Below are 144179 nucleotides of genomic sequence, written 5' to 3'. Positions count from 1 at the left end.
TTCATTGAAGAGGTAACAAAATCAGTCAACTGTAACATACACCAGACTATTCCCACCTCAGAATTACAGACATGCAAAATAAAACAAGAATTAACACATTTTTTATCCTAATGGAGGATAATTTGATCCTAATTAGTTTATTTCCTAATATTAAGTGAGAATATTTAATATTAAGTAAAAAGCGAGGGAAACCTATTATGAAGCTATAACTTTACAGTTCTGCTGGCAAATGTATAAATTAGAAAACTTTTTTCTTTTTTTTAAGTAGGCTCCATGCCCAATGTGGGGCTTGAACTCACAACCAGGAGATCATGCCTCACATGCCCTACCAACTGAGCCAGCCAGATGCCCTAAATTAGGAGACTTTTAAAAATTAACTTGGCATTACATATCAAGACAGTCTTTAGAAACCTCACACCCATTGTCTGATATCTGTCTGGGAATCTATTAAAAAATAGTGAGTATAAAATAAATAAGATATTCACTATAGGATTATTAATTATAGTGAAAGTTGTAACATTTAAACACAAAGTAACGGGTAAATGGTTAAGTGAATTATATACCTTTCAGAACACTAAGGGGTCTTTAAAAATGTTTGGAGCCAATATAAAATAACTTGAAAAATTATAAGGTTAGGTCAAAAAATCAAAACTAAAAATATGAAGATAATATGATTACACCTATATTTTTGAGTACCAGGTTATAGGGGGAAAAAATCTCAAAAGTAAATAAACCAGCCTATTAACAGTAATGGGTGAGGTAAGTTTTTTGAGGGGTTGATAAGTGTTCTTCCTACTGTCTCTGCTTTTCATGTTAACTATAAAACATACTATCTTCATGATTTTTAAAACCATAACAGAGATTTTAAGTTTTATAACTCGGTAGGGTAAATCTACCTTTTCCTTTTTAAAATGTTAGCTCTCTTGTTCACTTATTCTTCCAAATGGGTAAAAGCTAGGGGTTTAGGGTAAGTATTAAAATGATGGTGTCACCCTGAAAAGGAGCACCCATATGAGCAAAGTTTACACCATGTCAGCTTGAGGCATCAGAGAGCCCCTGACAAAGATTGAAGGAATGATTTTGCCTCCCTTTCTGCATAAGCAATAGAAACAAAAGCAGAGTAAAATGGATGTCAACGTGGCAGTCATGTAATGCTTTAAAAGACTCCTGCTTTAGGATGCCAAGTACGGGAATAATTTCATCCTTCTGAATTTAATTTTCTTAAGATGTTATTTATTTATTTGATAGAGAGTGCACACATGCATATGAGCAGGTGGGATTGGGACAGAGAGAGAGAGACAAGAATACTCCCCACTAAATGTGGAGCCTGATGCGGGGCTGGATCCCAGGACCCTGGGATCATGACCTGAGCTGAAGGCAAATGCTTAACTGACTGAGCCACCCAGGTACCACTCATCCTTCTGAATTTATCCTGATTCATCTTAGCCTGAAGCCTTATCTTCATCTTTTTGATGAATAAACATATACATCTTTTGATGAATAAACATATATATATACAATAAACATCTGATAACTCTCTACCGTCAAAAAGGGAGAACATGGGGCATCTGGGTGGCTCAGTTAGTTAAGTGTCTGCCTTTTGCTCAGGTCATGATCCCAGGGTCCTGGGACTGAGCCCCACATGAGGCTCCTTGCTCAGTGGGGCGTCTGTTTCTCACTCTCCTGCTCCCCCTGCTTGTGCTCTCTCTCTCTCTGACAAATAAATAAAATCTTTAAAAAAGGAGAACATGCTCATGAAAGACAGCCATTAATTATTCATTTACTCAACAAATTCCTTTTGAGAGTCTTCTCAGAGCTAAATGCCATTCTCAAGGCTAAAGTACAAAACAGAGGAATCCGGTGGTCATAAAACAGGAACTTCTCTCAGAAGCAAGGGCAAGAAACAGGGCAAAAGGGTGGATTTCATTCTAAATGCAATGGGAAGGCTTTGGAGGGTATTGAGCAAAAGAGTCTTTTAAAGACCAGGGAGTATTTTTATTGTATTTTCTCTCTGTAAATGGAAATACGACATATCTACCACATAGGCATGATTGATTGATTGATAAGCATGCAAGATTGTAAAGTCTTGGCAATCTGGAAAATGTTCAGAATTCCTCCGTTCAGACCAGTGTCTCCTTTTTATAGACAAAGAAACTAAGGCTCAGAGAAGTTTTATAACCCCAAAACCTCTTTTTGGACTAATGGGGAATCATATCTATGGTCATCTTTCTTTCCCATCCATCACCAGGTTTTGTTTTTTCTGTGTTGGAAGTGGAAAAATGCACACTCCTAGGACCCACCTCCTAAAGCAAATAATTACAAGAGCAGCACCGATTTTTCTAATAAAAGCCTTCATACCACATTTTTCAGAGTCTTCTAGGTCCTATAATATTCTCCTTTTACCTTCAGAAAAGGGATAGCATGGATGAGGACTGAACTTACAGGGAGTCCAATTCTCTTTGCTTGGTTAAGTCAATTTTTCTAAACTTGATTAATAAAGAGAATAATCTGAGATCACTGTTAAAAATTTATATCCCCAATTTCCTCCTAGAGATTCTAGAGTGCAAGAAAGAGACCTGGGAAGCTGCCCTATAATTTTTAACTATTGCTAAGGGAGATTCTTTCCATAGACAAGTTTGGCAAACATTGGTGTACCCTGTCCTCCAAAGGGTGTGAGGAAGCACACTCAGCAAAAGACCTATATAGGGAGATGATTTTTCTGACTATATGGGTATTGAAGAGTTCCCAAACGTGTGCAGAAGGATTCCCTCCTCCCAATCCAATCTTCTGCTGCTGTTAACTTTTCAAAGACGTTGGAAAGTGGCTTTTGGTATTTGTCCAGTGTTTAGTTGTAACCAGTGGGAGACAGACTATAATGGGCTGACTGCACTGGCTGGCATGGGAAGTCCAGCTCTCATTAGATTTAAGGCACTGATGATGCTGTTGCTGGTAGTAACGGAAACACTGGTAGTCTGTCGCATGAAGTGGCAAAGCAGTTCCTAAAGCCATCACCAGGAGCTACCTGAAAGAAAGCGGGGCTTTGGGTGACCAAGTAGCTGCAGCCACAAAACACCTTAGTGAAAATAAATGGAGTGAGTGGTTGCTTGTAAGTGCTTGGGAGAATTTCTTTTTCAATTCTGTCCGACTTTGTCTTACGTTTATGGAAGCTCTCATGAGAGGCATACGCAGTTAAGATGCATCTTCTTGATGAATTTAACCCTTCAAACAGTTTGGACGTTCTTCTATCTCTGGTAATTTATTTTTATTTATTTATTTTTTGCTGGGCAGTCTGCATCATCTGATATAAATATAGCCACTCTTATGATTAGAAATTATAGCTATCTCATGATTAATATTTACAAGTATATATTTTTCCATCCTCTTACTCTCAACTTATCTGTCCATATTTAAAGTATGTCCCTTATATTTAGCATCCACTTGGGTTTGATGATCTACAGCCTTTAGTTAATGTGCATTTACAGTCAATGTATTTTGTGATAGGGTTGGGTTTGCTATTTATTTTCTATTTTCCCCCATTAATTCTTTTTTCCTCTTTTCCTGCCTTCTCCTGGGTCAAAGATCTTCAAAAAAAATTTCCACTTTGCCTCCTTTATTGATTTATTTTCCATACCTCCTTGCTTTATTTTTTGGAAGTTGCTCTAGGGTTTACATAATAATGTACAATAGACTTTAGACAGTCTCCTTGCAAAATATATTATAGCACTTCATAATTTAAGAAACCCGCAATAATATGCCACATTTTCTCCACACCCACCCTTTGCACTATACTCAAGTATTTTCCTTCTACCTGTGCTTTAAACCATGATACATTGTTATTTTTTTCTTAAACAATTTTTTAATGATAGCTTTATTGAGATACAATTTATCCACCATAAAATTCACCTTTATAAAATGTACAGTTTTCTTAGCATATGCAGATTTGTGAAACCATTACCATCCTCTAAGAACATTTTAATCACCCCAAGAAAAATCTTGCTACCCATTAGCAGTCACTCCCCATTCCCACCCTAACCCCACCCCTGAGAATCTACTAAAGTACTTTCTATAGATTTGCCTACTCTTCAAATTGCACAGAAATGGAATTATATAATATGTCTTCTGTGACTGGCATCTTTCACTTAGAATAATGTTTTAAGTTTTTATTTTAATTTTTATTTTAATTCAAGTTAACATGCAGTGTCAGATTAGTTTCAGGTATACAGTTTAGTGATTCAGCAATTCCATACATCACCCAGTGCTCATCACAACAGGTGCACTCCCTCATCCCCATCACCTGTTTTACACATCACCCACCCACCTCCCCTTTGGTAACCATCAGTTTGTTCTCTATAGTTAAGAATCTCTATGGTTAAGAATATTACATATATATATATAAAACACTTCTTTATCCATACATCCATACATCAGTCAATGGATGCTTGGGTTGTTTCCATAATTTGGCTATTATAGATAATGCTGCTGTAAACATAGGGGTGCATGTATCCCTTTGAATTAGTATTTTGTATTCTTTGAGTAAATACCTAGTAGTATGATTGCTGGATCATAGGGTAGTTCTATTTTTAACTTTTGAGGAAACTCCATACTGTTTTCCAGAGTGATTGCACCAGTTTGCATTCCTACCAACAGTGCACAAGGGTTCCTCCTCTCCAGATCCTCACCAACACCAGTTGTTTCTTGTGTTACCGATTTTAACCATTCTGACAGGTACGAGGTGATATCTCATTGTAGTTTTGATTTACATTTCCCTGATGATGAGTGATGCTGAACATTTTTTCATGTGTCTGTTGGCCATCTGGATGTCTTCTTTGGAGAAATGTCTGCTCATGTCTTCTGCCATTTCTAATTGGATTATCTGGGGTTTTGGGGTTTTGAGTTGTATAAGGTCATTATAGATTATGGATATAAACCCTTTATCAGATATGTCATTTGCAAATATCTTCTCCCATTCATAGTTTGTCTTTTAGTTTTTTTGATTGTTTCCTTTGTTGTGCAGAAGCTTTTTATTTCAATGAAGTCCCAATAGTATATTTTTGCTTTTATTTACCTTGCCTCAGGAGACACTTACAGAAACATGCTGCTACAGCCAATGTCTGAGAAATTACTGCCTGTGCTGTCTTCTAGGACTTTTATGGTTTCGCACTTAGGTCTTTAATCTATTTTGAGTTTATTTTTGTGTGTGGTATAAGAAAATGGTCCAGTTTCATTCTTTTGCATGTAGCTGTCCAGTTTTCCCAGCACCATTTGTTGAAGAGACTTTTTCCCATTGCTTATTCTTGCCTCCTTTATCAAAGAAAAATTTTCTATATAAGCATGGGCTTATTTCTGGGCTCTCTATTCTGTTCCATTGATCTTTGTGTCTGTCTTTGTGCCAGGATCATTCTGCTTTGATTACTATAGCTTTTTTTAAAGATTTTATTTATTTATTGGAGAGAGAGAGAGCAGGAGTAAGGAAGAGAGGGAAAAGCAGGCTCCCTGCTCAACACAGGGCTTGATCCCAGGAGCCCGGGATCATGACCTGAGCCAAAGGCAGATGGCCAACCAACTGAGCCACCCAGGCACCCTTGCTTTTCTTTTTTAAGATTGCTTTGACTATTCCAGGTCATTTGAGGTTCCATACAAATTTTAGGATTATTTGTTCTAGTTCTATGAAAAATGCTGTTGGTATTTTGATAGGCATTACATTAAATCAGTAGATTTCTTTGGGTAGTAAGGACTTTTTAACAATATTTGTTCTCCCAATCCATAAGCATGAAATGTCTTTCCATTTGTTTGGGTCCTCTTCAATTTCTTTCATCAGTGTTTTATAGTTTTCAGAGTACAGGTCTTTCACCTCCTTGGTTAAGTTTATTCCAGGGTATTTTATTATTTTTGGTGCATAGTAAATGGGAATGTGTTCTTAATTTCTCTTTCTGCAGCTTCATTATTACTGTATAGAAATGCAATAGATTTCTGTATATTGATTTTGTATTGTGGCCTTACAGAATTCATTGATCAGTTCTAGTAGTTTTTTTTGGTGGAGTCTTTATGACTTTCTATATATAGTGTCATGTTATGGGCAAGTAGTGAAAGTTTTACCTCTTCCTTACCAATTTGGATGCCTTTATTCCTTTTTGTTGTCTGATTGGTGTGGCTAGGACTTCCAATACCTTGTTGAATACAAGTGGTGAGAGTGGATGTCCTTGTCTTTTTCCTGTTCTTGGGGAAAAGCTCTCAGTTTTTCACCATTTTGAGTGTGATGTTACCTGTGGTGTATGTTCCCTCTAAAAGTATTTTGTTGAGGGGTGCCTGGGTGGCTCAGTTGTTAAGCGTCTGCCTTCGGCTCAGGTCATGATCCCAGGGTCCTGGGATGGAGACCCGCATTGGGCTCCCTGCTCAGCGGGAAGCCTGCTTCTCCCTCTCCCACTCCCCCTGCCTGTGTTCCCTCTCTCGCTGTGTCTCTCTCTGTCAAATAAATAAATAAATAAAATCTTTAAAAAATAAATAAATAAATAAATAAAAGTACTTTGTTGAGGGCTTTTGTCCTGTATGAATGTTGTACTTTGTCAAATGCTTTTCTGCATCTATTGAGATGATCCTATGGTTTTTATCGTTCTCTCATTGATATGATTTATCATATTGATTAATTTGATTATACGAGCCACCCTTGCATCCCAGGAATAAATCCCATTTGATCATGGCTAATGATTTTTTTAATGTACTGTTGGATTCGGTTTGCTAATGTATTTTGATTATTTTTACATCTGTGTTCATCAGAGGTACTGGCCTATAGTTCTCTCTTTCTCTTTCTCTTTCTCTTTCTCTTCTCTGTCTTTTTGCTTTGTAGTGCCTTTATCAGGTTCTGGTATCAGGGTAATGCTGGCCGTGTAGAATGAATTTGGAAGATTTTCTCCCTCTTCAATTTTTTGGAATATTTTGAGAAGAATAGGTATTAACTCTCCTTTAAATGTTTGGTAGAATTTACCCGTGAAGGCAACTGGTCCTGGACTTTTGTTTGTTGGGAGTTTTTTGATTACTGATTCAATTTCATTGGTGGTAATTGGTCTGTTCAAATTTTATATTTCTTCCTGATTCAGTTTGGAGAGATTATATGTTTCTTGGAATCTATCCACTTTTTCTAGGGGCTTTTTTGGTATTTATTTTCTTATTTAGTTTTTAAATTCCAGGATAGTGAACATATAGTGTTATATTAGTTTCAGGTGTACAATATAGTGATTCAACAATTCTATATATTATTCAGTGCTCATTATGGTAAGTGTACTCTTTAATACCCATCACCTATTTCAGCCATCCTCCCACCCACATTTCTTCTAGGTTATCCAATTTGTTGGCATATAATTTTTCATAATATTCTCTTACAATCCTTTGTATCTGTGGTGTCAGTTGTAATTTCTCCTCTTTCATTTCTGATTTTGTTTATTCGAGTCCTCTTTCTCTTTCTTTCTTTTTGATGAGTCTGACTAAAGTTTTACTAATTTTGTTGATCTTTTCAAAGTACCATTTCCTGGCTTTAATGATCTGTTCTATTGTGGGGGTTTTTTGGTGTTTTTTGTTTGTTTGTTTGTTTTTAGTTTCTATTTTGTTTCTACTCTAATCTTTATTATTTACTTCCTTCTCCTGGTTTGGGGTTTTGTTTGTTCTTATTTTTCTAGCTCTATTAGGTATAAGATTAGGTTGTTTATTTGAAATTTTTCTTGCTTTTTTGAGGTAGGCCTATCTTGTTATCAACTTCCCTCTTAGAACAGCTTTTGCTGTATCCCAACAATTTTGGACCATGTGTTTTCATTTTTATTTATCTCCATGTTAGACAAATATTCTGGAGAATGTTCCATGTGCACTAGAAAATAATGTGTATTCTGCTGCTTTAGGATGGAATGTTTTGAATATATCTGTTAGGTCCATCTGATTCAATATGTTGTTCAAAGCCACTGTTCTTTGTTGATTTTCTGTTTGGATGATCTGTCCATTGATGTAAGTGGGATGTTAAAACTCCCTTATTCTTATTATATTACTGTAGATTAGTTCCTTTATGTTTGTTATTAGCTGCTTCATGTATTTGGGTTCTCCGATGTTGGGTGCATAAATATTTACAATCGTTATAGCTTCTTGTTGGATTGTTCCCTTTATGATTATATAGTCTCCCCCTTTCCCCCTTCTTATAGTCTTTGTTTTAACGTCTATTTTGTCTGATAGAAATATTGCTATCCCATATTTCTTTTCACATCCATTGCATGATAAATGTTTCTCCATGCCTTCCCTTTCAATCTGCATGTGTCTTTAGGTCTAAAATGAGTCTCCTATAGGCAGCATATAAATGCATCTTGCTTTTTATCCATTCTATCATGCTATGTCTTTTGATTGGAACATTTAGTCCATTTACAGTCAAAGTAATTATTGATAGGTATGTATTTATTGCCATTTTGTTACTTGTTTTGTGGTTGTTTTTGTAGTTCTTCTCTGTTAATTTCTTCTCTTGCTCTTTTCTCTCAGTTTGCTGGCTTTTATAAGTGATATACTTGGATCTCTTTCTCTTTATTCTTTGCTTATCTATTACCAGTTTTTGATTTGTAGTTACCACTAGGCTTATATATAACATCTTATGTATATAACAGTCTATATTAAGTTGAAGGTCATATTAAGTTGAATCCATTCTAAAAGTACTAAATTTTTACTTCTCCCTTCCCACATTTTAGGTATCTGGTGTCCTATTTTACATTATTTTATTTTGTGAATCCCTTGACTGATTTTTACAGATATACTTAATTTTACTGCTTTTGTGCTTCCTACTTTTCTTACTCCTGCTTATAGTCTTTCCTTTCCACTCAAAGAGTCCCCTTAAACATTTCTTAAAGGTTGGGTTAGTGGTGAGGAACTTCTTTAACTTTTGTTTATCTGGGAAACTTTATCTCTGCTTCTAGTCTGAGTGAAAGCCTTGCTGGATAGAGTAATCCTGGCTGCAGTTTTTACCCTTTCGGCACTTTCAATATATGGTGCAGCTCCCTTCTGGCCTGCAAAGTTTCTGCTGAAAAATCTGCTTATAGCCTTATGGAGTTTCCCTTTTATGTAACTGTTTTCTTTTCTCTTGCTTTTTTTTTTTTAATTCTCTCCTTATCACTACTTGTTTGCCATTTTAATTACTTGTGTCTTGGTATGGACCTCCTTGGGTTGATTTTCTTGGGGGCTCCCTGTGCTTTTTGGATCTGGATTTCTATTTCCTTCCCTAGACTGGGAACGTTTTCAGCTATTCAAATAAAGTAGCTGCCTCCTTTCTCTTTCTTCCTCTTCTTGTATCCCCATAAAGCTAATGTGATTACACTTAATGGTGTCACTGAGTTCTCTTAATCTGATTTCATTTTTTACTTGTCTTTTTTCTCTCTCCTGTTTAGCTTGATTACTTCCCATTAGTCTGTCCCCAGGTCACTGATCCATTTTTCTGCCCCTCTAGCACCTGTTCTGAGATTAGTAAACAAATCTTCCTCCTATATACCCCAGGGGGTTTTCAAACTGCTCTTTCTATGCTTTATCTCAGCAAGGCTATTTGTCGTGCTGTCTCCTTAAGGATAGGGACTCAGTTTCCTATCACTCTCTGGCTCTCCCAGAGTTGAGCCCCCTGATTTTTAAAGTTCCAGGTGTTAAGCCCCACTGATTCTAAGAACTCATGGAGTTAGGCCCTTTTGCTTTTCAAAGCCAAATGTTAGGGGAATTCATCTTTCCAGTGCAGGTCCCCCATGCCTGGGGTCCCTGGTGTAGAGTCTGTTCCTCTCCCCTCTCTGTGCCCATGCTCTCTCTCCTTCCTAAAGACAGTCAAGTGGGTCAATTTGGCTCCCAATTGCGTCCACCCTTCCTTCCCTCTTTTATGTAGCATCTTCTCTACATTTATCTGTGTAGAGTCTGTTCTTCCAGTGTTTGGGTCATTTTCTGGATTATTTACACTGATGGGGGTGTTATCAAGGTGTATCCATGGGATCAGGTGAGCTTAGGATCCTCCTACCTGGCCATCTTCTGCATATAGCATATTAAGTTGACAGTTTTCAATTTCACTACTTTACGGATATTCTCCTGTTGTTTGATGACTTGAGTTATTCCTAATGAAATGTCATTTGCTATTACTATTTTTTCTAAGTATCAGATTTTTCCTTTTTTCCCTCTGGCTGCTTTTAAGATTTTCTCCTTATCATTGGTTTCTAACAACTTCATTGATGTGCCTAGATATGCTTTTGTTTGTAATTATCCTTCTTAGGATTGTTTTCAAACTTTGTGGGGCTATGGGTTTATATTTTTCATTAAATTTGAAAATGTTTTAACTGTTGTTTCCTTAAATATGTTCTACTCTCTCCTTTTTTCTGGAATTCTAATTATACATATTTTAGACTGATGAATATTTCACAAGTCACTGGAGTTTTATTTTTTTAGACTATTTCTCTCTGTACTTAAATGTAGTTTCCATTACTATGTCCTTCATGTTCACTGATTTTTTTCTTCTACAATGTATGATCTTCTGTTAAGTCCATTTAGTGAATTTTTCATCTTAGATATTAATTTTTTCAGTTCTAGAAGTTCCACTTGGTTTCTAACATAGTGCCCATTTCTCGTATTTCATGTTTTCTTTAATTTTTGAACATATTTATAACAGCAATTTAAAAATATTTATCTGCCAAAGCCAATGTCTCTGTCATTTCTGAATGTTTCTATTGACTAGTTTCTTTCTCCTCATTATAGGACACACTTTTTCTGCTCTGTTCTATGTCCGTGGTTATTGAAGGCAGAATATTATGACTTTTACATCATGGAGTGTTTGGATTGTGTTGTCTTCAAAGAACATTGAATTTTGTTCCAGCAGGCAGTTAGTTTACTTGCAGATTGGTTTGATTCATTCATGTCTTCTCTTAACTTTGTTAGGACTTGTCTGCAGTACCTTTCCTTTAGGGCTAGTTTATCCCTACTAAAGCATGGCTTTTATTAATTTCTACTGGATGCCCCTGGTGTTCAACAAGGTCCTTCCACTCTGGTAGGTCAGAACTCAAATGTTTCCCAAGCCTGTGTGAGCTCTGGTACTTTGTAGGTTTCTTTCTTTTTTTTTTTTTTTAAAGATTGATTTATTTATTTGAGAGAGTGAGGGGAGGGGCAAAAGTAGGGGAAGAGCGAGAATATCATGCAGACTCCCTGCTAAGGGCAGAGCCTGATGTAGGCCTCCATCCCAGGACCCTGAGATCATGACCTGAGCCAAAATCAGGAGTCAGCCACTTAACAACTAAGTCACCCAGCCACCCCTGGTGCTTGGTAGTTCTGTAGCTCCCAGTAGTCTTTCTCTGGAAGTTTTTCTTCTCCTGACCTCTTAGACTCTCCCTATCTATGTGCAGTTTAGTATTCTGTCAGAGACTCAAGGGAATCCCTATAAAGATTTCTGGAATTCTCTGAATACTTTCTCCTCCTGTGTGCTGTCCCCAAAATTCAAACCATGTTAACCTCTTGAAGCTGAAATTTGTTTCCTCAGTTCAAGAATACCATAATTCTATGTGAAGTTCTCCTTCATGTCCAGGGTGCAATAAATGTATTCATTCAGAAAACGAGAACAATTATAGAACTTGCATTTTCACTTTTTTCAGGAATTGAGGTCTTGAATTGTCTGTTGTCCAAAGTCTGAAATAGTTGTTTATTCATATATTTTCTCCAGTTTTCCAGAATTTTATAGTAGGAAGACTATACTGGTACCATTACTCCATCATAGTCAGAAAGAAAAATGCTGCCTTTGGTATTTTTAGCTTTAACTAGTATTAATGCATTGCTAAACTTCTTTTGTCTATAATTTGCCAATTCCTTATGCCACTGGATTATTTTGAAGCACATCCAAAACAATATAATATTTAATCTTTAAATATTTTAGGACATATCTCTGAAATACAAGGATTTTTAAAATATAAACCCAATGCCATTATCCTCATGTAAAATATATTAATTCTTTCGTATTAAACTCTAATTAGTATTCTAGTTTTCTATATTGTCTCCAAAAAATGTTTTACTATTTGTTTTAATTGGAAAGTAAACAAGGTCAGTACATTGCTGATATACTACTTAAGTCTCTCTTGAACTAGGTTTCCTCATCTTATTTTCCCTTTTGTAATGTACTTTAAAAAGAAACTAGTTTTTTTAAGTATAGAATTTTCCGCATTCTAGATTTTGCTGCTTACATCTCTATGGTGTCATTTAACATGTTCCTCTGTTCTTTGTAGTTCCTATACACTGAAAGCTGGATCTATACCTCAGATGTTTAATTAGATCAGGTCTTTTTGTATGAATACTTCACAGATTGGAAAATTCCTATTGCATTAAATCAGGAAGTTTCTAATATATGCATTTTCCTCTTTGTATGATAATTAATTTCATCAGTTGGTCTAGGAGTTTTCAGCCCGATCCATCCATTAAAATAAATAAAGAAAAAAAAAAAACTTTACTGTATACCAACCAGTATGCAATCATATTTGATATTTATACAATACACAATCATATTTGATTATTGTATTACCTCTATGAGGTAGGTTCTCGTACTATCTCCATTTCATAAATAAGAATACTTAAGGGGCACCTGGGTGGCTCAGTGGGTTAAGTGTCTGCCTTCGGCTCAAGTCAGCTCAGGGTCCTAGGATCAAGCCCCACATCAGGCTCCCTGCTAGGCAGGGAGCCTGCTTCTCCCTCTCCCTCTGCCTGCTGCTCCCCCTGCTTGTACTCTCTCTGTCAAATAAATAAAATCTTAATAATAAAAAAAAAGAATACTTAAGCATAGAGAGCTTAAACTATCTGCTCAGCTGGTGAGTGCCAGAATTGAAACTTGAATTTAGCTAGTCTGTCTCCAGAGTGTTCACTAGGTTCACTAGGTTTACTTCATTCTCTCCAAGTCTTTACTTCATGGCAAATGTTGACAAAATTTTTGTGTAAAAAGTCAGATGGTAAATACTTTAGGCTTTGTGAGACAATTACCATTGCAAAAACTCAACCCTGTTCTTGAAGTACAAAGGCATCCATACTCAATACAAAAACAAATGTAGTAATGGAGTCCCAACAAAACTTTATTTTAAAAGGTAGCAAGCTAGATTTGGCCTGTGGGCATAGTTTGCCAACCCCCACTTTATAGCAGTAATTCTACTCTATATAAATGCCATCAATGTTCTCATTTCATCTTTAGCCCTTAAAAGTTTTGCTCTTTCTTTTAATATTATAGCATGTGCTCTTTTGGCTCAAATTGCCTTTGTATTGCTGTTGTTAATAAAAATCAATTTTAGTGCTCTTAAATTGGCTTGATGGTCTTATACTGGTTTGGAGTCATTACTGTTGATAACAGGGTAGTGTCTCATCAAATCTCAACTGCAACAGAAGCACCTGAAATGCCAATAAGAAAGATCAGTTCCTGACTCTTACCTAGTTAAAAATAAGTACCCCAGAGTTGTGGTCCAGCATTTGCATTTCTTTCTCTATTTTTAAAAAATATTTTATTTATTTATTTGAGAGAGAGAGAGAACATGCAATCAGGGGGAGGAGCAGAGGGAGAGGGAGAGAGAGATAATCTCCAGCAGACTCCGTGCTAAGCCCAGTTCATGGCTCGATCCCAGGACCCTGAGATCATGACATGGCCTGAAACCAAGAGTCAGATGCTTAACTGACTGAGCCACCCAGGTGCCCCAGCAGCATTTGCATTTCTAATAAGCTCCACAAGTGTACTGGTTGGGTTCTCTGGGAAGCAGATGCTAAAATTAGTTAGGGTTAGGAGTCTAAAATATTTATTGAAGAGTGTTCCAGTTTGGGTCCTCTACACAGCAGATACCAAGATGGGATAAATGTTCAAGAGATTAGGGAAAATTCCATAAAAGATAAAAGGGGCGAGCACAGGGATAGGCAGGGAGAACCTACAGATGTAGCTATAAGTCTAATAACTGAAAAAAAGATAAGGAAGATTTTAATATAAGGATTCTCAGGTGGCAGCTCAGGCCTGAAAAAGTCTTGACCAGGCTGATGGAGAGTCCCTGAGCAAAAGTTACCCACTGTAAGAGTCAGGTAGAAATGGGCTGGCACTAGTAATCCTGACGTGCTCTGTAACTATCTAGGAGCATCCTGGAGGAAGCTTGAATGCCATGATGGGGTCCAGTGGGTTGGCAGTTGGAGTCCATGAGTCAACTATGCTTCCACAGCAGGTTCTCTTGAAGAGATCACTTCTATTGCTACCACAGTCTAACCCTTGCACCACACAGATCCATTTCTCAACACATATTTGGGGATCAGTTCCTCCATTGTTATCGGGGCTGCTCAAGGGGAACTTAGAAAATTTATAGGATACACTGCAACCTCTGTCTATGCAGTTAGTCTCATCTTTTTCCTCCTCTACTATCCATTTTAAGTGTCTGTCATCCCTCACTGTCCGCTATCATCTCAATAGGTCCTTATGGCTCCCTTGGTGATGTGACTCAACCTTGATTCTTGAGTGGTCTGCATCCATAGTAATCATTTCATACATTGGAATTGCTGTGTTTGTTCATTCACAGTTATAATAGGGCATGGGAGGACCAAGACACACCCAACTGGCTCCTGGACTAAAAGGTATTCCTGTGTGTAAAAACAGCCCTACCTCCTCCTGCTGATCTGTGTCAATTGCCACTGTCAAGATAATGACTCTTCTTCTCACCTGCTGTTCTCTGGCTATAAGAGGCCAAAATGTCATGGTGGCAGCTTTAGCTTGCAATGTAGAGGACACATGTTGAATCTCCTAATAAGAGTGTGCCTCTTTGGGGAGAGACAGGGAGATGACAGAGTAAGAAGACCCTAGGCTTACCTCGTCTGATGAATACAACTAGATAACTATCAAACCATCCTAAATACCCCAGAAATCATCCTGAAGACTGGAAGAACAAACTCCACAACTAAAGAGAGAGAAGAGACCACATCAAAAAAGGTAGGAAGTATGGAAATGAGGCTTGGGAGAGAAAAAGATTCCTGGCTGCTGCAGAGGGAAGGGAGCCATGATTGCAGAGAACAGTGAGAGAGAGAGAGTGGGACATACAGGGGAATGCACAGAACATTTCCCCATAACCACTGGCTTGGAAAATGAGAAAGGCCAAATTTCATGAGTGAGGCTTAAAGCCTGGAGTTCTAAAGGTCAGCAAGCTTGGCGGGGCATAGATCTCAGAGGTACTGTGATGCTCCTGGAGAGAAGGCAGGCAAACAACGCAGGGGCAGACAGTGTGGAAACAGCAATCTGAAGAGCGCGCAGGGCACACAGCAGGGAGAGTATTTGCTCTTCTCTGAGCATGTACCTGAGAACAAAGAGAGACCCTTCTGGGAACAAAGGAGCTGGCTGGCACCATTCTCTCCCCGCCCCCGCCCCCCAGCCCCTCAACATAAACACCTGTGGGAGGGAAGCAGCGCAGCACTGATACTAGCTGTCTAACTTGCTTACACCAAGCCCCACTCCCAGTGCTCTGGTGGGACTGTACCTCTCAAGTCAAGCTTGCCTCAGTGCCAGTGCAGCAGACCCCTCCTCCAGAAGACCAACACAAACCCCTGCACACACCACATCTCCTGATCAGAGAGTTTTGCAGGCCCTCAGTTCTGGTGGAGGTAGTGACACATCTCATTTAACAAGCAGACCAAAACACACCTAGTTAAAACTCACCACATTCAGGCCAGGGACCAAAACACTGCCCACCGTAGGCAAGGAGAGACTCTGCAGAAGACTGACCTGAAGGACTGAGCTGCCAGAACACAACAGCCGACTGCACACAATACACACTGGAGACATTCCCTCAAGCACCAGACACCGGATACTATATGACGTCTTCTTCATAAGGCCATTGCTTTCAGGAGCAGGAGACGTAAATGGCTTTTCTAACACAGAGAAGAAGGCAGAGACAGACAAAATGAGAAGACAGAGGAATTTATCCCAAATGAAAGGACAAAATAAGGCTATAGCCAGACATCTAAGCAAAACAGATATAAGTATGATTATGAGGATGAAAAGGTAAGCAGAGTCAGCTCTCAAAAATCCTTCTAAAGCATACAAAATAATTCTGACTCTTGTTAGAAAAATAATCATAAGTAATACTAAGCAACTTCTTTCAAAGTCATTTCCAAATGAGAGTAACCAAAGAAAGAATATCTAGGGGCATCTGGGTGACGCAGTCGGTTAAGCATCTGACTCTTAATTTCAGCTCAGGTAATGATCTCAAGGTCGTGAGATTGAGCCCCACCATCAGTGGGGAGTCTGCTTGAGATTCTCTCTCCCCCTCTCCCTCTGCCCCTCCCCCACTCTCAGACGCTTTCTCTCTCTAAAATCTTTTTTTTTTAAAGATTTTATTTAAGCAGAAGAGTGAGCGAGAGAGAAAGCACAAGCGGGGGGGAGGGGCAGAAGGAGAGGGAAAAGCAGACTTCCCACTGAGCAGGGAGCCCGAAGTGGGGCTCAGTCCAAGGACCCTGGGATCATGACCTGAGCCAAAGCAGACATTTAACCAACTGAGCCACACATGTGCCCCTAAAATAAATCTTAAAAAAAAAAATCTAATATTATTCTTTCTGCAAGTAAATGCTAATTTTCACTGTTCTTACTTTATGATTTTTTTAGTGCTACTGTTTTTTTTTTAGTGCTACTGTTTTTAAAGGTTTTGAGCTATGAATAATACAAATGTCAGTTTATACACACATATACATTTATATTTGTGTGTAAGTATATTTATGATAATATGTATATCATGTATTATATATATATTTGTACTTATAAATATATGTGTGTGTATAACTTTACATCAGAAAAGTGGTGAATGTGACCAGATTTTCCATTTCCTTTTGATAGCCTGGGACTTGAGAGCAGTGTAAAAAAAAGTTATACACACACTATTTCCTTAATTTCTGAGAGAATTTTTATTATTTCTATCTTACTGTTTTAGGTTTGTTTTAGGTTTAGTTTGCTCTTCTTTTGTGAGTCTCTTAAGGTGGAAGTTAGATTATTGATTTGAGATTTTATTTCTTAATATAGGCATTTACAGGTATAAATTTCCCTCTAAGTATTTCTTTAACTGCATCCCATAGGTTTTGGCATTTAGTGTCTTAATTTTCACTCTACTCAAAATATGTCTTTTAATTCCCTTTTGATTTATTCTTAAATCCATTGGCTACTTAGGTGTGTATTAATTTCCACATTTTTATAAGTTTCCTAATTTTTTTTCTGGCTATTGATTGCTAATTTCATTCCACTGTGTTCAGAGAAACACATTAAATTTAATGTTTGTTTTATGACCTAATATATTGTCTATTCCGTATAATGTTCCACATGCACTTGAGAAGAATTTATATGCTGTTGTTGAGTGTTCTACAAAAGTTCATTAGGTCTAGTTGGCTTGTAATGTTGTTCAAGTCTTCTACTGTTGTCTTTATTTATTCTATCCATTATCAAAAGTGGAGTATTGAGGTCTCCAACTATTATTGTCTATTTCTCCCTTCATTTCTGCAATTTTTGCTTCATGTATTTTATAGTTTTCTTATTAGGTGCATATCTATTTATATTATATTTTCCTTAGAGATTGACCCTTTTATCATTACAAAATTTTCCTCTTTAGTTCTAGTAACTTTTTTTGTTTTAAAGTATATTATCTTAATACAGCCATTTCAGCTTTCTTATGGATGCTATCTTCATGATATATCTGAATCCTTTTACTTTCAATGTATTTATATCTTTAAATCCAAAGTGCATCCAGACAGCTTATAGCTGGATCATTTTTAATCCATTTTACTGATCTCTGCATTTTGACTGGATTGTTTAATCCATTCCCATGTTATTATTGATACAGCTGGACATATGTCTCACATTTTATTTTTTTGTTTTCTATGTCTCGTGTCTTATAAGTTCCTCTGTTCCTCCTTTACTGCTTTCATTTGCATTAAGTGAATGTTTTCTATTGTATAATTTTATTTCTTTAATTTTACTTATTTTTTTAATGGTTGCTCTAGAGTTTGCCATATACATCTTATTAGAATCAGATCAGATTTATACTAGCTTAATTCCAATGATGTGTAGAAATGCTGTGGCAATATAGCTCTAATCCTTTCTCCCCTCTTTTGTGGTATATTGTTATTAATGTTAAAGCCCAACAGTCTATTGTTATAATTATTACTTTACTATCCATTGTCATTTCCTTAGCCAAATACAGCTTTGCTCCCACCTACCTGCTTCATGCTTTTATTAGCAGAAATAGTATATGTATATTATTTCTGCTAGTAGAAATTATATATATATGTATATATATTACATTTCTATGTTATAAACCCAATAAATCCAATATTGTATACATATTATTTCATGGCTTTTAAAATTAATTAGAATAAAGGAGAAAACATGCACTTATACTTTTTTGTATCATTACATAATTAACCTTACCAGTGTTCTCTGTTTTTTTCACATGGATTCATATTACCATCTGGGGTCACTTGGTTTCAGCCTGAAGAACTTCTTTATATTTTTTGTAAGGCAGATCTGCCTACAACATATTTCAGTTTTTGTTTACCTGGGATAGTCTTTTTTTTTTTTTTAAGATTTTATTTATTGATTTGACAGAGAGAGACACAGCGAGAAAGGGAACACAAGTAGGGGGAGTGGGAGAGGGAGCTGGCTTCCCACGGAGTGGGGAGCCCGATGAGGGGCTCAATCCCAGGACCCCGGGATCATGACCTGAGCTGAAGGCAGACGCTTAACCGACTGAGCCACCCAGGCACCCCAACCTGGGACAGTCGTTTATTTTATTTTATTTCATTTTAAAGATTTTTTATTTATTTATTTGACAGAGAGATAGAGAGAGTGGGACAGTCTTTTATTCACCTTCATTTTGACAGATGTACTGGATATGATTCTTGGTTGACAGTTTTTTCCCTTGAGCACTTTGAATATGTCATCCCACTGCCTTCTAGATTCCATTATCGCTGCTAAGTAAGCTTTTAATCTTATTGGGTGTCACTTTTAAGTGGCAAGTACTTTTTATACTGCTGCTTTCAAAATTTTGTCCCTGTCTTTGAGTTTCAGCATTGTTACTATGATGTGTACGTTTGCAAATCTCTTTGAATTCATCCCACTTGGAGTCCATTGAGCTTCCTGGATGTGTATATTATTGTTGTTTTATAAATGTGGGGAGTTTTCAACCATTGTTTCTTCAAATATTTTTTTCTTCTTTCTTTCTCTCTCCTGGTCCTCCCATCACACATATATTGATGTTCTCCCACATTTCTGTGAGGTTTAACATTTTTCTCCATTCTTTTTCTCTGTTTTTCAGCTTACATAGTGTCTATTGATCTATCTTCAAATTTGCTAATTCTTCCTCCAGTTCAAATTTGTTGAGCCCATCTAGTGTTTTTTCAGTTATTGCACTTGTCAACTCCACATTTTCTTTTTTTTAAATTTTATTTATTTATTTGTTAGAGAGCACAAGCAGGGGGAGTAACAGAGGCAGAGGGAGAAGCAGGCTCCCTGCCGAGCAGGGAGCCCGATGTGGGACTCAATCCCAGGTCCCCAGGATCACAACCTGAGCTGAAGGCAGACGCTTAACCAACTGAGTCACCCAGGCTTCCCCAACTCCACATTTGGCTCTTTTAAAATAATTTCTCTTTAGTGATATTCTCTATCTGACATGACATTGTCATCATATCTCTTTCTTTTATCATATTTTCCTTTAGTTTCTTGAACATATTTATAATGGCTACTTGAAGTCTCTCTTAAATCCAACATTAGTCAATCTCATAGAAGTTTCTGTTGCTTGTTTTTTTCTCAGTGTCTAGGTCATACTTCCCTGTTTCTTTTCACACCTCATAATTTTTGGTTGAAAACTGCTACATTTTAGATAGTAAGTTTCCTCAATTCTGTGTATTGGTCTTTCCTCCTCCTCCCTTTGGGTCTTGTTACTATTATTTGCTTATTTGTTTAGTGACTTGCTGGATTATTTTAGTGATATCTATTTCCCCATACACACAGTGTGAAGCTCCTGTTATTCCTTCTTAGGGAGGCATAGCTTTGGGTATGCCAACAGTCATCCTGGAATGACAGTCATATTGGTAGAGCTATCTCCCTCTGAAATAGATTTTTTTTTAAAGATTTTATTTATTTGAGTGAGAGAGAGAGAAAGAGAGAGCATGAGCAGGGGAGAGGGGCAGAGGGAGAAGCAGACTCCCTGCTGAGCATGGAGCTCAATGTAGACTTGATCCCAGGACCCCAGGATCATAACCTGAGCCAAAGGCAGATGCCAAACCGACTGAGCCACTCAGGTGCCCCTGAAATAGATAATCTTAATAACTCTATATTAATAGTAAAAAAAAATTGTACTTAAAGACCTTTCTATAAAAAAAAAAAAAACACAGACCCTGATGACTTTCACTGGTTAATTCTATTAAACATTTTTGCAAGAAATATTAGCAATTTTAATCAAAGTATTTTGGATGGAATTTAAAAGAGGAACACTTATCAACTAATTCTGTAAGGCTAGAATTAACTGATAATAAAACTAAGATATTACAAGAAAAGTAAAATCTATAGACCAATATCCCTCATGAATGTAAATGCCAAAATTCTTAACAAAATATCTTCAATTCATGTCCAGTAATATATAAAAAGGATTAAATTGGCAGGAATTCAAGGTTGACTTAAATTTGAAAATCAATTAATGTAATTCACCAAATTAATAGGCTATAAAAGAAAACTATATAATCTCCAATAGATGCAGACAAAATTCAGCACTTTTTGTGATAAAAGCTCTCAAAAACTAGGAATAGAAGGGAAAATCCTCAGCCTAACGAAGGACCTGAAACACAAAAGCCAGCATTATACTTAATGATCGAAAACTGAGTGCCTTTCCTCTAAGATCGCTGCTAAGTAAGCTTTTAATCTTATTGGGTGTCACTTTTAAGTGGCAAGTACTTTTTCTACTGCTGCTTTCAAAATTTTGTCCCTGTCTTTGAGTTTCAGCATTGTTACTATGATGTGTAACAATATATAAAGATGATATATAAAGATGTTTGTTCTCACTTCTTCTATTCATCACTGCATTAGAAGCATTAATGTAATAAGGAAAATACAGATTGGAAACAAAGAAAAGTATTTTTATTTGCAGTCAGTATGTTGGTTTTAGAAAAATCTTTTTTTAAAAAATGATTTTATTTATTTATTTTGACACAGAGAGAGAGACAGTGAGAGAGGGAACACAAGCAGGGGGAGTGGGAGAGGGAGAAGCAGGCTTCCCACTGAGCAAAGAGCTCGACATGGAGCTCAATCCCAGGGCCCTGGGATCATGACCCGAGCTGAAGGCAGATGCCTAACAACTGAGCCACCCAGGTGCCCCGGTCTTAGAAAATCTTAAAGAATATACCTATACACACTAATAGCTATCAGATCTAATAAGTGAGTTCAGCAAGTTGCTGGTAAAAAGCTAACATGGTATGTATCAGCAACAAGCCATTGTAAATTGAATTTTTAAATACCATCAAAAATATAAAGAGATAAATATAACAATGTGCATAATACCTGTACACTTAAAGCTTTAAATATTGCCCAGAAAAATTTTAAAAGACTTAAGTAGAAATATCATGTTCATGAATTTGAAGATGGAATATTAAGATGGTATTTCTCCCCAAATTGATATATATTTTCAACACAAGCCCAAACAAAATCCTAGCAATTTTTTAGATAGAAAATAAGTTAATTCTAAAATTTATGTGAAAATTCAAAAGACTTAGAACATCCAAAACATATATGAAAAAGAACAAAGTTGGAGGTCATGCAAATTCAAACCATAACACACTCTCCAGAGTGACTAAGAAAGTGTTGCCAAAAATGTAGGGCAACTAGAATTCTCATATGTTGCTTGTGGGAATGTAACTTGGTAAAACCAATTTGCAAAAAATTTGACATTATCTATTGAAGTTGAACTTATGTCTTTTTTACTGCCACAATAATGCTGCATAATAAACCACCTCAAATTCAGTGGCTTAGGACAACAGCATTAATTCTCATGCTCATCAATCTTCAGGAGGTCTGACATTCTGTGAATCTAAGGTGGGTTTATGCCACAGGTTGGATTCACATCTTCTCCACATATGTTTGTTCTGAAGGCCCACGCTGAAGGAGCACAGCTATTTGAGACATGGTCTCCTTGTGCACAGCATCTGAACTCAAGAGTCAAATGATCTACATATGAATACTTAAGATTCCTGCTCCTATCATGTCTGCTAATATTCTATCAGTCAAAAATATTCACATGACCAACCAAGAGCAATATCAATGGAATAGAGAAGTAAATTTGGCCAACAGCGGAATGGGGAGAGAATAAATACTTGCTGAAACAATTCCAAATTATCATGTCCAGTGTGGTATACACCCAATAGAAATGATGCACATGAATACCAAAAGACATGAATAAGCATGTTCAGGCAGAATTTTCCTAATAGCCAAGAACTGGCAACAATCCAAATGTCTATCAACATTACAATGGACAGTGCCTGGCTGGCTCAGTCAGTAGAGCATGCAACTTTTTTTTTTTTTTTAAGATTTTATTTATTTATTTGAGGGGGAAGGGGCAGAGGGAGAAGCAGACTCTCCACCGAGCATGGAGCCGGACACAGGGCTCGATCTCAGGACCCTGGGATTATGACCTGAGCCGAAGGCAGACACTTAGCCAAAGGAGGCACCCCGAGCATGCAACTCTTAATCTCAGGGTCATGAGTTCAAGGCCCATGTTGGCATGGTACCTACATTAAAAAACAAAAACAAACAAACAAAAAACCATAGTAGAATGGATAAAGAAAATGTGCTATAGTCACATCTACATATACAGCAATGAAAATGAAAAAGTACCCATGAAAACATGTCTAACAATGTTACTCCGAAGAAACTAGGCACAAAATTATTCAATTTATATGAAATTCAAACCACAAGCAAAACTAAATGGTGAAGTTTAAGGATGCATGTTTAGGCAGCAAACCTAATAAGAAAGGTAAGGGAGAGATTACCAAGGAAGTTAGATTTGTGATTAGGTATCAGGGTAGGGAAAGTGGGTAGGTACTGATTGGGAGTTGACACACTTCTGGAGTTTTGGCAATGTTCTATTTCTTGACCATGATGGTCATTTCATGAATATTTCCTTTGTGATAAATCAGGGAGTTGTACATTTTGGTTTTGTGTGCTTTAAAAATAAGTAATATTTTGTTTCTACACCCAACCCTCTTCAGTTTTTGAACACACCTAGTTTCACTTCTAGGGACTTTTCACTTGCTTTGCCTTCTGCTTGGAAAGCTCTTCCTCCACATCTTCCAAGGACTGGTTTGGTCTGCTTTTACTATTGAGATTTGACTTCAAATGTCCCTTATTCAGTGAGATCTGGCAGCTCTGTCTCTTCTGCCCCTGGCCTCCAGCCTCCAACCCCATTCTCCAGCATTTCCAGCTTGCTTTCACAGCTGTATTGTTAAATGAAATTCTATTTTTATTGTTGTGGTGGTTTACTTGTTAGTGTTTGGTACCCATTTCTAGAGTAAGTTCTATTACGTGCAGGGGGCTTGTCTGGCTTGTTCACAACTGTAATCCTAGTGCTTACTTTAGTAGCTAGCCAGAGTAAACTAAGCTGCTACTGAATGAATAAATCCTCCATTCCCAGCATGTGGTACATGCCTGGCTCATGGTAAGTGTCTACAATACTTAAACTCTCATTTGTAGAATTAATGCCATATGTGGTCCCTTAGCTCTCTCTGCATAGATTATAAACTTCTAGAGGTGTTTTCCTAGGGAATGAACAGTTAAATATTACATGTGTGAAAATGAAAAAAAAAAAATTCAAAATGGAGTCAAGAAGCAATGAAGGGTGTTCAGTAAGCACCAGTCCTGGAAGCTTACTTTATATACCCCAGCAGGAAGATTTTTCTCCTTGCTGGTAACAACCCAGCCAATGAGAAGCCACCACAACCCTGAACTCTGGCTCTCCTCCAATGAATTGTCACAACCTCTCCCAACTTCCTCCTTTGCTCTATAAAAGGACACTTTCCCCCTTTTTTCTTTGGGCTTGCCTGTGGATCAGTATACTCTGCATGTCTTTAACTACAGTTCCTCTGTTTATAAGCAAGTCTGGTAACATTACTGGCAGTTCTATTTTTAAGGTTAACACTCTTTTAAGGTTATTTTTAAAGAATTTACTAAAAAGATTTTATTAATGTCACTTTGGGGCAAGACAAGTGTCACCACCACAACCTCAGAAGACATAATGGGAGACAAACACCACAGCCCCGAGCGAGCCAGCTGCTAGAACCCACGCAGACACGTCACGGCTGCCGGACATCTTCCCCTGCACGTCTTCCGCATCCGGCCACGCACGAACCCCTGGAGACACGAGGCTTTGCTTCGCCCCGCCCTCAGCTGCGCACGCCAGACTCCATCCTCCAATCCCAGGACGCGCTGCAGTCTTGCGCCTGCGCACAGGAGAGAGGCGAGCGCCGCGTGGACGCCGGCCGCAGTCCGCGCCTGCGCATTGGCTTCTCCTCAGTGATTGGCTCCCGCCGTTCGCCACGGTTCAGTTTTCACTTTCTCTTTCCCCACCCCCCCCAACCTCTCCTTTTCCCGAGGCCAGAGGTTTTACTTCCGGTTTCCTGCCGCCGTACCTCAGGTAATCGACATGTTCTCTCAGGCCGGGGCGCGTCTCGCGGAGCGTTCCTTCCTATGACCCTGCGGGAGAAGAACGACTTTTGGCTTACGAGCGCGGTGGTGCCTGCGGGCTGGGAGCCTGGGCGCCAGGCCCGCGTGCCCAGGGCCGGCGTCTCGGGGCCGCCGGGCACTGCCCGGGCCGCGCTGCGGGCGCTGCCGGCACCAGGGCGGAGAGGAAGCCCAGGCTGCGACGTGGAGGGTCCTGCGCGTCCCTGAAGAGTCGGTGCAGACAGTGCCGAGGGCTCCCGCTGGAGACCCCGGGAGCGAAGAGTCGCGAAGGCGCCTCGAGGGCTCCCTGGTCGGGGAGAGGGCAGAGCGCGGCGGGTGACTACTAGGGTCCGGACGTACCTGTCACGTTTGGCCGCGGGGACTGAGAGAGAGGAAGTGCATGTGGGGAGAAGCGGACGCCCCTAAGCATGGGGAAGAAATTGAACAGTAACCTCAAGTCCTCGGGGGCGGCGGCCGCCCGGGAGACAGGTAAACCTTCCCGCGGTGGGCGCTTCTGTTTGTGCACCTGGAGGGAGGAAAGGAGCAGCCCCCGCCTCCAAGGCTGAGTGCGCGGCGTAGCTGCTTGGGCTTTTGTCGTTGTCTGCTGGGGTCTTCGCTGCTGTCATGCACAAAATTGTTTAAATTCGGAAGGACACTGCATGCTTTCCTTGGATGTTGCGTGACTAACGGTCTCTTGCCTGTTTGCTCTGCTCTCGGGGTGAAGGGGCGGGAGGGGGGCGGTGGTTTTCAGAATTGTTTTTGCTGTGCTGCTGTTTGGATGAGTCGACCTGTTATAACCTGTGGCCATTCTCAACATGGCTAACGCTTCCACCCTGACTTGATTCTGCGACGTCGGTATTTGACACGTTCGTATAGAGCTTCGGAACCCATCCTTGCCCTTTGAGGCAGGACGTCCAGAACTGTTGAAGCACTGCCTTTGAGTTGCTTGTCAGAGGACAGCTTCATCCTCATACAAGCCACAATACTTACTTCAAGCTTTGCTCATTTGCTCTGGCCTAGCTGTTAAACAGTTTGTAAAGGCTTCTGTATGAAGTCTGCATCTCAAGTCTCTGTGTCGTGAATCCACGGCAGTGCATGACCTTTTCTCTTTTAAAGTAGTTCTGGAAGGAAAGGGTCTTTCCCTAGGGAGGGTCATGTAGCAGAAAGCTCAAGTAGTGCCCAAGGAATGCCGTAGTTAAGTTGGTCCATGCAGCCCAGCAGTTTATCCGAAGGTGGCACCAAGCAGCAGGTTGTAGGGGAACATGGCAGGTTAACCTCAAAACTTGAGGAAGACACTTGGAAAATCCTCTAGTTTCATTTAGTACTTGCCTATTTGAAATCCAAAAATGTAAATACACCTGTCTTACCTTTGTTTTCCCTGTAAGGTAGTTAGAAATGGTAGGGTTTATGAACGGATATTTTTTGTAAACTTAAGTGTTGAGCGAGTATTTGATGTTATTCTAACATTAGTGATCAAAGGGCCCATGGTGTTTTCCTGAAGAAGCTCTTTTAGAAGGGAAAAAGGGTGTGTATGTAAATTTATAGGATCTGAGATTGGTAAGCCTACTCAGGAGATTTATAACAAAACAGATACTCTTTTACAGTGTAAGAATATTTTCTGTTGAAAAACTGTCTTCCAGAACTGGAGAGCACTATGCAGTATGTTCAGCACACCAGTAAATAACCCAGACGAGAGAGAAGTAAAAAGTGACAGAGTGTACATAATTCTTTTAGGAAAGACCAAGAACAGTGTTTAAAATGTGGGGTTTTCAGGACATTGACCCAAAGATAACCAGTTCTCTTTAAAAAGAACTGTATTATAAGCATCTCCTGTACTCTATAGTTGCTTAAATGAATTAAAATCCCCAGAGTGCCTAAAAACTTGCCTGAGACATAGTGTTTAACAAATGTAGTATGATATCTGCTTAGAATGATTAAGTAGGTATGGTATCTTTATCAAATGAGTCTTTCATTTTTGCTGGATATTTATTTTCAAGTTTTCCTCTATAACAATGATAGTATTTCTGCAGAGTTGATTCCCCATGGGAATGCTGGATAATAATGCTGTGAAATTGTCCTCAAATATCATACCCTTTAATATATTAAAGTCCACTCTCAGAAGGTATGCTTTATCTGCCTGCTAGCCAGCACTGGATGATAACAGTATTTCTTTAACATAATTTTTCTAATAACTGAAAGTAATTTCTCATTTTAATTTTATCCTCTGGGTGATAAAAAAAGAAACATCTTGGCTGGGTCATATCCCTCGCTTTTTTTTTTTTTTTTTAATTGGGTTCTGAACTCTTCTTTGACCCATTTACCTATTACCACACCGTTTTAATTATTGTACCTTTATAATATATCTTATTACTTTATTTTGAAAAAAAGCTTTGAGCATTTTTTGCATTTTTCTTCCAGATGATGTTTAGAACCATCTTTCCAAGTTCTATAGAAAATCATGTTGGGATATTGTTTGTGATTGCATTGAATTTATAGATTAATTTGAGAAGAGACATTCTTTTGAGTTTTTCCTTCTAGGATAGTAGGTATGTCCCTTTGTTTCTTCTATTAAAGTTTTTGTTGTGAAGTATACCATTTATATGTACTGTTGTTGTTGTTGTTGTTTTAAGTGTATCTGTGTACCTGGCTTAAAAGGACATCTAAGTACCTTAGAAGCTTTATTGTGTCCTCTCCCCAGAAGCAATGTATTGCTGCCACCATCACCATGGTCATCCTGAATTTTGTGTTAATTATTCCCTTACCTTTCTGTACAGTTTTATCACATACATATATTTTTTAATTAACCTGTTTGTTTACTTTCACCTGTTTTTGAGCTTTATCTGTGAATTACTTAAACATTATGTTTCTGAGATTCATCATTGGTGAAGCATGTGCCTGTAGTTCAGCAATTCAGAAACTTTGGTCTCATGACTCCCTTTATGATTTTAAAAACTATTGAGGACCCTAAAGATCTTTCGTTTATGGGGATTATGTCATTAGATACTAAAACTGATTCATCTTAAATATGGTAGGTATGGCATTTATTGGTGTATTTATTGGTACCTCTAAAAAATAATGAACGTGTTACATCTTAATATAAATAACATTTTAATGAAAAAACTTTTCCAAAAAAATTAGTGACAAGGGGCATTGTTTTTACATTTTCACAAATATCTTTAATGACTCACTTTCATGTCTGCTTCTGTAGTGTGTTGCAATATGTTGTTTGGGTTGAAAGTATATGAAGAAAATCCAGACTCATCTGTGTATTTAGAAAGGGGAGGAATGTTTTTATAAACTTTTAAGATAGGTTTTGATGAATATCAAAGAAAAATAAAACTAACAGTTTCTTTAAAGGTTAACTGCAGTGTAAAATTTGAAGCCGTGTCAGTGAACTTCTCAAATTCTGTGACGTGAAAACCCATTGGTCTATCTTGCATTTTGAAGGGATCTTTCATCCACACATTGGTCATGCAGTAGATATTAGTTCTCTGAGTTCTGTAGATCTCTCAGATGATGACACATTTCAGTATAGATAAAAACCCACCTAAGCACCATCGCCACTTTGGGAACCACTGTTATAATTCATTCATTTTCATTGAAGTATAATGGTCTACTCTAAGAATATATTATAATTGGATTATATAATTAGCTGTTTTATTCTTTATGAACATCCTGGTTATTTCCAACATGGGGCTGTTACAATTAGTGCTGCCAAAATGTTCTTGTTCATCCTCAAGTGCATATATATGATACTCTTGCTTGGGCATATTAGTAGTAGAATTGCTGGACCCATTGGGAGGATATGTGCATGTTCAATTTCATTAGATAATGTATAACTTTTTCCAGATGGTAGTTGTGATTTATACACCACTAATTTTGAATGAAACCTCTCATTGCTTCACATTCTCTCCATGTGTGGCATTGTTCAGCTTTTTACTTTTTGCTGGTCTGGTGGAAATGAAATATTATTGTGGCTTTCAACTGCATTTCTGTGATTACATAAAAGAAGTAGAACGTTTGTTTTCTTCTGTGTAATGTTTAGTCATGTTTTTGCCACTTTTTCTATTGGGTACTTGTTTTATTTATATGTATGAATTTTTAAAAAAAATGTTATATGTACAAGTTGAACTCTTCCTGTCGCTTAAAAAAATTACTAGAATAATTTATTTAAACAACTAAAAAATCTGTAAAGACCATACAAAGAAAAATCTTTTCTTTCCTATATGTATCCAACTCATTCCCCAGTGTTTGTTTTTATATTCCTCTTAATCTGATTTGTGCTATGCTACGTTTTTTTCCTCCATTTACAGTATATCCAGGAAATCAGTATATACATACATATACATACATACAAATACAAATCAATATAAAGGTAGCATGCTTATTCTACAGCATAGGAAAACAATTTCTCATTGTGTGGCTGTACCAGTTTATTTAACTAGTCTGTAGTAGATAATTAGTTTCTGGTCTTTTGCTGTTAAAAATAATGGTGCTTGGAGTAATTATGTAGAGTTGTCATTTTGTATGTGAGCAGGTATTTCTAGTACTGTTAATTCCAGAACTCTGATTACTGGGTTAAAGGTTAAATGCCTTTGAAATTTTGAGAAATATTGCCAAACTGCTTTTTCTTAGGATTTTGCATGGTTACTTGCAATATACTGCAGTGACTGTTTTCCTAAAGCCCCCCTCACAGGATGCATTGCTCAACTTGTGTGCTTTGGTAGTTTGATAAATCAGTTTACAGATAATTATGACTGAGTTTGAGCATCTTTTCCTATGTTTAGAGGCCTTTTTTTTCTCCCTTTGTACTGTTCATATCCCTTGTCCATTTCTGTTCTTTATTGGGTTATTGGACTGTAGGACTCTTTTTTTTTTAAAGATTTTATTTATTTATTTGTCAGAGAGAGAGAACAAGCAGGGGGAACAGCAGGCAGAGGGAGAAGCAGACTCTCTGCTGAGCAAGGAGCCTGATTCGGGACGCTGGGATTATGACCTGAGCCGAAGGCAGATGTTTAACCCACTGAGAAACCCCGGTGTTCCTGGACTATAGGACTTCTTTACATACTCTTGGTACTCATCTTTAGATAGTTAAATGGGTTGCAAATACCTTTTCTCTCTCTCCATGGTGCTTTTTGATGAACAGAAGTTGTTTAAAGATTTTTCATTTCTTGTCTAAAAATTTGGAATTGTTAATTATGGGTAGTTTGGAGTATAGATATAATTTAACTTTATTCTCATGTAGATAACCAGTTGTGGTAGAATTTACCATTGAATCCACTTAGGTCTGAAGTTTTTTTGGTGGCAAATTTTTGACTAGTGATTTAATTTTTTTTAGTGGTTACATGATTTAATCAAGATTTGAAAAAAATTGTCAGTATTGCTTAGATTTTTCTAGGTCTCTGTTTTGTCTGAATTTTTAATATTTGTGGTTGCTAACAGTGCCCTCTTGCTATCTTTAATGTGTGAAGCATGTGTAATTGTCTTTTTTTCAGTTTTGGTATTGAATATTTCTCCCTTCTGTACTGTTAATTCATCTTGCTTATAGTTCATCAGTTATGCTTTGTGATTTTCTCTTTAATACATTTCTTTTTGTGTTTTTTAAATTCATTTATTTTGAAATAGCTGTAGACTCATGCACTTGTATGGTTTAGATGTCTCTTAAAGAGCATCTGTTGGAATTTTTTAATGCAGTTTTAAAGCATTTCAGCTGGGACATTTAGCCTGTTCACACGCACTGTAATTACTCTTATTTTGTGCTTTCTATTTGCCCTGGCTATCTTATATTTCTTTCCGCTCCTGTTATATTTTATTACTTTTTGTTTTTTTAATTTTTTTTAAAGATTTTGTTTATTTATCAGAGAGAGCACGAGCGCACAAACAGAGGGAGCGGCAGGCAGGGGGGAAGGAGGCTCCCTGCTGAGCAAGGAGCCTGATGCGGGATTCCATCCCAAGCCCCTGGGATCATGACCTGAGCCGAAAGCAGACGCTTAACTGACTGAGCCACCCAAGCGTCCCCCTTCTGTTATTTTTTAAGTATCGATTTAATATCTTTATCATTCCATTTTCCCCATGTACTAATTTGGAAAATATGCTTTTCCCCCCCTTTTTATAATTCTCTTAGAAATATGCATCCTTGGGGCGCCTGGGTGGCTCAGCCGTTAAGCGTCTGCCTTCGGCTCAGGTCATGTTCCCCAGGTCCTGGGATCGAGCCCCGCATCGGGCTCCCTGCTCCGCAGGAAGCTGCTTCTCCCTCTCCCACTCCCCCTGCTTGTGTTCCCTCTCTCGCTGTGTCTCTCTCTGTCAAATAAATAAAATCTTAAAAAAAAAAAAAAGAAATACGCATCCTTGACTTTTCAAAATCTAAAACAAACAAAAAACGCAATAGTTTTACCTTCCTCTTAGATGATACAAGACCCTTAGAAGTTTAACTTCATTCAGTCCCTGCATGACTTATATGTTATCATATGTTTTAATATTTTTAAATAATATTCTTACTGGACAGAAGGGGGCCTGTTTAGAATTATTGTTGTATTTTACGGTCAGTGCTTATTTACATTTCCCACATTTTTACTACTTTTCTCTATTGCTTCTTTTATCTTTTAGAACATCAAACTAGGGCCATTTTCCTTCTGCTCAAAGCATGTCCTTTGGGATGGCTTTTTTGTTGTTGTTGAAGGATTGCTTGATGATGAACTCTTTCCACTTTTGTTTACCTGAAAGTATCTTTATTTCACTGTCATTTATGGAAGATGTTTTGCTAAATAGCAGTTTAGGTTGGCAGTTTTTGAGCACATTGCAGATCTCATCCCTCATTCCTTTGTCTTTTCCATTGCCACTGAGAGGTCAGCTGTGTCTCAGTTCTTTTTTCTCTGACTACTTTGGTATTTTTCTCTCTGTCTTTAGCTCTGTGCTGTTTCAATGCAGTGTATCTTTATCTTGCTGGGGATTGTTTGGCTTCTTAAATCTGTAAACTGGAGGTATTTTGAAATGTGTTTATTAGCTGTTCATACATCTTGAACTGTGAATTTCCATTTCTATTGATCTATCCATCTTAATGTTTAAATCAGTCTTTTATCATCTACATAGTATGTATTTTTTCCTGGTTTTTTTTCTTTTCTTTTCTTTTCTTTTTTGCTTTTCCCTTCACTTTGTTTCCCACAGCTCCACCAACAGAATGCATTGCCAAACTTGTGGATTTTTGATAATCTGATTAAGTGAGAAGTGAAATTTGACAATAAAACTCTGGAACTAGTCTTTTGGGAGAAGGAGTAGGACTGTGACTACTCTTTCAGTTTTTTCATCATAATTGGTTTATTTAGATGTTTCTTTTGTTTAGATCAGTGTTGGCAATTTATATTTTTATAGTATTCAAATTAATTGGTATAAGTTGTGTATGATGTTTTATAATTTTCGGAATGTCTTCCCTGTATTTGTGGTTATAGTCTCCTTTTTCTGTTTTTTAATTTTTCTCTTTTTAATATATTTGCTAAAAGATTATTTCATTCTAAAAGTAACAGGTTTTATTTTTATTGATTAACTCGATTGGCCTTTTGTTTTTGTTTTAAGTTTGGCTTCTCTTTTTAACATTACTACTTTTATCATAAGAAATGTGTCTGGAGCATACTTTGTTTTCCCTTAATAAGGGAAGGAAAATTGGAGAATTAAATCCGTTGCTTATATTCTGTATAAAGACTCACTACCTTCCTTAGCATAGTGAAATAAACCCTGTTTAGAACCTTTGAGTACATCTGCTCCCTCCTTGGCTGGAAGAATATTTAAGACCCTAACTTCTGAGATTAGTTTGACCAGTTGAAGTACCTGCTTTACCCTGTGGTTATCCCCTACTTCTCTGTGAGCCACTGTTAGTGAACAGGCCTGTTCTTTTGCCCAGGACTTTTGGGTTGGGATATTCTAGGGGTGTGAGCTGTAAAAAAAAAAAAAAAAAGTCACCTTTGTTATGGCATGGATTAGGTCACTTTCTCTTTCATCATCTGTAAATCAAAAGAATCCAAAGCAGGTTTTAAAATGTAATTGTCTCTGAGAAAAATTTATTCTTAGGATTTTCTTTTAAGAGGTACAAAACTACTTAAGTGTCCTTGTAATAAAATATAGTAGTGAGTTTAATGCAGCCATCTCATTGCAGGCTGATAGTTTAATTTAAAGCACAAATTAGGGGTGTCCGGGTTGTTCATTTGGTTGAGGGTCTGCCTTCAGCTCAGGTCATGATCTCAGTCTCCTGGGATCAAGCCCCATGCCGGGCTCCCTGCTTGGTGGGGAGTCTGCTTCTTCCTTTCCCTCTGCCTTTCCCCAGCTTGTGCTCCCTCTCTCCCTCTTTCTCTCTCAAATAAATAAAATCTTTTTTAAACAGTAAAACACAAATTAGTAATTCCAGTTTGGTAAAGAGCCAGAAAAAGGTCAGTTACTTTATACAGATGTCTAAAAATGACACCATATAAACTTTGAAATGGTTCCAATAAAAGGTGCATAACTTGAACATGAAAGTATGGCCTCCAAAGAATTTATATAGCATAGCAAGAGAGAAAGTTTGGTAGATATAAGATTATAAACATCTTTTTGATATACAAAAATACTTTTTACTGTCAGGTTAGATTCTGAGGATGTTAAAACAATCTTCAGAAATTGAATATTAAATCCAAAAGTAAGTATGCCACAGTTAAATGAAAAAGTCATAGTACAAGAGTATATCTCATTTTACACAATGGATATAATCCTCCAGAAATGTTTTTTAAAAAAGCAATTTCTCTCCCTTTGGATATACTAAACACTCAAAGTGAGTTTGCTATTTTAAATAGTACATAATCAATCTACATGATTCTTTATAAATTTAAGTGAATTTGGTGAGTTAAGATTTTCCTGTATGTTTTCTGTATGTACAACACAATAGTGGTAATGATTCTCTAGGATCTCCTGAATAGGTTTTCCTCTAGCAAATGCAGATATGTTCAGGAAATGCAGTTACATGTCTTCAGTAACTTTGTTAAAGCATGAGCCAAAAGTAAAGATGTCCTTGGGTCAGGCCAAATACTTCATGCCCCCCCAAAGTTTTATTTTTGCCTGGCTTAGTGGGTGAGCACCCTCATCTGACCCCAAGTGCTGATATCAGCATCTCCTGGGGATCTATGGAGCACTCAAAATCATATTCAGTAGACCTTCTATTTTTGTAAATTATACAACAAAGCCACATGAAACTGTAGCTGGTGAATTTATATGGATCATGGTAAAGCTTTATAGGGGCACTGATGTAGAATAATTGGGGATCACTGTAGTGAAAAGATGTGGATTTCAGATTAGGTCTGGGATTTGCAGTCAGTCGTCATTACAGCGTTACTGAGAGCCTGTGGGCAAGATCCTTGAAGAAATTGAAGTTTGGAGCACTCACTGTAAAATAACAAACACCTGAGGGAGGGTGTTGAGAGACATCAGAGAAAGGGGAAGACCAAGGGCACTCTGCTTGTTCGACCAGCCCTCAAACCAGATTGCAGCTCCCACGAACCCCCTACCGGGTTCTGTGGCTGGGGTTCTGGGGTCTGCGCCTGCCCTCCGCCGGCTCGCGGTTGGCGGCCCTCGTTGACTTTTAAAAGATGCCGCCCCGCGCAACCCCGGCCACCGCACTGGCCTTCGCTGGCGGGAGGGGGCCGACGGGCCGGCTGGGCAGAGGTGCAGCCCCCTCCCCCATGCACCATGAGGTGAGGAGGGAGAGGCTGACCGCCACCCGCAGCTCTGCTCGTCTCTGCTGCTAGGGCGCCCCACCTGGCCAGCGGGCTGTCCTCCTTAGCGCCGGGTGCAGACGAGACTGGGAGAAGGGAAAGATTAGGTGTCTAACCTTCAGGGGACTTCAGAGAGTGAAACTTCGGTGGGGCCACCAAGACAGGTTGGATGGTACTTACAGGTTTACCGAACTCCTTTGCTCCTAACTCCTCACCGGGTTCTCTAAGTATGGTAGTGAGGAAACCCTTGCAAAACTTCTAGAGAGAGGGCATCACTTCTTACAACTCTACTGTGTGTATAGATTTATAGGTCACCTTTTGAAATGTAAAACAGTGAGTACACATGTTTTGCCCTTATAGCAAAGGTCCTTTGGTTTTTATTCCTTCTGTGTATGATTATCTGGGCATTAGAAAAACATTTAAACTTTTGTACATGGCAAACTTCTTTATATTTTTAAAAAATTTTATGAAAATCATATTCTATAGTTTTTTTTTTTAACAGGGATGCTTTGTTTTATGGGTCTCTATTGTTTTGCCTCATGAGAAATGTTATTTCCATTTGTTTTCTCTGCTTTGTCTTCATATTTAAAAACTAGCTTCCTGCTATTTAGGGCTATGGGAGATCCTTTTTTCCAAAATGCAAATTGCTTTACTTCTCCCAGATTATATTTATGCTTACGTAAAATTTTAGATAATACAAAAAGTTAGAAAAGATAAAAAATACCTATACTTGATCCACTTAAAGGTAACTTCGTATTGAGTATTTCCTGTGGTGCTAGGAGCTCTGCTGGACCATAGGGAACTTTGGTGAATAAGTATGTGCCTCTATGGATCTGACATCCTGGTGGGAAGATGCACCCCCCAAAAAGTAAATTGATAAAATAATTGCGTGTCATTGTAAGGAGTACTTTCAAAGAGAACACCTACTTTAGGTGGGGTGATCAGAGGTTTATCTGAGGGAATAACTTCTAGATTTCACTAAAGGAAGAGTGGGAGCTAAGCCATGGACAGAATAGGAGAAAGAACACTCTAGTCAGAAATAACAGCAGATGCAAAGGTCTGAAAAGGGGAAAGAGCCTGAATCAGAAAGATCAGTGTAGCTGGAACTTAATGGTAAGTCAGGGGAAGGTGGATCAAGGTGAATAGAAAAATGAACCTGAAAACAATTTTTTGATTTATTCATTACATAAATGGTTTATTGAAACCTAACTGTGTACCAGGCAGTGTTCTAGGCATTGGGGATACAGCATGGAAAAGGACAAAGTCTCTGTAGTTGCTAAGCTAATAAACTAGTGGTGGGAGGATAACCAAATAAACAAGAAAGATACTGGATATTTTGATAAGTGTTAGGCAGAAGAGGACCATTGTTTGAACTGTGGCGTGTGTTCTTAATGACTTTATATAGATACATATATTTCTCTTTTGTAGCTCTACCTTTCTTTCCCCTAAACAATTTATGGTAGGACTTTTTTTTCTTTCTTTTTTCTTTTTTTTTTTTTTTGATGTTTCTGCATATACCATGTATTATAGATTTGTTATATTTTTATGTAATAATTTTAACTCAGTTTTTAAATATCAAGAGCTAAATTAAATGAATAATTTGCACTGTGTCTTGAGTTGGAGGTACAACTCACATAAAGTTATTTTAAGTTATTTTTTAATGTTATAAACAGTTTTTTTTCTTTCAAAATTTTTATTTAAATTCTAGTTAGTTAACATATAGTATAACAGTGGTTTCAGGAATAGAACTTAGTGATTCATCACTTAGTGCTCATCATAATAAGTGTCCTCCTTAATACCCATCTCCTACCCACCTCCCTCCATCAATTCAGTTTGTTCTTTATCCTTAAGAGTCTCTTATGGTTTGCTTCCCTTTCCCTCTCTCCCTTTTTCCCCCTTCCTATATGTTCATCTGTTTTGTTTCCTAAATTCCACATATGAATGAAATCATATGGTATTTATCTCTGACTTTTTTTGCTTAGCATAATATAAACAGCTTCATCTACGTCATTGCAAATGGCAAGATTTCATTTTTTCTTGATGGCTGAGTATTCCATTGTACAAATATACCACAACTTCTTTATCTGTTCATCAGTCGATGGACACTTGGGCTCTTTCCATAATTTGGCTATTGTTGATAATACTGCTATAAACATAGGGGTGCATGTGCCCCTTCAGATCTGTGTTTTTGTATCCTTTGGGTAAATACCTAGCAGTACAATTGCTGGATTATAGGGTAGTTCTATTTTTAACTTTTTGAGGCACCTCCATACTATTTTCCAGAGTGGCTGCACCAATTTGTATTCCCACCAACAGTGTAAGAGGGTTCCCCTTTCTCCACATTCTCACCAACACCTGTTGTTTCCTGTGTTGCTAATTTTAGCCATTCTGACAGGTGTGAGGTGGTATCTCTTCGTTTTTTTGGTTTGTTTTTAAGATTTTATATATTTGAGAGAGAGGGAGGGAGGGAGCACAAGCGGGAGGAGGAGAGGGAGAGGAAGAAGCAGACTCTCTGCTGAACAGGGAGCCTGACATGGGGTTTGATCCCAGGACCTTGAGATCATGGCCTGAACTGAAAGCAGATGCTTAACCAACTGAGCCACCCAGGCGCCCCTCTCATGGTGGTTTTGATTTGCATTTCCCTGATAATAAGTGATGTTGAGCATCTTTTTATGTCTTTTAGCCATCTGGATGGCTGCTTTGGAAAAGTGTTTATTCGTGTCTTCTGCCTATTTCATAACGGGGTGGTTTGTTTTTTGGGTGTTGAGTTTGATGATTTTTTTTTCCTTTTTTCTTTTATTTATTTGACAGAGAGAGACACAGTGAGAGAGGGAACACAAGCAAGGGGAGTGGGAGAGGGAGAAGCAGGCTTCCCGCCGAGCAGGGAGCCTGATGCTGGGCTTGATCTCAGGACCCTGGGATCATGACCTGAGCTGAAGGCAGACGCCCAACGACTGAGCCACCCAGGCGCCCTGATAAGTTCTTTATAGATTTTGGATACTAACCCTTTATCAGATATGTCATTTACAAATATCTTTTCCTATTCTGTAGGCCACCTTTTAGTTTTGTTGATTGTTTCCTTTGCTGTGCAGAAGCTTTTTATTTTGATGAAGTCCCAATAGTTTATTTTTGCTTTGTTTCCCTTGCCTCCAGTGACATGTCTAGTAAGAAGTTGCTCCAGCCAAGATCAAAAAGGTTGTCGTCTGTGTTCTCCTCTAGGATTTTGATGGTTTCCTGTCTCACATTTAGGCCTTTAATCCCTTTTGAATTTCTTTTTGTGTATGGTGTAAGAAATTGGTCCAGTTTCATTCTTCTGTATATGGCTGTCCAGTTTTCCCAAAACCATTTGTTGAAGAGACCATCTTTTTCCCATTAGATATTCATCCTGCTTTGTCAAGGATCAGTTGACCATATGGTTGTGGGTCCATTTCTGGGTTCTTTATTCTGTTCCATTGATCTGTGTGTCTGTTTTTGTGCCAGTACCATGCTGTCTTGATGACTGCAGCTTTGTAATGTAGCTTAAAGTCCAGAATCATGATGCCTCCAGCTTTGCTTTTCTTTTTCAGGATTACTTTGGCTCTTCTGGGTCTTTTGTGGTTCCATACAAATTTTAGGGTTGGTTGTTCTATCTCTGAAAAATGCTATTGTTATTTTGATGGGATTGCATTAAATGTGTAGATTGCTTTGGGTGGTATGGACATTTTAACAGTCTTTATTTTTCCAATCCATGAGCGTGGAATTTTTTCCCATTTCTTTGTGTCCTCTTCAGTTTTTTTCATAAATGTTCTATAGTTTTCAGAGTACAGGTCTTTTGCCTCTTTGGTTAGGTTTATTCTTAGGTATCTTATTGGTTTTGGTGCAGTTGTCAATGGGATCGATTCCTTTATTTCTTTCTCTGCTGCTTTATTATTGGTGTATAGAAATGCAACAGATTTCTGTACATTGATTTTATATCCTGGACTTTGCTTAATTCATGTATTCTAACAATTTTTTTGGTGGAGTCTTTTGGGTTTTCTACATAGAGTATCATGTTGTCTGCAGATAGTGAAAGTTTGACCCCTTTTTTGCTGATTTGGATGCCTTTTATTTCTTTTTGTTATCTGATTGCTGAGACTAAGACTTCCAGTATTATGTTAAATGGTAAAGGTGAGAGTGGACATACCTGTCTTGTTCCTGACTGTAGAGGAAAAGGTGTTTTTTCCCATTGAGGAAGATATTAGCTGTGGGTCTTTTGTATATGGCTTTTATGATGTTGAGGTATGTTCCATCTATACCTATACTTTGTTGAGGGTTTTTATCAAGAATGGATGCTGTATTTTGTCAAATACTTTTTCTGCATATATTGAGAGGATCATAGGGTTCTTATCCTTTCTTTTATTAACGTGGTGTATCACGTTGATTGATTTGAGACTATTGAACTGCCCCTGCAACCCAGAAATAAATCCCACTTGATCATGGTAAATAATTCTTTTAATGTACTGTTGGATTTGATTTGGTAGTATCTTGTTGAGAATCCATGTTCATCAGGGACACTGGACTGTAATTTTCCTTTTTAATGGGGTATTTGTCTGGTTTTAGAATCAAGGTAATGCTACTAGCCTTGCAGAATGAGTTTAGAAATTTTCCTTCCATTTCTATTTTTTAGAACAGTTTGAGAAGAAGAGGTATTAAATCTTCTTTAAATGTCTGGTAAAATTCCCCCAGGAAGCCATGTGTCCCTGGACTTCTGTTTATTGGGATATTTTTGATTATTCAGTTTCTTTGCTGGTTATGGGTCTGTTCAAATTTTCTTTTTCTTCCTGTGTCCGTTTTGGTAGTTTGTATATTTCTAGGACTTTGTCCATTTCTTCCAGATCGCCCTGTTTGTTGGCATATAATTTTTCATAATACTCTCTTATAGTTGTATTTCTGTGGTGTTGGTTGTGAACTCTCATTTGTGAATTTATTTAATTGGGTCCTTATCTTTTTGGTAAGTCTGGCTAGGGGGTTATCAATTTTATTAATTCTTTAAAAGAACCAGTTCTTAGTTTTGTTGATCTGTTCTATTTTTGTTGCTGTTGTTTCTGTATTATTTATTTCTGCTCTAATCTTTATTATTTCCCTTCTTCTGCTGGCTTTAGGCTTTATTCTTCTTTTTCTCGCTTCTTAAGGTGTAAGATTAGGTTGTGTACTTGAGACTTTTCTTGGTTCTTGAAGGAGGCCTGTATTGCAATAAATTTCCTTCTTAGGGACTGCCTTTGCTGCATCTCAAAGGTTTTGGACTGTCATCTTTTCATTTTCATTTGCTTCCATGTATTTTTTAATTTTTCTTTAATTTCCTGGTTAACCCATTCATTCTTTAGTAGGATGTTCTTTAACCTCCATGTATCTGTGGTCTTTCCAAATTTTTTCTTGTGGATGACTTCAAGTTGTGGTCTGAAAATATACATGGTATGATCTCAGTCTTTTTGTGCTTGTTGAGGGCTGATTTGTGACCTAGTATGTGATCTGTTCTGGAGAAAGTTCCTTGTGCACTTGAGAAGAATGTGTATTCTCCTGCTTTAGGATGAAATGTTCTGAATATATCTATTAAGTCCATCTGGCCCAGTGTGTTTCAAAGCTCTTGTTTCCTTTTTGATTTTCTGCTTAGATGATCTGTCCATTACTGTAAATGGGGTGTTAAAGTCCCCCACTATTACTGTATTATTATCAATGAGTTTCTTTATGTTTGTTATTGATTGATATATTTGGGTGCCCCCAAGTTGGGGGGCATAAATACTTACAATTGTTACATCTCTTGATGGATAGACCCCTTAATTATGATATAATGCCCTTCTTCATCTCTTCTTACAGTCTTAGATTTAAAATCTAGTTTGTCTGATATAAGTATGGCTACCCCGGCTTTCTTTTGGTGTGGTAGGATATTTTTCGATGTTATTAAACAGCTTTTATTTGGGGGCATCTTAATTTGTTTTTTAGATTAAGTATGGCAAAAATAATGCATAAATTTTAAAAATACTCTGCAGCAACAAAAATTTACAAATTATAAGGCATCATAATATAAACAGGTATATAGTAACTTGTTTTGACAGTCTGACATTTGGCTTTCCTACCTTACCCACAACCAGCGGCCCCTCTGTGATTGTTTTACTTTCACCTGTTAAAGTAGTTAGTTAAATTTATGAATTTCCTATTTATTGAACCAATTCTTAACAATACTGTAATGAATCTGAATTGATCTTGTATTATAATATCCTAATAGATTCTCTTTGCCAGTGCATATAGTTCAGGATTTTAGTATCAATATTCATACTAGAGATGAGTCTTTAATTTCCTTTTTCATGTTTTGTCAGATTTTGGTACTGCATTTGGCTGCTTTATTAAAAAGTTGGGAAGCTTTATTCCTTTTACTGAGTTTTGGAACAGATTAAATAGCATAAATATTATTTACTCTTTCATTTAGTTACCAAATACATGTTTACTGTATGCCAGGCATTGGGCTGGATGCTGAGTAATCAGAGGTAAACAAAACAGAAGTGGTTTCTGCCCTCATAGGGTTTGGTTTATTAGGGAATTAGCCATTAATGAAGTAATTATGAATATGTAGTTATAAGTCATAACAGTTACTCTCAAAGAAAGGAACAGAGTGCTTTGAGAGAAATATCATTGAAGTTCTACTTGCGATTGTACTTTTTCTGTATTTGAGGACATGCTTATTGAGTACATATGCACTAAAAGGTAATTCTTTTTAAATGAAATATTTATTGAAGCTTTGATATGCACTTAGGTCTGTGGTGAATAAAATAAAGTCTTCATAATTATAGAAGTTAAAATAAAAAATACTGGTAATCATAGCTACCAGAGTTAAAGGGTGTAGTCCACATTTTTTAAATGAAGAAATTAAGACTTAGTTTAAGTAGACACTTCTAGTTTAACATGTCCCATTGTATACACCCTCTGGAAGTCCCACTGAGGTGGTAGTAAAAGAATAAAGATAAAAATTGGCAAAAAGAATGGAACAGTAGAACCAGGGGAAATCACGTTTGGAAAACTAGAAAGAAGATGGTCAAGTGATAATGACTTTATGGATTAGGGGATGCTGAAGGCTGAAGAGCAGTAAGCCGCCAAGAAGCAAGCTGATTCCCACCAGTCAATCTGGCAGCAGCTCAGGGTTTGGAAGTTACAAGTACTTCTCAAAGCAAGATTATAGGGTGGAGTAGAAGTAGAATGATTCAGTGATGATTTTTGTGGTTTTGATGCTCTGGATTTCCTTCCCTGCTCCTTGCACCTAGACAACTGCCTAGCTATCTTCTCCTCAGACAGAGCACTGAAATTTACCTGCAGGAGATGATTATACTCAGGAGCAGGCTCGGACAGCTGAGGTGGAGCAAACACCTCAGAGAATTAAGTGGAAGTCAACATACTGAACAGTGAAGCCAGAGCCGTCTTTCTGTGTGACTCTCAGAACTAATGGTCAAGCTTATGCTCCCCCTAAACAAGATATTAAAGGATTCTTTTCTGGGGAAATATCAACCTATGGTAAAGTATTTAACAGATACAGACTTTGGGAGTTCGCCTGATTGAACAGCTGCATCACCATCAGATCACGTGAGAGAGAGAAAGAGAGAGTGAGTGAGCTGCTGGTCAAGAGACACTGTTTATGCACCAGACTTTCAGTCAGCTCTAAGTGTCTCACATGTAAACCTAAATGGAGAGCCAAGGATCACCAGCCATTTGGTGGAAGTCTCTAACATAAACCAAACAGGAGGTGGCCTGGGTGGCTCAGTCAGTTAAGCCTCTGCCTTTGGCTCAGGTCATGATCCCCGGGCCCTGGGATTGAGCTCCGAGTCGGGCTCCCTGCTCAGTGGAGAGTTTGCTTCTCCTTCTGCCCCTCCCCCTGCTGGTGCTTACTCTCTCTCTCTCAAATAAATAAAATTAAAAAACAAAAACAAAAAACAAAAAAAACAACCAAACAGGAATAAACGCAGGAAATAAAAGGAGCTTGGTAGAAACAGATTTACTGCATGTAACAGAAGAAACTTGAACCAAATAAAACTATGGTACCTTTAGAGAGAAAAGAAATGACATCCATGAAAGAAGAGGTTCTATTTTTTAAAAAAGAGAAATTGTTCAGAAAACAGAAAAGGTCTCTGTGAGAGCAGAAAAAATTATATAAGGATTGGATAATAAAGCTGAAGAATTCTCCCCCCAAATAAAACAGCCACAAGAATTAGAAAATAAGAGTGAGTAAATAAGAAAAAATGGAGAACCAGTCAAGGAGGTCTTTTGTCTTATACAGTGGAAGGAAACCATCATCTAAGTCCCAGAACTGGAAGAGGTGAGCTTTTGGTTGAACGGGTCTTCTGTGTGGTGTCCTGAAGAAGAAAACAGGAGAACAAAACCAAAAACCAGATTAGTTCTTAATCATTCTACTTCTAGAAAGAAGAATGGGGGGTGAAGGTGCAATTCTCAAACTACACTTTGAACAAGTATAGGAGTAAAAGAAACCCTGTCAACTTGAAATTATATGTAAGTATTGTTGGGAAGCCCCAACAGTTCTGTGAGAAAAGGCAGAGTTGTGCAGCGGGGGGCGTAGCTGAGAAATCACCAGCAGCTGTTTAGTCCAGAAGCAGTCCCGTCCTAAGAGAGAATTGCTGCATACCAGGCTAAGACTGAACAGCCATACCATGTCCATTAAGGAAAGCAGGGAGGAATTGGAAAGTGCCTGGGTGGCCCAGAGATCTTAGAATGTGCTAACAAAATACCACTAGAAGTGAGTGTATGACCTTGGAAAGCAAGGAATGTGGCTCTTAGTAAATAGTAGTCTTGAAGAGGAAAACAGAGCTGGAAGTATAGGCCCTCCTGAACCAGATTACACTTGCAGGTTACAAGAGGTTTGGCAACAAAGGCACCATATTATTTTTTCAAAAATCCTTGGATGCAGGAACAGAAAACTTCTCTGATCCCTCCCTATACCCTTCTGCTGGTTCAGGATAATTCATCTTGTTCTTCAAGTATGAAAAACAAAAAGAATATGCACAGCATCCTTACAGTGATACTGTGGTAGATTGCATTTCTTTGTTGTTGTTTTTTTTAACATAATATTTTTAACACTGAGATAGAATTTATTGGTTTTTAGTATATTCATAAGGTTTACAACCATCACCACCATCAATTGCGTTATGAACCCCAGGGCTTTATTCCCTCCTTCCTTGACTGCATTCTTCCCACTAAAGAGACAGGGTATTTTTCCCTCCCCCTTGACTTTGAGTTTGACCATATGACTTGCTTTGGGCAATAACATCAGGTAGAAATGACAGTATGTCAGTTTCAGGCCTAGTAAACCTTAAGAGGACTTGGGTATTCTCCATTTGTTCTCTGCACCTCTGCCATTTCCATGAGAAAAAACATGCCTCCCTAACTCATTGGTTGAAGGAAGATGGGAGACACATGGGTCAGGGCTGCCCCAGCTGAGTTAAGCCTAATTCAGCCAACATTGTAGAAATGTGAGCAGTAGTAAATGATTGTGGTTATAAGCTACTGAATTTTGAGATGGTTTGTTACTAAGCAGTAGTTAACTAATATAAATGTGTAAGAAAAGGCTAAGGTGGAGGGATATGCACCACAGTTTTCTACAGATGTTAAGAAAAGCCCAAAATACTGGTACAGTGTAGATCAGGGGTGGGCAAGCTACTGCCTGTAGTCTTGCCTGTTTTTCTAAATAAAGTTTTATTAGAACATAGTCATTTCCATTCATTTACACATTGTCTGTGGCTGCTTTTATGCTTCACCAGCAGAATTGAGTCTTTGTGACAGAGACTGTATGGCTCACAATCCTAAAATATTTACTGTCTGGCCCTTTATGAAAAAGCATGTGGACCTCTTGAAGTAGGTGAAAAGTGTAACCTAAAATTCCAACATAAACTTACAAATAAACTAATATATCGTTTCCATACCTACTAGGATGGCTGTAATCAGAAAGATAATAACAAGTGTCAGCAATGATGTGGAGAAAGTAGAACTTTGCACGCACTGCTAATGAGAATGTAAAATGGTGCAGTCACTTTGGAAAACAGAATGGCGGTTCTCCAAATGGTTAAACATAGATTTATCATATGATCCAGCTGTTCTCTTAGGTATATATTCAGGAGAAATGAAAAAATGTCCACACAGAAACTTGTACATGAACATTCATAGCATTATTATACATAATAGCCAAAAAGTTGAAAGAGCCCAGATGTCCATCAGTTGATGATTGGATAAAAGAAAATGTGGTATATCTGTAAAATATCATTTGGCCCTAAATGAGCCAATGAAATGAAATGTGAGTGAAGTAAACACGCTACCATATGGATGAACCTTGAAAACATGATGCTGCGTGAAAGAAGCCAGTCACAAAGGACCACTTGTATGATTCCATTTACATAAAATGGTCCAGTATAGACAAATCTATACAGACAGAAAGTAAGTTAGTGGTTGCCTAGGCCTGGGAATGGGGAACAGTGGAAGATGAGGATGGTGGCTAAGGGGTACAGGGTTTCTTTTTGGAGTGATGAAATGGTCTAAAATTGATAGTAGTGATGGTTGCACAGGTCTGAATAAACTAAAACCATTGAATTGTACACTTTAAATGGGTGAATTGTATGCTATGTGAATTATATCTCAAAGTGTTAAAAAATAAAAATAAATGAAGCACAGAAGTTATGAAGACCACAAAGCAGAATTATAAGAATTTGAGGAAGAGATAGCCAGACCACAGGTGGATGTGAAATGGGCACTAGCAGAACAGAAAGAAAAGGAAGAAAAAGATTAAACCATTTCAGAAACCGTAAATTGCGAGGCGCATGGGAGACTAGGTACCATGGCAAAGGACATAAAGATTAGATGTGAAATGTTATGTGTTTATTTTACCATGATTTTTACTGTATAAAACAAAACCAAAGATAACATGAGAAAAGTGAATCAAAGCAAACAAATAGATCTTTCTAAAAAGTAAATACTGAGATAGTAATATAGAAGACTCATTTAATTTTCCCCTCTTGACATAACCTGTTTCCTTAATGAATGAATGTTACCAATATTGCTACTTTTTCTACAGAATTTTGAAGATATCCATAGAGTTCTGCCTCAAATCCTTTTTGAAAAAAGGTGTACTATTATAAAACTAGACATGCTAATATTTGTGTGAAGCATATTGAATTCTTCAAAGAAACTGCTTGTGGTTCCTTATATGTTTAATGCTTCTACCTCTGCTCCTACTGTTTCTATTGCCTAGAAAACATGCAGACTAGCTCGTTTTTTGGCTCCTTTATTATTTGAATACCTACTCAGATTTCAAGTATGAATGCCTCTAAAACTTCTTGACATTTCCCTGTCTTAAGGAAATCCCTATTATGCATCCACTGCATCGTGTTCTAGATTCTCCCACACATTTATAGTACTGGTTTCCGTATAGGTTTGTCTTCCTTTTCTAGTCTAAGCTTTTATTGTAAAGATGGTTTCTCATTTGTCTTGATGAATCCAGGTTATAGCATGGTACTGTATATGTAATAGGCATCACTAATAGTTTTTTTTTTTTTTAAGAGTGGATGAATCGGGGCACCTGTGGCTCAATCAGTTGAACCTCTGACTCCTTCCTTCGGCTTGGGTTGTTATCTCAGAGTTGTGGGATTGAGCCTCACGTCAGGCTCAGCGGGGAGTCTGCTGGAGACTCTCCCTCTCACTCTGCCCCTCCCCCCATCTCTTTCTCTAAAATAAATAAATCTTGGAAACAAAAAAAACAAGAATGGTTGGGTCATATACTAATTTGGGGGTGGGGAAAGATTTTATTTGTGTTCTATTTTATTTTCAACCAGTAGAACATAAATGTGGTTCTATAACCTCTACTTTTTATCTTGAGGCAAAATTGATTCCTATAAGCATAACTTATTTCTGTGAACAGATTTTCTTTAGAACTTAAATATTGAAGGAAAAGCATTTCATTTTATGTTTTACTGCTTAGCCAATTTAGCCTTAGCTCTGGAGACTTGTCAAAGGAGATAACATTACAGAATTGTACCTAATGTAAATTAGATGTTCAGTAGACATTTGTTTATATGGTAGGTTTGCCGTAAATAGAACTATTCACTTTATGATTTAATTTTTTCTTTTCTCATTTTAGCATTTATGACATTAACAGAGAACAGGACTATGTCAAGAATTCTGGGGGTATACTTGGTGAAAATGAATTAAGACCACCCTCCCAGCTACATTCTCTCTTAGAGAAGACCAAGCCAGGGTTCATATCAGAAAAGAGTGGGTATTAAACTAAATGCTATGAGTTATTACTAATGAATCCAAGTAGAACAGTACAATTGAAAATTTTTAATTTGTATCATGTTAAATGAAAGGACTTTTTAAAAAATATTTACAATTTCCAGTGACTACAAATTTCATTAATCCAAAATAATCATTAATCCAAAATTAATAGATGATTAAATTTTCGAATTGCATCAGAAAAGGTTCAAGGGAAATTGTCACATTTCTCTATTTGTACTTCTTTGAAATTATGATTCATTTTACTTGATTTTGAATTGAGATATTTTAAATACTAGAAGTAGTACATGCTTACGTAAGAAAAAAACCTAAGTTGTAATAATATATATAAGCTAAAAAGTTTAAGTTCACCTGTATCCACTTCCACTTCGATAACCATTGGTTTAGACACCATTAACAATTTGGTTTCCCATCTTTCTAGATCTTTTTCTGTAAACTTTCAAACACATAATTTTTTATGTATTTTTTTAATCAAAATGGCATTATATAATGCATGTTATTTACTCAGTAATAGATATCTTTATATGTCAGTATATACAGATTTACTTGGTTTTTATGTAGTAGTTGTAAGGTGTTTCCTTATTGATGGCAATTTAGTTTATCCCCAGTGTTTTTGCTGTTATAGATGTCGGTGCGTGGAGTAGCCTTGTACATATCTCGTGTGCACTCGTGCTAGTATTTCTGAGGAATAGATTCCCAGAAATGGAATGGTTATTAGGTATGCACATTTAAGTTTTCGTTAGATCCAAAAAAGTTGTATTTATCTTGAACTGGCAATCCCTTAATGTCTTAAAGATAAAGGTAATACATTTTAGGATTAGATGATGAAGGAATGGGCTCTTGAACAACTATTAAAGGGCCTACTTAGCCTAGGTCAAATATGTAGGCATCCACAGTGTTAACGGAGGTAGGTTGCAGTCCTTCTGTAGGAAATACTAATAAGGGCCTTTAATGGTGGATACTGTTGGGTTCTGAGTGCTTCTGTCTTTGATGAGTGCTATTGTATATTGCACAAACAAGAGAAGTGGTCACGAAAGTCCCGGGGAGATGTAGAAGTGGCTAATTTATGTTAGAATTACTGTGACACTTAAGTTGTTGGCATTAGTTCTAAATTTCATTCTTTGCTTTCAGACCACATGCTTAGAGAATGGAAAACAGATATGTGTGCCAGAGCATCAGAGATCAGTTTATAATTTTCTAATTCCTCTTATTTATTAGAAGTTAAAAAGAGAAACAAGTGTCCAAAAGCAGACACTCCGTATTGCTGATAGATTTTGAGAAATGGAGACATTATCTCAGGGCACTTTGAACAGAATCCAGCTTATGTCAAGCTTGACTTAACTTTTAAGACTGAATCCATAAATAGCAGGGAAATATGCCCAAAGCTAGGTGCTATAGGAAAGAATATTAACTCAGTTTCTAAAATTATTGTGATTGAACTTGAATTTTCCCTACTTGCTCTCTGTTGGTCACTTAAGCCCTAAGGGATACTTTTTCACTTTACAGACAGGTACTTTTTAAGTTATTTTAGTATTTCTCTGTAGAGAAATTCTCTTCATTCTCTTAATATTCTGATAACCTTGAATGTTTAAGTGAAGCACGTGTATTACTCAGCAAAAATGCAGCCATCCATTTATTTAGTGCTCATACTGTTTTGTACACTAGTTTGACTCTTAAATGAGAGTACATTGTGTAAGAAGAGATAATGTCAAATAATTTCTTGATAAAATGTTCATCTATCTCCTTTGTTATACAGCAGGAAACTTGTGCTTTCTTGAGTATAATTGACATCACTTTATTATGAAATCATGAAAGATTCAAGATTTACTGTGGATTTCTAACTGTTTAGCTTTGGACATGCTTTACCTTCTGCTAACTGTAAAATGGTTACTTATATAAATGTATTGCTTTTTGGAGAATGCTGACCTAAAGGGGAAGCATTTTTAACTATAAATAGTTTTAGGAATAAAAATATGTTAGCACAAAATCATATCCTACTGTTTATTTTAAACCATTATATCTATTCATAGCTTTATTGAGAACAGTATTCCTCACATTGGTAAATAAAGTGTTCTCTGACCACATGTATTTGGTAAACACTGTGTTAGGCCATTTTTGTTTGCTTTTAGCTTGCACTATTTTTTCACAGTTTTTCGTTTATTGTTGTGCATTGACCCTCAAAAATGTGGATATATGTAGTATTTGGTGCTTTTAAAAGTTAAAAGCCTGTGTCTTCATATTAACATCTTGTGGAATTTAAGAGTTCATAACCATAGAATGTTCATTTCCAAAGCTCTGACAACTTTTATTTCTTTCACTGTAAGCAACCTATTTCTCAAATATTGAACTTTAGACTTTACTTAGATTTTTAAAGAATTTATTTATTATTTAACAGAGAGAGAGACAGTGAGAGAGGGAACACAAGCAGGGGGAGTGGGAGAGGGAGAAGCAGACTTACCACTGAGCAGGGAGCCCGATGTGAGGCTCGATCCCAGGACCCTGGGATCATGACCCGAGCCGAAGGCAGACACTTAACGACTCAGCCACCCCAGGCACCCCTAGAGTTTTCTTAGATTTTTAAATATTATTTTGCCTTTTTACAAATATTAAATACAAGGTTTCCCATATTAGGATTTTTAGAGGAATCTGACTTGCATTTGGCCTAGCAGTGCAGCTTATTTGTAAGACAGAGTCACAGATGCTTAGGCTTCCCAGTTTGTTTTGAGCTAATGTAGCTAAAGAAAGTAATGTAGCTCAAGAAAGCCATCATTTTAACTATCATCCCTGTTGTTTTGCTCTTTGAACTTCTTTAGAATATCCATATTTTTTATAGCATTCATATACTGATATTGAAGGAAAAAGTGAAACTGAGAAAAAGTAAAGCAACTGATATGGATCAGATGTAGGAACTTCAGGATATTCTTAAATGTTTCATCCTCTTTTCTTTCCTTCCTTGCTACTTAAGTCTTTGACTTTTGATACTAGGAAGTTTAGTAAAGCATTTTTTTTTTTAAGATTTTATTTATTTATTTGACAGACAGAGCCAGAGAGCACAAGTGGAGAGAATGGCAGAGGGAGAGGGAGAAGCAGGCTCCCCACTTGAGCAAGGAGCCTGATGCAGGGCTCGATCCCAGGACCCCGGGATCATGACCTGAGCCGAAGGCAGACGTAAAGCATTTTTAATGGATAATTGGAAGTGTTAGGACAGTTTAGTCCAAATTAACTTTACTGAAATGTTTGTTTTCATTTCTATGATAGTTTAGTTTTTTACTGTTGTTCATAAATTAATTTTAATTAAAATGCTTGTCTTTCCTTTAGCTTTTGAACTTTAATGTAATTGGCAGAGAGTTCTGGTAAAAGCGGGAAGCCATATTAATGTATTTATTTATACTATATCACCCAAACTTCCAGTGCTCTGTATGTTATTCCATTCTCTATTATTTATAAGTAGTTTGTTACCTCCCTGCCTTGACCTTGTTAAAGAACGTAGAGAAGATACAAATATAAGGGAGTAACCAAATCATAGTTAAATGTTACGAGACTTTGTTAGGATCAATTCTTGCTGAAGTAAAAACTTGTAAAACAAAAGGCACAAAGCCTCAATCAAGAGAATTATTGGGTCAAGTCAGTAATTCTCAATTAGGAAACCTGCCTCTCTTGGGAAGGTCATGTCAGAATTTCTGGGCCAGCACATGGGTGGGGTTTGAAAAAACACTTTCTAAAAGTAATAAAGTTTTATTTTTGTGAAATGAAAAAAATAATGATTTCATAATATAACCCGTAAGAAGTAAAGTTCAACAGACATGTCTAGGCCATGAGGAAACCCCAAAGATAGAACAATTTCTAATGTGTTTGTTGAGTGTGCAATAGTAGGCCCCTTAAAAGGAACCTAATGGGCTTACTTGGGGGGATTTGATGAGAAGACAGGAAGGGTGAAGTTTATCAAAATGTAGCATAAGTTTAAAAAAACTTGAGGATGAGAAACATTGGTCTCAGTGATTGCTGACCACCACCTTGATGATACCACATGTGATCTGCTTGTCCCAACTGTAGTTACAACACACAGCTTTCGACCAAAAGGCCCAAGGAGTCTGGCAGGGTTGATTTTACTCTTGTATTGAAAGTAATTCACCTTCAATAACTCACCTCCGTGTAGATTATGTTCTTCAAATGAGAGGTCTTTTAAGATAGTACAGCTATGGAGCCAAAATACAATGTAAGTGTCTGAGTTTTACAGGAAGGAAATAGGTGAAGTATTCAGTGATATTTAGTATGCCGCTTTTAACCCCATCTTTTGGCTATCTTAAACAGTTGCATTATTTTTGTTTGTGTTTTACAGTTTTTGATACAGTGTCCTTGAGTTCAGACGCTCTCTTCCAGAGGGCAGTTTCAATTCTTCATACTTCTTACTTGGACTCTGCATCTGGGCATGGTTTTCAGTACAGTCAAGTGACTTTGGTGAAAAATGACATTTTCTTAAATGAGGTGAGGTGCTTGGTACACACTGTGTCTGTGTGTTAGTTTTATTTTAGTTTTAAAGAAATAGACCCATCATTTTTGGTATAAAAGCCTATCTAGTTCTTCTCAGCTGTCAGTTTCAGATGAGATAAGAAATCCTTGGAAGGTAATAAGAATATATTCTAGGGAATAGAAAAATAATAAATTTTGTTAGTCCTTTAACAGGAGGAATTCAGATGATGCATTTTTAAAAATTAATTTGCAAGGCAAAATAATATGTTTATAGCATTTGATTATTCTCTCTTTTATACAGTACAAAACTTTTTACCAAGAAAAAAAATCAAGTAATTATACTCAGGAAGAACTTCAAGAGACTTATGGGTTTCTTCTGTTTGAAACTGAAAATCAGGTAAGGGAATTAGGTTGTAGAACATTAGTTTTGTGACATTAATGTACAAAATTAATGATATCATTAAACTTAAATATTGGTATTTCACTTCTCTAAGATTTGTAAAATTACCAGTTCTCCAGTCTTTTTTGTTGCTGAGTCTGGTGGCAGTGGGAATGATCATGACAGCTAGTCCTGAAAGAGGTTGGATTCCTGTACCTTTTCACAGGCCCTCTTCGGTTTCATCGTAAATACATTTGTCAGCTCAGGATGAGAATTGGATTAATACGGGTTTCCTAAGTATCAGTAATGCCTTCTAATGGAGTGAATGGGTATGTCTTCATTCTGGATCATTCTTCACATAGATACTTTGTTTCTTGTGGAGGTTTTTCAAGTTTCAGTTACATGGTTTTGGGCATAAGGTGAACACTTTCAGCAGTTGAGTTACTTGAAATTATTTCATGCCAGTGTTTAAAGATGGAGATTCCATATTGTTGCTCATACCCAAATCGTGGGAGAAGGAAGCTACTGTGTGGAGCGTGTCCCCAAAGATGTATGTGGCTTCCTAGATAAAGTTTTAACAATACCAGAGATTTAGAATTCAACTTAAAATAATTTCATATTTTGATTGGGTTCGTGATTTTTAAAGAACAAGGGTAGGCTTGCTTAAAGAATACTTAACATTAGCATATAACATAAGGATTATATAGTAATACCAGAAGAGTTCATTTATTTACTTAATCATCTACTTACAAATAAGATACACTATGGATTCATACTAAAAGAGGCATTAGAGGATAAGACATTTTCAAATTTAGTGATTCCAAAGCTATAATCAAAATCTTAAAGAGAGGACTTAATCTGGTAGCTTGTTTAATTTGGTTTTGCTGATGACATTTTTGTTAACAGAAATGATAAAATTTCATGAACTATTAACCAAACACAATTGCCTTACACAAGCTTGCTTTGTGCCATAAATACATACCATATACAGGTTATATATTTACTTGAAAGCTTATATATTATAGTGTTATTTCATTGCCTCTCCTAAGACTGACATGATAAGCAAAGTACTGTCTTTTATTTAAAGGCAAAGTTAGTATGTCAGCGCGGGCTCTGTGTGGGCAGCAGTGCTATAACCACTCTCGGTGACCCAGCAAAAGGTAAGTCTGTGAGAGAAAGAGTCTCTTCTTTTACAAGATGAAGTGGGGTTTAGTTCATTTCATAAGATACTTACATTAAAAGCCAGTTTCATTAGTGATAAATAATAATCTTTAGAATCAGTGCTTTAAACATGTAAATGAGCTTTGAGTCTAAGACTTAAGATTTTCCAATAGGAGTTACATGATCAGAACTTTTTCTTAAAAGTTGGACTAGAAGAGATACTGAAATTAGCTTTCAGTACCAAGAAATTAGTGCGATCATCCAGGGCTAATGAGGACGTCTTCTAAACTATCATAATGGCAGTAGGAATAGAGAATAGATGGAACTGGCCAGACTTGGCAACTGTGGAATGTGAGGAGTAAGAGAAAGGAAATATTCAGATACAAGCTTGTAAACTTACACTACAGTCATGTTGTTAATAGAGAAGAGACACAGAAGGAAAGGAGATTGGTAGGGAAGCTGAGGAGTTAAAAGAGAAAGGTAATCTTACGGTTAAGAATGTGGATTAGCACTAAATTTCTTGAGCTTCAAGTTCCTCATCTGTGAAATAGATGAAACTATCTTTTAGATCTGCTGTGAGGATCATGTGAGGCTACGTGAAGCACTTAGCTCTCAGTAAATGGATGCTACTACTTTCATGAATTAAATTTGAGAAATAGTGAGGTTTTTCTAGGTGTTACCAGGAGATACCCTCCTGATGGTAAAAAAAAACAAATAGCTGGAAAAAAGGATCAGAACGGGAGATGGGGGCTCAAGGTGGCAGGACTAGGTGTTAGTTGAAGCCAAAGATACTGTTACATGGGGCATTATTGAAGGAAAAGATGACAAAGAGCAGGACTGTGGATCGCTGTGGGACTGGGTCTGGGGGGCAGTCCAGTGGAGGAAGAACTGGGGAGGGAGAGGAGGATGGGTATTTGGCACTATCAGGTGCTACCACTGTGGAGATCAGGAATGGCTAGCTTCCTGCTGGCCTTTTCTTTTTTACAGCTCTATCGAGATAAAATTTATACAGCCTCTAATTCACCCATTTCAAGTGTACAGTTCAGCTTTTTTGGGTGTATTCATAGAGTAGTGCTACTGTTAGCACAGTCCATCCTAGACTGTTTTCATCCCCCCAAAAAGAAGTCCTGTGCCTATTAGCAGTGATGCCCCATTCCCCGCCACCAACGGCCGAGGCAGCCACTAACCTGCTCTTCCCCTCTCCGGGTTGGCCTCCTTCAGACATTCCACATCAACAGAATCCTATGTGATGTTTTGTGACTCCTTTTCTCAGTTTAGTGTTTTCAAGGCTCATCCCTGTGGTAGCTTGGAGCAGTACTTTGTCTGCCTTTTGGCTGAATAATATCCTGTTGCATGGTTTTACCACATTTTCTTTATTCTTTCAGCGCTTGAGGGACCTTTGGTTGTTTGCACTTCTTGGCTGTTACGGAAATGCTGCTGTGTGCATTCATGTACAAGTTTTTGTGGAGACATGTGTTTTGCCTTCTCTTAGGTATAGACACAGCAGTGGAATTGCTGGGTTATGTAGTCACTCTGTGTAACACAAAATGCTTTAAAACTTACATTCACATCTTCTAAAGGCCATGACAGGGAATACATTCATAACCCTGATAACATTTTACATAAAACCTTTTTTTCTTCCTACTCTTTTTCACCCCCCCTTCATTGTAAAACATAACTAACATAGGAAGAGAGGATGGTATAATGTACCCATCCCCTAGGTTTAACAGATCATGTTTTGCATTATTCCCTTCATTTGGTTAAAAAATTTTGTTGTTGTTGAAGAATTTGAAAGTAAATTACAAGTAAATACTTTAGCTTACATGTCCAAAATAGAAGGCTCTTGTTCTACATTACTCTAATTCCTAATTATATGGTTGATGTTTAAGAGGTTGGCTTCAGTGGGGTGCTGGAGTAGAAACTGCATTATTCTTAACAAATATACTTTCTTAAACACGTACTGGGGTGGGTAAGAAAATAGCACTACTGCCCGCATATATTTTATAGTTTCGGGCTCAAATAGAAATGTTTAGTTCTGTGAATGTAGTGTCTTTTTAGTTTTTTAAAAGTTTATAGATCTTTTTAAATCTTCCTGAGGACCCTGTGGTCTATGTATCCAAGTGCCCCCCCCCCACCTCAAGTGACCTGCTCCTCAGTCACGTGGTTATTAGTAGGAAGTGAATGACTTGGTGCTGGAACCCAAGCCTCTGACCACAAGTTCATTGCTCTTACCAGGATATCCAAGGACTCTCTCCTTTGTCTCGTATTTCGAGAGATGCCTCAGTTTAGGAATCTCTGTGGGATCTGCTCTTCCCTTGCCATTCCCCTGCTGCTGCCACCTGGGGACCTGTCTCAGCTCTGACGTAGCTTTGTGGTTGGTCTTGCTTCTAGCCTCTCCCCTCTGGAGACTCCACTGTCTTGTAAGTGGCAGTCTGCTGCTGAAAACCCTTGGTGGGTCTCTGCTGCCTATAGAGTGAGGTCTCCCCTGAAGAAGTCCTACAAAGATCTTTACCACCCAGTTCCAAGCTTCCCCTTCAGCCTCAGCTTCCCGTGCTTTCTCCCCTGCTCCCCATGCTGTGACCCACTGTCCTGCACAGTTTATAATCTTTTATGCTTCCCTACTTGTATTCACTCTGTTCTCTGAGAATTTCATTCCTCTGTTTAAAGAACTCCTTTTCTAAGAAAATATAATTGCTTATTTCCATTTCTTTGTGTCCTCAAATACATGTGTCTGGCAAATAGTTAAGTACCTACCATATACTGGGCTGTGGTGTGGCTACAGTGGTGAGTAGAACAAACGTGACCCCTGCCTCAACTGGAAATTGCACAGACTAGCAGCATAAGCTGCCTCAAGGCAGGACCTTGTCCTATTTACTTTGGTGCCACTGCTGCCTAGCACATACCTGCCAAGTGGCAGACCTTAGTGCTTATTATTAAATAGAGTCCTTACTGAGATTTTTTGCAAAAAATAACTTGAGAATCGGATTACTACAGATAGGCCTTTTCACTGAATGATTGCCTTAAAAAAAATAAACTTAGAATTTACCAAGAATTGTGATACTTGTATCCCTTTTTAGTTATTGTACCCAACTAGAACATTGGTTGTCCATCAGATACATCCTGTCTTGTCTTAGCTCTAATGTTTCCATACCTTCAGAATATCTTGAATAGTTTTTAAAAGGTAAGCAGTTTCAAAACAGTTTAATGTTGACTTTTATTTATTTGTGTTTTGTGTTGTCTTGTTCTGTTAAAGGTAGCCCTACATGTGAAATGTATGTGAGTAAACAATCCTTTTAAAGTGTGAATTAATCTGTATCTTATACTTTTATAGGTGTGTATATTTCCAAATACTCAGACTATCTTCATGCAAGACCATGGTATCATGGGAAGTGTGGTTATGTTGTAATTTTTAACCTAATTAAGGTAAAGCCCAAACGCTCTTTTATGTAATTTTTCTTTTAAAAACTAAAGGTTATCAGTCTGTGATAATGTTCTTTGTGGATCATTTGCTAAACATCATAGTCACTGAAGACAGCTATAAATTCAGAAAAGATAACTGCTGTTCTTGCTTTCCTTTAAAGACAAAGCTTTTTTGTTCATTTGATAAATGATCTATGAATATGTCTTTAAAAAAACAAAACAGGGGCGCCTGGGTGGCTCAGTCGGTTAAGCGTCTGCCTTCAGCTCAGGTCACGATCCCGGGGTCCTGGGATTGAGCCCCGCATCGGGCTCCCTGCTCAGCGGGAAGCCTGCTTCTCCCTCTCCCACTCCCCCTGCTTGTGTTCCCTCTCTCGCTGTCTCTCTCTCTCTGTCAAATAAATAAATCTTTAAAAAATAAAATAAAATAAAAAACAAAACAACTTTCAAAATAACACAGAAGGTAATCAGTAAAAAGTCTTCCTCTCGCCCTGGCCCACAGTGCCACTTTTTAAACATTAAATAACAGAACATAAGTAGCAACCTATAAGAACAATGTGATTACAGTTATAAGAGAGGAATTAGACAGCAACTTTCGTTTTCTGTTTAAATTGTTGAAATAAGAGAACCTTATTTCCTTTATCCCTAAAACATCCAGACCTGTTCACAGTTTTATGTGGCATCTGTAACTGCTGATCTCAGAAATTCTTAAAACACCCTCAAGTAGTTCAAGTAGTTCCTAGGAAAACTCTGACTTTAGAGATTGGTGGGCTTTGTGAGGACATACTCTGTGGTCTCATTTTGTTGTTTTTTGCTTCGGTTTTAGCTTTCTTACTATCTTGAGTTCTCTGATTATAAACCAACACTACTGATGTGTTTTTTTGAGTGTGAACTGTTCACATTCTAAGGTGTGTCCCCAAGAACTGGAGGGAAGGTAGCATCACACTGGCGCGCGCCATCCCCACTCCTCCTCCCTCTGCCTCCTCCTGCAGGAGACCTACTGCAGTAGATGGGCCATTGGCTCACATAACCCTCGTTCTGTGTTGTACCTCTGTCAGATTGTGCTTCGCCTTGGGTTTCTTGGCTTGTAACCCCCTGTCTGGTGGATGTTGCTGGTCAGTTTTTACCTATATGCTCTCAGTTCTCCTTACTTTACTGCTCACAAGCCAGCCATGCGTGACATCATAAAATGTTGGAGGGGGAGAAGATACAGGTTGTGATTGCTCACTGAGAACTACTATTTATATTCTTTGGCTTTTTATCAATGCCCCTGGTGGTCCTATGAATGAAGAGGCAGGACCTTAACACCCCCCCCCAAATTAGATTCTTCCTGTAAAGATAAAAATTGAAGTTTTCTATAACTTTACCTCATTTTGGTATATATTCTGTGTATTTTTCCACATATGTCATTATATTCACAACAGCTTTTAAAATCATCGTATGATATTTCATTGTATGGTAACCTTAACTGCCTCCCCCGCCCTGCCCCCCGGAAGACATGTAACCCTTGATGAAGAGAAATCTATAATTGGAAATACTATCGACTATTCAGTAATCAGGTCCGGCTAAGCACTTTATTGTATATTTGCTTCTTGCTGATGTACTGGGTCCTGGCATAATAGAAATACCTTGATCTAAAAATTATATCAACAAATTTTTCAAAATTTGTTGTTCAAAAATTGTATCAACAAAAATTATATATAACAATTGATAACTTAATACTTCAGTTTGAAAATTCATCTTGTGAAATTTTAGATTCCATTTGTCACCTTCTATGTTACAGTCATTGACTAAGCTAATCTGTTCAGTTGGTGGGCTGTGTAATTTTTCTTTTACAGAAATGGTTCTCTTAAATTTGGGGGGATTCACGTACTCCTTTCATGTTGTGGTAGAAGCTGTGATCATTTACCTCAGGAAGATGCCCAGACATACCAGATTTTTAAGTACAATATTAAGAAGTTCATGGATAATTAAAACTATTGTTGGCCTTAAGATAATTTGCCAAGAACCATAGTTGTTAACACAATTTGAAACACGTCCACATCCTTACTTATTAGGCTACTTTTAAATGAATCCTAGAGTGAGATTATTGCCTTTTGAAGACATCTGATAAGTCTTAATATTTTTATCCTAGGGAAAAGTCAAGTTTGTGTCTGAGAATTATACCACTAACTATACGAGCCCATCTTCTGGCTATGATTGCCACGTGGCTGCAAATACTAACAAGGTTTCTCACAAGACGAGTCATTTTCGTGCATTTGAACTGAGTCAGGTATAGTCACCTGGGAATAAATCATTCCCAAGATACATTTCTGAATCTAATGTGTTAAATGTTAGGACTGGGTGGAGTTGAGATAAAGCATTCCATGGTGCTACTCTGATAATCCTTATTTCTTTTCTTTCAGTATTACCTCTATGAACTTTCAGGCAGCTCTGTTATTGAGCGACCCAGGCAGATCTGCCCTTATATTATTGTAGCTTTTCAGTATAGGGAGCCTAAAAGGATGGCAGCATCAGCTCATAAAAGCATGTAAGTAATTATGCACATACTTTGTTTTACTGGATCTGTTCTGTTTGCTCTTATAAACATGCCTTTCCTTTTTCCCTAGATTTGAACTCAGTGAAAATGGTAAGAAATTATTTAATTGGTTCTTTTATTTAAGTAAATGTTTTGCTCATAAATAATCAGTTTCTTTCTTACTCTTTTCTTACAGTGCTCACCTCTTCATGGCAAGGCAGATTAATTATTCAAGGCTGTCTGCTGTGTGATATAACTCTTTGGTCCTCTTACGGTACAGCTGTTCCAACGCAACTGTAAGTATTGAGTTTGTGTCCTTTACTGTTTGATTTTTTTTTTTTTTTTAATTCTCATTTTGATGTCTTGTTTGTTGGTACTGGTGTGAAACAAAGCAGTCGTACTTGGTTTTTTATTAGAGTACTTTAGGTAGATGTATAGAGCACAGGAAACTTAAAATTCAGGTCTAAATTCTGACCTTGGCTTTGAAATAGTTTTATAATCTTTGACAAGTTGCTTTGGAAATTTTAGTGTCTTAATCCATTCATGAGAATATGACCTTGATACTAGATGTTTGACTTTCCCAAGAAATAAATTGGATTTGCCTCAGTAGCAGATGCAGCAGATTACAGGCACTTAATACTATTATTGAGTCTTTATTTTTATTAAGAGTTGCAGGAGCTGATTTTGTAATTTTCCCATGATTTTCCTAGACCACTGTTAAGTAGAGTAGCTATTACACATATTTGCATTATAATGAATTATTTGTTTTGGGGGCATTGTGAAGGGCATCTCATGAAATCTTTTTATTTAGTCTGCACTTGGTTTGCACCCAAAACTGTTGAAAGATAGACCTATTCTATTGAAATATAAGCTGAAGATAGGTGTGCTGTCAGAATTCATTTTCTTTCTGTTGCCTGACCTGTTTTAAGAGGGAGGATTGAGGGTTATTACAACCCAGAAAATAAAGTAAGAATTCTGTAAATAGGGGTGGGTACCTGGGAAGCTCAGTCGGCTGAGCATCTGATTCTTGATTTCAGCTCAGGTCATGATCTCAGGGCCATGAGATCAAGCCCTGAGTCGGACTCTGCGCTGGCATGGAGCCTGCTTAAGATTCTCTTCCTCTCCCTCTGCCCCTTCCCCCCTACTCTCCACCCCCTGCACGTGTGCGCTGTCTCTCTGAAAAACAAAACAAAACAAAACAAAACAAAACAAAAAAACGAATTCTGTAAATAAATAAATGGGAGAGTTGGGAAAGTTCATTGTCACTGTGGAGTACAACTAATGAGTGTAGAGAGAAATGGCTAGAACCATTACCTAAATGGTTAACATCACCAGCAGTGGAATAAATATCATGTGCTTCCTAATAGGATGCATAGAGAATGACACAGTGTCACTTGTGTGGTATTCCTGCCAATCTAATCAGCAGGAAACATCAGATATACCCAGATTGAGGGGCATTCTGCAAAATACATGGTCTGTATTCTTCAAAAATACCAAGGTCGTTAAAGACCAAGAGACTGTCTAGATTGAAGGTGACTAAAAAGACATAACTAAATGCAGTGTGTCATCCTGGATTGGATCGTAAAACAGAAAAAGATTTGTTTTCTTTTGTTATAAAGTCCCTTAGTGAGACAGTTGGCAAAATTTGAATAAGGTGTGTAGGTTAAATAATGGAACCATATCATTTTTAATTTCTTGATTTCATTAATTGTTCTATGGTTGCATAAGGAAATGTCCTTTCTTAAGGATACACAGAGAAGTATTTAGGGGCAAGGGGAGCATTTATAAGTCTACAAGTATTTGAAAATGAGTTTTCAAGGAGAAGTCGGGGGAAGTGGTACAGAAGTCTGGATGTGGTTCATTCAGTGGCACTGCATGGTATGCAGTCCACTATTGTCAAAAGTTGTCAACTCTGGGCGCCTGGGTGGCTCAGTTGGTTAAGCGACTGCCTTCGGCTCAGGTCATGATCCTGGAGTCCCGGGATCGAGTCCCGCATCGGGCTCCCTGCTCAGCAGGGAGTCTGCTTCTCCCTCTGACCCTCCTCCCTCTCATGCTCTCTGTCTCTCATTCTCTGTCTTAAATAAATAAATAAAATCTTTAAAAAAAAAAAAAAAAGTTGTCAACTCTTACATAGCATAATTTTTAGAAAATTCTCATTCCAGTATGCATAATTCTTTCATTCATCTAGATATTTTGTTAGTCTCAAAAATACATGCATTCAGAAAATGTTGAACATATTTGCAGACTGTGGCCTGTGGGGTCATATATTTGAAAATCTATAATATTTATAAATATGCACATTATTTGATTCGGATTTTATCAATTTCAGGACTTTTCTTGTTATGATATTTTTGTTTGCATTTATATTAGAAAATAAAAAAATACGAAGTTGTAGTTTAAATGTTTATTAAATTGCATGATATTGTTTTTTTTTTTAGGCCACGTGAACTAGATTTTAAGTATGTAATGAAAGTGTCATCTTTGAAAAAAAGACTACCAGAAGCTGCCTTTAGAAAACAGAATTACCTGGAGCAAAAAGGTCTGTTCAGATATAATGAAACACTGCATGCCCTGGGCTTTGTTCAGTTTTTTCCATCTGTCACGCGCACACTCTTACACACTCTGTTGTGGTTTTGCCCTGAGTGATTCGCGGAAGGACCTTTTGTAAAAGCTGTAGGGTTGCTGTGATTTATTTCCTTGGAGGCTAACTAGAAACTGAAAGGTAATTTCATCTAAGGTGGCAGAGACTCACTTTACTATAGAACACTGAGAGAGTTCAGCAGAGAGTTGCTTACAAATAGTCAGAAACTCATAACCATGCCTTTAAAAGAGAACAGAGGTTTTGTGGTGGTGGTTTTTATTTATTTATGTACTTCTAACTGAAGGAAAAAAAGGAGAAAACACGAGAAGGAAATTTCCTGGTCATTTAGATTAATTCATGGAACATTGATGTTTATGTTATTTATATAGTATGTATTTGTCTTGTTAAATTCTAGAGTAGAGTCCATATTAGTGAAAGCATTGTTTCAAATACTTGACACAGTAACTTCTTATTGAGGAGTTTTATAACAAAGACCATTGAATGTTAAATGTTTTTTTAAGAGTATTTCTAGTTCTTTCATCTTTTTAACATATAAAATGAAAAACTTGGTTATAAAAAAGCATAATAGCGTTTTAAAATAAGAAATGTTCTGTTTTTCTGATTTTCTCCATAGTCTCTTGCCAGGATATGTGCTTCAGGATGTATGAGGTGGAACTGTCAAACAAACAAGGGGAAAAAATAGATAAACTAACAGAGTATATTAAAAATAAGCAATTGGTAAGAATCACCTATTTAAAATATAATTATTATTTTTTCTTTGAATTAAGAAATAGATATCTCATTATTAGTTGACTGTGCCTAGAGTGAATTATTTTAGTTTGCTGAAAGGATTTTCATTACTTAATATGTGACATATTCTTTTTTTTTATTTAATTTTATTATGTTTTTTATCTGTTTTTTTATGTGACATATTAATATTTATTGTCTAATATTTTCATCCTCCTTTGTGTCTCAGTTTACATTCGTATTTCGCTGGTCAGTTTGTACTCCTAATTTTAAGAATTAGAGGACAGTATTCCCCAAATCTTTGTTGTTGTTGTTGTTGTTGTTCTATGACAAAAGAATTGATTAGATCCCTAGTGTTTCTGAGTTAATCAAAGGACCACTTGTGAGATACTTCTTTAAAAGTGACCTGTGTTGATCTATAGGTATGTAAGGGAAAAAAATCAAATGCTGGTGCTCCCACTGTTTCCATATTGGAGAAAGTAAGCCGCTAATGAGAATTATGTAACAACCCAGAGACTTCTGTCCATTTTGTCAACCAGGGTTCCTCAGTGTGAGGAATGAGTAGAGGGTGACTTTTTATGAGTGAGACCTAAACATCCCAAGGGAGATGGTGTGAGTGTGGGATAGTGATCTAAACATGTGAGCGCATTAGTGGCATGCTGGACTACCCCCATAGTAGATAGCAAGAAATCAGTAAGTGAAAACAGGACCTGTGTCTAAGCTGTGAAGATAAGGGGTCTTAGGGGCAGCCAGTTAAGATACTTGGAGTTACTTGTGATGGAAACCCAAGCTGGCTTAGATAGTAACAGGACTGAACAGGCTTTTTTTCAATTCTAGGTGATAAGGCCAGTTCAAGTACTCTTTGCTCAGGACTTTGTGTTTCACCTCACTCTGCTCTGTACACTAGTTTTGTCCTGAGGCTGCCACTCGGGGCGACATGCTTCCTTTGTGCATCTGGAGAGAGAGAGCCCCTCCTCACCTTCACTTCAGTTTCATTAGACCAGTGTATGTCATCTGCACATCCCTTGTCCAGTAACTAACAGGGAATGGGGTGCCTTGACCCACGCAGGCCATCCTGAGCCCACCTGCTGGGACTGGGTCCAGGGTCAGTCCTGCTGAGTCTGTGGCAGTGCTCCTCAGCACAGAGGAACCAGCTGGGCAGCAGTGGATGCTGAGCAGATGGCCGTTGAGTATCTCCTGGGGGAATGTAGGCTATGTTGTTTTGCAGTAGCACAGTCCATTTTCTATTGGGAAATTAAAAGGAAGAGAGTCCAAAAATGTTTTCAGAACATGCATTCATGAAGCGACTGTTTGTAAGTGCAAATGATATCAAAAGTAGCAGAGACCTGATGCACAAATCACATCAGGTCCTTCCTCCTTGGTGTCCATGCTTTTTCTTCCTTTTTTTTGTTTTTTAAGTTTTTATTTTAATTTCAGTTGGTTAACATACAGTATTATATTAGTTTCAGGTGTACAGTACTGTGAGTCAACACTTCCATACATCACCCGGCGCTCATCACAACAGGTGCACTCCTTCATCCCCATCACCTGTTTCCCCCACCCCCCACCCATCTCCCCTCTGGTACCCAGCCGTGTGTTCTCTAGCGTTAAGAGTCCATTTCTTGTTTTGTCTCTCTCTCTCTCTCTCTCCCCTTTGCTTATTTGTTTTGTTTCTTAAATTCCACATGTTGAGTGAAATCATATGGTATTTGTCCTTCTCTGACTGACTTAACTTCACTTAGCATTATACTCTCTAGCTCCCATGCTTTTTTTTCTTGCCTCATCATTGTATGAATAATTTTTACATATCCGTCTCCCCACCTAGACATTGAGTACCTTGAGGGCAGTTATCATATCTTAAGCATATTTGACACCTTAGTGCCCATGCCTGGTGTATAGAGGACAAGCAATAGATGTCCCTTGAATAAAGTATATGTGGCCTTGTACCCAGAAAACTGACCTTCAAGAACAGTACCAACCAAGGTCTCTTTTTAACAGGGTCTTAAGGACATGTATGGCTGTATTTTTCTGTGTGTAAATGGAAAAGGCTAATAGATATGTAAACATTGTATGATTTCTCCCCACAAAGGTTAAAATAGGAACTTGAGCCCTTTCAGTACATAATCTGAGAGACCAATAAGATATATATTTCTGTTTTATTTGCACATTTCATCTGTATCACAAAACTAAAAAGCAGAATGATGTAGAGGCTAACTCTCTTGTCACTTTCACTTTTTATAGTAGTAGAAAATGAAGCCAGAATTATACCTGCAGTTTACTAGATACCAAAGCTATGGGTATATATAACTACTGGTATATTTATTCAATAATTATTTCTTCAGTCCCTACTGTGTGCCCAGAAGCATAAATACAAATACAGTCCCTGCCATCATAGAATTTGTAAGACTGGAGGAAACAAAAGCAGAAACTGTCAGGTGCCCAGGGGCTATCGCAGAAGCGTGTGGAATGATTGTTCCTGTGGATGTAATCATTGGAAGTCTTTTTCATACTTTGTTATTGAATAATTTATTGATTCCCCATATTTGTAGGCTTATGACCTATCTTTTTTTTTTTTTTTTTAAGATTTTATTTATTTGACAGAGAGAGAGATAGCGAGAGCAGGAACAGAAGCAGGGGGAGTGGGAAAGGGAGAAGCAGGCTTCCCGTGGAGCAGGGAGCCCGATGTGGGACTCGATCCCAGGACCCTGGGACCATGACCTGAGCCGAAGGCAGACGCTTAACGACTGAGTCACCCAGGCACCCTCAATCTTTGAAAATAGAATGTTTTCTCACTTTATTCTAAAAAATGGTGTATTTTGTTTGTTTCTTTTTTAACTGAAAAATTACTATATGAACATTGGATTTTCTCTTTGTTATGGATATATAAGCTTTTGAAATGGTGACTAATGGAAAAGCTGTTATCTTTATGATTTACAATGGCAACTTTTGGATAACTTCCCCACTATCTGGGGAAAAATTCCCAGAGTTACTAGAAACATGAAAATTTCTGGATTTTTTTTTTTCTTGAGCTCCAGATTCCCCTGAAGACTGTGATAGAGGGAAACGAGAGGAAGAGTTTTTTTTTATCTGCATCTCTTGTGCCACAGGACCTAATTATGTCATTAACTATTATTTTCTTCTCTTAGGATGCTGTAGAAAGGATTATTTTATTGGATTGTATCTTCCAGTCTTGAGTTCCAGGATTCTGTGATATTTTTTGTGTAAACATGAGCTTAAGATGCTAATCCCAGGTCTGAGTCACCTTGAATTTGTAGTGGCTGAATGGTGACAGATTGGCTACTTAGGCAGCAGAATGAAATGTCAAGCATCTTAATGAAAAACTGAAATGTCTTTTCTAATTGATTTGTTACATAGCTGAACACTATCCTAAAACTAACCTTAATGTTCTGGTTCTTATATGTAGGCCTCACAGGGCCAAGATTATTTGAGGACTAAGGAACTTGCAGTTTCTGATACTGGGGACAAAATTCTCCTGATTCTTACAAACACTAACATTTCAAGAATTGTGTTATATTTATACTTTTCATGAGCTCACAATTCACTGCAGAGTGTGGTAGAGGGAGAAAGAGAGGGACTGAATCTTCTTTCACTTTTTTTTTTTTTTTTTATGTTTAAGGCAATCATCAAATGCTTAGAAGATCGGGGCATTTTCATCTTATTTACATCATCAGCCTTAATACCAGAAACAAGTAAGGACCACTTTTTTTAAAAACTGTTTTTCAGTATGTTTACTTTTGTTTTATAAGATCAACAACCTAACTTTTCTTATGATTTTCATTCTGTGTAGATTTTGGAGATGGGCAGACGGGTCTATGTGGGTTACATTTATTCCATCCATCCCTTCCAGCAGGTAAGGGCACAGTGACGTCCAGTTCATGGAGTCTGGGGCATATTTTTCAGTCTTCATCTTGACCTCTCAGCAGCACTTGACCCTCGTAACTGTTTTCTGCTCTGAAATCACTCTCCTTTAACCTCCCTGGGTGATCCCTCTTTGTCTCCTTCGCAGACCTAGACTTTCCTCTGAGCTTCACATGCCCATATTCAGCTGCCTGTTGACATGTTCACTTAGATGTCTCAGGTGTTTAGTCACATTTTCCTGTTTATCCATGTTTGCTCTTCTTTTCCTTTTCGTAATACTGGCTCAAGGGCAAGTGTATTCAGCTAGGACTAACTTGGTGTTTCTTAATTTTGCAGTTACTTTTTCTTTAAAAAGAGCGGCATGACTCAGTTCAGTTCAGTAGACACCAGAGGCTGTTGTCATCTATGGGTTTTTTGGGTTTTTTTAAGATTTTATGTATTTATTTGACAGAGAGCACAGGTAGGCAGAGTGGCAAGCAGAGGAAGAAGGAGAAGCAGACTCCCTGCTGAGCAGGGAGTCCGATGGGGGGCTTGATCCCAGGACCCAGGGATCATGACCTGAGCCGAAAGCAGATGCTTGACTGAGCCACCCAGGCGCCCCATCTGTGGGGTTTTTTAATCTAAGAGTTACTGATGCCTTACATTTTCTAGGACTTTATTACCCACTTCTCAGTGACCTGACCTTTTCTTTTTTTTCCCCCCTCTTATTATTTTTCTTTATGTTATTGATTTGCTGAAAAATTAGCATTTCAGTCAAAGAGTGAGCCAAGGAGAGAGAGTGGAACACAAGACTAGTCGGTTTAGTTACTTACTTTTTAAAAAATGTTTAATTTTTTTTTTAAAGATTTTTATTTGTTTATTTGAGAGAGAGAGCATGAGAGGCGAGAGGGTCAGAGGGAGAAGCAGACTCCCTGCCGAGCAGGGAGCCCAATGTGGGACTCGATCTTGGGACTCCAGGATCATGACCTGAGCCGAAGACAGTCACTTAACCAACTGAGCCACCCAGGCACCCCCCAAAAATGTTTATTTCTTTTTTTTTTTTTTTTAAGATTTTATTTATTTATTTGAGACAGAGAGAATGAGAGACAGAGAGCATGAGAGGGAGGAGGGTCAGAGGGAGAAGCAGACTCCCCGCCGAGCAGGGAGCCCGATGCGGGACTCGATCCCGGGACTCCAGGATCATGACCTGAGCCGAAGGCAGTCGCTTAACCAACTGAGCCACCCAGGCGCCCTGTTTATTTCATTTTAACACCAATAGTTACCATGAGATTTAGGGGTTACTTAAAGGTTTTACTTTCTGCAGGTCAGTTAGTTTGCATTGTAATTTCTTTAAAAGAATTTGAAGTTAAATAAGGTACAGATAAAATAAGACCGATTTTAAAAGCAGGAAATGAGCATTGAAAATACTTGAAGGCAAATCTGCGATGGTACCTGAGCTCATGCTGGGCTCCTGGTCAGATGAGGTGGAGCTGCCTTCCTCACTCTAACCCAGTGATTGCACTGGAATCACTCGTTTTTGGTTTGCGTGTGTGTGTGTGTGTGTATGAGTGAGTTCATGTAAATAGAGTTATATATACATTAAATGTACCCATAGGTCTTCTATTAATTGCCAATTAGATTCCCATGTGAAACACTACCATATTCAACCATCCCATGGTTTTGTAATCCACAGGATTTTCTTCCTGCATGTTTTTGTAGAATTAAAAAAAAAAAAAGACAAAACTTGAGGTTTAAATGTATGTGTATATGTTTTAGGGCTGAAAGAATTGAAAGGTGAAGATGACATCTCATTGAAGGTGACACCTATTTTACCTGCCCTTAATTGTGCCCTGCTAGAAGCAAAGAAGTCATTTACTGAAGAAGGAGTGTGTCCAAACATATTAGTAAAGCATAGTTTCCAAGAACTGTACAAGGTAGACAAAGGCTCTTCATTGACCGCTGCTTCCCAAGATGGAATTCAAGAGACTGCATTCTTTGGCCAACTGTCCAATGGCTTTGACTTGGTTCCTCCAGTGGAAAAGTGCCCTTCACAGTCTTTAACTCAGTTGAGGTCTTATTTTTCAGATCCTAGTGGGTATGTTTTGGAAGTGTCTACTGCGTTAGATTTATTGGCAGAGCGTCCTCAGTCCCCTTGTATCTCAGATGGAGTTTGTGACGCTGCATTTTCTTTAGTTATGACTCCAGATCCTGAATTTCTTGACTCAGAGGTAGAAGTAAGAAAAGAAACTGAAACCGAGAAGAATCCTGAAGAAATGTTTAAAGCCAGGCAGGGAGCTCTGCTTCCGTTAAGCGCAGCATCAAATCTGAGAGTTCAGCCTAAGAGAAAGGCAAGCGTACCACCTGCCGTGCAGAGTAAAAGGGTGAACTTGTGCCGCCCCTTCCCCAAAAGAAATCCTGCCGGAGCAAGCAAGGGTTCGGATTCTCTAGCAACTCTCAAATTAGTTAAAGGACCGCTCCCTCAGAAAAGAAAAAGAGGTAAGTACGATTTCTGTGGAGTATGAAATGAGCATTAGTAGTAGCTATGGTACTGATTGTCGTGCCCCGAGCTGGGGAGTATCAGGTAGAAGTTTGCTAGAAATGCCAACGTTTCTCTCCAGGTGATTTGTCTATGTGCTAAAATTTGAGAAGCACCATTCTAGATGGCAGATGAAAATCAAGAAATAGGAAAAACTGTAAGATACCTCAAAAGCCCACTACCAAAGGCTCATATTTCATTTGTAAAGTGCTTCCAACAGTCACTCACTCATTTACACTCCATTCTAAGCAATGGTGACTCAGTTTCTAAGCTATCCTTGGACAAATAAGGGTGGCAGAAGAGGGTCTTCTAAAACCAGGCTCACCAGTAGCAGCAGGAAGTGATAACCAGTAGTTTGAACGTGTATAAAGAGGGAATTAAATGCCTGAACTCTCCAAACCTAAAGCAGTCTGGGGCAAAATTTCCCATCCGTTATGTGTATCAGAGTTTTTAAAAATAGTCACCTGGATCCTGCCGTAGACCTGTTCAAACAATGTCCAGTGGCCTAGAGACCTGTATATTGAAATGATTCTACAAATGGCTTTGTTGCCTCCTGTAAATTAAATGAGAATCAGTCTGGAGCCACTTAGTGTATAGGCAAATGTGCTGTGGCAAACAGAGCACAGCAAACCACGTGATTTTGGCCTACTGTCACCTTAGTTGTGTGTATTGTACTTTGCTTAAAGGTAGGGAACCATATGCTCCATGACCCTTTACAGAAGGGGTCAACCAACTGTGGCCAAAGGGTCCCTCAAGCATTTACCAGTTGTCTCTGGCTGCTTCACACCTTGCTGGCAGAGGTGAGCAGCTGTGACTGAGATCATGTGACCTTCAAAGCTGAAAATATGTCCTAGCAGCCTGTCCCAGAAAAGGTTTGCTAACTGTATGTGTAATATTTTGAATTTAGAAATGTTGATGCCTAAAGAAAACATCAGGGATATGCAGATCCTCAGGATTGTAGATAATTAAGGCTTTACCCTGTGGCTTAACAGATAGTTATTTCTGGCTTATTATAGTTGGAGATGGGGTGAGTATGTGCGCATACACACGCGTGTGGGAAGGATGGAAAGTGTGGCAGTATAAAGTGGTAAACCAGACTGTACAGCTACTTACAAATACGTTCCAGGCCAAGCATGTTGGGTTTCTTCTGTATATGAACCAGTTTACTTCAAGCTGTTGAATAATCTATAATTCAGGATACATGTTGTCACTGTTTCTCAAATTTCCACTTTAAGAAATATTTTATGTTATATAGTCAGTCCAGTGCATGCAAATATATACATGACTGAAACAAAAATTTCAAAAAACATTTACCCTAACTATGCCTAGTACAATCTAGTATTTTCTATCCTGCTTCATTTAAGAAAGGATTCTGGTTACAACTCATTAAATTTATTTTACAGTCCACCAGTGAATTGTGCCTACAACTTTAACATGGCATTGAGTGATGCAGATGATCCCTGAAGGATCACCTTCTTCTGTGTTTCTGTTTCCCTCCCAGGACCTGGGTTGTGTGCAGTCTTCCTGCCTGCCTATGCAGCTGCTAGGAGCCTCCCCTAGCTCTTGATCCTCTCGTCTTATTCTCTTTCTCTTCTCAATTTAGTCTGAACTTTTCCTGCTTGATTTATATTTTGCCTTTTTTGTGCTAAAAATTTTAGAAAATAGCTGGAGTAGAATGAGAAGTCATAAATAGGAAGGAAAATAATTAGACCCAGGGAAGTGTACCACATAAAGAGATGCAAGAGCTTTTTTTAAAAAAAAAAACAAAACAAAAAAAAACACCTTTCTCAAACTCCCAAAAGAATGAAATTAAATTGGTCTGTTTTCTACATTTCACTAGTAGTCATCACAATTTATTAAACTACTATCGTGTTTCCTTTTCTCAATTAGAAATACAGTTGATCCTTGAACAACGCAGGCAATCAGGGGCGCCAACCAACCCCCCACACAGTGGAAAAATCTCTATAGCTTTTGTCTCCACAAACTTCACTCCTGGTAACCTCCTATTGACCAGGAGCTTACTGATAGTACAAATCACTGATTGACACGTACTCTGTATGTTTTACATATTATATACTGTATTCTTACAATTATGTAAGCTGGAGAAAAGAAAGTGCTATAAGAAGATCATAAGGGGCGGAGGCCCCTGGGTGGCTCAGTCGGTTAATCATCCAACTCTTGATTTCAGCTCAGGTCATTGTCTCAGGGTCGTGAGATCAAGCCCCACTCAGTGGGGAGTCTGCTGGAGATTCTCTCTCTCCTTCCTCTGCCCCCTCCCCCCCCCCAGCTCTCTCTCACTTGTGCTCTCTCTCTCTCAAAATCTTAAAAAAAATCATAAGGGGGAGCGCCTGGATGGTGCAGTCAGTTAAGTGTCTGACTCTTGATTTCAGCTCAGATCATGATCTCAGGGTTGTGGGATTGAACCCCACGTTGGGCTCTGCACTTAGTGCGGAGTCTGCTTAAGACTCTCTCCCTTTCCCTCTGCCCCCCATCCCCCCCCCTCGAGCGTGCACATGCGTGCGCACTCTCCCAAAGAATAAATCTTTAAAAAGAAAATCAAAAGGAAGATAATACATTTATAGTAGTGTACTTAGATTTATTAAAAAGAAATCCATTCAAACGTTGTTCAAGGGTCAACTGTAGTGTTTTCTCTATAACGTAATTTTATAATATTTGCCAACACTCGTGTGATATTTTTATTGATATCTTTGGGACTAAATTTTTTGGTGGGAACAGCTGAAAGTAAAAGTTTTCAAAGGGAACATTTATTAACTTTTTTTTTAACTCTTAAAAGGTTGAAACACTTTCTATTAATTTAGCAGGGTAGTCGTGAGGTTTTTTTCTACATACTTGCCTCCTAGCTGTTCCCTTCCATGTGAGAAGCAAAGCTGAGCACTTTGTAAGAGAGATGAAAGCTGAGCACTTTGTACGAGACTTGTAGAAAGTTAAATCAGTGAAGGCTTCTTCAGCAGACCTTCCTCTGTCTGCTCTGTAAAGATGATTTTTTCAGTGGTATTAAGACTTGTATATTTAGGAATAGTCAAGTGAAATCAGAAGATGGATCTTTATGAATATACAGTCTCTTTTCTGCAGTGCGATTACAGTTTTATCTAATGACTTCATGGGAGCTGTGTTGCTTTTCTGTAAATTAAATTCTCCATTCCCCAGTGCTGTGAACTACCATCTTCAGCCTTCACCTGCCTCATCAGTCAGGAAAGATTATGGAGAATTTTTTTTTTCTTTAGTTAAGTCATGCCTTGTTTTTACAAAGTTATTACTCTGACATTCTTCTTCACCTGACAGGCTATATCCAATGCTTAGAAAGATCATGTTTTTATATTTATCTGAGACCTTTTAACTCATGCTTTGTTAAAAAAAAATCTTTTAATGAAATACCCCAAATTTTATATTTTCTTCCCTATTGTTAAAGTTACCCCTCCCCCCAAAAAACAAAAGAAGTCAAAGGAGAAGCTATTGCTGATAAATATTTGAGCCCCCTACCGCTTAAAAAACGGTGTGTTTTCTACATAAGGTGCTGACGTGCGGGCTGCACAGTTTGTACAGACAACCAAATTGGATAGGAAAAAACAAGAAGCTCCCATTTCTAAAGATGCTCCAGTGGCAACGAATACTAAAAGGGCAAGGAAACAAGAGAAATCTCCAGTCAAAACTGTTCCAAGGGCTAAGCCACCCGTGAAGAAATCTCCACAAAAGCAGAGGGTAAATCTAGTAAAAGGCAATCAGAATCCCAGAATCAGAAAGCAGCCACAACCTGGTAAGAAACACTCTTCCTGTCGATTTAAACACCGCAATGCAGACTAATTGAGATTGCAAGATAGTATATTGAAATAATCTAAGAACAGCTGAAATTTAGCAACAGTTCCTGCTATTTCCTTGAGTTCAAACACTAACAGGACTAAGTAGGTGGGTTTCCTGTTGTAAATAAATCTGTTAAGTGCAGGTTCAGACCTTCACAAAATAGACCCTACTTTTTAGTTTGCAGAAAGACTGAACGTGAATGGTCTACAAGAGTGTCAGTGTAGAGAGGCTTCCTTATAAATAAATGCACACAGAAAGTATCTGGCAATATTTTTCTGGGCCGTAATCAGTTAAGAAAGTAGAAGGTTAGAAGTTTATTTGTCCAAAGGGAGTTAGAAAGAGATCACTGAAGACACTCAGTAGTCCAGAACCCTGTGTTTGGTTTTAGAAAGCATTAGATTAATTTTAAAAGCGGTTTTACTTTCCTAGTTTTGCTTCAGTGAATAATAAAGTTTAGTTATATGAACAAATGCCCAACTGCTCTAGTTCTGTATTTTCAACTGCTAGACAGAAAGCCCCACCATCCCCACAGACTTCACCTCCCAAGCGGAGCTCACATCGCGTCCTCGTCCTGTCTCACCTTGCGTCCGTGTGTGTGTGTATGTGTGTGTGTGTGTGTATGTGTATGTGTTGCACTTCTTCCAGCCTGTGGAGTCTCGGACTTCTCCATCTTCCGTATTGAGGCCTGTGGGGTTGCATGTGTGTTGTTTTTCTTGTTAACAAAGATGTAATGTCCTCATACTTTGTATTCTTACAGTTTTGGGGTTGTTTTTTTTTGTATTCTTACAGTTTTCTGTCTAATCTCCCTGATTCTGCTTTCTCCCTCACCTATTTTTAGATTTTTAAAAAACCTCATGGTTAGTGGGAATTCAGAAAATATTGTTTTATTGGGCTGATGGTATTATGGGTAAGAGTGGTTTTTTCTAAGTTTCTTTAATATTGTTTTATAATAGAAGGGTTTTTTTTGTGTTTTGTTTTCAGTGAGTGACAATTTTTTAAGAGCTCATGTGATTCGAAAACCCAGTGTTGCAGTTTTGAGACACATACATACCAAATGCAAACTCTGCTGGTCTCTTGGGCGGTTCCTAAGGAGGCCTTACTCCACACCTCCTTGTTTCCCTCCTGCTGTTTCTCGTTCAGCGTGTCTGTCCTGCCACGTACTCTGTGCTTCCCCACACGTCACCCCGATTTCTGCTCTTGTGCACTTCCCCTCCACCACATTCTGCACAGCTAGTCCTGCCTCCACCGTGAGGCGTTGCCCGATGCTCTGATCTTCACTCAGCTCTCTGTTTCTTTCATTTCCTTCTGGGTTTTTGAGAACACCGTAGAATCAAATTCGTACCCTTCTCTTATCATTTGATTTGTCTTGGTCCTGTCTTTCCAATGAATTTGTAAACATGAGCATAGATACACATATAAATGCCTTGTGTGCTGAGCTGTGTCATTTGAATTATTTGTACTGAATTGGTACAAATATTTGTAGATATTTGTAGACTAATGGATTAATGGGAAGAATGCAGTTGGGTATTGGCAGAAAAGTGCGCCCAGAAAATGAAAAGTTTTTAAAATATGTATTCAGAAATAGGCTGATTTGTATTGTAAATGTCTGTATATATTGTGCAGCCACATTCCAAGTTAAAATTTTAAGCTTGCTACCTTTTAAATAATCTCTTAATTTTTCTTTTATTTCTTAGTCACCTATACTAATCTGTTTCATTTCTTATAAAGTATAAGAATTTAGGAAGGCTCATTTTTGTTACTGAAACTAGTGCTTTTCTGCCCTTTTTAAAGTTTTCAATATAGCTTTTACTTATTGAACTCTATATTTTACATATATTTTATTTGGTGTTGTCTTATTTGTATTTTTTAAAAGAGATGATCAGTATTCTATTTTTAACTGATTGAGAACTTCTAACAAATCAGTAATTAAATGATTTAACTGAGACACATAATCTGTTAAAGCCTTTTTCTTCAGTGCAGTGTTCTTTATATTAGGCTTTACTTACAAGTGATACCCTGTGTAAGAGCCGTAATATTAATGACAATGGAATGAAATTAGTGTGAATAAACACATCAGAGATCATGTTTCCAGTAGATCTGTGGGGCTGATGACGTATCTCTGCTTCGGGTCACTTCACCCACCTAATCCCTTTGGGTTTTGCTATTGATTACTCTTATCCTTCCCAACACACACACACACACACACACACACACACACACCCCTAATCCCCTTGGGTTTTGCTATTTTAAATAAAAAGTGGACAGTGGTTGATTACTCTTATCCTTCCCAACACACACACACACACACACACACACACGTTCTCATTCTGTTTGATGACCTCACAGGCCAGGGTTTTCTCCTTAAATGGATTCGTAGTCATTGGCCTTTGCAGGAAGGTTAATAATTCATTTCAGACCTGCTGCTGCTGTTATAAAGAACACAGTTGGCTTTTCTGTGCATGCACTTGCTGCAGGAAATTGTTGCCTAGTACTGTTGTGAACTCTGTCCTTCATGATAGCCGCATCTAAGTAGGCCAAACTAACATCCTGAGAATGGAAGTAGGCGACTGTAGAAGGTCGCTTTCTGCTTAAGACATATGGTGGATTGGATCATCTACAGAAAGGAGAATTATCGGTAGACAAGGAGATTTGCTATTTGCAGACAGAGTAGAGAGGAAATGTTTTCAGTACAGAACTTAAAGTTTTAGAAGATGATGAAATTGGTGATTCTGAATGAATAATCTTATGACTCTTCTGATTTTTTTATTTGTATCATTACATATTCTAATGAAACATCAGTAGGGTTAAAAGTCATGTCTAGTTTGAACTTAGGTGATTTCTCTAACAAAGCACTTGTTAAGGGACATGCTTTCTAAAAGTGTGTTAACATACTATAATATACACTTCAAACTTAGAAATTCTTATGTTCTCACTAGATTGTAAGCTCTCTGAGGGCAGGACTCCTGTTTTTTATTCTTGTTTTTCTTTCCCTCTTTGTATATTTCTTTAGCTGATCAGTATCCCTTGTGTGTAGTTCGGTACGTGCCTTTTGAAAGGTGATTTCTTTTTAAATCAATATGCACACTCCTTAAGATTTGTTCCCATGGTAAATACATTATATTAGAACTGGCAGTTGGAAGAAACCTGATAGTAAAATTTCAACCTATAATCTATGTAACCTATCCAGAGGTTCTTCTTGAGTATATTGACTTAATCATTGATTTTCACTAAGCCATAGTAGTAATATAGCAGAGAATTAAAATATATGGAAATCAAATGTTACATGTCTTTTTCTTCTATACTGAAGCAAAAGGAGAAACTGGTTCACAACTTCCATCAGAAATCTCATCAGTTGGTCAAGAGGATGTTATTAGCATAAATGCAACTCAGACAGAAGATATCTCGGTGGCTCAAAAAGATCTGCCTGAAAACTCCATTGTCAACTGTGACTCCCAAGCCCTCAATATGCTAGCTGACCTAGCATTAAGTGCTGCTACTTCTACCACATCACCATCTGAGCCCAGGAGCTTTCCCTGCGCCTCTGAATCACCACAGAATGATGTTTTGCTTTCTAAAGAACATTCTGTGTGCGGTACATCTGACCATGAGTATCACAGAGGAGTTAAAAATCAAAAAGGTGGACTGTTACCTAAGCCCTCCTCTGAGAAGAAGAGTAGTCCGGCACCCGATTCCCCCGTCAGCCAAGAGGAGGAGAGCGTGGCTCCTGGCAGTCCGGCCCCCGTGGAAGCCGCATCAGCCCTTTCTGAGGAAACGCTAGAAAGTAATGATGCAAGCCAAAGCTCTTTTGTTGCCGTGGAACATTCCTATGCCCTGCTCCTTGCGGAACATTCAAAGCAGCACCTACAGCAGAGAGGAACCTCCAGCCCTGCCTTCGCCAAGAATGGCCCCAAAGGCCCTGAGGCGGGGACCCCGGTGGGGAAAGTAATGCCATTCCGGCACCAGCAGAGCGCGTCCCCGCTGCAGAAGCTGTCCGGGGCCCTGGTGCTCAAGCGCAGGAGCAGATTGCTGTCCTCCAGCCTGAAGGACTTTCACTGCTCTCACACTGTGTTCAGCTGTGACGGCTCCGTTAAGGTCACTTTCACATGTGACACGGAGTATGCGTTCAGCTTGGACAGCAAGTATACCAACAACCCGCTGGAGAAAACTGTAATCCGAGCACTACATGGGTAAGTAGGAGTGACACTCCATGAAAACGGACGTGACTTTTGTGTTGAGATAAATGCAGTGGGAAGGAATCCTTGTGCCAGACTTTGGGCAAAGAGAAGTCCTGTGTGTGCATCCGATAACTTAGTAATAATATCAGGCAGTCGTGTTTACTGACCACTAAGAAAATGAGGCTGGTTTTGCCCCTGTCATGGTCACATGGAGACCTTTTGCAAGCTGACTTTAACCCTGTGAATGGCTTTCCATTTTGAGATGCTCCTACATAAGCCTTTGTGGTCTTTGAATTACAATATTTAAATGAGATCTTAATGTAAAATCGTGAGATAGAGAAATAATGCTTTACAGCCTAAATTCCGGAAGAAACATTTCAAGAATTACTTCTAGCTTGTTAAGCTGGTCAGATTGTTCTGCGTGAGGAGGTTTACATGGGGTTGTTCTGTAAATCTTTAAGGGGCCAAGGCAGTCACAGCAGAGGGACTGAAGGCACAGGCTTTGGAGTATGGGCTGACCCAGGTTTTTAACGTAGGTTCTCCCACTTAACTAGCTTCTGTGACCTGGAAGAGGTTCCTGTTCTACTGGGGTAGTGCTTCTCGATCTTTACTCTCTGACAGCTTATTTAGAGATCTCATTCAAGTGCAGATTGTGATTCAAGTCTGTTTGGGACGGGCCTCTGGGCCTCCGAGTCTACATTTCTAACAGATTTCCAGGTGAAGCCAGTGGAGGGTGGCAGTCTGTAGGGACCCCTTCGAAGGATGGGTTAGTAATAGCTACAAGTGAGGTTGCTGTGTACTGGAGGGTTTTGTGCAGTGACTGGCACATACTGGTAAGTGGTAACCATTACTATTCCCAACGAGCGCTCGCTGAAGGGAATGGCACTCAGCTACCTCTTCGTGGAGTGTTTCACCTAGGAGTGGCTCAATTGTGTCAGACTTCTCTCCGTGCTCCGGTTACAAGCTTGCACTCATGGGAGCATCGACTTAACATTTGCATCTACTCAGGACGGTCATTTCCATAGCCTTCATCCTGCTTACCTGAAGCCCAGCTCTGCAGCCCCTCTGACTCTTCTCACTGCCACTCTCTGCTTTACTTTTGCCGGGCAAATGGCCAGAAATGTTTTCTCCCTGTGTGGTTTCAGGAGATTTGCCAGGACTGTAATCTGAAAATAGTGTTCTGCTGAATTGCCCACAGAGATATTTTAATCTTCAGACTTTCCCAACTATTAGAAGAAACACACAAAAACAGAAAAGAAATGAGTTGGCCAGACTTGGCAAAAATGAGGATTTGGGTGGTTGCTGGAGCCATTATTCACATAATAGGTATATTGTGTCCAGAGAGAGTTGGAGTGGAGTAAAAGAAAAATCCTAGACCAGGAGCCTGGAGACCTCTGTTCGAGTCGTGGCTCTACCGCGTAAAGGTTTTGTGATCTAAAAGAAGTTAGTTTTCAAAGCTCTGATTTTCAGTTCCCTCTTCTGCCTCTGTTAAGTGAGGGGATTAGATTCATTGTCATTATTTGTTACATTAACTTCATTTTTATCTTATTCATTGTTTCAAGTTTGTATATTTTTAATACAAAAATGAACACATTTAAAACTAAGAATCACCAATTTCAGTGATTTTTTTGCATGTTTTTTTCCTTAAAATCTCAGGCCCTGGAACACTGACTTACCTGATAACGTGGAAGAAGTGAAGCTTTTACTTCATATGTGGGTAGCTCTGTTTTACAGCAAGCAGAACAAAGTCATACGGTCATCCCGAAAAGTGGTAGAACACAGCAACCCAGCAAAATATGTGTCTATAAATAGCACATTAGAATCTTTTGAATTCAGTGAAATTGAGGAGTCCTCCAGTGTGGAAAGATATTCTGTAGACCCTCTTTTGGAGACCAATGAAACTCCCACAGGTCATGCTGCCGACGTGTCCTTCCCTGACACTAACGCCTTGCTTCCCTTCATGAAACCACCACACACGGGAGGCTTGGAATTCTGGGTACAGAATGAACAGAAAGAAATTTGTGCAGGAGAGGGTCATCCAGATACCCCAGAAAGCCAGAATTTGATTTATTCTTGTAATAATGAGGTAAGTAAAGCTGAATACTATATGTGCTGACATTTTTGAAGAAATTTCTTTTTTTTTTTTCTTGATATGTAAAATCACATTCAAAACATGTCATTGGTTTCTTTTAGGAAGGTGGATTCTCTGTGTAAAGGATTAATATCAAAACTTAGTTTCCGTAAATGTCGCTCTGGATTGTCTGCAGGTGGAGCTTTTCTCCATCCTGATTGAAGACGCAGAAGTAGAAACAAACCATGGGGGTCAAATGGGCCTGGGGACCAGCCATAATGGTGTCACTTATCAGTTGTATAATTTGGGGCAAATTACTTGTTCTCTCTGAGCATGCTCTCTTATCTTTTAAAAGAGGTAAATAATATCTGTTCTTAGAATAGGTTTTTTATTTTATTCGAGAGCAAGAGAGCAGGAGCAGAGTGGGAGAGTGGGGGGGTGCAGAGAGAGAGGGAGAAGCAGGCTCCCCACTGAGCAGGGAGCTCGATGCGGGGCTCGATCCCAGGACCCTGAGATCATGACCTGAGCTGAAGGCAGACGCTTCACCGACTGAGCCACCCAGATGCCCTAGAATAGTTTTTAAGGATCATATGCAGCAATAAATATTATAAGTCTTTGGTAAACCTTAAACTGAAATTGAATATGTTAAAAATTATTAGAATAGTAAGTACAATGCTAGACTCTACTGGTAACTATTTGTAAATATGGAAAATACACTTTGTTTCTTTCCATTGTTCTCAACTAATGTTCAGCAAGACCAGATAATCACATTTTAACTGGAGCAAATAAAAAAGTTATATCAAAAGTCTATAAGTAAATGGATTGACAAAATATGTGCCTCTTTAAGGTTTCAGCATTGGTCTCTTCCAGGATACTTTTGCATGGGTTTGGGCACCTGCAGTGCGCGTCTTAACATTGAATAGACAGCGTTTCTATACCTGGGGTTACGTGGGGATTTGCAGGTCTAGGGACAAACCTCAGAGAGCCTGTGTCTCCAGATGCTCATCTTTATCAAAATGAAACTGATGGTGTGCTGTGGACTAGACAGTGGTTTGCGCCCTTTGCTCACATTAGCTCAGGCTCACACAGCCTCGTGAATAAGGACCACTCCCCCCATCTTATAGATGAGGAGACTAAGTCTGCTTCTCTCTCTCCCTCTGCCCCTTCCCCTGCTTGTGCTCTCTCTCTGAAATAAATAAACAAATAGATCTTTCTTTAAAAAAAGAATCTCTACCTTAGAATAAGAAAATATAGTTTAGGGGCGCCTGGGTGGCTCAGTTGGTTAAGCGACTGCCTTTGGCTCAGGTCATGATCCTGGAGTCCTGGGATCAAGTCCCGCATCAGGCTCCCTGCTCAGTGGGGAGTCTGCTTCTCCCTCTGACCCTCCTCCCTCTCATGCTCTCTGTCTCTCATGCTCTCTCTCTCAAAAAATTAAATCTTTAAAAAATTTAAAAAAAAATAAAAAATCTAGAAGACTTTGATTACTACCTGATAAAGTATTTTTTGTTGTTTTAATCTGTAATCACCATCATCATTACTAATTCTAGGAATGGTGTTTTTGCAAATGTGAAATAGTATTAAGAAATAAGAGTATTAAAATTAATTTCTATAGCATATACTTAAGTTTTTTTCCATCATCTCCTTGGCTACCATGCCCATACTTTAAAGGCGTGCGCACATGCGCTATCCCCTGCCGTCTTCCCCACGTGGGCAAACTAGATGTGAAGAGAACTCCAGCACCATAGGCATTAGAAACCATTGGCATGTTACTCTGAGTCATGTGTTTAAATGTGTGGGTTAATGAACTAAATAAGAAAAAAATAAAAAGTTCTTTTTAAGTATCAGACTTTATGTTAAACATATTACACTTCGCCAGTAGTAAAAAATATCTATCAATATAAACATAGGAAGTTGATGACAATTTGCATTTCACGAAGTCCACAGGCCTGGTGAGATTAGCAGCCACAGCATGATTGAAGGGTCACAGGACAGTTTTCAGAATGACTCTTACCATCAAGACTTTTCTATCCTTTGTGTCTGGCCAGTCATGTCCTCTTAAAACTCTGAGTCTCCACCCTACCCTGCCATTTATGTGGGTCAGTGTCTTTCTTTGTTTAAGACAGAAGTCTTTTTAACAGATTTGAAACCCAGGTCCTGACTTTGAGTATGATCGCCTCAAGACGTGGCAGGAAATCTGTGACCATAATGTTCCAAATATTATAGGTGTATGGTCAGTGATGATCAGTCCATTTTACCATATTCTGGACAAGACCATGCTTCAGCCTTAAAACAGCCTGTTTATGAGGTCATCAGAATGTCCAGAGGTATTCCGCTAGTGTTTAACCTATATCCTTCCTGCTTTAAAGCGATCCTTTTGGTTCAGTTTGTTAATGCAAACTGCACTGTGTTTTCTGTTGTTCTGTTGAATAGGAGTATTGTAATGAGTTACAAGCAAAGAAGATAGCTAAGGGGTAAGGGATCTTTATTTACCAGAATGGAGATTGACACCCTCGAAAAACTGCTCATCAGTCATACTACAAGAGATCATAATTTACTCTTTCCTCATGGGAGAGTTCCAGATGACAGTGTATTTGTGGTTTGATCGAAAGCTGGTGTTTAAAATAAGTTATTCTTTGCTTTAAAAAACTATCTTTTAATCTTACTGAAAAACACTTAAAACTGAGTCCTTTTTTCTCTAGTACTGCATTTCTGCATTAGGTGATGCTAGTTAGCAAACAGGCTGCATTTTCAGGTCTTTGCATTGTCACTGGTCCAGCCACTTTTCTTCCCAAAAGTCAATTAAAAAAAAAAAAAAAAGACTGTGCAGTTAAAGGTTTGAAGCTCTCATTTGTGTGTAGAAAAATTCCTAGTTTGGGCTGTTGTAAGTCTGCCTAAAAAGAGAGGGATTTGCTTGATTTCTACCCTGTGATATTCTTAAAGATTAAAAGATTCAAAAGAACAAACTGACATTGATTCTTGTCCACTCTGTTCTTCACCATAAGTGATGTGAAAAAAGAGTCTATTTGACTCTTGATTTTTCTTTTTGTCATTTCAGATAATGGGGGGTAAAGCCAAACAAGACCCATCAGATAAACTAGAGACTTATAATCTTGGAAGTACCCAAACTAATGGACCTTCTATTCCCGGTGAAGATAAAACCTTTGAGCCACTTGATAGCACAAGAGTGACTTACAGTGATCCTGTCACACAAACCACATTCAGCAAGACTTATGATGGGCTCAGCGATCAGTCGGTGACTTGTCAGAAGTCTGTGTACAGCACCCTGGAAAGCAAAGTTGATATTTTTCATGCAGCAGTGCAAGCAAAAACCAGTGCTTTACAGGGCCTCATCCAGCAGAGCAGCCCCATGAGCAAAGAATGTCAGCCTTCATTGGAGAGTAAGGATGATACAGAGTATGTGATGATTAATCTGGAACCAGTTACGTTCACTTTTGAAAAAAACACCTATGTACCAATACAGACAGAAGTTGCAAATAGAAGCGATGAACCTACAACCTTTAATACGGAGTTGATTAAGCAAGTGTCACCTGCTCCGAGTCTTAGACATCCTGTGTCATTTGAAAAGGCACAAACACAAGGCCTTAGGGATGTTCCCTCTCCAGCAATGTCCAAACAAAAAGGCACTAAGTACCTTTGTGCCTCCTCAGTAAGTAGAGAGACACTTGCAACAGAAATGTGTTCATGTGCACTACAGAAAGAGATTCCTGCTCCAGGCTTATCACCACCATCTGAAAATTCGAGGGTAGCCGAGGCGTTGTCATTAGTTAAAAGTTCTAATCATTCGTCACCCAGGGAAGAAATGAAACTCTCTCAAGAATTTTTCCTGCAGACTCAGAGTCTCTTTGGCATATCTTCGGAAGAAATTGTAGAGCCGTCCCAGGTTGAAGAAGTGGTCTCGGCATCTGCCTCCGCCACTTTGGGAAGAACTACCTCTCGTAACTGCATTCCGCCAACGGGCGATACGGCAGGTAGCTCCTCGGAACCAGTGAGTGACAGGAGTGCTCTAAAGAGTGAAAATAGGAATTTTGAACCCTTTGATTCAGCTTTTACCAAGCAAACCAGCCTCTCTGTGAGTAGAGAGGAGACCAGCCTGGAGTTCTCTGAGGATGATTCTGACATTGACCTCACTCTCACAATATCGCCACCCACCAGCCCCAGAGAAGAGATGCCCGCGGGGGGACTAGAGCTGAGGCAGGAGGCCCCCGTGTCGAATCTGGAACTTCAGGACACAACTGAAGAGGTAATCGGGCCAGAAGAGGTGACTCTCCTAGAAAACCCCGAAGTGGATTCTGCTGTTTTTACATCCGTGTTCCCTACAGTGCCGGAGAAATCGTTAGAAAGTAAGGAGAGAAAAGGTGATAATTTACAAACAGTTACCCTAATACTTTCTAAAGAAACTTGTGCCCTTGAGATTGCAGAGGAAGTGAACGTTAGCTCAGACTTTCCCTTTGCCTCTTTAATTGAAGAAGTGTCACCAGCTTCCAGTCCTGACCCCCAGGAGCCAGCTGAAGCAGCAAAGCCATCTCAGGCCTTGTCTCTGTGTAGTTTACAACTAGCCGATACACAGCGGGAGAGAAATGCCAGATTCTCCCGGATCGAGTCCGTAGATTCGGCCTTCACGGAGAAAGGAAATTCTTTTGTTGGTCCTGTCCATCCAGTGGGACAAGAGAGCCTAACTGGAGTCCAGCAAATGCAGCTTTCTGCTGAAATGCCGCTAGTAGGAAGTAAGCATCCAGAAAGAAAAGATGGCCATTTGACCCTTCCTGGTAAAGTAACGGAGGAAATTGTCCCAGGGGGGCACGGTGAGGGTGAGGGTTTCTCATTCTCAGAAAAGGTGCCATGCTGTGATACGAAGCTGGGACAGCCTGCCCCGGCTGCCAAACACGGAGAGGACATCCAGCTTTCTCTAGAAAAGTTGGTGACATCGGGAAATCCACTGCAGCCAGTTAGCATACAGAACAGGAATTTAAGTCCTCTTGTCTTGGAGACCAGTGAGCCTCCATTTAGTCCTAGAAAGATGACTGAAAATAAGTTTTTGGCAGACACATTTGTTTCTACAACTGCTCCAAGTGGTATAGTGAATGTGTCACTAAAACAGCAGACCAGCCCTAAAAGTATTAAAAATCTCTTTAGCAGTGATGTGAAGACAGATGGAGGCGTTTACACGCAAGCTCAGTCCTTGAGCTCTGGCTTAGTTGGCGGAGCTGATACATGGACACACACACACTCAGAGATCCCCAAACTTGCTTTTCCCTCAGATGGTGCTGCCTTACCCCACTGTCCCAGACCCACAAACACAGAAACCGGGTTCCAGACACAGGAAATCTCAGTAGTCAGAATGGCCAGTTTGCTGAAGAGTGGTGACGCTGAGGCCAAATTCCATGAAGAAATCACAGATCTAGGAGGTGTTGACTCCCAGTCAAGCACCACATCTCCAAACGGCAAACAAAAAATAATTCCTGTGCTGCAAGATAGGGCAGTGTGTGAAACAAAAGATCTGCTGAACGCTGGGCTTTTCCCCACGTGTGTGCCTGGGGATTCATACCATAAAACAGCCATCACCAGTGAAAATACCAGTAGAGAGCCCTGTGCTTCCGTCGTTCCCCAGTCTTGTGCCCCTCTTGTTTGTGGAGTCTCTGAAGAGCAGACAGCAAATAAGGGCTCTGGTGAGGGGCTCAGAGCCGAGGAGGACTCGGGGACCGTGGGTGGAGACGTGGATGTCAGTGTGAATTCTGACATCCATTATGAGCCGCTTTCTGGAGAGTCCGATCAAGACTCTTGCGGGGACTGTAGAAATCCCAAATCAGAGGTAGAGGGTTCCTGCACTTTGAGGTATAGTCAAACCAAGAAAGAAGAAGATGCTTCAAAAGATGATTATGACTCTTTCCTGAGCCTAAATAACAGTGATAATGAAGAGTGGGGCTACTCTGCCCACGCCCCAGGGCTGGAGACGGGCATTGCTCCCAGACACTGGCTCGTTGGATTCAAGAAAGAAGACAGGTATGTGCCATCTTATATCCAGATCCGAGACCTCCGTGGCATCCCCAGGACTTACGCTAATTTCACCATAACTAAAGAGCTCACAGATACCACAAGAACTTTGCACAGCCTGAAGAGGCACCCCAATTTCACTGCAAAATGTGGCTTGCTCAGTTCCTGGACAAATACCTGGCAGGTGGCAGATGACCTCACCCAGAACACTTTAGATCTGGAGTATCTGCGTTTTGCACATAAGCTAAAACAAATTGTAAAGAAGGGCGATTCTCGGCCTTCTGGCTCCTCCACCAATGTCTTTCCAAAGGAGCCTCCTCTAATTGGTGCTGGAGCCTTCCCTCTGACAAAAGTGTCCGAGTCCCCGGCTCTGCACCTTGCATCCCGCAGCAGAAGCCCCCTTGTGGTAACAGTGGTGCACTCAGGCTCCTGGCAGCAGGGCCCACGCAGGACAGGCCACACGCTTGGCAGTTTGGATAGTTCTTACTTTTGGAAGGAGAGCTGTGGTCACAGTAGAAATCATCTTGAAAATTCTGGAAGAAATCAGACTGTTTCATTCCACCTCAACAAACTGAAATACAACACTACTTTAAAAGAATCCCGGAACGATATTTCACTTATTCTCAATGAATACGCTGAATTCAACAAGGTGATGAAGAATAGCAGCCCGGTCGTTTTCCCAGAGAAAGAGTCCACCATGGCTTCTGGAGAAGCTGCCTCTCGAGAGCTGTATTCCTCTTTCCCACGGGCAGCCTCCTATGAAGACATGATCACAGACCTGTGCACCAGTTTGCATGTCAAACTGAAGAGTGTGGTCCAAGAGGCCTGTAAGAGCCCCTTCCTGTTCTACGTCCTGGAGACCGAAGACCAGTCATTCTTTGTGAGAACAAAGGTACAGTGCCAGCTTCCCCTTCGAGCTTGCATGGTTCCAGTAGCCATCTGACTTTGTCTTAGAGCTCGTACATTTAGCATTCATGGCTTCAGAGAGAAATCATGACAGGAAGTGGCCTTTGAGTCTGACAGCTCCGTCTGTCTGCATATAAGTGTTCCGCTGCGGAAATCCCAGACCCATCATGGGTCCCGCGTCATGTGTCACCTCTGCTTGTCATGTCTATTTCCATCAGTCTGGAGTAGTTCCTCTGTTGTGTGTTATCTTTGGTGACCTTGACAGTATTGAAGGATGTACGCCAGTTATGTGAGAGTTTCCTTCAGTTTATGTGCATCTCCTGTTTCCTCATGATTTATGCATTTTAGATGAAAATACCCACATGCGATGTTCTCCTCTTAATGCACCATGTCAACTTGTCCCACTCCTGTGTATTAATTTCTTTCCCGTGAAGATGGTTTCTGCCAGGTTCCTCCACCTCCAATGTAAAGTTAATAAATGTGCTGTAATTATTAATGAGTGGGGAGGGAGAATAGGCTATATAAAAATATCCTATTCTGCATCAGACTTTCACCCACCCAAGTGAATATCCATTGACGGTTGCCTGAAGCAGCTACTAATATGATCGTTGCTTGGGGGGCAGGTGGGGGGCGGGGGTTTCAATTCCATCCTTCCTTGTACATTTATTAGTGGGCGTTCTGCTGCAGGATAGAGCTTTCCCTTCTCCAGCATATGCTTATTTATACCCCATGGGCCCACATTCCATATAATTTTACTCAGAGTTACCATCCAGTCCCTCATCATTTTTTGTTCATTCTAAGTGTACTCCTTAACCCCCATCTCCCTCCCCTTTCCCTCCAGTGACCAGCAGTGTGTTCTCTGTAGTTCAGTCTGTTTCCTGGTTTCTCTCTCTCTCTTTTTTCCTTTGTTTTGTTTCTTAAACTCCACATATGAGTGAGATCCTGTGGTCTTTGTCCTTCTCTGACTGACATTTCACTCAGCATGGCTCCATCCACGTCGTTGAAAATGGCAAGATTTCATTCTTTTTTATGGCTGAGTAATATTCCGGGGTGTGTGTGTGCGCGCGCGCACGCACGCACGCACACACGTACATACATACATGTGTACACATACATCTTCTTTATCCATTCATGAGTCAGTGGATGCTTGGGCTGCTTCCATAATTTGGCTATTATAGATAATGCTGCAATAAACATAGGGGTGCATGTACCCCTTTGAATTAGTGTTTTTGTATTCTTTGAGTAGATACCCAGTAGTGGGATTGCTGGATCGTAGGGTAGTTCTGTTTTTAACTTTCTAAGGAACCGCCATACTGTTTGCAAAGTGGCTGCACCAGCTTGCATTCCCACCAACAGTGCACAGGGTTCCTTTTTCTCCACATCCTCGCCAGCACTTGTTTCTTGTGGGGTTTTTTTTAAGTTTGTTGTTGTTGTTGTTGTTATTTAATTAATCTCCAACACCCTATGTGGGGTTCAAACTCACAACCCCAAGATCAAGAATTGCGCAATCCTCCAACTGAGTCAGCCAGGTGCTCCTCTTGTGTTGTTGAGTTTAGCCATTCTGACAGGTGCAAGGTGATATCTCATTGTAGTTTTGATTTGCATTTCCCTGATGATCAGTGATGTTGAGCATCTTTTCATGTATCTGTTGGCCATGTGTATGTCTTTGGAGAAATGGCTGTTCATACCTTCTGCCTATTTTGTAATTGGGTTATTTGTTTTTTGGGGTATTGAGTTTGATGAGTTCTTTATATATTTTGGATACTAACCCTTTATCAGAGATGTCATTTGCAAATATCTTCTCCCATTCAGTAGGTTGCCTTTTAGTTTTGTTGATTGTTTCCTTCATTGTGCAGAAGCTTTTAATTTTGATGTTGTCCCAATAGTTCATGTTTGCTTTTGTTCCCCTTGCCTCAGGAGACATGTCTAGTAAGAAGTTGTTAAGGCCGATGTGAAAGAGGTTACTGCCTGTGCTTTGTGCTAGGATTTTTATGGTTTCAAAAGGTCTCACATTTAGGTCTTTCATGCACTTTGAATTTTTGTGTGTGGTGTAAGAAAGTGGTCCATTTTCATTCTTCTGCATATGGATGTCCAGTTTTCCCAAACCATTTGCTGAAGAGTCTTTTTCCCATTAGATATTCTTTTCTGTTTTGTCAAAGATTGATTATATAGTTGTGGGTTTATTTCTGGGTTTTCTGTTCTATTCTTTGTTCTTTGTGTCTGTTTTTGTGCCAGTATTATGTTGTTTTAGTCATGCCTGTTTTGTAATATAACTTGAAATCTGGAAATGTGATGCCTCCAGTTTTGTTTTTCCTTTTCAAGATTGCTTTGGCTGTTCAGGGTCTCTTATGGCTCCATAGATTCTTTGTTGTAGTTCTATGAAAAATGCTGTTGGTATTTTGATAGGGATTGAATGAAATGTGTAGATTGCTTTGGGTCGTATGGACATTTCAGCAATATTTGTCTTGGTCCTTCATTACTTATGGTAATGCTCAGATTGTTCCAGACCCAGCCAGTGGGAGTCCTTCTGACAAGACCCCATAATTGTTTGGATTCTTATGCTTTCTTCCTTTGTGGTACAACTCCATGTTCCAGATTTATCGCCTATATTCCTTGACCCAGCCTTGAAGTCTGCCATTTCTCTAAGGAGCACTGATTCTTTTAAGGGAAGAATAGCATTTGGAGTCAGTATCTGGGCATTGGGTGAACTCCATGCCACTGGGTCACTGCCTCTCGGCCCTCCCAGCGGAGCCAGGAAGTCTGTGGATATGTCTATAAAACTGGAGTGGGTGCACACGCATCCCCAGGTCCAGTCCAGCACCAGGAGGCTTGTCCTTTGCCAGAGGAGCAGCGCTCCCCCCCACCCCGTGTGTCAGAAAGCCGGCTCCCATCATCCCAGATGCCTCCGCCAGCCTGAGGAATTCCCACTCGTGGCCTACAGCTCAGCCCTCGCCCAGCCCCCTCTTCACGGCCTGGGGCACCGACCCAGAGCTGGTCCCCAAACACACCGCCTCCCTCAACCCTCTACACTCGCAGCAGGAGCCGGTTCAAAGGAGGCAGTCCTTAATATACGTTGGAGAGTCCCAGCGTGTAAGGGAAGGGGAAATGTTGCCTTTCCGTCACGATCCTTCCAGCTAACGGGACAAGCAAAACACTGATAAAAGCACACAAATCAGCATCAGGTCAACAGGCCACGTAGCGGCACAGGTGTTCGGACCTCGTTTTGAGGGCAGCGGGCCTTGTCAGGAAGGTCAGGATCTTTTTCTTAAGGAAGTGATGCTGGCCTCTTGTGCAAGGTGTGCATGGCTAGACTAATACGTGTGTCGGTTCTCAGCGTTCGCCTAGATTTGTTTCAGAGTTCGCTTATGTCAACACTTCTGAGAAGTCCAGAGTATCTGTCACGTGATAAATGTCACTTGGCAAAGCCATGAATGTTGAATTACTAACAGGAAACATGGGAAGGGGTTTGTGGCCGTCGTGGCAGAGCGTGGTGGTGGAAGCCAGGTCTGCAAGTGTGAGGCCTCAGGGTGGGCGGGCAGCCGGGAGCACACGGCGGGGGGCACGGGGAGCTCGTCTGGACGTGTGGACAAGGGACAGGACCCTGCGAGGCCTGAGGCCTAGCCTCAGGTAGCAGGGAGGCCCTGAACACTACTTCTAAAAGCTAAATAACATCGTGTTTGTGTTTGAGAGCAAACTCTTGGGCTACAGGGTGGGGAATGGACTGGAAACGTGATGGCCAACAGGCTGGCGTGTGAGGCTGGAGTCAAACATATATTCTTCTCTAAGATCGCTGATGGCTCCTATTTTGTACCCTTTACATAGGATTTTAGATTATTTAAAGTAACAGATTCTTATTCCCCATCAAGGATCCTTTGGTTTTCCAAGGTTTTCATAAACGGTTACCAGGTCTGTCCCCCCAGCCGTGCCACCGTCATCTTTGGTCCAGTTTCCATGCCGCTTTGGTAAGCAGTGGAGTCGGAAAAAATGAAGCATTTTTTTAGGTGCTTGGCCTCCAAAAGTGACCTAAAAATGAATTTTATTTATTTATTTATTTTTAACCTTGGAAGTTAATTTTGTTTGGCTGATTACATATACTGTACCTTGACCGGTACTGAAATAAGTCCGGGGTCGATGCAGTAGCATCAAAGGCACAGTGAGCAAAATACCCTCTTGCTCTTTGCTTCCATCTTCTCAGAAGCAACTGCGCCAATCACAGCCTTGGCGGAGCGCGGGGGATGCGGGCTTGTGTGCAGGAGGGAGAGCGAAGTAGCAGCGCTCAGTCCCTCGCAGCTGGAGAACCCGGAGATACCGCGCGGCGTCCAGGAGCACACCTGGTGTCTCATGATCCTTTTTTATCATGTGGCCACTGTTTACGATAGAAAATAACACATTTTTTGCAAAGATAAAACTGATCTTCAAGTGAGAAGGTGAACACGGTATAAAATCAGCTTCAGAATAAAGTACCATCAAGATGATCTAGAGCAAAATGTTTTCAAAACCTCAGAAAGCTACCCCGGACAAGCTTTCTGTCCTGGAGAGTCCTGAGGCATTCGGGAGAGATGGGACGTCAGGCCCCATTTCTCTGTAAGGTGAGGAAGCTCTGGGAGGTCCTTCATCCCTGCGGAAATTCAGAGTGTGCAACAGAAAAGCCTGGACTCCACGGCATGTGGCGACAGTGTTGAACGTCTCAGAAAATGTGTTCATTCAAGTGGTTTATTAGTAAATTAAGTCAGAGCTAAAGATTTATATTGAAATGTTTTAGTGGGCTCGTTAAAAGAGTTCTTCTCTGGAGGTGTTTTTTTGAAGATACGTTGCCGTGCATTTTGAACGAAGAATTGAAATAAGATTTGAGTTGTTTTGAGATCCAGGGGAGGTGGTGGACACTGTGCTTTTACAAAGGAAATAGCAAGTACTGGTCAGACATGGTGTTGCTGGTGCAAGGAGGAACATCAAGGTGTGCGCTGGAAACCTCCAGAACCCTTCAGACAGAAGCAGGGTCCGCATCACGAAGGGGGGGGGCGGAGCGAAGGAATGTCTTCTCGTGATGCACTGCGGCGGCCGGTCGGGCCTGTGACGGGTGGGCCTGTCCTGTGGGCAGCGCAGGGCCGGCCGGCCGCCTCTCCCTGCCGCGCCTGGGGCTCGCTCCGCAGCTCTCGTGACACTCCACGGGACGCGCAGGTATCATCTCCAAAAGTTCTAGATACATTTTGACTGGAGGTGGCATTTTTAGAGGGAGTATCTGCATCCCCAAGGTAACTGCCTCAGATCGGGTGAGAGTCCTGTGTCTGTGCTTTAGTCTGCTGTTGGCCACTGTATGGACATAAAGCATTGGTTATAAAGTGCTTTGCCTTCGAAACAAACCTCTAAGTCCCGTTGTTCGCGACGCCCCGGAGCCATCAGTTTGAGCTGCGAAAGCTCATTCAGAAGTAGGACCGCCTACCGCTGATGGTGCCTGGTCCTGTAGTTCAGGGACTGGGATGCGCTTTTTGCTGTGCTTAGTGGATTGGGAGTTGTTCTGGGCAGACGCCCTTTCTGTAGTAATGGTTATTTTGAAATCTTCCAGAGCGTCCTGAGGAAAGGAGGCCATACGGAAATTGACCTGCAGCATTTCTGTCAAGCCTTTCACAGAGAGAATGACACGCTGCTAGTCATCATCAGAAATGAAGATATAGCATCGCACCTGCATCAAGTACGTCTACCCCTCTGTTTCTTATCAAGAAAGGTGTCCCGGGCATTTTCCGGGGTGTCCCCAGGGGTGTCCCGCAGGCAGCGCACTTAGCGCGAGGCATTCGTGGGGCATGAGCCACGAAGGGGGGGAGGGGGCCTATGCGGACATTCCCTTAGCCGAGATCGAAACCTGCATCTCTTAATGCCTGACAGTAGTAAATCTTGCTTTAAAAGGACTTGTGAAAGTTTCCTTGAGTCTTTGTTTCGCTATTTCTGTTGAATAAAAGGAGTTGCCTGCGCCACGGCCCAGGCCAGGCTGCAGGGCTGCCAACGGGCGGAGGGCGGGGGGCGGGGATGGAGCTGGAGGTGAACGGCCCTGTGAGCCTGTCGCCTGCTTCACCACATTACGGGCCCCCACAGCTGAGTGGTACTCTCCCCTCGTCCACGGTCTCCAGCCTGTGCAGTTTCAGAGACCACTTTGTAACGGAGTGCTGAGGAGTTTGCGGCGTGTGTGATGAACGGAGTCTGTGTTCCTTATGAGAAATGCTGGGGGGCTTTTGATAGGCGTTGCAGAATTCCCAGTCACCAAGGTTAAGTGTATTTTCTGCTTCCCTGAATCTTGAAACCCTTGGATAAAAGTGACCCCACCAACCTCTCTTCCCCGGGGATCCTTTTGTGTTCACTAGATTCCCTCTTTGCTGAAGCTGAAGCACTTCCCCAGCGTCCTCTTCGCTGGAGTGGACGGCCCCGAAGATGTGCTGGACTACACCTACCAAGAGCTATTTCAGACGGGAGGCTTTGTGGTCTCGGATGACAAGATCCTAGAAACCGTAACGTTAGGTCAGTCTTCTCTTTTCCTTCCTTGTTTCTGTCTTTGAAATCTAGTCAAATCCATTTCTCTTTACCCAGTGACCCAAATACTACTACATCGAAAAGAAATTAAGTCAAAGTAATATCAACCACCACCTTTTGAGGCCTTTGTTTTTGCAATTTTCCTGTGGATTGCTGTCGTTCTCGTTCCCAGGGCATGTGCCCTGGGCCTCCCGGGTGTCACCTGGTTATCTTCAGCACCCACCCCGCTTCTCCGTTCCTTGTCTCCCACACTTGCCCAGCAGCCCTCTCTTCTCTGTGTCTCTTGTCATCACCCCTGCCATCTCGATGATGTTCTGGAAATCAGAAACATAGCTCTTAAAAGTCTTCTTAATTATGTGCGGAACACTCCTAATTCCCTTCTCTCTGGGCAGTGATTAGACAGAGAAGGATGTTAGAACAGCGCTGGGCGGGAGCTAAGGAGCAGAAACTGCACCCGCTGATGTCACATTAGAGCTCACTGTAGACGCCACTCCTGGCTCAGAAAAGGGGGGAAGCCCCCACAAGCATGAGTTGTGTGTGGAGACTGGAGTTGAGAGGAGTTGCAAGCTAGACCAGTGTTTTGTCGCCACTGGACTTCCCTCTTGTCGAGTGCATGTGACAGGTGTCGGGGGGGTGGGGGCGAGGGTAATGGGCAACAGGCCTGGTGGGGGGGCAGCGGGCGGGGGAGAGGGCACGCCGGCGTCTGCCTCCCCACGAGTCACAGTTCCCGGCCTCCGACTAGACCTTCTTTTCTGTCTGTAGCTCAGCTGAAGGACATGGTCAGGGCCCTGCAGAAGCTGAACGGAAACGGGAGGTGGAAATGGCTGCTTCACTACAGGGAAAACAAAAGGCTAAGAGAAAATGTCAGGTGAGGCCTCGGGGCACGGGGGGGGCGCCGCTGCAGGTGCACGGCTGGGTTCTGAGGTTCTGGCGGTTGCCGGCGCAGGGCTGGCAGGGAAGGCAGGTGGCTGGAACCGCCACTGCGAGTTTGAGGCCCAGATTCTGAGTAGCACTCGAGGCTGATGGAAGTGAGTTGCGGGAGTCCCGAAATGTCCGTTTAGTGAAGTTCAGGCTCTACCGCCATGAACTGCGGGCTTGGGCTTGCGGCACCAATATCCGCACCCGTATCCGCACCCGTATTCACGTGTTTGTTCGGGTATCAAGTTGTCACAGTTACAAGGATGGAAACATTGAGACCGGAATGCTTTACCCCTCAACAGCAGACTATAAATAGGCAAGCGGACTATAAATAGGCAACGTACAGTTGGGATTTTCCAAAGTTTTTTTTTTTTTTTTTTATAAATTTATTTATTTGAGAGAGCGAGAGTACATGAGAGAGGGGAGGGTCAGAGGGAGAAGCAGGCTCCCTGCCGAGCAGGGAGCCCGATGCGGGACTCGATCCCGGGACTCCAGGATCATGACCTGAGCCGAAGGCAGTCGCCCAACCAACTGAGCCACCCAGGCGCCCCCCAAAGTATTTTTTTTAATTGATTCCCTGGCTGAAGGGCCCCGGGGTGTGTGGGTGCCCCCGGCTGCGGTGAGGCCGGGACGGCAGTGGACACGGTGTGGAGCCGCGAGGAGACTCAAGAAGCCTCCCCGCCCCCGCCGCCTCCTACAGAGGAGACAGTAAAGACCCACTTTTATGATGTGGAAGTTGAAGCATGGGGATGACAGACCTGATCCAGATCAGACAAGGAGTTGTGACGCTGGGCTTCAGGCCCAGAAAGTTCACCTCTAACATGACTGCTCTCTCCTGTCTCACCGCACTGCTGTCTCCAAGGACAAGCGTAGGCCTGAGCATGCGATCTTGAAAGGGAAGTGGCCAAGAGCACAGGTCCGGGAGAGGCTGTACCTAGAACTAGTGCAGGAGGAAAAGTGAGCCAAGAGGTCTGAGTGGACCCCGGAGCTGACGCTGTCAAGTCCAGGAGGGATTTCCCTGGGGCGGGTGGGAGGATGCAGAGGATGGCAGAAGCCAACTGGGAGTTCCTGAGGAGGTGACTAGCCAGCACTTTAAAGGTTCAGGTTCAGAGTAATTAAAGCTCCGAGGTACCACAGCACACCTATAAAACTGGCAAGTATCCATTAATTTCGCATTCAGAGGATTTGGGGTAAACAAATAGGTACACCACTGCTGGCCCTGTAATAGACCCTTCAGATGGTACCAGTCTCCTGTTTGAGAGCAGGCGTAGGGGGAACTCGTCCGAACATTCATACCCTGTGGCCTCTGGAGACATTTATCTGAAACTAAAAAAAAACCCCTAGCTTTCAAAAACTGCTGTTTCTACAAAGAGGTTTATAGCAGTGGGTGTTTATCAGTAACTACAAAACCAGCCTCAGAGCCATCTTTAGGCAAATATGACATCATATGGATTCCATACATATATAATTTTTTAAAACATATGCAAAATAAGGAATATACGTATAAAAGCATGTAGTGTGATGCCAGTCACATAAATCTGTGTACAAAGGGGAAAGCCTGGAAGGAAATGCACCCCATGACCCGGACAGTGCTTGCCCCTGGAGACACGGGGGCCTGGAGGAGTTTGCTTTCTTCCAGCAGGTGGGAGAGAGGCTGATAGGATGGGAGAGCAGGTGGAGAGACGCTGACAGGTTAAACATCTTCCACTAAAGTTGGAAGAAAAAAGATAGGCAGTTACAAGAGTCTAAGGGAGGTCATGGGGCACCTGGGTGGCTCAGTCGGTTAAACGTCAGACTCGAACTCAGCTCTGGTCGTGATCTCAGGGTCATGAGATTGAGCCCCACGTCGGGGTCCGCGCTGAGCACAGGATCTGCTGAAGTTTCTCCCTCCCGCTGCCCTTTGCGCTGGTGCACGTGTGCACTCTCTCTCTCTCAAAAGAAATCTTAAGATTTTAAGGGAGGTGAGAAATGACAATTACGTAGCAGCGGGAATTTCCTTAATGAAGCTGTTGATCTGACTAAAAAGCCTGGGGACTATAGAATGGGGTTTGGAAGCCTTGCTGTAGGATAAAGCACGTAGCTAGAGGCCCACTAGAAATGACCAAAGCCTGGCCAAGCAGCGTTGTTACATGAACTTGTCGATGTCCCTCTTGCTTGGAACAAGGCCTGGACTCTGTAAAAACCTGTATTGACAGAGGGAGTCAGCAAGCGTGTGATGTTTTGAGGGAATGGGATGGGAGGACAGTGACGTCTAGAAGGCCAAGTGTGTCATGGGAAAGAACAGAGAAGGGAAAAGGCATCTCAGGAGTTCTGAATGTTTTAATAAAAGAGGTCCAACTGTTAAGTATTGTGAAGGCAAGAAGTGTAGGAATAAAAGAGCTAAAAATTAAGATACAGTGAAAAGTAAACCTGCAAATTTATACTGAATCTAAATTTGGTTCACATTTCCGTCTCTATTCCAGAGTGGATTCAATTGCACATAAGAAGAACTTAATACTGAAATCCTATCAGAGTGCAGATCTCATCGACCTGCTTCCTTATCACCAGTGTGACTCTCGAGTACCATCAAAAGCAGAACATTTAAAATGTCTGCTAAACCTGCAAATTCAGCACATCCACGCCAGGTTTGCGGTCTTCCTAACAGGTAACCCACAGCCTTCATTCTGGTTACTCTAGAAACGTCCAGGTGCAGACATCGGATGCCGGAGATCTGTGCGCATGTCCACCCGGTGTTTGCCTGCCGTGTCTCAAACACACGGAAGGCCCAGGGCACGGGGTCTCGTGGGTTCGGTCTAGCAAGCCATCCCCTGATGCACTGCTGTTAATCACCGCCTACGCGTACTTAAGTGTTTCAGGTGACTGTTAACCCAGCTTTTTAAAACTCTGTAAGCAAGGACTAGTTGTCACTGGTGTTCAGCATCCCCAGCCCCACTCCTGGGGGCTGCTCCCAAAGCTCCACACCTCTCCTCCCTGGAACCTCTCCTCCCGTCCTTGGATTAAGCAGTTCCATTAAAGTTTGTTGTGGTGGTGTTTTTTTTAATAAAAGGGGTTCTGATGCTTTAAAAGGATACATCAATGAATTTTTCACCAAAAAGCTATTTTTTTCTTCTTTTTACAGAAAAGCCCACTGTCTCCAGAGAAGTCTTTGAAAATAGTGGCATCCTTGTTACAGATGTAAATAACTTCATTGAAAATATACCAAAAATAGCAGCTCCGTTTAAGAGTAGCTATTGGTAAGGACACTTTCCAGAACTCTCCTGTGTGAATGGGACGGGACAGATACTGACATTTGTATTTGTGTCCGGGAGGAAACCAGTTGTTGCCAAACTCTGTTCTTTACCTTCTACATCATGCTGTAAATTTTAAACCTGTACTAGAGGTGGAATTGCTGTTGGTTTGGCCTAAGTGGGAATTTCTGAAGGATCCACCTACTTCAGAGTAACCCATTTCATCTGAATGACACCAGTTGTCACCTGCAGTTCATCTTGTTCCCAGGACCGAAGATGCATACAAATCCCCATTCGACAGCCTCCTGTTTCTAAAACATTTCTTGGTGGTTCTGTTTAAAGATGAAATTATCAATTTTGTGTTTCTCCAGGTGATCAGCTGGCCTGGACGGTGATGCCACCACCACCAATTCCTAGTTTCCTTTTAGTCTGAAAACTTTTTAGATAAAACAGCAGTTTTCTCATTTGAAAAATCAATGTTCTACAACTTGAGAGTTTTCCTTCATTTCTTTACACTTTGCTATAAAATCTTGGCCTTCATTCACAATGGGACGTGAGCTGTCCACTAGCTTTGGGTTGCAGTGTTCAATATTATTGTTTTAAATTATTTTCATTTTATACAGAGAGCCTTCAAAGGTATTAATAAGCTCAATGTTAAAAAGATTTTTACGAACACGTTTACTTAGTTGTAGCAAAAATAAGTCTATTTTAACGGATAGCTTTGTTTTTGCATGTTCCTGTCTGAAAGGCGTTCTGTAGTGCATGTTACAGTCGGTCAGAAAGGCTTTACCACCCTCGTGAAAGCTAGGATCCTATGTGGTTTGTTTGCTGTTACTCTGGCAACACTACAGTAAGTTCTTTGTTACAGATTTATAAACTGTCAGTTTCCACTTAGTTTTTGTAAATACTGCACTACAAAATCAACCCTCTGAGGAAGAAAATCATTTATTTATGGTATTAGAAATAATTTCTACCGTAATCTTTAAACTCAAAACCAAGCAAAAAAATGTTTGTAGATACATAGTATCTATTTGGAACAAGTTTTTGTAACTAATTTGTTTCATTTTTTTTAAATAAAGACAACTGAAAAATCAACTTTCTGGGATTCCTTTATAGCAAGATTTGAATTTGTGGGAATGTTATGGCAGTTTTTAGGCCATCTGACAGAAATGACTTTGCTTCCATGTCCGTCACTGGCCCCACCGCCCTGCCCCGTGCTTGGCCTCCCGAAGCAGGGCGCGCCGAGCCAGGGCGGACAGGCTTGCACAAGCCTTCCGGCACCTCTCTCCTTGCTACCCGAACAGTCCTGACGTGACATGGTCTCTGGCTTGGAAGCCCGGGCTTCCCAAGAGGACAGTGGCTGCGCGGGGCGCGCTGACTTCGAAATGAAATGACTAACGAGTGCCTGAGCTCCGACTGCTCGCTAATCTTTCTTTCCCGAACCCCCCAAAGAGCCCTCCCACGACCCACAAGGCTCGCTGTGTGTCCACAGCCGCTTTTCTAGAATTGCTTTTACACGTCACCAAGCCATGGAGTAGTGCACCGTCCACTCCTCCAGGCCGCCCTCGCCATCCCCATTCCCCACTGGCCTGGCACCTGAGTATTACAGGTGTTCAATACGCACCTTAAGTGAAGATTCTGAAAAGCTCCTGATACTCTATGAATTTTAGCCCAGCGTGCACCTCTGCCCGCATCACTAGCTAACGAAGAATTAATTAGGGGAAGGAAAGACTTGCTAGGATTTTAGATCCTCTCACCATGTAGACAGAGCAGTGGTTTCTCAACTAGGGTCGCTCTGTGCCTCAGGAGAGGTGTCAAGAACATCACGTGGGGGCTACTCACAGCGAAGCTACCAGACGATCCGTCCAGATTGGGATGGAGCACACCCTTCTACGCGGCGTCCGTCAGCTGCACGGGAGGGAGGGAGTGAGCCACTGCACCGGCGCCAGGACGACACGCACGAGTTCGTAACACCAGGACACAAACAGACCAATCGAGAAGGAACTGGTTTCCAGAGTCTGGCTTTATTTTGCAGTACAGAAATCATGTGGAGCCATTCGAGACAGACATCACTGAAGTGCAGGCTCTGTCAAATCAATACTGCATCGCAGCTTGGTCCAGTCAAGAAGCCACACCTGGGATACAAAAGAAGCTTCTACGTTTACCTGCTTTACCACAGGTTTCTTTCCCCCTTGCTCTCATCAATTTTATCAGGTTAGAACACCGCACACAGGCTTCCTCCAAAATGACTCTCAGGTCTGCAGTTGGGTTAGAACTGTAGGCCCACGGAACCCCAACGTGTGGCTGTGTTCCATGGGCATGGTCATAACAGCTGACCGGACACACGAAATGTCCCAAGTCATGGAATATTCGGTTGGAATCTCAACGCCAAGGGGAGAGACAGCACGCGAATGGTGCTGCTCCGGCCGCGGAGGCGACGCTGATTAAAAGATACAAATACTGTATCAGGTGCTCCGTTATCAGGACCACAGGATTTTCTTAAAACTGATCCTTCACTGGGGAAAAAAAGCCAGTATCGGTTACATTGAACAGAATGTGGTGACCTGCCTGTTGTGAAGAGCCGCTCCACGGAAACGAGTTACTACATGATAGGAGAGAGGGGAGGAGTAGTTACTGGGACAGTGCTCTGCAATCTCCGTTTGGATTGCGAAGCAGGCCTTACGATAGTGACCACACAGTACACGGCATTCGCCAGAGTTAAGTCTGTCCTAACAAGACGCGCGTGCACACTGCGGTTAGTCTTCCCCATAGATGTCGTTCTTCTTGCGCTTCATTTCCTCAAAGTCAAACTCGGACCCAGTCATCCTCTTGTAGATGTCTTTGATGTCGTCACAGGTGGTCTCAAAGTGAGTGGTAGCATCGTATGTGCGGGAAATAAAGATCTGGAATGAAATCACAAAGACAGATTTGAGGCGGGACGTCTCCCGACGACGCCTGCGCCCCATGCCCTCCCGGGACCGCCGCACTCACCTGGCTTTCTGTTCCCAGGTCTTTCGGTACGAGGAGGTCACTGATGCTAACAAATCTGGAGGGAAAGAATGAAGTCGGCAGGTGAGCTGACCCCAAGGCCACACTCACAGCTTTGCCGCAGTTCCAAGCCCACAGTGTGAGACGGGCGGGCACGATGCCGCACGGCCGGCTCCCAGCGCTCACCCCGCCACGAAGTCAGACCTCGTCTTGCCTTTGAGCTCATCTACATGAACACATCACTCACTTCTGTTCAATTGGTTCCAAAAGCTCCAAAGCTGGTCTGATTTCTTTCTCCGGCTCCTTGGTCTCCACAGTGGTGCTGACTATGGCGATGTACTTTCCCTGTGCGGCCACGTTGTGCGCGGAGGAGATCATGCAGACATAGATATCTGCAAACAAGGAGTGTCATCTCACTGCCCAGGCTCACGAACCTTCCACCCAGATCGCATCGAGGTGTGACTTAAAATCACTGGCAATAGACCCAGTCTTCTAAGCTTCAGTTCTAAATGGAGGCAGCCTAGGTCCTGCATAAAGCATGCCCGAGTCCAGTGACTTCTAGCCTACGGAGACTACGGTCTCTGTAGCCGGGAGCTGCTGGACAGGCACACGTCCTTTCCCAGCTCTGGGAGCGCCACCCAGACACTGGGCAAATCTAACTGCTCTAGGGTCCTCTTGCTCTCCAAGCCCAGCACTTAGAAAAGCTTTCCAACAGCTAAGAAAGGATTTATGAAGTACCAAGTTTCTCATTTATTTATTACAGTAACAAAACTGCCAATCAGCATAAGCTGTTCTTCAGTTAGTGTAAGGAGCCCCTACGATCCCATGGGTTCTACCTGTCTACATGCCACTCAGTAAGTGCATCATTTCCGATAGGGAAGGTCATTACTGAGCTCCTTTACTCTTTTGAGGCTTTCATCAACCCTGCGATCTGCTTGCAGCCCCTCTGCTGCAGTCCTAATCTTCCGTGATTCCGGTGTCTTACATGGAAAAATAAACACAGCTCTGTTTAAAAGCAGATAACCCCCTTTAAGTTGAATTTTCAATAAATAAAAGTTAGGCTTCTACCTGAAAGGATGGTGGGAAAAGGTGGGGGTGGGGGGGGGGAGGATGAAGACAACTTTTCAACACAAAGAGATTAGGAATTACAATTTTAGAAGTCAGTCCTGACCCTAACCATAGAAAGCTGTTTTCTAGCACACTGCTAAAATCAAATGTAAGTATGAACTTGACAAATAATGACATAAAAGCACTGTCACTGGCTCAAAACCACAGCGGGTCACCTAGTAAGCATGAAACCTCTGCAGGCTATAACATTCGATCCAGGAGACACGATGACCACTCAGCTAGTCCAGCCTCTCAATTCCTCCTTCTAGAACGAGAGAATAGAGGTCCAAAGTGGGGGACTAGCGGGAGGGCGAGGAAGGGCTCTGGGACTAATGTGTGCCTTTCAAGGTGAGGATTTAGGATCTCTCTGAGCTAAATCCATCACATCTCGTTTCCCATGGGTAACCTAAAGTTTCTTCACTATAACAGAGCAAACAAAATTAAAAATCTGGGATGAAACACAAGCAAATTCTAACAAAATTCCACAAACATCTGCTGATCTTCAAAACCCACCTGACTTCCGATTGACCTGGTTCTGGGGAATGATGATCTGGCAGGAGTTGGCATCATTGGTGTTCTTGATGGGGTGGCTGAGGATGCAGATAACTCTGATCACCTGGCCTACTTTTTCTACCCGGTCTTTGACGTAGCTGGGATCACAGATGAGCTGCTTACAGCGAGCAACCTGTACCCAAACATTTAAGTCCCATAACAATCCTGTCCACAAAGTTTTTCGACAGAATACTGATGCCAATGTCCCTTTAATATCATCTGTTACCTTCATAAGGTTAACTATAAGTTATTATTGAACTACAGATAAAACTAGTTTTGCCAACAATTCCAACAAATTCTCCTGGAAAAGACCCCCATGAATTGTAAGTCCTATTCAAGTATTTGGGAACCTGGTGCACAGTGTTTAGAAGTTACATGTTTTAGAATCGGGCAGACAGGTTTCAAATCCTGGCCGTACCCAGCGTCAAACGGTCACTGCTAGGATTAAATGAAATACTGTATTTAAGGGCTGTCATATGCGACTGTGCCCAGTAAGAAGTGAATGTTCTGTGATCTGAGAGGAAGAAGCCGTGGGAAACAAAAATGAGAGGACACGAGAGGACACTGCACTGAAAAGGACTCTGAGGTACAGATGAACTCCTCCCCGTTTGTCCCTATTCCCCAAAACCCATTCTGCTAGAAGCACAAGGCAGCTACGAGGATCTACAGTAATAAAAGTTCGTTCAGATGGCCAACCAGCAGGTGTAGGTTATATGGACCTAACCCATGGAATGCCGTCAGGAACACCAAATATTTTTCTATCCTCAGCTATTGAGCAGTTCTACCTATCTGTAAGAGTTGTTATTTCATAAATAGGAATGAGCTGACTGGCAGACCCACAGCATCAGCCTCACCTGAGAGCTCACAAGGAAATGCAGACCTACTGATTCTGAATAAACACGTTAACAAGGTTAACATAGACATATATTCAACTCGAATTTGAGAAACACTACCTGAAACTCCACCTAGCGAGCTCCACAGCTAAAACCCAAATTAAATAATAAAATGCTCAGTATTTCCCAAACCCAAATTCAACCAATAAATTAAAAATGGTATAAATACAGCTAAATTTAAATGAAAATTCAGGAGACAGGCACCAACCTACACTATGTAAACACAGAACATGCACCACTAAGACTTCATCCATAATGTGTATCTCGGTCTTAAGCAATAATCAACATGTAGTAAGATTTTTTTTTTAAATGAAGCACAGCGTCTTTAGCTAGTCCTTAGTCATTACAAATACCAACTTGCCATAAACAAACCATATAATCTGAAATCCAGCATCAATGCCCACACCACATTACATGAGGCAACATTTTCTTTACAAGAATATATTATTTTTAAATTATAAAAGCTACTTACCTCTCCTTCAGATTTCACACCAATCACTTTTCCATTCTGCACAATGATTTCTTCAATGGGTTTATTGAGCATGTAGGTACCACCATAAATAGCACTTAGCCTGAAAAAATTTTTGAGATGACAAGAATTTATAATTGTGTCAACTACTAAAGTCTTTCTCAGATCTTGAGTTACAGGCAATGTGTATTTGCTCAATTTCCTTCTAGAAGGCGTTAGTTTAAAAGTCATTAAAGCTACAATGATAAAGAGTTAAAACCATGAAACAAAGTCTCACATTCACAGTTCTGAATAGCAAGTCCAAAAAAGGCACAGACGAGTGATAGGCAAACAGCTTATGTCGGTCTAATCCTCCTGCATATAAATAAAACTGAACTACAAAAATAAATAAATAAATAAAAATACCTAATCCGGAGGCTCTGCAGAGTGACTAAGAGCAGACACTGGAGAAGAGACTTGAAGGAAAGAGTGAGCTGTGTGCGGCTTCTACGGCTCGCCCCCTGAAGGAACCACTTCCCTGGTCCTTGTAACAGGAGCCCCTTGAACAGAAGCAGCAAGCCCGCAGTCTTGCTGATTCAAGGAGCCAGAGGACAGAATTTGGGGCTGTCAAAGGAGATGAAAACGGGGGGGGGGGGGGTATGCTACAAAAAGGGGAGCCACCAAATCTATAAAATCTCTTCAAATCCTTAACGAGCTCCAGGAAGGGCTCGTACGCAAGAGAGATTCCAAGCAATCCAGCAAAAAGCAACAGATAAAGGGGGCCAGGAGCTGAGCAGAGGTTAGAGCCGAGGGCCTTAGGGACAAACGGGTCCGAAGCTGCTGCATTACACAGCCCGGTACACACCTTGAGCTTTCCCCGGAAGCCCCAGGAGCGTCTCACCTCACCAGACCAGGACTAAGGGTTCAGCCAAAACAAAAACTGCCCTCCCTAAAGGGTAAAGTCAAACCTCCAAAAGTTCCAGGTGAGTGGCCAATGACTCAACTGCTGACTCCAACAAAAATCACCCCCCAGAGAAAGAACCCAGCATCTCTACAATGTACCAAAAACATGTCCTGTATACAGTCAAATATTACTAGGCCTGCAAAGAAACAAGAAATGTGATTCAAAGTAAAGATTCGGGAAAAGCAATCAATACAAACAGGTACCCCGATTACCGATGTTATAAATCACAGGGATATCTGAGGACAGACATCCTCATTCAAACACAGATGTTCAAGAACATATTATTATAAATACATTCAGTGGGGTCAAAATGAGTAAACCATCTCAAAAAAACTGTATTTAAAAAACTGGAAGTTCTACATGTAGAAAGTACAGTACCAGAAAAAAAAAAGTTAAAACTCACGGAACGGGATTAGAGCCTTTTGGGAATAGAAAAAGGAGTCTGTGAACTTGAAGACAAATCAATAGGCATTATCCAATATAGAAGCATGGAGAGACCAAAAGACAAAAAAAAGTGAAAAGAGCCTCAGTGTCTACAGAATAATACCCAGCATCCAACATGCACAGAATTGTCCCAGAGGGAGGACAGAGAAAATGGGATGAAACATCTGAAGAGGATAATGATTTTAAAATTCCCAATTTGACATAAACAATTAACTTACACATCCAAGCAGTTCAGTGAAGCCCAAGCAAAACCACAGAGGCAAATCCTAGTGAGACTGCCCAAAACCAAAGAGAATCTTGAAAGCAGCCAGAGGGGGAAAAAAAAAAAAAAAGAGCTACTCCGCACGCGGGGACGGCTGTGACTGACTGCATGCCGGCTCACTTCTCCTAGGAAACAAAGCAGACACAAGGGAGGGGACAGCAGCTGGAAAGCGCTGCATGAAAACATCTCAAGCCAACAAAAGTCCTTTAAAAATGAAGCTGACAGAACCCGTCACCAGCAGACCCAGAACTACAAGAACGCCACGGGAGAGCTGAAGAGAAATGTCACCAGATAGAAACAAGGATTTATAAGAAAGAAGAGCAACAAACACGGTACCGTGGGAAAATGGTTACTTTTCCTTCTCTGTTCTCTTCAGTTCACTGAACTGATTGTTCAGTGCAGAATTATAACACTGCACTGTGGAGTTGATTAAAGTACATAGATGTAAAACAGGCAACAGCACAAAGGAGAATGAGAAATGTAAAGAAAATGTTGCAGAGTGCTGCTTATATATGTAAAGTATTTAGCACAATATTAACTCCAAAGAAATTGATAAAGGATGCATACTATAATTTGCAGAGCACTAAAAAATTAAAAATAGAAAGTCATGGCTACAAAGCCACTAGAGGAATTAGTCTGGAATCGTAAAAAATATTTGATTAATCCGAAAAGAGAAAAGAGGAACAGAAGGGGACAAACAACATGACAACAGATCTAATCCCAACCGTATCAATAATTATACTAAATCTGTATGAGCTAAACAATCCCATTAAAGGCCAAGGTTGTCACACTGGATAAAAAAGCAAAATTCAACCATATGCTGTCTACAAAAGACTCACTTAACTATAAAAACAAAAGTAAAAGTAAAAGCATGGAAAAAAATACAAAAAAGCAAGCTGGTAAGGTTGTACTTACTATCAAACAAAGAAAGTGGAAAGGAGTATCACCTGGTAAAAGAGCTTTAAATGTATGAAGTACACACTGACAGGGCTAAACTGAGAAACTGGTAACTCCACGGTGGAAGATGCTCCCTCAGTAACAGAACTGGAAAAACAATCTGTACGAACACACACATGAACGACTCTATCAGCCCCCTTTACAGAGCGCTGCACCCAACACATGCAGGATGTATGTTCTCTGCAAGGGCATAGTCAGTCACTAAAACAGACCCTTGATTTGACCATAAACTATGGGGCCCCTGGGTGGCTCAGTCGGTTAAGTTTCTGACTCCTGATTTCGGCTCAGGTTGTGATCTCAGGGTCCTGAGATTGAGCCCTGCGGAGGGCTCCACACTCAGTGGGGAGTCTGCCTGAGTCCCCTCTACCCCTCTCTGCCCCTCCCCCCACCTTTGTGTGCATTCTCTAAAATAATCTTTAAAAAAAAATATTTGACCATAAATTACGCCTTAATTTCAAAGATTAAAATCTTGCAAGTTTGTTCTCTGATCATGGAATCAAATCAGGTATCAGTAACAGGATATTTAGGAACATCTCCAAATGTTTAGCAATTAAACACTACACCTTCAAAAAACCAAAGGATTAAAGAAGGAAAAAAAAAAAAAAAACCCAGAAGAGACAGGGTACCATAGTGAATGTACGTATTTAGAGAGAAATTTTAAACCTTTTAAGTCCCATGTTAGAGACAGAAAGTACAATCAATGATCTGTTTCACCTTTAGAAACCTAGAAGAAGGGGCACCTGGGTGGCTCAGTCATTAAGCACCTGCCTTCGGCTCAGGTCATGATCCTGGAGTCCCAGGATCAAGTCCCGCATTGGGCTCCCTGCCAGCAGGAAGCCTGCTTCTCCCTCTCCCACTCCCCCTGCTTGTGTTCCCTCTCTTTCTGTCAAATGGATAAATAAAATCTTTAAAAAAAAAAAAAGATAAAGAAAGAAACCTAGAAGAAAATTAAACCCATGTAGGAAGAAGAAATTAAGAAAGAACAAAATCAATAAAATAGAAAATAAGCTAAAGTACCAAAACTAAGAATTTGGTACTTTGAAAAGATTAATAAAATTGATAAAATCCTACCAAAAAATGAGAAAATACGAATGACCAATCACAACAATGAAGGTAGGAGCTTCACTACAGATCCTAGACACTGAAAGGATAATAAAAAAAAAAAAATATTATGGGGTGCCTGGGTGGCTCAGGCAGTTAAGTGTCTGCCTTCAGCTCAGGGGTCGTTATGATCCAGGGGTCCTGGGATCGAGTCCCACGTCGGGCTCCTTGCTTGGTGGGGAGGAGTCTGCCTCTCCCTCTGCCCCCTGCCCCGCCTGTGTGCTCTTGCTCTCAAATAAAATCTTTTAAAATATATATTTATATTATGGACAACTTGATTATCAGAAAATTCAAGAACTTATGTGAAATGGTCAAATTTCTTATAAAACACAACAGATGAAATAAATGGGACACCTGAGTAGACTGATTTCTAATTCATGTGTGTGTACACACATTCGCGCACGCAAATTACATTCAACAATAAAATAAAAGGAAAATACATCATGAATAAGTGTTGTTTACCCTGGGAATGCAAGGCCAGTTTAATATCCAAAAATCAATCTATAGTTCACCATAGCAGTAGCATAAAGAAGAAAATCTGCATTATTAATGTCAACACCCATTCATAAGAAAACTCCCAGCAAGCCAAGAAGAAGGAATTCATTCCAACAAAGCCATCTACAAAAACTCTATTAAAAAACGTTTAGTAATAAAGAATGTCCATGCTCAACAGCAAACAACTTTACAATAAAACTGAGACAGTTTCATTAACAGCAACATCTGAATAGCATAAAATACTTGTGAATAAATGTGAACTAGGTGCTAGATCCCTACAATGAAAGCTTCAAAGCACTGCTAAGACAAAGAACACCTAAGTCCATGGAGAGAGCAGCACATTCATGGGTTGGAAAACTATTACTAAGATACTTCTCCCCCAAACTGATCTATACATTTAAACTCAATCCCAGTCAAAATCCCAGCATTTGTCCTAGAAACTGACAAGCTGTTCTAAAATGTATATGGATATGGAAATGCAAAGGACCTAGAAGAGCCAAAACAATTCTGAAAAAGAACAAAATTGGAGTTTTCATTACTTGATTTCAAGACATAATGTAAAACTAGAATAATCAGAGGGCGCCTGACTGGCTCAGTCGGTGCAGCACCTGACTCCTGATCCGGGGGTTTGGAGTTTGAGCCCCATGCTGGATGTAGAGATTACTTAATAATTTTTAAAAAAGGGGTGCCTGGGTGGCTCAGTTGGTTGAGCAACTGCCTTCGGCTCAGGTCATGGTCCTGGAGTCCCTGGATCGAGTCCCGCATCGGGCTCCCTGCTCGGTGGGGAGCCTGCTTCTCCCTCTGACCCTCCCCCCTCTCATGTGCGCTCTCTCTCTCTCTCATTCTGTCTCAAATAAATGAATAAAATCTTTAAAAAAAAAAAAATTTTTTTTTAAAAGTCCTTAAGGGGCATGTGGGTGGCTCAGTCGGTGAAGCGTCTGCCTTTGGCTCAGGTCATGGTCCTGGGATCGAGCCCCGCATCGGGCTCCCTGCTCAGCGGGAAGGCTGCTTCTCCCTCTCCCACTCCCCCTGCTTGTGTTCCTGCTCTTGCTATCTCTCTGTCAAATAAATAAAATCTTTAAAAAAAAAAAAACCTAGAATATTCGGGATGCTAAGGTAATGGCATAAGAAAAATAAACTAATGGAACAAAACAGATACGTATCTATGGCCAACTGATTTGCCACAAAGGCACCAACACAACTGGAAAATAAAGTCTTTTCAGCAACGGTGCCAGAAGAACTAAATCCGGGCACAGAAAAAAATGAACTTCAAGCCCTACCTCACCTCACACACCAACATTATTTCACAATGAATTATAAATTTAAACACAAAGCCAAAACTGAAGTTTCTAGAAAAAGACACTGGAGACTATCTTTGAGCTCTTGAGGCATGCAAAGCTTTCTTAGATAGGACCCAATAAGCACTAAACATAACTAAAAAACTTGATATATTATCAAAATTTAAAACTTTCACTGATCAGGCGACAAGGCACATACCAGGAGAAAACATCTATAATACATATATCTGACAAAAGACCTGCCGCCAGCATTCAAGATCTCCTACAAATCCAAACCAGAAAAGACAACCCAATCTTTAAAAACGTGTAAAGACATCAACAATCACATCACAAACTCATACAAATGGCCAAAAAACTCATGGAAAGGTGATCAACATGAGTTCTCAGGACATGCAAGGTCAAGCCAGAGTGAGAGAGCATGTCACACCTCCTCGGGTGATGAGAATCAGGAAGACTGACAGCACTGCGACAAGGCGGGGGAGCAGCCCGCGGAGCAGTGGGGACCCCCCCGGCCCCCCGACCGCGGCGGGGCTGGCAGGCGGCACCACCACCCCGCAGGGCTGCTTGGCGGGGTTTCCTGAGCGCACCCCTCTATCCTCCTTAGCAGCCAGTGGTCCGGCCCTGCATATTTACCGGTGAGAAACGACGGCCTACGTCCACAGAGACTTTCAGTACTTGCACTCCCAGGAGCCCAACCTGGAAACCGCCCGGATGTCCAGCAACAGGAAACTGTGGTCCATGTGCAAAGGGAAAACCACTCCATATTTTTAAAATGAACCACAGTACATGCAGCCACATAAATGAATCTCAAACGTATCATTAAACAAAAGCCAGCCACAAATGAGTCCACTTCGTCTTATTCCTTTTATATGAACTTCCTGAACATGCACGAGGAATCTATGGTGAAAGAAGTCACAGATGGGGCTGCAGGGGGTGGGGCGGGGGAGGTGATCATGAGGTGACACAAGGGAGCTTCCCAGACTAAACGATTTCTTCTCTTGATTGCAGCGTTGGTTACACAGGTCTGTAAACTTACGAAACAACTTTTTACTGTAGATCTGTGGTTTCATCATAAAGTTTATTTCAATAAAAAGAAAAGCACCTCACGGCTCACAGACCTCTCACCATTCCCAGCCCCGTGGCCTGTACTTGCACTGAAGGAGACCAGGTTAGCGATGGGCACTGACCTTGCAAATCCCTGTGGCAGCTCTCCGAGGCCGTAGAGTGGGTAAAGGTACGGGCTTTTGCCATATCTTGCCAGAGACTCACTGTAAAGTTTAATCCTGTTAATGGTTTCACAACATGGCTGATCTAGATAGCTAAAATAAGGGAAATAAGTATTAGAAAATAAATATTTAAAATGTTTTTCTGAAAAGATTTTATTTCACTACTTTCATATTTTACCTAAAAAGTTCTAACACTAATTAACAGCTGGAACCTTTCATGATATAACATGGTTATCTACTTGTTTTGTTAGAACTTCCATTTCAGAGAACTGAGAAATTCGGTGACAGTTCCGAGAAAAATATAAATCTAAAACCCGAAACACTTACTCATCGGTTCTGTAAAGTGCCAGGGCATGGCCAGTAAAATCTATGACATCTTGTCCCAAGTCAAATTTCTTGTACACCTCTCGCATTACAGTCTTCTTAGGATCGATGCCCTCAAAAGTTCTGGGATCTTTCTCATCAAAGTTGGCAACATACACTAGGAATTTTCTGAAGCGACGTTTTTCAAACAGTCCCATTAAGCCTAAAGAATGTGTCAAAAAGCAAACATTCACACTAGGACACTGTGGAAAAGACAGTGTGAGAGGCAAGGTTAAATGCGCCACATTATGAGCTGAGGCTCCTCTAAGGAAGTGTGCAGCCTAAGACAGAGGCTCGTACACAGTATGGCTTCCGCCTTCACTGCGCTTTCCGATAAACCAACATAATTACAACAGATCAGTTATTAAGTCTTCAATTCTACAATCATAAGTAATTACAACCAGTACTTAATTAAATGTAATACGTTTAATTATGTCTCTTATTAGGAACAAGGTGAATATGACTTTGAAAAAACTATTATTCACGACAGCATCCACCTGAACGTTCTTCTTTTGACAACTCTCATCTATACTCATCCAACTGCCTAAAATTCTGAATGCTCCTCCTTTCTCTGTGTGCTAACATTCACTCCAGCATGTCACAGAAAAGATGATTATGCTGCCGGTCACTTACTTTAACAAAGTCCTAGATAATCAGTTAACCACTTTTTACACTAAAGAAAGCTAGGGAGACAGGTATAAACCACTTCATAAACCCTCAGCTCTCTTACTGGTCAGCAGTCCTACTTGAGTATACAGCTGCTAGGAAGACAAGGCCAAAGAGAAAAAATGTTCTGGCTCTATCCCCTTTCCTAAACTATGTGACTACTTTAAAAACAACAAACTCTCACGGAACAGTGTAATGGTTTAATATTTTGAATATTATTTCCCCCAAGACTATAGTTGAAATCAACAAAACTGAAAATTAAAATGATCATGAGGCCACTAATGATATCTAACTACACTTAACATGTTTAAATTATATTTACAACCTGGCTTAAAAAAATGGGATGGGGGCACCTGGCTGGCGCAGTTGGTAGAGCCTGGGACTCTTGATCTCAGGGTCATGAGTTCAAGCCCACATTGGACATGGAGCTTACTTTAAAAGGATGAATGAATGAATGCATGCATGAAAAAATAATTTTTAAAAAATTAAAAAATTTAAAAATGGACAGAATGCGTACACAGTAATGGTACAAGGCTAAAAAAAAAAAAAATTCTATGACCACACAAGCACCAACTTATGTTTAGTTGTCAGGGGTAAAAATAAGACCACCAATATAATACAGTTCAATTTTCAACTACTTCCCTCTGACAAGGCCTTCCCTGATCGCCCTATTTAAAACTGTGCCCCCCACCTCCCTTCACCTCTGCACACAGCATTATCATCATCTCATATACTCTTCCATATTTATAGCCTGTCTCCCACTAATTTAAGCTCGAGAACAAAAAGCATTTTTTGTTTACTTTCCCCTTCTGCTGAACCCGCCCTGCCCCAAACCTAGAAGGGTACGTGGCACGTAACAGGTACTCCATGTCCAATTCACATACTGTCTGATGCAAGCAAATAGAAGTTATCCACATAATGGATATACAATATGGAAAGAAAAACGTTCAACTATATGATAAAAGGGTTAGAAAAAAATCTTTTTCCAGATTACTCAGTTTCCTGAGTAGTATCTTAACATCATTTCGAATGTTGTTTTACTTTCCTTCCTTCACTTGCACACTGAGGTTTATTTACCAAAAAAAATACTTAGGTCAAGACATTTAAAACACTGAAAGTTACAAAATCCAGAGCGGTTTCATGAAGAGAATAAATGAAAGCTTTCAACAGATAGAAGATTTGACCATGGAGAATGGGAAGAATACTGTTAAAATGTCCATACTTACCCAAAGCAATCTACAGATTCATTGTGATCCCTATCAAAATACCAACAGCATTTTTCACAGAACTAGAATAATACTAAAATTTGTACCGAACCACAAAAGACCCTGAAAAGCCAGAGTAACCTTGAGAAAGAACAATAGAGCTGACAGTATCACCATCCCAGATTTTAAGACTTAACGACAAAACTGGACTGATCAAAACAGTCTGGTACTGGTACAAAGAGAGACCCACCTGCATGAGCAACTGATCTACAACAAAGGAAGCAAGGCTATCCAGTGGGGAAAAGACAGTCTCTTCAACAAATGGCGCTGGGAACACTGGATAGCCACATGCACACCACACACCATACACAAAAATAAACTCACAATGGATTAAAGATCTAAATGTAGACAGAAAACCATAAAACACCTAGAAGAAAAGACGGGCAGTGATTTCTCTGACATCCGCCACAGCAACAGTCTTCTGTATGTTGGACTACACCAAAATAAACAGCTTTTGCCCAGGAAAGGAAACCATCAATGAAACAGAAAGCTAGCCTATGGAATGGGAGAAAATATTTGCATATGATACATCTCATAACGGGCTAAATCCAAAATACATAAAGAACTTAACTTACACAACTCAACATCAAAAAAAAAAAAAAAAAAAAATCTGATAAAAAATGGGCAGAGGAACTGAAGAGAACTTTTTCTATTTCAGAGGACACACAGACACAAGAGAAGATGCCCCAAATCACTCATCATCAGGGAAATGCAAATCAAAACTGCAATGAGATCTTGCCATTTGTGACAACATGGATGGACCTAGAGGGTATTATGCTAAGTGAAATAAGAAAAAAAAAAATACCATACGATTTCACAAGCAGACTATAAAAACACAATAAATGAATAAACAAACTTACAAAAAACAGAAACAGACCCATAAATACAGAAAACAAACTGATGGATGTCAGGGGTGGAGGGATGGGAGGCTGGGCAGAATGGGTGAAGGGGAGAGGGAGGCCCGGGCCTCCAGTCCCGGCATGAATACGTCACAGGGATGAAAGGTCAGTGCAGGGAATATAGTCAGAGGTCCCGTACCAGCCCTGTGTGGTGACAGACGGCAGCTACACTTGGCAGCGAGCAGGGCACAGACTTGTTGAACCACCACGTTGAACACCCGAAACTAATGGAACACTGTATGTCAACCATACTTCTATTTAAAAAAAAAAAAAAAAAAAATTTTGACCACAGCATTAAAAAAAAAAAGTGAGAGTGGAAATCAGTGTCAAACACTCCTGAAGTACAGTACCCACTACACAAGCTGCCAGTGGACCTAACTGACCTAATCCAGCTGCTCCAGGCCGCCCCGGCCTGGAGGTCACTCAGCTCTGCACTGGGAAACGTGATTCGCTGCTGGCAAAGGTGTGCGACATAAACAGGGCTCCCCGCAGTTAAGAGTGAGAATAAGTAAACAAGCTAGAGATTTAAATTACGACAGAAGAATTTGCTGGACACATTTCAAAGCCATTCATGAAAACTTCTCAAAACAATTCTGAACATAATCCATGTTCAACATCACTTGAGGGGGTCAAAGATACTTCTCACTAATTTGATTAAAATAATGCTTAACCAATCACCAAATATTTACTGGAACCTTGAGGTTTCACAGGAACTGCCCCAAGAACCAACAGTGAGTACAGCTCCTAAAAAAGCCAATGTAACCTTAGGCCACATGAACAGAAATATATCGTCCTAGAAAAGTTCTAGTCTCGGGGCACCTGGGTGGCTCAGTCGTTAAGCGTCTGCCTTCGGCTCGGGTCACGATCCCGTGGTCCTGGGATGGAGCCCCGCATCGGGCTCCTTGCTTGGCCGGGAGCCTGCTTCTCCCTCTCCCACTCCCCCTGCTTGTGTTCCTGCTCTCACTGTGCCTCTCTCTGTCAAAGAAATAAATAAAATCTTAAAAAAAAAAAAAGTTCTAGTCTCACTGACACTGAGTGAGCAGACAACACTTGGAGTACTTTGTCTAGGTTGGCAGCTGGCTCCCACGGTATTGTAAATTGGATAATCTGGACAAATCAGAATTCCCAGAGAAAAGTGGCATATTATGTAAGAAACAACTATGGGATGGAAGCTAGAAATGTTTAGTATTAAAAACAAACAAAAAAAAGAACTAGAAGGTATAGTTGTTAAAATAGCTTTTAAAAATCTGTATTTTTATACTATACAATTTAGAGGTTACGAGTACAGGGTTCTAGAGTCAAACAAATCTGGCCTCAAACCAGTTCTATCAGTCGTGAGCTTTGCTACTTTGGGCTTTGCTTTTATACTTGTATACTTCAGTTTTCCCATCTGTAAACTAAAGATACTAGTACCCACATCTCAGAGAGACAGCGAAGGGTAGAGAATACCCATAAAGGCCTTAGTACATACACGCTTGCACATAATGTCCAAAAAACGTTAGCTATTATTAAAATTATAAAACAACTGTTCTTGTTCACCCTTCTGAACCTTTCCACTTCTACACCTTTCCTTACCCGTTCGTTCTGCCGAGGATTTTCTGCCCTGACATTCTGACTTCAAGACTTATTCATTATTAGAAAACCAGTTGCCGAGAAGACAGGGATCTGGTAAAAATTCATACAACTGTATACTAAAACAGGTAAATTCTAGTGTATGTAAATCATACCTTTCAACATTTTCTCCCCTGATAGCAAGAAGGAAATAAATGGAGTTAGAGAAGCTGCCAAAGTAATTCAAATTAGGTTTTTAGGTGAGAGAACTTTCCCACACTCAAGCCAAAATAATCCCTGAGAATTTACTGGCACTTCTCCCAATCCAAACAGCTCCCTCCCCTAAACTCTGGAGCATTTACTGTAGAAAACTCATCCACCCATTAGCTATCCAAATTCTCCTTTCTCAAACTGCTCTGCGCAAACAACTCAAACACCTTCAAGGAGAGAAGGTCTTTTTTAGGGATGTTTGCTATTGAAAAGAGGTAGGAATAGAAAATGTTAACCAGGAATCTCTGGTTGAGCCAAGAGAGGAAATCATTTTGGGCAAAGAATAAAATCACTCCACACTCACTGGGAATTCCTAAAAACAGATTTCAGAGAATGACAACAGCAACAATTAGAAGATCAGTTTTGCCAGAACAAAGTTCTTTCTTTTTTGGCGGGTTGGATAATAAGATGCAGGTGGTCAGCTCAGTACAGTGATGGAAGGACACAGGCGCTGGAGTAACTACTACCAGAGGTTCGGCTCTAACCTTCCCACTTACGTAACTATGTGATCTCAGGCCTCCGTTCCCTCATCTAGAAAATGGAAACCCTACCCTGTGAAGGTGTTTCAAGAGTCAAAAAACAAAATGAACGTGAAGTGTTTAGCCCAGAGCCTAGCACACAGGAAACCCCCCAAAAAACAATAACTCTTGTGAGTTATCATTAGTATGAAAAAGAACACTAGCTGACCCACACCAGCACCAAGTTCCATGAGCTAGAGACAAGCCACTTAAACCCTCTCTGAGCTTCAGAGGTAGGGGTTTTTGAACATTTTCTTCAATGATGTACTCTCAACTGCCCAGAACAGACATTCAATAAATATTGTTGACTGGATGAGTGGACAGATGGCTGTCAAGACAGGGGATAGTAAATGTGATCTCTAAGATTCCTTTCCACTGTAAAATCTCAATGTTGTGAGAAATAAAATAAAATTACTTACTAGATGCCAGGGCTTCTGCTTCAGTGGAAGGAACCTTGTAGATTTTTCCTCCCTTATAGACAAAGCTCCCTTCAGTCACTTTGAAATCCAGATAGCGAGTGACCTCTGTATAAAGCAGCATCTTAACCAGCTGACCTAAAAAAGTCCCAAAATTCAAACTATAAGTTAAGTCTTACTACCTTCAAAAACCAGCAGAAATAAAAGTACATTTATTGTTGGCTTATAATAATAGCTTCCCAGTTTTTTCTAACATTGTCCAACAACCCCTACCAAAAAGTCTCAAATGCCATGTTCTAAACGGGACAATCAGAATGCATACCTATTGCTGAGCATATTTAGAAGTATGTTTTCAATGTTACAACTTCAAGATTAATAACTTCATCAACTTGCTTTTGTAAAATCTGTATTAATAATTATTAGAGGTATGAAGTTTAGAATTATAGTACTACTGCAAATGGGTTTGAATTTCCTTTAGGTTCCTATTATAAAGAGAGGCAACTAATAGGCAAAAATTTTCAAGAATTTGTGTTATGCAGTTTATATTATCCAATCTGTACTAATTAAATGAATATTAATTTCATGGGCGCCTGGGTGACTCAATCAGTTGAGCATCCGACTCTTCATTTCGGCTCAGGTCACCATCTCAGAGTCATGAGATCAAGCCCCGCTGCGGGCTCCAGGCTGTGCATGGAGCCTGCTTGGGATTCTCTTTCCCTCTCCCCCTCCCTCTCTAAAATAAATAAATAAATCTTAAAAAAAATAAATATAGGGGTGCCTGGGTGGCTCAGTCGTTAAGCATCTGCCTTTGGCTCAGGTCATGATCCCAGGGTCCTGGGATCAAGTCCCGCATTGCGCTCCCTGCTCAGCAGGGAGCCTGCTTCTCCCTCTCCCACTCCCCCTGCTTGTGTACCCTCTCTCGCTGTGTCTCTCTCTGTCAAATAAAATCTTTAAAATATATATATATATATATACATATATAATGAACATTAATTTCAGATAGAGAATAAAACCAGGCACACAATTAAAAATATCATCTGTCTATAAACCAAAGAAATTTACTCTCAAACAGGATAACACATAAATTAACTTATAAGGTAAAATAGGTGATTTTTATAATGAAAAAATTAAACTATAAAACCTTTAATAGCAAATATTAGTATTTTTATAACCTTGAGGTAAAGAGAAAAATTTTAAGCATACCCTTCCAAATCAAAAACAGTAAAAAGAAGAAAAATCAATCTATATAGCTACATGAAAAGTAAAAGCTTATGTACGAAAGAAAAATACAACACAGGTACATACAAACCAATCACAGATTGGAAAAGATATCTTCAAATACACTAGGAGTATTTATTCCATGGTCTTTATAAAGAGCTCTTTCACATGGATAAAGAAAAATTTAAAAACCTCAAAAGAAAAATGTACAAAGCCTAAGGCTGGCCAATATGAAAGTCAATAAACATCTAGAAATCATTCCACTCTCTAACGAACAGATACTTTTGAAAAATCCATGGGGCGCCTGGCTGGCTCAATGGGTAGAGCATGTGACTCTTGACCTTGCGGTCATGAATTCAAGCCCCATGTTGAGCGTGAAGCCAACTTAAAATAAATAAATAATCAATCCATTATTTTGCCTTTACGTATGACTAAGTGACAAAAATTTAAATGAAGATGGGGCGCCTGGGTGGCTCAGTAGGTTAAGCATCTGACTCTTGGTTTCGGCTCAAGTAATGATCCCAGAGTCGTGATAGCGAGCCTTGAATGCAGCTCTGTGCTCAGCAGGGGGAGGTCTACTTCAGATTCTCTCTCCCTCTTCCTCTTCTTCTGCCCCTCTCCCAGCTTGTGCACAGGCACTCTCTCTCTAATAAATAAAATTTTTTAAAAAAATTAAAATAAAGAATACTCAGGCTTAGTAAAGGTACTAGGAAAGGGTCAGTCCCACAGGCTACTGGTGAGAATCAGATCAGGCAATATAAAATAAAAGCCTTAAAAAATCATTGTCTCTAACAAAAACTAATGATGTATGGTGATTAACATAACATAATAAAATAAAATTTTAAAAAAAAATCATTGTCTCTTTCCCCACACTATATGTCTAGGGGCATATGGTGAGGTTCAACAACACACACACACACACCCACACACAGCCTGGCAGGTTATACACCAAAATATTAACCATGATTATCGATGGTGAGATTCTGGTTATATAAATTTTATTTCCTATCTGCTTATCTGTGTTTTCTAATTTTAATGAAATAACTTTACTACTCATATAATAAAAAAAGTGCTTTCAATTTATTTCAAAAGAATTTTAGATAGGTAACTTTAAATTTCAGAGAAGGGTGCCTGGGTGGTTCAGTCGGTTAAGCATCTGCCTTTGGCTCAAGTCATGACCCCAGGGTCCTGGGATGGAGTCCCGCATCGGGCTCCCTGCTCAGAGGGGAGTCTGCTTCTCCCTCTGCCTGCCACTCCCCCTGCTTGTGCTCTCTCTCTCTAATAAATAAAATCTTCTTAAATAAATAAATTTCAGAGAAAATTCAAGTAAGATCATTCCACTAAAAGAAACTATAGAATATAAACTCAAAACCAAAAAAACAAACAAAACCCCAAAACGGGAAAGGGCAGCTCATACTTTAATTCATGGGACATAAATAGACTTCATACCAACAACCTAGTTTTTAATGTCATTTCAGGAAAAGGCACTAATATCACAGCAGTTTAGCTCCCCTAATTAAAAATATGAGAAAAATGTGAAAAATAATTTTAAAAGCCTCCAAACTAGGAAAAAACTGCTTCTAAAGGCCCAGTTATCTGAGACTGTCAGGGAAGCCTGAGAGAAGAGTGCTATAGACACTTCCGGTTTTCATACACACTGTGTCATGTCCTAACTTTATGTCTCCAGAACCAATTAGGAAGGAGTCACCCCCTCCTCCATTCTTACTGACTCCAGATGCCTCTAATGGCCCACAGTCTACTCACCAAACTGTTGCCATTAACAAAATCTATTTTCACATACCTGGAGTAACACTCTCTGTCAAGAGCTAGAGTCTACTTTTAAATCGGATTCAATGTACCGCCATAAATGTCAGAATGCTTTACCATTGGCCATGAGAAACTTAGGGATTAAGTCCACGTTCCAGTCTCTTCCTCTCCCCATCGATGCTGGTGGTGCTCCTGGTATTTTAAATCGTTTGTATAACTAAAACCAAAACAAAAATGACCCATAATGTAACAAAATTTACTTTTCATTATGCTATTCTTCCACGACGTGGTTTTGGTATAATAACTCACCACCAGAGGATGAGGTAAAGTATAACGGCATTTTTTATCAGATAAAATTTTTAGAGAAATCCCAATACACAGCTAAGTTAAATACACTACTAATGAATGCTAAAATAAGTATTACAGAGGTAGTATTTTTTACTAGCAGAAAAGAACAAAAACAATTTGTCAATAACACACTAGCTCTGCAGATGCACCATTTGTAGAAATCATTTAAACTCATTCTCTCCTGAATAAAAAGCTAACAAAAAGGCTTAATTTTGCTTCCGTAGTTATGGAAGGAGTCAAAAATAAATTCTGGATTCTTCAAATCAAAAAAGACAATTAAAGTTAGTTCCAGCTAATTTATAAGTTTCATGAGTTGAGTAGGAGCTCTAGATAAAAAGAAGCTTATGGTCTAAAATTTGGGAATACTCATTTTATTGCTAACGTGGAAGCGAATAAGCAAAGCTGGTATATTTACTAATAAAAAATCCCCAAGTCCTTGAGTATATTCACTGGGGAGGGGGGAAAAAAGCTTGCTCACCTTACTGAAGACTAATAAGTGTAGGCAGGGTGGAAGTAATGATGCCAACTTGTACAGATTATTAACAATGAAGAGATCTGGTGGTCATTGCTTTACCTCGGGTCAGAGTTGGCATCATGAAGAGTGAGGGAGTTCAGACATTCTATGCTTTCTGATGTGATGCAATATGAACTACACAACAATGCTTTCTTATTATAAGCTAGCTTGGACTTTTCGGAAGAAAAAAGTGGGGAGATTTCTGTAGACTAAAAGAATAAAGAGAAACAACACCAAAAGCAATGTTTGAAGTAGTTAAAAAAAAAAAAAAAAAAAAAACCACCGCCACCACACACAATATAAGACATTCTTGGCATCACTGGGAAATCTGACTGTGGTCTGGATATTACTGTTAATTTCCTTAAATGTGATAACGAATGATATTATGATCACGTTGGAGAATGTTATTTTTAGCCACTGAATGCTGAAATATTTAGGTCAAGTATCATGATGTCTATTACTTTCAAAGATTCAAACCAATAACAAAAAAAGACATAAAGCAAATATTGCAAAATGTTAACTGCTAAATCCAGATGGAAGGTTGATCCACTGGTATTATTCTTTCAACTTTTCTGTAGGCCTGAATACAGAAAAAAATTTTGATAAAAATATGAAGTCTATTTCATCAGTCATGATTGATAATAACTGATATCTGTGTATCTCTGGTAACACGCAGTACGGCTTGTATCCACGCATGTGGATGCTGAACAAACCTCACAGAGAAATATTCAGCAAAACACACTTTGGAAATGCTTCGTTTGCCCAGTCTAAAAAAGCAGGAAGCGGGGGAGTAGAGTAAAAGGAACTAAAGCTCTGGAATCTTACAACCTAGGTTCACAATCCTTCTCTGTGATTTTAGTCACACAGACTACTTTGTCATCTGAAAAATGGGGATAAAAATCCCTCTTTGACTAACTGGAGGGACACATAAAACTAGGTGGAAAGCTCTGGCACTGTGCTCGGCATGTATTAAATCCCCATCAGAAGTCCATACCCTGCCCTTCAGGAGATAACCGATAACTGCTGCAGACGGCAGTGAGGCTCCAACTGACAGGCCAGCAAGCCCTAAAACTAGCCGGCCCTGAGAAAATGGGAGGCTACAGACAGTCTAGGTAAGAAAACCAAACCTGTCCATGAGGAGTAAGGCTGAGACGCACGAGTACGAGTTTCAGAGAAGGAAAGGCACACGAGTTTGCTCCAATGCTTACATCGTCCAGGGGTGTTATGGATGCACTTTCTCCTCCGTAATATGGGTTTCTGTCCATGTGAAGAACTTTCTTCCCATTCACTGACATTATACCTGACAGGATACATTCCTACAGGGAAAGCAAAAGTATCTTCAAAAGAAGTGAAGTGTTACCACATGTTTCAAACAGACACTTCCCCCACCCCGCCAGCTACTTTTTTTTTTTTTTAAAGCCCCTCATTAGGGGCCCCTGGGCAGCTCAGTCGGTTGAGCATCTGACTCTTGATTTTGGCTCGAGTCGTGATCTCAGGGTCCGGGGGTCGAGCCCTACATCGAGCTCCATGCTCAGCCAGGAGTCTGCTTCTCTCCCCTGCCGCCACCACTCATGCTTGCACATGCTCTCTCAAATAATCTTTAAAAAATAAAATAAAATAAAAGCCCCTCATTAAACACTCTTATAGTAACTAATACTTACGTATGTATAATACATGGCGTAACTTAAGGACAAAGCCCTAAAGCGACTAGGGTTCCAAGTGTGGTCTGTGGAACCCCATGGGCCTCAAGGTTAAGACTATTTTCATAACACTAAGACATTATTCACTATTTTTTCACTGTGTTGACATCAGCACCGATGGTGCAAGACCAATGGTAGAGAAAAGTTAGGGCAGAAGGTCCACACTGTGCCAATCATTATACTCTACACCACCAGGCGCTCACAGTTTAAAAAACACAAAAAAACAAGGCTAATTTCACTTAAGAATGTCCTTGATGAAGCATTAAAAATTACCTGTTAGGGTGCCTGGGTGGCTCAGTCGATTAAGCGACTGCCTTTGGCTCAGGCCATGATCCCAGGGTCCTGGGATCGAGTCCCACATCAGGCTCCCTGCTCTGCAGGGAGCCTGCTTCTCCCTCTCCCACTCCCCCTGCTTGTGTTCCCTCTCTCGCTGTGTCTCTGTCAAATAAATAAATAAAATCTTTAAAAAAAATTACCTGTTAATGTACCCCCTTGAATGCCCACCTCTTTAATACTCTGTGTAACAAAATGGGAAGTCCACATAAAGTAACTCTGGCTCAAGGAAAATCTTTTGTACAACTGGTTTGTTAAGCTGAACTAGCGACTTTTTTTCATGGATCATCATTTTTATTTGAAAGAACAACTGATCAATTTATTCAGACGTAGGTATTTGGCAGGTGTGGTTACAGATTTCATACTATAATCATTTAAAAAAACCTGCCATTTATGTTTTGGTATAAATCAAAGAATATCCACAACGATGTGAAAGGCGCTCCTCCCTATTCCAACTACACATCGGTATGAGCCTGATTTTCTTCATATACTTCAGCTAGGGCAGTATCTCACAAAAGTCTGAACACCACAGCAGATGAGAATCCAGCTATATTTCAAGCCAGACATTAAAGAGATGTGCAGAAAATGTAAAACAGGGGCACCTGGGTGGTGCAGTCGGTCGAGCAACAGACTCTTGGTTTCGCCTCATGTTGCGAGATCGAGCCCCACGGCAGAGTCCACGCTCAGCAAGGAGTCTGCTTAAGACTCTCTCTGCCTCTCTCTGCCCACCCCCACTTGCCCATGCTCACTCTCTAAAATAAATAAAATCTTGAAAAATAAATAAATCTTTTAAAAAATGTAAAACAATGATACTCTTCTCACTTTTGTTTTGGAAGATACAGTTACACTCTGTAAAACGTATTCATGTTAACATGTAATGGGTTTATCATTAAGTGAATTAATATTTTTAAAAACTGCTGTGTTGATTTCTAATGATAAATATTGATAGATATAACCCTTATAAACAAAACTCTTCAGGGTCCTTAATTTTTAAGAGTGTAAACAGATCCCAAAGCCAAAGAGTTTGAGAACTAGAGCTCTAAAGGAAGCATCCAGGATAACAAATAAATTGGCAATAGAGAATTATAAATGTCCCAGTCTCATACTAAGATATACCCTATCAAGATAGAGGGGGAAAATCAAGAAAGAATATGATTAATGAATTAATGAGAAGAAACACAGAGATGGGATACACATTCACTCAAAACTCTTTACACCTGGGTTTTGGTGATCAAGGCTTTATTTTATTTTTTTTAAGAAAAGGGAAATTCCATGTATCGTCATTAATCCTTAGAGCTTTTCAAATTTACCCCAAAGACCCTAGGTAGCAGAGAACAATCTCACTCCCCTAGAAGCCTGACTTTGATACCTTTATTTTAAAAATTCATATGTATTTCTAATTTTACTCCATAATGTATCTATTCATTTTAGTATTTTTAAAGGTTTTTAACTATTGTCTGGTTCAAATTTTATTCTAGGAAGATGCATCATTTCTTATTTAGATCAAGACACAAACACTATGAGTGCTCCAGGCCATTTCATGCCCTATTCCAGTCCTAACTACAACCCCACACCCCACACCCTCTCATGATTTCTAAGAGTGCAGATGGAATCATGCAGTGTATCTTTTTTGTATATACCTTTTATTCAACATTATGTTTACAAGATTCGTCCAAATTATGTTTTGTGTGTTCTTAAAATGTACTTATTCTCACTGCTACAGAGCAGGGGTCCCCAAAGTACAGGAGCCAAGTCCAGTCTGCATACAATTTTCATAAGTAAAGATTTATTGGTAAACATCCATTCATTTACATATTGTCTACATCTGTTTTCTCTGTACCACGGTAGAAGTGTAGTTGTGACAGAGACTGTAGAGCCTGCATAACCTATTTCCAACATAGACCTTTACAGAAGGTCTGCCTAAGCCTGCAAGCAGTGGATGGATCTCAAAGAGTGCTTCCCAAATCAGTACCACCTGTGAACGTGTTCGAAATGTAAATTCGAAGCAGGTTTTCAAACTTCACTTTGCATCCGCATCACATGGAGGCTTCGTTAAAACAGACTGCGGGACTCCCATCCACAGAAGTGGGTTGGGGCTGAGAATTTGCCTTTCACACGAGTTCCCAGGTAATGTTAATGAGGCTGATCCAGGACCAATTTCAAGAACCATTACTAAAGCAGTGCTGCTCCAACTTGAATAAGCTTAAGAATCAACTGGGGATCATGCTAGGGATACGTGGTTGGCTCAGTCAGTAGAGCATGGGACTCTAGATCACTGGACCACGTTGGGCTTAGAGCCTACTTAAAACAAAAAACTGGGGGGTGCCTGGGTGGCTCAGTTGGTTAAGCGACTGCCTTCAGCTCAGGTCATGATCCTAGAGTCCTGGGATCGAGTCCCGCATCGGGCTCCCTGCTCGGCGGGGAGTCTGTTTCTCCCTCTGACCCTCCCCCCTCTCATGTGCTCTCTCTCTCAAATAAATAAATAAAATCTTTAAAAAAAAAAAAACTGGGGATCATGCTAAACTGTAGATTTTGATTCAGTATACTCGGCGTGAGGCCTAACCTGCAGTTCTAGTAAGTTCTCAGGTGTTGCAGAAGCAGGTGATCCAAGGACCACAGTCTGGGTAACAAAGCAGTAGAGGCTTTAGTTGAATGAATATGCCACATGAATATATGACAATTTATTTATCCATTCTACTATTAATGGGCATGTGGACAATTGCCAGTTTTGACTCTCATAAATAATGCTCTATAAATATTCTCAACATGTTTTTATTATGCATTTGTTGGATATATATCAAGGAAAGCACAACTATGTTCAACTTCAGCAGATAACTCCCAACAACTTTCCAAAATGGTTAATTTACACTTTTGTCACAGCAATGTATGAAAGTTCCTGTTGTTTCAAATCCTTGCCCAACACTTGTGTCTTTTTAATTTTAGCCATTCTATAGTTAGGATGTGGTTTAATTTGCATTTCCTGACAACTAATGAGGTTGAGCAGTTTTTTATTTTTTATAGTTTACTGATAATTACGGTATCTTTTGATAAGTGCCTATTCAAATTATTTGCTCTTTTTAAAAATGGGTTTCTTTTTCTTACTGCTATATAAAAGTTCTTTTTATATTTCGGATAGATAAAAGTGCCTTACTGGTTCTATGCACTGCAAACCTTCCATTCTGTGGCTTGCCTTTCCACTTTAATGATGTCTTGATAAAGAAAACTGAAGGCATTTTACAACTACAAAAATCAACCCTAATCTTATCAAAAGCAATTCACTTGTCCAAAAAACAAAATCCAAGGAAGCACTAACATATATGGTTCAATATATTACACGAAAGTAAAATAAAATTGACATTCACAAAAACAGGTTACGACATAAACAGAGGAAGATGAAACAGTCCTATTTCCAGCCGACAAAGGCAGTCTCCAGAGCTCAATTTTTGGAAGCAAAATCACACCAAGCAACTCTGAGTGTTGCATATCTTCTATATATAACTTTCCACACTCCCCTACAAATAAGCATGATTCACTCACTGGACCATGGCTCTAAAGCAAGCACTAAAGGTGGAGGCTAAATAAAGGGCTCAATAATTTAAAGATTCATTGAAGTCCAAAGAGCTGGTAACAACTCTTAGAGGCATCACTTGGAACAAATATGACAAAAGCTAGTTAAATCTTCAGGTTCATGGATTCTCCTAAGCCCCTCTATAAAAGATTGCTTTTACATTGCCAAAAGAATAAAATACATAGTAGCATAAGTGTAATACTTTACATTTTGCTTTAAAGCATGGGATGAACTAAATCCCTGATAAAATCTGTCAATCATATCTGGGCATAGGGCATACATTAATGATCTTAAAATTTCAATATCTTACAAAATTCACTCAAAATTAAAATTCAGTACTACTACCTATTTGATGAATACAGAATAACAAGCAAAGCACATTAAAGCCAGAGAAAACACTCTAATTTCCTTTTTTTGCACTAGAAAACCTGGTCCACCCATCATATATATCAACAATACTGGTAACTTTTACCAGAAAAATCTATGTATTAGTGAATATTAACTAACATACTAGTTTTTAATCTAATGGATGAGAGTACTCCACATTTAATTCAAACTCACCCACAAATGCCCTGAGGAGGGTAAGAATACAAACTCGCATGCAGAGTAACTGAAATTATAAAATCATCTTCAGAATCCAAGTTCTTTATGATAATGGCATCTGCCACTCATCTGGCATTTCATGTTCTCCTACATAAAAAGAGGTAACCGATCAAATGGTTTAAAGGTCGGGGTGCGTGAAGGGCCCTATCAGTGGTACAAAGTTCACTTCCCTTCAGCACCCTGCACGTATCACCAGAGTTGCAATAATCAGAGTAACTTATTTGGATAGTACCTAAATACATTAAGCCAAAATACCTCTAATGTCCCGAAGGGGCCTGCATGGTGTTCCTATATATGAACTGCGATCAACCTAAACAGGATTTCCTAGGTCAGTGGTACTAAAGAGTATCCTGGTGTCTTGGAAAAATTAATGCCCAGCCCCTTCCTGCTTAGAGAGCAAGCTTCGAAGAGAAAAGAGCCAGAGTACATTAATATTCTTTTTTTTTTTTTCAGAGTACATTAATATTCTGATAGATCTCCGAAGTGACCAAACTAAGCACCCACCGGAACTCTAATCCTACTGAATTTTAAAGTTGTTACAAGGAAAAACAAAACATAAACGACAACAAAAAAAACCAAACAGAAAATAAATGCACATAAAAATGTGATAAGGAAAACAAGGTACCTAAAAACTAATACTAAAGAAAAGTGACTTTTGAAAGCTACTTACCTAGAACTATGGGGAAAATGCATTAACTAGAACATTTTTAAATCAGTTAATCTCAATATTATATGTCAGCAACAACATAGTAAAAATAATGTTTTCAGCAGAATGTTCCTTTAAATATCTGTCCCTTGAATGCATCTCATTAAATGCTGTCAAAAGATCATTTTTCTTGAAACTGGTTCTAATTATATCTTTCCTGCTCAAAATCCTCTCCCACTGCCTAAAAGATAAGTTCAAATTTCTTAGCCTAATACATTAAACATTCTTAGTGATAGGCCCTCTCTCCAACCCAATTTCCCAATCCGCCTCTTCATACCTTCTGTTTCAGGCAAAATAAACTCCCTATTCCTTATATACATCCTGTTCTCAGTACCAATCCATCCTGCTCACTCTGCCTAGAAAATCATGCCTCCTGCTCAAAGCTTACCAGTATTTTTAAAATCCAGCTTACATACCTCCTTCTTTAAGAAGGTTTTCCTGCTTCCCGCCTGAATTCCCAGTCGTGCAGCTCTATTACAGCACTTAGCACTTCCTCATATTAACTCTTATTAGAGTCACCCTCCATATGAGAAGCTATCCGTTTATACACAGAGGTGTTTACCTTTTTATTACCCATAACTGATCACAACGGTCACAGTTTAAATAACTGAAATTGGGTAAGCCATTACTCCACTAAGAGTCTTTAATCAGGTACAAGGGAAGGAAGATAGAAGGGATTGCCAATTATCATGAATGTGAGCCAAAACATTTAATTAGTGGTTTTTCAAACCAAATATTTCACTAGTACTTCTAGATGCTAAAATGTGTCTGATATTAATTCTATCCTTTGGGGCCAGTATGCTTGAAATGGATTTAAAATACAGACTGTCTACAAGATATTTATACCTTCCAAAAGTAAGACATTTGTACATATTGGCCCTATGATCACTACTGCAGTGGATAGAAAGTCCTTCATCTACAAAACTCTAACATAGCAACGGCAAGGATTTTCAAGGAGCAAATCTGAGAGGCAATTTAAAATTTTTAAATCAGATATAAACTCTTTTAAATCACAAACTTTTAATAAAGAAAAAGGGTAAAATTATGTCTGGGATGTAAAATAATTTCTAACCATCTAATACTGAGAATACTGGTTAAATCTCACTGAAGTACACATTTCTATTTGTAATTTCTTACCAGAATTATTATATAGAACAAAAGAACACAAATACCTCTGAGAGCCACAAATAGCTGTGGAACTAGTTACCCTTTTATATACTTTTTTTTTTTAAGATTTTATTTATTTATTTGAGAGAGAGAGAATGAGAGACAGAGAGCATGAGAGGGAGGAAGGTCAGAGGGAGAAGCAGACTCCCTGCCGAGCAGGGAGCCCGATGCGGGACTCGATCCAGGGACTCCAGGATCATGACCTGAGCCGAAGGCAGTCGCTTAACCAACTGAGCCACCCAGGCGCCCCTATATACTATTTTTAAGATTCAAGAATTTACTGCCAACCCCAAAGTCAATTAGAAATAGCATATTAGGTGGTCAGATGTTTTCTATTCACCTTGAAATCAAAATAAAAGTCACCAGCCTAACAGCAAAGTAAGGGAGGGAAAAAATGAAGAGCAGACTGAAGAACTCACAAAGGCCAGCAGTCCGAGAGTATTTAATAAGGAGCACCCAAGCTTACCAGGTTATCTCGATGGCTTCATTATGTTACAGCGTTAACACAGTAATTAATCCCCATGATGGGAAATCTTAGTTATCAAATAAATTATGTTCCTTAAAGAAGGTGTGATGTCATTTGGAAAGGCTTTTTTTCAGAAAGCGGTGGTTCTTTAACGGGATAATCCTCAATCCCTTAGAAAATCCAATTATACAAAATACTCCATTTCTCCTGGATAGAGAATGATTTTGTTCCAAGTTTCACGTTTTATGTCTTAAAGTTATGATCAACATTTGTGGATCACCATGACCTTCATTTTAGAAGGAACGACTGATACAAAACAGTGCCAACACTAGGCAACAGAGTAACTATGACACTTACTTACACTTTCTTTTAAAGTAACAAGTTAATAACACTAAAAGTACTTGACATACAGCCATCACCTAATATTTTGTACCCATAACTGATAGAGTATACCTGTTTTTAGGTTAACTCTCTGGCACTTAATATTTATAAGCCAAAAATTAAGAAAATTAAGTTGTATGTTCACTCCAATAGTCAATTCTGGTTTGAGGGTTTTTAACGGTAACTTTATTTAACGTTAAGTAGTCTTTGTGTCACGAGAAATGAGGGTACACATTTACCATTACCAAATCATCCCACCATCACTACTCCTCTCAATGAAGCCATCGAGATAACCTGGTAAGCTTGGGTGCTCCTTACTAAATACTCTCAGACTGCTGGCCTTTGTGAGTTCTTCAGTCTGCTCTTCATTTTTTCCCTCCCTTACTTTGCTGTTAGGCTGATGACTTTTATTTTGATTTCAGGGTGAATAGAAAACATCTGACCACCTAATATGCTATTTCTAATTGACAATGCTCTGCATAGATAAAATTCTCAAAGAACATCTCAGAAAGCAATCTAAGAAGGCTCACAGGGATTAAAGTTATCATAGCTATAAAGTGAGGGCAGAAATTGGTCTGATTTCCTGTTGTGTACCTACCACTCATCAAAAGGTCAAAATTAACCCAAATGAATACTTAAAGTGCATTATCTTAACTTGGTTGTTATCCAGTAAGACCATGCTATCTTTGACGCAAAGTGATGCTTCTGCACCAGGCATGTAGAAACCTGCAGGACAGATCTGCGCTCATTTGTCCACATCCAACTGACCTAATCAAGAGCAAATCTGAAAGACCAGCAATAACCATAGAAAAAACAGAACTGGCTCTTATAACACGCTGGCAGCAACCAAGCCGTTCCAATGGGCGAAATCCTCCACAAACTACTAAGCTTGGAATCCCAATTACACGCTTTAGAAATATTAACTGAAAAAAAAAAAAAAAAAAACAGCCCCGCAGCTGGTAGGCCTGTTCATTTAGGCATCCAACCCTTTTGCCAATTCACCACCTAAGAAATTCGACTGAATCCCTCACATTCAAAATGACTGAATAGTTTTCTAGGTAAGTGACCTCATCTATTTGGTACTACTTCCTAGCCAGTCACATGTCTGCTTCGGACTGGTTGGTAGGAGAGAACCTGGCCTCTAGCAAACCATCACCGGTCCATTTCTTAGGGGAAAGCCCCCAGGAGAGACAATGGACGCAGGGAACGGACCAAACCAAAGGAGATGGCAAAGGTCAGGAGAGAAAGCATCGGATAGACAAGCTTTGAGAACACTCATTTCCAATTCTACAGATGCTCAGTCAGTGGGATGAGAGTGGTTAAAAGGAATGTGTAATGCTTCTCATTTGAAGTGGGGGGGGGAATAAAAAGCTAATTTTCTCTAAGTTCACTGAACTGCATCAGTTACAAGACGGTGATTATCCAATGACTTGCCACAAAATCTTGTGCCTAGCTCTGGTAGGCCGAGACCGACGAGCAGCGGTGGCTGAAGTCGAAGTAGGAAACGCAGCTGCGAGCGCTCCCGCCCTCCCCCACCCCGCCTGGTGCTTTTCCGTTTCCAATCGAGAGGCCATCAACCGTGGAGGAGGCGGAGGGGCACCCACACCCCAAGCGGGCAGTTTCCCTCGTTTCCCACCCACTTTTACTTCCCCGTCGCTCTGCACTAGGCCACCCCCCCGGACCGGTTTCTCCATCTCCAGGTCTGTCCTTGCAGGTCTGGGGCAGACCCCCCCCCCCCGCCCCGGCCTGCGCGGCGGCCGCGAGCCTTCGCCGCCGGGCACTGCCGCAGGCCCCCGACGCCCCGGGTCGCGTCTCCCCCATGGTCGCAGTGGCCCCCCACGACGACGCCACCCCGCGCTCGCAGGGACGCCGTCCGACACGGCGCGGCCCCGCGGGGTGGGCCCGGCCTCCCGCGGCGCGCGGGCTGCGGGGCGCGGGACGCGGGGCAGGGGGACTCACCGTCAGGCCGGTGCCCAGCACGATCACGTCGTACTCCTCATTCATGGCGGGGGACGGCGAGGACCGAGGCCCAGCGAGAGCACAAGGCGCGGGGACTCGAGGGGCCAGCGGCTATACGACCACCCGGGAGCCACAGGGAAAGAGCTCAGGCCGGTGTTGGGGCCCGACGGAAACGGGGAGCCAGGGCTGGAGCTGAAACGGAGCTGGAGAGGAGAGAGGCCGGCCGCCACCTCAGACGGGAAGAGAAGAGCGGGGCAGGGAGGGGAGGGAAGACGGGGAGGGCAGGGAAAGGCGGGCGGCGACCCGGGCCTCCGCAGCCGGGGCGGGGCTTAGAGACGGCGCTCGGAGGGCCGTCGATCACACCCTTCCCGCTCTCTCATTGGCTGAGTTCCCGTTGCCCGCCCAACCTTCGTCCTCTCCTTCCTCTCGCGAGAGGAGGGCGGGCCGTCCCTCTGGCGGTTCCGGTTCCCCGCCCGGCCCGCTGCCACCGTGGTTGGGGGCGGAGGAGGCGGCCGGTCGCGGGCCCCTGAGGGCCTGCAGTGGGGGCGAAGCGCGCCCGTGGCCGGAGAGCGGCAGTGCGCTTCGTTACTCCCTCAGTGGTGTGGGAGCCAAGGCACGCCCAGTGCCCCGAGACCTCCCGCCGCCCTTGGACTTTGAGCCCGTGGAGGGCACGTGCGCCGGAGCCGGCGGCGCGGGAGTCTGCTGGGGACGCGGGCGGCCGCGTCGGGCCCCGCACTCCCGCCCTCGCACTGCCGGGCTCCGTCTAGTAGCCTGGCTCCGGCTGCGGCCCGGGCGCTGTGCAGGCCTCGGCCCGGCGTGCTCGCGCGGCCGCGCCTACCCCCGTCATTGGCAGCTTGCTTTGTGTTTCCTCCCATCCGGCCTCCCTTTTTCTGAATGAAAAAGCCCCCACCGTCTTGAAAGCAGTTCAGAGATCACAGGTTTTATCTTACTTCCCGCCCTTTGTCGTGCTTGCTGCGTTGCCCCATGTGCGGCCCGAGGAAAATTAATGAGAAGAAAAAAACCCAGCTTTTAAAAAAAGTAACCCTCAGCACAAATGAAGAGGAAGGCCCGCTTTGATTTGGAAAGCGGGTCTGCGCCTACTGAGAGCTATAGCTCAGGCCAGCTATAGAAATTCCCATGACCACATGGGAATAGGGTCAGGCCATGAGAGTGGAAGAAACATTCCTTGCGTGCCTTCCCTCTCCTCTACTCCTGCCCACCCCCCAGCCCCCCAACTTTTTAGGATTCCCACTGGAATCTCCAGCTTTGGGTAAAGAGATGGGTGTAAGGAGCGGCTTGTGTTCTCAACCAAAGAGAGGAGGCCCTATAGAGGCAGTCTGGACAAGTGATTCCCCTAAAGCCTTGGACAACCTGTGTTCACAGCCCGTGACAGGTCTGCAAACTCAGACGGAAGAGTTGGTATTTCCTTCTAGAGTTACTCTCAAACACAGCTGGAGAACTATTCAAAGTGAATCTTGGTAGGCAGAACTTCCTTCATATTTAAATCATTCAGATTCCGGAAATAATGTAACGTTGTTGTACAATGTTTCTTCACCCCAGAAAGAGTTTTAAGAAAGTGTGTTCTATCAGACCATGGACCTTGGGGGGTGAGAGGGGAGTTTAAATTTACATACCTTAACTGGATTTGTATACATCAGTGACCAAAGGAATTCCTACGAGTAGACAAAAATCAAGTGCAAAGTTGACTACTGAACCCATTATGTACCAGTGGGTGTGACTGATTTTTCTGTTGGCTTTAAGAAGGTCCTGCTGTTCTCTCCGAGTTTGTGCACATGTATTTATACACACAAACTTAGAAACAACAGAAACTTCTCACAGTTCTGTAGGTTACAAAGTACAAGATCAAGGTGTGCCTGGTGAGGGCCTGCTTCCTGGTTCAAGTTGTCTTTTCACTATGTCCTCAGGTAGTTGGAGGGAAAAGGGATCTCTAGGGCTACTTTTACAATGTTACCTATATTTTTGAACTGACTTGAAATATTGACCCATTTTTTATTTTTATTTATTTATTTATTTTGTGGAGAAAAAAATTTATTTACAATCTAGGATTGTTGAATTGACCCATTTTTTTTTTAAGATTTTATTTATTTATTTGAGAGAGAGAGCACATGAGAGGGGGGAGGATCAGAGGGAGAAGCAGACCCCCTGCTGAGCAGGGATTCCCGATGTGGGACTCGATCCAGGGACTCCAGGATCATGACCTGAGCCGAAGGCAGTCGCTTAACCAACTGAGCCACCCAGGCGCCCCGAATTGACCCATTTTTAAAAAACTAGCAATAATGAGCCTGGCTGGCTCAGTCAGTAGACCATGTGACTCTTGATCTAGGGCTCATGAGTTTGAGCCCCATCTTGGGCGTAGAGATTACTTTAAAAAAAAAAAATCTTTGGGGCACCTGGCTGGCTCAGTTGGTGGAGCATTCAACTCTTGATCTCAGGGTCATGAGTTCAAGGCCCACATTTGGTGTGGAGCCTACTTAAAAAAAGTAAAATAAAAAATAAAACATAAAAACTAGCAATAACATAAAGAGCCTTTTTCATGTATTGCCATCAACCTCTAAATGTTGAGGCTTTTAAGCATATCTGCTGAAATATGTTACCATGTTTTAAGTGAAGGGCATTTTATCAATATTCAGATGGAGTTAATGAGAAACTTCAAAGCATTGGATAAGGGATCTGAATTTAAGGCTAATGAGGCTCTTCAATCTGATCCCTTACACTGAAGTTCAGTTTTGTTGGCAGTACAAGTCCTGTGGCCCTGAGGAAGCCCCCCCCAAAAATAAAAACAACGAACTGATTTAATCCAAAATTCTATGCCTGCTCTAGGATCTTCATCACCTATTCTAGTTGCCAAGGAACTTGGTAGACAACAAATACTGTTCATGGTGAAGTGGCTTGAAAGCCACTAATTGATTCTGTGTATTAGAAGCCTCAGTTCCTCACAGAATGAAACCTTAGGTTTGGGGGAAGTGGGTGATTGGTGGAGAGGAGTGGAAAATACCATCCCTCTGGAAGATATTTCAAGTCTTTGTACGAAGCAAGAGTCCAGTGTGAGTGTTATTTATACGCAGGTGCTTGGGAATCATTGCTGATCTTTTGCCCTGAGCTCCCACCAGCTCCTTACGGAGGGAGATACTGAGTCCAAGGAAAAGAAAATCAGAATGAATCTTCATCCCGGCCATCTTTCTGTCCTGAACCACTGCAACAGTTTCTCACCCAGTTTCCTCTTCTGTCTGGGCTGACCGTTATCTTCCTAAAGTGTAAATCGGATCATGTTCATGCTGCTGCCTATCTTTTGCATTTAGAATAAAATGCAAACCCCTTACTTTGGGCTAAAAGGTATTGTTGAACTTAACCTTTGTATCTCTCTCCAACTTCATCTTGTATACTTCTTGCTCACTACACTCCAAACACACTAGTCTTTCAGTTCCTAAAATCTGGTCAAACTTTTAACCACCAAGGGCCTCTGCACCATGGTGGGTCCCGTAGCTACTAACCCTCACTTCCCCTCTTACACCTCTTCTCACAGCTGACGCTTTCCACTTCCATAAGTTTCAACATGAAAACCTTCCCTTGGGGCGCCTGGGTAGCTCAGTCCATTAAGTGTCTTCCTTCAGCTCAGGTCATGATCCCAGTGTCCTGGGATCGAGCCCTGCGTTGGGCTCTCTACTCTGCAGAGAGCCTGCTTCTCCCTCTCGCTCTGCCCCTGCTTGTGTGCTCGCTCTCTTGTTCACTCTCTCTCTCAAGTAAATAAAATCCTTAAAAAAAGAAAAGAAAAGAAAAGAAAACCTCCCCTGACCACGTTATCTAGTGTAGGTAGTTTCCCCCCAACTCTTACTCTCTAATCACCCACTGCTCATTTCTTTCATCGATTTTTATCAAATTGGTAATTACATTCTTTACTTGTTTTTGTCTGCCTACCAATCAGAATGTAAAGTCCATGAGGGCAGGGATAGTATCTATCTTGTGCAGAATTATGGCTCTAGAACAATGCCGAGTACCTGGCACATGATGAGTAAATATTTGATGAATGAATAAGAGACCTGGAAGTTGATCCCTAGATCAACAAGGACTACATGTGGTGAAATAGGTACGAGTTCCTCCTGATACTTTTGAAAAGGGCAGCTTTTCCTATTGCAGAAGATACTAAGATTATTATTTTAGAGGGTTTTAAAAAGAGGGTTCTATAAAATATAAATCTGTTTAACATCTGGAAATCTAATGCTGAAGATAAAACATATTAGAATATCTAGAAAAAAATTTAAATCCCCAAAATAAATATTTCCTAGTTTATGGTAAGATTCATTTACCCATACCCACCCAGCCCCACAAAGTGCTCATCTGCTCCCAGTCTCCATCTGAGTGGAGACTGGCTCCACCCTGGGTCCAAACCAGAATTCTAGATATCATCCTTGATTCTGTCTTCTTTCTTTCCTTCCACATCTATTTCTATTTTCCTTTGCTGTGTAACAAACCACCCCAAAACTTAGTGACTTAACAATGTATTATTATCTCTAATGGCTCTGTGGTTGAATGGACTCAGATATGTGGGAATTGCTTGGGTCTACAATGCAGTTGTAGTCAACGGCTGGGCTGGAAGACTGAAGACCAGACTAGACTGGACATTCAATATGGTGCACTCCCATGGCTGGCAGCTGATGCTGGCTGGCAGCTGGGAGCTTAGCTGGGGCTGTCAACAAGATCAGCTATGTAGGTGTATCCTCTCCACTTGGCTTGTGCTTCTCAAAGTACGGTAGTTGTGTTCCAAGAGTATAAGTTCCAAGAAACAAGAAATGGAAGCTGCCGGGCTCTTAAGGCCTGGGCCCACAGACTGGCACAGCGTCCCTTCTGCCATATTCTGCTTGTCAGAGCAATTACAGAACACACCCAGATTCTAAAGGAGGAGCCCTAAGCCCACTCATCAATGCAAAGACCTGCCAGTGAATGTGTAGCCATCTTCACTCTGCCACAATACCCCATTATGCTCTGGCCATTCCATCTCATAAAAATCCTTCCAAACCCTCCAGAATCTCCAACCTCACTGCCTCTACACTAGTACAGACCACCATCAAGTTTTCTCCTAGATGGGTGCAAAAGCTTTCTTCATTGGCCTTCGGTTTCGGTGTCTCAAACTTGTTCTCTGTGGTATAGTCCAAGTGATCTTCATCAAAATCAAAAGTGACTGACCTGACCACGTCCTAGGCTTCCACTGCTCTTAGGATTAAGTCCAAATACAGGTTATTTCCTAAGATGAGCTTCAATGATCTGGTCCTCAATTACCCAGTGGACACATCCCTCACCACAGCCCTCCTCCACCCTCGCCAGAGTTTCTGATTCATTGCCACACTAGTCAGTGTCCAGCCAGAAGAACACAAGCCACTCTAGGTATTTTACGTAGAGGCACTATGCAATAGGGAATTGGTTTCAAAACTTGAAAGGGCTGGAGAGGCAAAACAGAGAAGTTTCCCCGGAGGTTAGGAACAGCCTGAAACTCTGGAGCAAGAGGGAAAATGGCACTACCCAGCCTTCAGGGTCCCCGTGCCGTCAGCCTGGCCCAGCGCCATGAGTCCCCTCCCTGGCTGCTCCGGATGCCGTGACTGCAGATACGACCAACAGGGGAACGTGGAGGCTTTTCCTGCCTCCTGTCTGCCCCCAGCACTTTCCATTGGCAGAACTCACCAGAAGCCAGTTGGCAGAGGGCTCTGGGAAGGGTGGTTTGCTGACTCAGCCCCTGCAATCCAGAGAAAAGCAGGGATGGAGCTGAGGGCCGACAGATGATGAGCAGAGCTGCTCCGAACATTTTTCTGTTCCGTGAGTTTGCCATGCTCCTTACCTTCTAGACATGCCTTTCCCTCAGTCTGGAACATTCTTCCCCTATCCCTCTATGGACCTTGCTTTCTTCTGCTTGTAAGAATCCTCAGTGCAGATGTCACTTCTTCCACAAATCTTTCCTTACTTCCCACTCTGGATTAAATTCCTCTCTTCTGGATTACCAGGTACTCTCTATGACCCTTCTCTTGGCACATGGCACCTGGGTTGTAACTGGGTGCTTACCGTTTGCTAGTCCTATGGAGTTGTGTTCCTCTCAAGGGTAGAACTCTACATTTTCATCTTTTTTTCCTTACCACCTAGATCATACGAGGCACTGAATAAATATTTAATGCAGGGGTTCATAACCTGGGGGATAATTATGATGGCCTGTAAATGGTCTGTGAACCCTCAGATTTGTATGCAAAATACAGTGCACATGTGTATTTTTCCAGAAAGAGGATCCACCATCAGATTCTCAGAGGGGTCAGTAACTCCTACATGATTAAGAAATTCTATGTATGGATAAGGAATGAATTCACAATATTCTTAAGACTTGGGTAAAGAAAAATATAACTTCCAGGAAGAAACTGAGTATCAAAGACCGTCTCAGTGGCTTACCCTACATTACAACTTTTATTGAATTTCTGTATATAGAGAAATGAAATCAGTACCAAGACTGACGATGTATCTACAAATATAAAGTAATATGCAAATTAGAAATCATTAGCAAGTGCAATTAGTCACAGCTCTATGGAGTGCTTTAAATATAATGATGAGGGGCGCCTGGGTGGCTTAGTCATTAAGCATCTGCCTTTGGCTCAGGTCATGATCCCAGGGTCCTGGGATCGAGCCCCGCATCGGGCTCCTTGCTCGGCCGGGAGCCTGCTTCTCCCTCTCCCACTCCCCCTGCTTGTGTTCCCTCTCTCGCTGTGTCTCTCTCTGTCAAATAAATAAATAAAATCTTAAAAAAAAAATTTTTTTTAAATAAATAAATATAATGATGAGGAGTTGGTAGAATTGGGTGGGGTTTCAGGTGTTATGCCCAAGCAGGTGAGCCGGGTGTCCCAATTTCCAAAAACTTCATAAGTGTAGGGCAAGCATGTTCCAGATCCTTTCCCCTTTCAGAAAGCTTCAACTTACTCTAGCCTCTAACTACAGAGAAGTGGTGGGAAAATAGCATGGCTGTCAAGGAAAAGCAATTGCCGTTGACTGAAATGATGATTTATTTGTTCCATCCTCAACTAGAATGATCTCTAAGCTGCCCAAGCCTTAATGTTTCTTAGGTCACTTGAAAATCATTGACTTAAATGTTTCTTGTATTAGTTTAAGTTACTTTGGTTTCAAGTAACAAAAACCGAGTCAGGCTATCTCAAGTATAAAGGGGGATTTATCAGGAGGATAAAGGGGCAAAAGAGTAGTCAGGTCTCTGGAAGGAACTGGAGTCAGGAATTGGAAAACTGTCTCTAAGCCCAGCTCATCTCTGTATGGCTTCTTCATTATTTTCTCTCTCTACGGCTGACACTGCTTTCCTTGGATGTGGAGGGTGGGTGATGGTTGGCCGCCCTGTTCAGCTGAGTTACACCACGTCTATCCAGATGCTCATGATAGGGCAGGGTTCCTCAGCCTCACACTGACATTTCAGGCCAGAGCACTCTTTGGTGGAGGGGGTTGGGGGCAGTCCTGGGCACTGTAGGATGTTTAGCAGCACCCCTGGCCTCTTCCCACGAGATGCCAATACCCAACCTCTCCCTGGCCCCAGCTGTGACAATCAAAATGTCTCCAGACATTGCCAGTGTCCCACTGGTGGGGCAGGGGGTCAAAAATCACCTAGGGTGAGAACCCCTGGACTAGACTCTCCAGGTTTTCATAATTCAACATCAGATTTCCAGACAGAGAATCTGATTGGCCTAGCTTGGGGTCTTGTGTCCAACTTGATCCAATTAACTAAAGCCGGGGCATAGAGGCGCATGACAGAAATATGGCTACTAGGAGTCCACATTCATGGGGAGGGTGGCCAGGTCCCAGAAAAGAGGAATGAACAGATACTCTAGTAGGTGTCCATGACATTTCCTTCAACCTAGAAGTGAGGTGCTCTAGCCTGACTCTATGGACTCTACTCATAGGTGGTTTAGGAGAACATCTTCCCAGAGAGAGATTTGTGATATCTATATACCTTTAAATTTTTAACCCCAAATCTTCCACTATAAGGCTTTTGAAATAAAAATATCTGATTTTTTTCATTTATCTCTTCAATAATTATTTGTTCTGTCTCCTCTGTGCCAGGCACTGGATTTGGCCTTAGTGAGCTAAGTAGATTGGATCCTGTTTACACATTTTAACTCCAGATTGATTTAATGGTTGCGATAGTATAATCCTACTTTGGGTTAGCTTCTTTTCATTTCAAAGCTATTTTACCTTTGACATCTAATTACTATTTTTAATTCTAAAGTTTTAAAATCAATTATCTTCTTTATACCAGTGTGGGGTTACCTGCCCATCAGAACTGAGTGGTAGTCTTGGTATTCTTACCAGCAATTCATGACCACATGCTCATATTTTACTAGAATAGTCAGTTTTGACCACTGAAACTCAGTTGCCCACGGCCCTAAAAAAATTCCAAGGTTAGTCTTGACTCCTTTCAGAAATAAATAACAAAGTATTAGGAAGAACATCTTGTCTTTTCTCAGATAACAGAAAAATAAGTTCTCATGTTAGCTGGCAAATAAGAATTCACTGTGCAGTGAAGTTTATATAGAATGACTCTGTTAGGTTAAAAATAAGGCTTACAGCTTTTAAGCTCTGCCCACCTCCCAAAACAGCATGCTGACCTTCCAGTGTGTGTAGCCTAAGTCAGTATCTCCTGGCAGATTCTCTTCAAGGAGAGTCCCATGGTCCTGTAAGTTTGGGAAGTGCTGCCCATTATGTCCTCCTTTGGGAGAGTCACAGTGGAGATTGGTAAGGTCCCTGAGAAGTTTCCACGGCCACAGTCATTTTGGAGAGAAATCTGGCCGTACTTACTACATCTCACATGTGCAAATCCTACGTCCCAGCTCTCTATTCCTGGGGACACATCGGAAAGACATTTTCTGGGATATAAAAAGCAGCACTAAAATGTTCATCCAATTCTAATACAGGGGAGCCAAGAGTGGGAGGTAAGCTCCAGCAGCAATCAGAAGGATTCAACCTCAGTGTAGCAAAGAGGAGGAGGCTGAAACTAGTTGAGACAAGAGGAGATTTCAAACCCACACCACTGTTATAAACTTTGACAACGTCACACACCGTTCAAGTGCACTCATGTGTGAGTGCCGGAGTGCGAGTCAAATAGCCACGGCATTCATTAGAGAGTGGGGGTGGGGGGAAGGACAATAAAAGATGGAACTTGAGACACAGCATGGTGTAGATTGAGCACACGCCTGTACCTTGGTTCCCAACCCAAGGTCTGCTAAAATGGCACAAAAGGAAGAAAAAGGGTCTAAAACTTTGCATTCAGAGAGAGCAGAAAGGGAGTCTGCCGCTGGATGACAGCAGACCCTCAAGTCTATGACCTAACAGACCAGAGAAAGCTGAACCATCACAGAGGCAAGGCGCCGAGAAGCAAACTCACTCCAGCTAGAGGACTCCAGAAAAGACCACAGGAGTTAAGGGGGCAGGTGCCTCGAAGGCCAGGCGGGGAAGTGGGGTAAGAACGGAACTGGTCGACAGTGCCTACAAGGAGCAGTGGGTTCCTGGATCCCCTCTGCCCCCAGCAAAAGGTGGGTGGTTGACTGTGCACAGTGGAGTCAGAAGGGCCCCAGTTCTGGCAGGCCCGGAAGAAATAGCACACCACCCCCAAGCACACGGGATTCCGCTGTGGGATGCCGACAATGCGGGAAGCAGGGGGCGTAGGGAAATCTCTGTACCTTTGGCTCGATTTTGCTGTGAACCTAAAATTGTTCTAAAAAATAAAGTATGTTTTAGGGTGGCTTGGGGGGCTCAGTTGGTTGAGCGTCTGACTCTTGGTTTCGACTCAGGTCATGATCTTGGGGTTGTGACATGGAGCCCTGAGTCCAGCTCTACGCTCAATGGGGAGTCTGCTTCAGAGTCTCTCCCTCTTCCTCTGCCCCTCCCCCCCATGCTCTCTAAATAAATAAATAAATAAAATCTTTTTAAAAAATTAAAAAAATGGGGCGCCTGGATGGCTCAGTTGTTAACCGTCCACCTTCGGCTCAGGTCATGATCCCAGAGTCCTGGGATCGAGTCCCGCATCGGGCTCCCTGCTCGGCGGAAAGCCTGCTTCTCCCTCTCCCACTCCCGCTGCTTGTGTTCTCCCTCTAGGTGTGTCTCTCTCTGTCAAATAAATAAATAAAATCTTTAAAAAAAAAAAGTATATTTAAAGAAAAACGACCAAAAGGGGGCTCCTGGCTGGCTCTGTCAGTAGAGCATATGACTCTTGATTTCAGGGTCGTGAGTTCGAGTCCCATGTTGGGCATAGTAATTACTTAAACAAACAACAACAACAACAACAAAAAGCAACCGAAAGTTTTAAAGAAATGTTCTGGGATAGAATCTCATTTTAAGAAAATAAAATAGAGCATTTTCATTTTGAAAAATCAAAAGGAATCCACACGGCACTTAGCAGGTGAGAACACCGGGTCACAGGGAGCCTCCCTCGTCCCCACTGGGCACGGCTGTTGCCGGCGCCTGATGTGGGCATCCAGCGGTGGTGGGTCTGGACCCGCCTCACTGACTCCTCTGGTTCTCCAAGGCCACAGGCAGATACCTGGCTACTCAGGTGAGTGTCTGGAAGCAGCAGGACCCCTCCTCTTCTGGGGGGATGAAAGCCTTACCCATCTGCATCAGTCTGCAGACCTGGGCTGTAGACAATTTATTCTTGCCATCCTACATGTTCAGAGGAGCGTATCGTCGTGTTTCTGTTTGAATTTTGCTTTGTCAGAAGGTGGTCGGTCTCCCGACCCTCTTGTAAGGGAGAATCACTGGTCCCAGTTCACCTCCATCCCACTTCTTCACATCACTTAGAGCTACTGGATTCTAGAATAGACTGGAAAGGACTTTAGAAGCCTTAATCTCCCCATTTTATGGTCGAGGACATCTCCGGCTGAGAAGGTTTACACAGCTCATAACCATCATCTCTCAGTGAATTAAAATAAATTTCTCTTCCGGTGGAATCCAGCCAACATTGTATGTTTTATATAAGCCTTGCTTTAGGCTGTGAAGATTTAAATGTAGACCCAGAGGAGCACCTGCGGGGCTCAGTCGGTGAAGCATCCGTCTTCAGCGCGGGTTGTGATCCCAGGGTCCTGGGCTCGAACCCCGAGTTGGGCTCCCTGCCACCTGCTTTTGCTCTGGATTCCGAAAGCACATCCTCTGGTCTCTCCTGTACGCTCTTTCCCGCGCTTTCTCTTTTTCCCTCTCCTCGATTTCTCTTGCCTACTTTCTTCCTGTCTTAGGTCTTTCTTCCCGTGGTACCTTTGACACTTTGCCAAACCATGGATGGGAGAAGGTGGCAGGACATAACTGTTTCCACCCCTGGATGCACGTGGGCTCCCTGCCTTCCCCACCCTGCCCTCCTAGCACTATCAGTAGTGGGTTTCTGGGGTTCTGTTACCTCTCCAGGGTGCCTGGTCGTTCTCTCTCTCTCTCAAATAAATAAATTAAATCTTTAAAAAAAAAACAACAACAATAGATACTACAGATTGTTTCATCTCTGTACATACAGATCTACATCTCACTCTTTCTAACAGTTCCATGACATCCTGTAATTCAGCCCTATTACTATTATTCTTAGGTTATAATATTAGAAAACTTTATGAAGACAGAGGTGGAAAACTGTTTGGGGACACTCGTGTAAACACCCAAATAAAGAGTATCCTGCACCTTTTTGGCAAAGCACTACATTCGTGGCATGACACGGGATTTCCCCCCCCAAGGAACATGCAGGGGGTTGAACGGTGCCCCACAAAAACCCCATGTCCCTGGAACCTGTGAATGTGACCTTATCTGCAAAAAGGTCTTTGTACGTATAATTATGGATTTTGAGATGCGATCATCCTGGATTTAGGGTGGACCCTAGATGACCAGAGTCCTTACAGGAGAATAGCTGAGGGAGAAGCCACATGGCCATGGAGGCAGAGACAGGAGGGACGCAGCCCCAAGCCCGCGAACACTGGAGCCCCCCGGAAGCTGGAAGGGGCAGGAGGATCCTCCCCTAGAGCCTTAGGAGGGAGCACGGTGCTGCCAACACCTTGGTTTCAGACTCCGGCCTCCAAACCCTGAGAGAACACAGGGCTAGTTTGGGGTCATTTGTTGAGGCAGCCCTAAGAAACTGAGTCACAGCGCTAACCTAGATGTCATGAACCCTACTCATTCTGGGTCTTGGTTTCCTTCATGTCGAAAAGGGAGACGGTTGGGCCACAGGGTGTGAAGTTCCTTCGTAGTGTGAACAGTTTCCAACCGCGTTCGGGATTCCCAAGGCCGTCCTCGTGGCTGCATGGTGGTGAGGCTTCTCCTTTGCCCCATACTGCTTCCCTCCCCACCCTCTCCACAGAGAGACTCCCTAATGAGCCCTCTACCTGCCCCCCAGCCCCATCGCCATCCCAGCGGGGGGGGGGGCAGGGAACCATTAATGGGGTAGCAGCACAGAGACCCAGGATCGTTCGGGATCGCGGGTTCCACCCGAGACCTGCTCCACGCTGGCCTCCTAGTGGCCTCGCGCAGAGAGAGACCAGACTTCATCGTGTCTCTGCCCACCGAGGGCAGATGTAGGAAGGGGCTCGGATTGGCCCAGTGTGAGTCAGGCCCCCAGCTCCAGACCAGGGAGGAAGCCGCATTTGGAAAACGATGGCATTTGTGTGGAGCAGGTGAAGACTACAGCCCGATAGCCTGAGAGGCAGAGCGGGCTGCTGAGCAGGTGGACCGATGACTATTGGCCATGGGGGACCCTCACTTGCTACCAGCTGAGCCCTCGCCATCGCATCCAGGGGCCAGCAATGAGTAGCTCTGGCAGGCTGAGACCTTGGGGGCCCGATGAGCCCTCTTGCTGCCCGCCAGTGTTGACCTTTTGTTTCTTCACATGGTTTAAGGCACCTGGAGGTGTATTCCTCACAGGGCCTAGACGGGGTATGATGTGCGTCAGCTGGTGAGCTAGCTGAACTTGCTAAAACCCATTTAGATACACTTTTCAACCCATTCTAGCCATTCAGAACAGAGCGAATCCACCAGGACAGCAGGCCTTGAGGTTAATATGAAAAATGTAACATTAAGGGAACAAAACAAATTAAGAAGCCCTGAGCCCCAACAAAGCAGATAGAGATGCCCAGCCCTCTCTCATGCCGTCCTCACATCTCACAACGGCCAGCTCAGAAGTCCACAAGCTCTGCTGAGAGAGTAGATACCTCGAGGACTCTGCATGCCCCTTGCCCCACCCCTGCACACAGCTCCCCTTCCCTCCCTCTGCCTCTGTCCCCCGCCCCCGCAGAACTGCTTGCACCTGGATGCACCCGGACCTGGCCCAGGCAGTCAGTCAGATTTCCCCTCCGGCCAATTTGAAGTCACGCCCCAAAGGTGCAGCGAGTGCATTCAGTGCTGCTCGGCCAGGAAGCGGTGTGGGGTCAGATGAGCAATAGCCACCTTTAACCACAAAATGCAGAGGCCAGGATGTGCAACTGCAGAGAGAGCAAGGGACCAGGAAATCACTTCCTGGGTTTTTGTGCTGAAGCCATCAGATAAAAGGAAAAGGGTCCAGGGGCACCTGGGTGGCTCAGTCGGTGAAGCGTCTGCCTTCGGCTCAGGCCATCGTCCCAGGGTCCTGGGATCAAGCCCCGCATCAGGCTCCCTGCTCCGTGGGGAGTCTGCTTCTCCCTCTCCCACTAACCCCTCCTCCTGCTTGTGCTCTCCCCCGCCCTCCTGCAAATAAATAAAATCTTTAAAAGAAAAAAAAAGGAAAAATGTCCAAACGGACCCTGCCCCCATCCACTAGCCTGCTGTCCCTCTCACCCTTCTTTCATTTAGCCTGGTCTGAGGTCTTTTACATCTGAGGACATTGACTCTGGAGCCTCCCTCACACCTGCCCCCAGTGCCTGGCCCACACTGGGCTCGGAGCGATCGTGTGTGGGAGGCAGATGAATGGATGAACAACCCTCCAAGGATGTAGGATTCGCGTTGAAGGCAGGGACTCCTCCAGTGGAGAGTGAGGGCGGCCACAGGAGACTCCCAGGAAGGGGAGTTAGCTTAGGGATTGTGCAGCACAGCTCAGCTCAGAGGAGACTGATCATTGCTCTCTCGGGAGGGAGTGCGGAGAAACATGCATATTGCAGGACAGGTAACTAGTGAATTGCTGGGGAACAAAATGTGAGCAGGAAGCAGATTCTATTTGTCAGGATTCTCCAAACAACAGAACCAACAGGATACAGAGATATGGATGAGAGATTTACTACAGGAAGTGGCTCACACACGGCGGCCGAGAAGCCCCACGATCTGCCATGGGCTGGCTGGAGGCCCAGCAGAGCTGGTGGTATTGCTCAGTCTGAGGCTGAGGCTCAAGCCCCAAGAGCACTGGTGTCTGAGGGCAGGAGGAGATGGATGTCCCAGTCCAGGCAGAGAGCAGATTCACCCTTCCTCTGCCTTTTTGTTCTATTCAGGTCCTCAATGGACTAGATGATGCCTCGGGGAGGGCCACCGAGTCAAAGGCTCATGACTTCCGGAAACATCCCCACATGCCCCCAGGGACAATGTTTTATCAGTTACCTGGGGGTCCCTAAGCCCACATCCCAGAGAAGAGCTGGATTTCAGATCCTCTGTTACTGAGCGCGACAGCCTCACGGACAGATGGGGCCGCTAGGGATCGGACTGCAGTGGGAGCAAGCGATTTGCTGAAGTCATGTGGTCAGTTAGTGGGGAAGT

General features: G+C 40.9%; 2 protein-coding genes and 1 long non-coding RNA gene across 16 annotated transcripts; 1 reads left to right on the top strand and 2 right to left on the bottom strand.

Moving 5' to 3' along the window:
• Window positions 1–24629: 24629 nt before the first annotated feature.
• Window positions 24630–97137, top strand: TASOR2 (transcription activation suppressor family member 2). Of its 12 annotated transcripts, XM_064592105.1 has the most exons (25): window positions 24631–25192; window positions 27122–27249; window positions 46574–47446; window positions 51068–51213; window positions 51500–51595; window positions 52665–52737; window positions 56070–56161; window positions 58290–58427; window positions 58561–58685; window positions 58765–58784; window positions 58870–58969; window positions 61112–61212; window positions 61889–61992; window positions 65639–65711; window positions 65810–65872; window positions 67636–68355; window positions 71928–72170; window positions 75522–76401; window positions 78046–78475; window positions 81516–85364; window positions 90942–91067; window positions 91732–91885; window positions 92660–92765; window positions 95278–95459; window positions 95934–97137. In XM_064592105.1, the coding sequence occupies exons 3-25, from the start codon at window positions 47431–47433 to the stop codon at window positions 96050–96052; spliced, it is 7956 nt and encodes a 2651-aa protein (XP_064448175.1). In that variant the 5' UTR covers window positions 24631–25192; window positions 27122–27249; window positions 46574–47430; the 3' UTR covers window positions 96053–97137. The 12 variants fall into 12 exon arrangements, with proteins under 12 accessions (XP_064448174.1, XP_045730434.1, XP_064448177.1 ...); XM_064592104.1 differs by lacking the exons at window positions 27122–27249; window positions 46574–47446 and having other exon boundaries at window positions 24630–25192; window positions 95934–96048; window positions 96414–97137; XM_064592106.1 differs by lacking the exon at window positions 27122–27249.
• On the bottom strand, window positions 54136–77859 carry LOC135364508 (uncharacterized). 2 transcript variants are annotated; one of them, XR_010411729.1, is made up of 3 exons: window positions 77431–77859; window positions 73266–73590; window positions 54136–54271 (listed from the first exon to the last, which is right to left on the bottom strand). It is a non-coding gene; the product is annotated as an uncharacterized LOC135364508 (long non-coding RNA). The 2 variants fall into 2 exon arrangements; XR_010411730.1 differs by lacking the exon at window positions 54136–54271 and adding an exon at window positions 62968–63245.
• A 910-nt stretch (window positions 97138–98047) lies between the features above and the next one.
• Window positions 98048–129759, bottom strand: GDI2 (GDP dissociation inhibitor 2). 2 transcript variants are annotated; one of them, XM_064592113.1, is made up of 11 exons: window positions 129456–129759; window positions 119700–119888; window positions 117828–117927; window positions 114729–114863; window positions 109105–109303; window positions 108739–108870; window positions 102055–102154; window positions 100651–100822; window positions 99278–99422; window positions 99034–99088; window positions 98048–98945 (listed from the first exon to the last, which is right to left on the bottom strand). In XM_064592113.1, exons 1-11 carry the CDS (start codon window positions 129498–129500, stop codon window positions 98799–98801), a joined length of 1419 nt encoding a protein of 472 aa, XP_064448183.1. In that variant the 5' UTR covers window positions 129501–129759; the 3' UTR covers window positions 98048–98798. The 2 variants fall into 2 exon arrangements, with proteins under 2 accessions (XP_064448183.1, XP_045730432.1); XM_045874476.3 differs by having other exon boundaries at window positions 119781–119888; window positions 129456–129756.
• Window positions 129760–144179: the final 14420 nt, after the last annotated feature.

The sequence above is a fragment of the Mirounga angustirostris genome, unplaced genomic scaffold (genome assembly GCF_029215605.1).
Source record: "Mirounga angustirostris isolate CCGP_5_RB_7025 unplaced genomic scaffold, mMirAng1.0.hap1 SCAF_5, whole genome shotgun sequence".
Taxonomy (NCBI): domain Eukaryota; kingdom Metazoa; phylum Chordata; class Mammalia; order Carnivora; family Phocidae; genus Mirounga; species Mirounga angustirostris.
This window is presented reverse-complemented; position numbering and strand designations above follow the sequence as displayed.

What these genes read in the sequence shown, in the direction of transcription:
- GDI2 (XM_064592113.1), bottom strand. Translation starts at nt 129,500, where the DNA reads ATGAATGAGGAGTACGACGTGATCGTGCTGGGCACCGGCCTGACG. An exon ending in TAAGTTTCTCATGGCCAATG is followed by an intron (nt 114,864 to 117,827) that starts GTAAAGCATTCT and finishes GGACTTTTTTAG; the next exon opens with GTCAGCTGGTTAAGATGCTG. An exon ending in TTGGAACCAATTGAACAGAA is followed by an intron (nt 99,089 to 99,277) that starts GTGAGTGATGTG and finishes CTTTCCCTCCAG; the next exon opens with ATTTGTTAGCATCAGTGACC.
- TASOR2 (XM_064592104.1), top strand. Translation starts at nt 25,132, where the DNA reads ATGGGGAAGAAATTGAACAGTAACCTCAAGTCCTCGGGGGCGGCGGCC. An exon ending in CCCTCAGAAAAGAAAAAGAG is followed by an intron (nt 68,356 to 71,927) that starts GTAAGTACGATT and finishes TTTCTACATAAG; the next exon opens with GTGCTGACGTGCGGGCTGCA. An exon ending in GTTTGCGGTCTTCCTAACAG is followed by an intron (nt 95,460 to 95,933) that starts GTAACCCACAGC and finishes TTCTTTTTACAG; the next exon opens with AAAAGCCCACTGTCTCCAGA.